Raw genomic sequence first — 100,998 nt, 5'->3', positions numbered from 1 at the left:
CCAGATTAAAGGTGCAGAACTGCCATCTGTTCCCTCTTTTTCATTAAAATGTTTCCAAATAGGTTTGCTCTGTCATCCACATTTATGTGTTGTAAAAACATGTTTAATATCTTCACCACTGTTGGTTTTTTATGAGTACCTTGCAAGAATGAATGTTTTCATTCTTGAATGATCTGCTCTGACTGCATTTCTTCCAGTGTGATCAAGATAAACTTCCACCCATCTATTCTCTTTCCAAACTAATCCTGGGTCTAGAGCCTGTTTTGGTATTCTCTGGGCTGAGGTGGTGTACACCCCAGACAGGTCAGCAGTCTATCAAAAGGCTAACGCAGAGACGGACTCAAGACAAATTTCTGAATCCAAAGTAAAAGAATAGAGAGTTGCCAATTTACCATGTTGCCATAGTGTTTGTACTGCCCTCTAGTTTCTAGCTCAGACAAATCACAGTTTTATTTGTGTTCATTTTTTGTATATAATGTGAATCACTGCCAATGCAGATCACAATGCATTTTGATTTTATTTACCTGAGAGCCTCTTTCGTTCTGTCGCCTGCACTTCTTCAGCATTTAGAACAGCTTCTTGGGCCAAATAATTTTGATGTTTGCACAAATTCCACTGTGCAACAAGTGATACTGGCACTCTAACATGTTAGCAAGGATAAAATATTGTAGCTTTTTTGATGCTCAGTTGTGGTTTAAGGCTCAGTTCTTCAAAGAGAATTAACAATGTCATGTCTGTCAAAGCAGTAACAACATGCACCTACACTGAGGCCTTTGTCAATGGAACACAAAATGTAGTTCACACTTCACTGTTTCCTTGCTTTTGTTTTATCATTTACTGATTCCTGTATAATGTTTAATGTTTCATTTCTTAACCACTAATGATTTAATTAATAAAAACTATTTGGTTCACAGTTACTGTGTTTTTATTTGATATTATCAGAAAAAATATCACAGAAAAAAGTGAAGAACTGGACACAAGATTTTTTATCACAGAAACAGGAACATCTCACTGGGATTAAAGAAACAGAAGCAGATTCCAGTTTGTTAATGTTGAGAATGACTCCTCACTGCAAGCAAAAGTTAGTCATGGAGTTCCTCTCTGTTCTGTGCACCTGCACCCACCTGAGAGGAGGGGTACACCCTGGACAGATCGCCAGTCTGTCACAGGGATGACGTACGAAGACAAACAACCATTCACGCTCACACCTGCAGTGGGGTTTAGAGTCGCCAATTAACCTGCATGTCTTTGGACTGTGGGAGGAAGCTGGAGAACCTGGAGAGAACCCACACAGGCACAGAGAGAACATGTGAACTCCACACAGGAAAGCCCTGGGTGAACTGGGGGGGCTCAAACCCAGAACCTTCTTGCTGTGAGATGACAGTGCTAACCACTGTACCACCATGCCATCTGCTGACATTAATTCATGCATTTGCTACCCCTAAACTGGATTACTGCAATTCCTAATTATCAGGATGTCTAACTCTGCAAGAAACCTCCAGTTGATCCAAAAAGGAGGAGCTATAGAGATCATATTTCTCCCATGTTAGCCTCTCTATATGGGCTCCCTGTAAAATCCAGAGTAATTCAAAACTCTTCTCCTTACACACAAAACCCTTAATGACCAAGCTCCACTGTATCTTTAAGACTTTCATCCCATTAGAACAAGGCAGAGCCTTCATCTGTCAGGCTCTTCTCCTGTATCAGCCCTGAGTCTGGGTTCAGGAGACAGACAACCCTCTATATCTAAGGTTAGGCTTAAAACGTCCTCTTTGATAAAGCTAACAGTTAGAGCTGGCTCAGATGAATCCTGAACCAGCTCTTAGTTATGCTGCTAAGTCCAGACAGCTTGAGGAACTCCTCTGACACACTGCGCACAGATCACACAACACAGATCTGCCACTGCAAAAACTGAAATATACGTTCCTCTTTTTTTAATCTATCTATTTTACAATATTTCATTATCACAGACTGCCCATTAGCTTATCTATACATCTATACAGTATATATATATATATATATATATATATTTATTATATATATATATATACATATATATATATATACCTTTTGCCTTTTTTGTGCCTTGTGAGCCTGGGCAGTGTTTCAAAACAAGGTTTTCACTACTATTGACACAGAGCTCAGAATAGCCAAATGCTGTGAGCTCTGATCAGATATATATATATATATATATATATATATATATATATATATATATATATATATATATATATGCAGGCGCACACTGATTCCAGTCACAGCTGGGTGCGGGCTTAGCGGAAATAGAGCTGCCAGGACTGTACCAAGTTAACTGAAGTTAGCATGAATACGACCGGATGTGGTGGAGGGCCTCTGTATCTTAATTAATAACCTAAAATTATTGTTACAATTACTAGGCGAAAACAACAACAAAGGTCACACATGTTATTTAGATAGCCTTCTATATGCAGTGGAACTACAACAAAAGTCATCTCTTAAACTGATATCACTCATACCACTGTGGTTTTCTAAGACTTTTAGTTTGAATTCGGAAGCTGTCTCTGATAGTCGTTCTTTACTTGATGCTGGTCAACAACAGCTGCTTTACCAGAAACCAGGAGGCGTTAAAGAAGTTGGCGATGTGACAAGTACGTCAAATAACCTGTGGGAGGCTTAAAAGTTTGTATGTGTGTGTGCTAACCACCGCTTGCCAATGGTGTTGCTGTAATGTGTGGTGCAGTCTCTTCATAGGTGAGTTAAAGACGTAGCTGTTAACTACTTGTGGAGCATAAAAGTGAAGTTTTAGTCGAGTGCTGTACAGTATCAGTGAGCTTTCCTACTACGCTAGCTAGTAGAGTAGCTCCCCTTCGCTAGCTAGCTAACGTCACGCTGTCTTGCCCTACCAAAGTAATAAACGTAACGTAAATTCACCATATTCCCAATCAGCAATTTGCACCTATGTTCGGCCAAATTTAGATGTCGCCATTTACAGGTTTCTTCATATATTCATCTGTCAGCGGGCCAGGCTCAATGTACAGTAATGTTAGCAAGCTAAGCTATCTCTCAAAGTTGTTGGGAGAGCAAGCTTCCTTGCTGCAGACCGATGCGTTCCGACCTCTTGTGTAGCCCTAGGAAACAACACGTTACCAAATGTCATTCAGACTCTGTAATAACTTTACTACTAATGCTGACATGTTAATAAGATTGTCACGGTGAAGTTAAATGTTTGTTTGTTTTTCAAAAAAAAAAACACATCATCATATTTTGAATCTGTAGTTTTTTTTAGCATAGAGAAATAGGTAGATGCACTTTATTGATCCCAGGTCGGGAAATCACTGTGTTACAGCAGCCGACAACGATTAATTAAATGAAAGTAGCTACACCTGTCAACGAACAGTTCGTTACTTAGTCTTGGTGAATTTCAGCCCTGGATGAGGAAGGTGGTGTTGTTGCTGCCGCTGAGCACAGTATGTCTCCCACGGTGAATCAGGAACAGTTGTGGAAGCTTTGGAAGGTTGTAGCTGTGCGACTTTATCTGAAGTGAACTTAAGAGATCAGTTGGGACACCTGTTACACCCGCTTGGAACTGCTCACCAGTTTGGCAGGTACTGGTTAGTTTTTGTATTTCTGCCAAGTTTTGATGGCCGTTGATGTCCTCAATAAAACATTGATAACTCTTTCCTCCTGCTCTACTCTTTCTCTCCTCTCATCTTCTCTTCAACTTTGCTCTCTCTTTAGTGCTCTGTAAAAAACCCCCCTCTGTTCATCTTACTCACTGCTACTGTCACTGTTCCTTTCCCCTTTCTCTCATCCTGTCCCTGACTTCCTCTTCTGCCATCCCTCTGTTACTATAGGAGCACCATGGCAATGTGGATCCAGGCCCAGCAGCTGCAGGGTGAGGCGCTGCACCAGATGCAGGCACTGTATGGCCAGCATTTCCCCATTGAGGTGCGACACTACCTGGCCCAGTGGATTGAGAGCCAGCTCTGGTATGCCATAGATCTTTATCTTTATTTTTATTCTAGAGGCACCCAGCCTGTGGGTTGGACCATGTAATGTTTTATAACACTTTAAAACTTTAAAATTAAAACTTTAATGATTGCTGCAGAATATTATTCCTGTCAGGGTGTAAAATTTCTACAACATTTAAACCAAAATGACCAGATATTTCAATAAACTAAAACTCTTAATAATAATGTTTATAATAATGATGATAACACATTTTATTTATACATTGCTTTTACCCAAAGACACTTTATATAAATAAACTATTGAAAGTGACACTGAGTTGCCAGTTAATTAGGTACACCTAGATAAAACAAGTCAGTCCAACACATCACACACACCATGAAGGTTCTAATGTTCAATTTATCCTGACACTGGTTTAGATGTTGATTCAATTGTGTGATTATTTTAGAGTCAACTGAGTGTACTTTACATTGTTTTAGATGATCTATTTAGCCCATGCTACCACCACTTAAGTCTTATTCTCATTGTTTTAGCCATTATTTCTAGTCAGTATCATTTTGTGCCCATGAAGCTAAAAGATATGTTCAGATTTCACAGTCATCAATTGCTGTCATTTCTCCTCTTGCCCATACTGGCTGTGATCCCTCAGTTTTTCTTTTCTAATAAAGAAATTTGAGGCATCCACCTTACATGTCTGACGACTTGGTTTAGTGATGTGAATCAACCTGTTTGTTGAACTGACTGCATTAACAGCTGCTGCCGTCGTCAGCCTCCCAGGCCTGGGCCTGGAACGTCTTGGTTTTCATGTCTGTGCCCAAGTGAACAGGCTAGAGCGTCCTAAATATATTTTTTAAACCACAGGTGTTTGCAAACAATATTTTTGGCAAGTTGGTCAGGGCATCTAATTCACCATATTCAAATTTCAGAGTTGAAGTTGACTGGATCAATTGGAAGTGTACCTGTGGAAGCATTTTAAGACCTGCCTTTAATTCCTAGATGACTCATAGCACCATGTTCATCTGTATAAACAATAATACGCAAGTATAAACACCATGGGACCATGCAGGTGTCATAACATGGAGGAGGGAGACATCTTCTGTCTCTTAGTGATGATGTTTTTTTTCGTTTGGAAAATGCAAATCAATTCCTGGGGGACAGAAGATGCACCAAGAGGAAACAGGCACATCTCAAGACATCAGCCAGGCAATTCAAAAGGGCACATCAAATGGGCACAAATAGATACTGCAAATGGGAAATGACCCCAAGCATATTTTCAAAGTTGTGGTAAAATTTCACAAATGTCTATAGTACCATAATTTCCGGACCATTAAGCGCACTTGTCTATAAGCCGCAGGTGTCTAAATGTTTTTGCGACATGAAGCTCGTTAGCCCGTAAAAATCTATAAATTAGCCGCATCATTGTTTAAGCTGCAAGTTTCAAAGCGTGTGAAAAAAGTAGCGGCTTATAGTCCGGAAATTACGGTATTTACCTCAGTGCAGTAAGGCCTTCTACTGCACTGAAATACACAGATTAACTGGCTAACTGTTGATTCTTTTTTAAATCAGGTACTGTTAGTACACACTGTTAAATAACTGTAATTGACTCGTTGCTGAGTTGTTAGCTTATCTTTCTATCAGTTTATCTCACTTTACTTGATGATACTCTTGTTCTTTACCTCACTATGTTAACATGTTTTTTTTTCGAGCACTTTGGAACCATGTTTTGAATGTGCTATACAAGAAATCATCACTCTGTTATGCATTAAGGAGTTGAGTTTACTTATCAGATGTTTTACAGGCAAAATTGATGAGAGATTTGTGTAAATTTTTTAGTCCTGTGCAACTTCTTTGCAAAGCAGCACTGAGCTTGATGTTGGTCTTGGATTGGTTAAAAATGTAATTGTGTTTCACAGGGACTCAGTGGAGTTGGACAACCCAGCAGAGGAAGCCAAAGCCAAGCGTCTGCTAGACAATTTGGTGGCCGAGCTGCAGAGGAAAGCCCAGCTTCAGGGAGGAGAGGACGGCTTTCTGCTTAAGATCAAGCTGGGCCACTATGCCAGCCAACTCAAGGTACCAGTCAGCTGCTGTAAGACAAAGGAAAACAAGCCTGCCCACAAACCTTGTTTTTAGAACATAATGCTGAACCAACCTGGTGCAGTTAACGTAAAACAGGTATCATTTCTCAGTGATGGCCACTTAAACAAACAAAAAAAAACTTCCATAGACAATCATTCCATCTTATGTCACCTAACTCAACACTCTGAAAGGACTGTATTATTGGCATATTTGTGCCACGAGGTGTAAACAATTAAAAAACATTAATTATTTTATGTGTGTGGGGAGACGGCAGAAATTCAGCAGCTCAGGCAGAGAAGAACCCAGATGGAAGAATGCACAGTGAGCAACTTCTGTTGGAATCAAATGTACTCTGTCTTGGGACATGGTATCCAATTTTTTCAGTGTCTCTACAGAGTGATGTTTTAAGGTCATCATCATGAATCTCTCACCAATCTAAAATAATTCATTCAGACCAGGTGTCATTTGTAGGCTACTAATGCACTTGAAAGTACAACACCAACCACACCTACAAGAACAAACAATGTATCACGCTGTTCTACAAGCGAACCAAGAGACCCCCGCTATCCATGGAGATGATGTTCCAGACATACAGCTGAACCAGTCCTGTACCGTGGTGTGTAGATTCTCTGATCCAGTGTCTCTTTAAACTGAAAGACTATGCTACCTATCCTCTAAAGGGCTTAGTGAACCACACCTGAGTTCAGGCAGTAGTATTATACACCACCCTGTTCAACTCCAGTGACTGCAGATCACTGGGCTTTGGTTTTGAAATCGAGGCAGCTGCTCTTCCCGTCCACCTGCCTCAGAGCTGCAGCTGAGCAACAGGTTTACTGTCCCGAAAGAACTGTTCAGTTCAATCAGTTCAGACATGATCTCTCTCTTCTAGAAAATGTCAAAGAGTGGGAGAGCAAGTAAGCTTATCAATTTAGGAAGTGTTTCATTGTGGTTGCTTGCTAAGTAAAAAGTACAGACAGACCTGTCTCAGACCTGTCAACAGCAGATTAGAGGACATATATTGCTAAATGCTGAAAGCTGCTGATGACGGTTGGTTCTCTCTTGTGCTGATGAGTTACTCCACTTCAAAATCAGCGTGTTGCAACACAGACTGTGCCAGTTTCAAGGTAAAATAAATAGCCTGTGACAGTCTATAATGTTATAATGTAAGCAATGTTCCCTCTAAGCTGCGCGCACTGCTCCTGCTTTGTCCGCGCACAGCAAAACTATGTAGCGCATAAAATTACAGTGTGCGACAGTGTACACGTCTGATGTTGCTCACAGTGATCCAAGGAATTCTCAGGGAGTTTGTGTGTATGCTCAGACACATGAAAAATTAGGGGGAACATTGATTGTAAGTATTCAACTTTCTCTGCTAAATGCTGTTTCTACATTGCCCATTAATAAAGATTTCATGTTCCAGTACTGGTCCACATCCCATGGTTTGGGAGCCTCTTCTATAGGTACTACATAGACACCAAGGAATCGCCACTATGAAAGTTATTTTCACCCTGAGAAATGTAAACAGATGTATTGTTGGACTGAAAGAACTCCAGAACATTTTTGACCAGAATGTTAGTATGGCATTGATTAATGATCTGTCTGTCTGTCTGTCTGTCTATGTGTCTATGTGTATGTCTGCAGAGCACTTATGACCGCTGTCCTTTGGAGCTGGTGCGCTGCATTAAACACATTCTGCACTCAGAACAGAGGCTGGTTCAAGAAGCTACAAATGTAAGTGTTGGTGGGGCTGTTGATGTCTCATCATTTGCAGGAATCCTGTGAAACCAGGTTGTGACAGAGGTTGAGATTCACACATAGTAGGCTGGTTTTCACAAACAATAAATTACATGCATAGTGTCACGCTATTAGTAGTACTAAAGTGAAAGAACAAAAACAAAAAACAAATAAAAAGATTTAGATTTTTTTTTAATGTTTGGTGTGTAGGCCAGCTGTGGGACTGGGGGCCAGGCTATGGACACACTGTCACAACGGCACCAGCAGATCAACCAGGCCTTTGAGGAGCTCCGCTTGGCCACACAGGAGACTGAGAATGAACTGAGAAAGCTGCAACACAGCCAAGAGTACTTCATCATCCAGTACCAGGAGAACTTGCGCATCCAGGGTAAGGATGAGACACACACACAAAGATACATTTGTAACTCTGATTTGCACAGAACCCACCAGTCATTCAGTGGCCATGTATGTAAGGTAGCTATGATGACAGCCTATGATTTAGCTTCAGGTGTTTTAGCCCCGGCTTGTAGGGAGGAACATTACCAGCCTGTTTGACACACCTTCTCATTCAGTGTTTTTTTTTTTTTAAAACATTTTTTGTAAAATTATTTCTACATTGTAGATTAATACTGAGGACATCAAACTACGAAAAAACACATATGGAAGTGTTAAACCAAAACCCTTGTTATTACTGATACCTGCCACTGCCATTTAAGTGCTTGGAGCTGGTTGTTTCATTATGACGGTGAACTATGAAACTAACAATAGTACACTGTTGGTGCTGAAGTGGTGCAGAAGAGAGATATTTATTGTGGCAGGGTTCTTGGCTGTGAGCATGCTGAAAACTCTCGTTCTTTACACAGCAACAGAGAGAGTCGGGGAGTGGCTCGTTTTTTATATTATGTTACAATCCTTTTCCACATTGGCAATAAAAAAGCAATTATTAGATGAGATTACTTCAGATTCTTCCATACAGCACCTTCAAAGTTACTGTCTTTATCCTAAAGTTAACTGTGTTCTCTGGCAGTGACTGTTACCTGCTTCCTGTTTTGTTAGCCCAGCTGAGCAGCCTGTCGTCACTGCCTCCAGCTGAGCGCACCCAGCGGGAGACCACCCTACAGAGCAAGAGGGCCACTGTGGAAGCGTGGCTCACCAGAGAGGCCAGCACACTACAGAAATACAGGCTTGTATGAAGAGACACTATACACACACACATTATTAACTGTAGCTCTGCAATTATACATTCAGACAATGATATACAACGTTGACTCATATTGTATACACAGAGATGATTCAGGAAGGGAAAGGTTTGAAAAAGTTTGAAACCTGCATTATTTACATCAATGTTTACTTGTTTGCAGTCTTCTTCTTCACTACCTTTGTTGGCACGTTGTTTTCTCTCTTGGTGCACTATGATGGAAAAGTGTGTAACCATTGGCAGGGATGTTAATTGTGTTTCCCACATTAATGTGGGTCAGCAAATAAAATTGGGGTTGACTCAAAAAAGCATTGCTTCACTGTTCTTGTAGCCAGTGACTCAACATGGAACCTTTTAATCTCTCAGCTTCTATTCACTCAGAAATCGATGTCTATTCCTTTCAGTCTCATTAGATTTCCTTCATTTTTTAAGCTTTATTTAATGCAATAATGCAGTACGCCCAGTTACACGCATACATTTTGTATAATTTCCGATCACATTACTTCATAATGACACATTCCTCTGTGCATCACATAATGGAGATAATAGATATACATCATCCTGTGGTTGATTCAGGAGTTTCTTTCTACTTTCTGAATAACAAAACAGGAAAAAGAACCAAATAAATGTATTTAATTTTTTCCTTTTAGGTTTTAAGTCTGTTGCAGGGAACAGTAACTTTGACTTCAGCACATATAAATAAGGTTAAGATTGATTTATCAAGAATAGTTCCATGTCTTAGTTCGTCATGGGTGACTTGAAAACATCTACTCAATGATACTGTCCCCTCACACTGAGTAGGTAGAAATACCTGAGGTGTAATATGGTTGGCTCTCACTAAATAAGGTGTTTATGCTGAAACCTCTCCCTCTGTGCTCAGCAATGTCAGTTAATAAATAAGGATTCTGAGACATCATTCAGAATCCAAAGAGGGATAAAGGGTCTTACTTCTTCCGCTACTTAAAGTGATAATAACACACTGAGTAACATATCAGGTCGCACAATACTAGACAGTGTATTTGGCATATCTTTCACTGGACATTTTGACCGTTGATATTTTCATTCAAGGACAACTACAATCTCATTTAAGAATCATAATCACATATGCACATTTTTCTCAGCATGTGTCTGGTGGTGTGCTTGCAGGACCTGTCAGAACAACACCAGAAGACCCTGGGCCTGCTGAGGAAGCAGCAGACTCTAATCCTGGATGAGGAGCTCATCCAGTGGAAGAGGAGGCAGCAGCTAGCTGGCAACGGGGGTCCTCATGAGGGGGGACTGGATGTCCTGCAATCCTGGTACATACTAGAAATACTTGTTAATTAGTTTGCCTTGCGTATTATATTGCAGAGTGGAGGTGTCTTTAAGCAGTTTTACCTAGCTCAAGCAAGTGTATTATTCTTATTTTGTGATGTAGAGGAAAGTTTGCAGAAGTGAAGTAGAAGGTGTTGAGGGTGATAAAACATAAACTTAAGATATATTTTAATAAGATGACATGGAGGAATAACTAGGAATAACTAATGATTTCCTCCCCCTCTACTTTCTTATTATGGTGGTGTCTCCACTGCTTGTCCTTGTCCACAAGGTGTGAGAAGCTGGCTGACCTGATCTGGCAGAACCGGCAGCAGATTCGACGCTGTGAACATCTAACTCAGCAGCTTCCTCTGCCGGGCCCCATGGAAGAGCTGCTGAGCAAGCTCAACAGTGACATCACTGATATCATCTCCGCCCTGGTCACCAGGTGAGAACTAGACTTGACGTCTCCAGTGTAATGTGGAAGTTGCTGATGGGGCCTGTGGACTGGCAGACTGGATGCTGTTCCCATTCTTGAAAGGCCAGGGTTTAGAAAAGGAGACTCCAGCCAGCTGATTCAGGAAGAGCAATGCAGAATCTGTTGTAATTCTGATTCAGATTTTTGTGAGCACTGTGGCCTTAACTTAGGTGAGGTGAGTGTCTGATACAGTGACACCAGGACTGCAGTGTTTTGCAGTTGTTGTTCAGCTGGTTTTATCTGCGATCTCCAGCGCAAATTGGTGTGAAAGAATCACTTCTTTTTTTCTTTTTTGTGAAATGGTCTATATTGAAGTACTGTTATTTACGCTACATTTAGTGTGTTGTGTGATTTTTCCATTGCTGTGGTGAAGTACCTTGACTTGTCAGATATTTTAAAGAAACTGAAAATTTTGTTGTTTACATACTTCTCCTTTTGTGATATATAATTCTATATTTATACCGTGATAGATGTCTTACTCACTGGACATCCACAAATATTGTTTAACTGGTCAGTTTATTGTGGCCAAAACTGACCCCTATTACCCATTTTGTGCAGGTGATGCATTCATGATGCAGGTCATTGAAATTTTCACTCATACCTGGTCATCTGTAGTTGTTGTCTTTATCAGAGCCTCACTCTGCACTGTTGTTCAATATCTTCATCTTAACCACAGAGTTACACCAGAATTACATTGCACAACTATCAAATAAAGTTAGGTTTCAGTTTCACTTCTCTCTGTATGCTGCTCACTCTCTCTTTTGCAAGGACACTGGAGGTGTTTGCACATCTAGTCTACATATTGCACACAGTGCATTCAGAAAGAACTCAGACCCTTTAATTTTTATCATGTTTTATGAAGTTTCAGCACACATTTTTGCTAATTTACTATAAAAGAAAAACTGAGATATCACATTGCCTTAGGTATCCAGACCCTTCGCTATTACACTTGAAATTTAGCTCAGGTTCCTCCCATTGCGCTAGATCATCTTTGAGATATTTTTACGCTTTGACTGGAGTCCACCTGTGGTAAATGTAATTGATTGGACATGATTTGGAAAGGCACACACCTGTCTATATCAGGTCTCACAGCTGATCTGTCCATATCAGAGCAAAAACCAAACCATGAGGTCAAAGGAACTGTCTGGAGAGCTCAGGGACAGGATTGTGTTGAGGCGTGTGATAAGGGTCTGTGAATCACTCTCACTCTGGTCCCTTCCCCAGAGATCTAGTAGGGCCGCCAAAGACAGCTCCCAGGATTAACAAGACACACAAACCCCTCTACCACGTCAAGGTGGTGATTCTCAGTGGGGTAGACAGAACCTCTTATCTTTTCTGAGCTTATTGTCCATATCACTGCCTTAGGATCACTCTAATCCTTTCATGATAGAAAATATTGACCAACTCATCATGTCATTTCTTCTTCTTCGTCTTCAGCACCTTCATCATTGAAAAGCAGCCACCCCAGGTGTTAAAGACCCAGACCAAGTTTGCAGCCACCGTGCGCCTTCTGGTTGGTGGAAAACTCAACGTCCATATGAACCCACCACAGGTCAAGGCCATCATTGTTAGTGAGCAGCAGGCCAAGGCTCTGCTGAAGAATGAGAGCACACACAGGTGAGGCACATGCCAGCATGCAAACTTGTCCATGAATCCTGTGTAATTTGCATTGTAAAACACATTGTGGACTCACGACTGATACAAGGCATACAGTCATTACAGCAGTTGGATATCAAAAGGCATCTAACTGATCAATGGGCAGTTATTAAACAAACTGTTTCACAGTGGTTTAGTCATCATGTGAGAGTTATGGATTGAGCGTGTTGAACAGATCTGTATGTGTTACGTGATTTCTAACAATTTTCTTTTGCCTTTGTAGTGAAAGTAGTGGAGAAATCCTCAACAACAACTGTGTCATGGAGTATCACCAGGCCACTGGCACCCTCAGTGCTCACTTCAGAAACATGGTGAGCTCTGTCAGATATTGTTTAAGGAAGTTTGCAGCCTTAGCAACAAAACAAGACACATTACAGCTGGTTTATCCTCTTTATATTGGTTGTATGTTATATGATATGAAAATCTCCCAGTTTGATTTGATTCCAATTAATGAAACCCTGTATCCATTCATTTCAGTTTCAATTCTTGATGCTTCAGTTATATCAGGCAAATACCAGTGTTGTATCCTTGCGTATCTTGTTGGTTCAGTAAGAGAGTGACACCATTGTTTCCTTGAATATAAAACTGAGAAATGCACATTACCAGCTGAATTGTAAGCACTTCCTGGTTGCAAAAACTGCAGATCAAGGATTTATTTTCCTCTGCAAATGCAAAACATCTAAAATATGATACATTTAGATTTTGTAGGCTTTTATGTGCAAAACAGTTGAGCAGGAATGACATAGATTGTAATCAGTCACAGTTTCTGAGACTGTTGTCAAGGCAGTTCATATGGCAGCTATCATCTGTGTTAGATTTAATTTAAAATAACCTTTTTTGCGCATTGTAACTCGATTTCCACAAACCGAATCAATGACAACAGGTAACCACTGCATACACATAACTTTGTCAGTAGTGTTATGGTTCTTACAACATTTAGTGCAGATGTACCCTATCCCTACAGAGAAAAGCTACAAATGCAAAGATTGACCGTAGGACTTAAAGAATTGATATAGAGTAAAAATTGTGATTGAACAGAATAATTATTTTTTTGCCGGCCCTTGTATTGTACATCCATATTATTACAAATTATGTTAAAAAACCAACAATTAATTGAATCTGTTAACGAGTATGATATGTGTTATAGGTTTTTTTTAATTCCTCTCAGCTCGTCAAACAAGAAAATTGGCCAAACGCTGAACTGCGTTCTCAGAGCCTGACATCGGCCTGACACACAGCTTCTCTCCAGATCTTGAAAATGCAGCTGCAGAATTGTTTCAGAATGCACTACACTGGCTGTGTGAATTGTAATGAAGGATTATGTTTCTAATGTCTTCTCCTGTCTTTGTCTTAACAGTCACTGAAGCGGATCAAGCGTTCTGATCGTCGAGGTGCAGAGTCAGTGACGGAGGAGAAGTTCACAGTTCTGTTTGAGTCACAGTTCAGTGTCGGGGGCAACGAGCTGGTCTTCCATGTCAAAGTAATTAAATGTCATATTTGATCTTTTATACCAGTAAATAGCAGCTAAACAACTCTGAGTATCTTTTTGATTGTTTCATGGTTAGCTTTACTCTTTTGGCCACGTCTTCCTTTTTAACCCATTTCTGTTCTCCCATTGTGCCTGTAACCTGCAGACCTTATCGCTGCCTGTGGTAGTGATCGTCCATGGCAGTCAGGACAACAACGCCACAGCAACAGTCCTGTGGGACAATGCTTTTGCTGAGCCAGTAAGTTGAATGCACCTGGACTGTTTTCTCAATGGGCTTTTTATACTTCACAATGCCCAGTGTTTACCATATCAAGTAATGTTTGCCTGTAATGGCACACAGTGTCAGCTTGTTAGGTATCTGATAGCATCATGGGTTGTTCAAGGATTCTGATACTCTGTTATTTACCAGCTGCAACTGGGACTGATATTTTATTCATTTTGTGTGTCTGCGTGTATGTGTGTCAGTCACCATGGTCCTGGAGACACCTACTATATTGGGAAATTTGGCAGGCATTTTTTGTCATAATGATATCCTTGTAACTGTGGAAGAAACAGTCAGGAAACTTGTGTAGTAGAGATCAAAATGAAGACCAAGTTATAGGTGCGATCCCAGCCATTAGTACTGAATACTCATGTAATAATGTAATGGGAGGGAGCTGGAAAGTATCCCCCTCACTAAGGTGAAAACACACATGTACATTGACTATGTGAAGTTTGACAGAAGTATAATACAGGGAGGTGTGCTGTCAAGGGGCATGAGAATGCAGCCACAGGACTTATTTGGCTTTTGTTTGGTATTCCTTCAGTCTATTGTGTGTTCTATTTAATCTGTGTTAGGCAATAGCAGTTTTTACTTGATATATATAAATATTGTTTATGGTTAAATTGTAAAAATATTCTTAAAATTTATTGTGGAGGGGGGTGGGTGGGCAGGTCCATGTGCCTTCACTCTTTAATGGCATTGGTAGAGACTGTGGGTATTTTTGCCAGGTAGGAAAACAGTGTTTGGTGTCAGAGAGTGGGTCAGGCTGGGTGTCACTGTGGCTGCTAGAATCTGCTGCACCCCTGACACTGGTTTTGTTATCCACCTATTGGTGAGAGTTGTGGAACTTTATGTAACTCACTAGTAAAAATCAGAGCTCTGTTTTTTTATCAACACATCCCCTGTGCTGATCCAGAATAAGACTGAATGTATCCTACCAACAAGAACTGTGTGAATGTCCAAAGCCTGAGATGTTTTCTTCTTCTGTGCCATAGAGTTCCATTATTCAGAAACTGTTGCACTGGACACATGTTTCTTTGTTACCTTGAACACACACAGTATAGTTTATTTTGACCCATTCCCATATATGCTGTCCTGTGCCCATCAAAGCACTGGGTGCACCACTGAAAACAGTCCCCCCCATTTTCTTCTATTTTAGTAATGTTTTCAAAAAACTCACGGGAACCTAATATGTGTGAAGCCACATTGCCCCGTGTAATTTTTAAATCATTGAAAATATCAGAAAGGTGTCATTTTCCCATGTTTCATCAAAACAACAATGATGAATACTGTGCTGGTGAGAAGGACTTGAACAAATAAACTGACAGTCAGTTTATCAGTTTTTAAAACAGTTTTTTTTCTAAACTGCCATGCCTCTTTTCATCTTTTCTCACGTTTCCCTCTGTACCATCTTCATTTCTTCAGGGCAGGGTGCCGTTCATCGTACCAGACAAGGTGCTGTGGCCCCAGCTGTGTGAGGCCCTCGATATGAAGTACAAGGCTGAGATGCACAGTGGGCGAGGCCTGTCAGAGGATAACCTGGTCTTCCTGGCACAGAAGGCTTTTACAAGCAGCAGCAACAACCCTGAGGACTACCACAACATGACTATATCCTGGGCCCAGTTCAACCGGGTGAGGCCAGCTCGCTTCCACAGCTCTACAGCTGACTGTAAAAGATGTGTGAACTGTAAGAAAAAAAACGTGCTGTCACTACAGAGTGTCAGCAGCAGCATCATATCACTAAAGAAAATCTTGGTACTGCCCTGCTACATGTTAATGTGATGTTTCAAAACAGGTTAAGTTTTTAAACTCATTAGATGAACAGGATTTCTCAGACTGGTTTCTTAATTTGTACAGGAGAGCTTACCTGGGCGCAACTTCACCTTCTGGCAGTGGTTTGATGGAGTTGTGGAGCTCATGAAGAAACATCTCAAGCCTCACTGGAATGATGGGTAATGAGTCATGCTGTTTTTTTCCCCCCAGGAAACAGATTTTATCATAACTACTAAAACAGGAATTTCTGATTAATCTCAGATGAAAAGGCAGCATTAGAAAAACAGAGGTAAGAGGAACAAACGTTTCTGTGCAAATACTCCAGTATTGAGCAAGTTGAGAATTTCAGTGTGGTCCTGGTTTAAGAACAATGTAATGGCTGGCTGGAAAGCAGTGCTTCTTTTTCCTCCTCAGCTTATGTTAAGTGTGTATCTTTGCTTCACCGAACAGTGATGTCTTTGTGTCCTACACTTGCATAAAGTGCATTAAAGAGTTTACATATAAAAGTGTGTGTGTATCTGTGTGCTCTTTGCAGGGCCATCCTGGGCTTTGTAAACAAGCAGCAGGCCCAGGACATGCTGATGTCCAAACCCAACGGCACCTTCCTGCTGCGATTCAGTGACTCTGAGATCGGAGGCATCACCATCGCCTGGGTGGCTGAGAATCCCAACAAACCAGGTACTAAACTGCTGCGCTTTTAAAGACTTTTTACACTTAGTTTGATTTGTACGGCAATTAAGTCTAATATCATAAGAACAGCATGAGCTGAGGGTAAAATGTTGCATGCAGCATTCCAGTTCAGTTTCCTCCCATGAATATCAAGCCCCGAATTCCATTCATGTATGTTCATGCATGTGTTCACAAGTTAGAACATCAATCATCTTTATCTCTGCGACAATAATAACATGCTTATCCTCAGTAAATACAGAGATTATAATATATGGTTGTTCCTGTCCTGGCTAGGAGAGAGGCTGGTCTGGAATCTGTTGCCTTATACAACCAAGGACTTCTCCATTCGTTCCCTGGCTGATCGCATCAGCGACCTGAATCACCTTCTGTTTCTCTACCCTGACCGGCCCAAAGATGAGGTTTTTGCCAAGTACTACACCCCTCCACTCTGTATGTATCAGCAGTTCTTACTGTTAATCATATCAGTACACACATCTGCAAAGAAGCCAAACCTGGTGGAACAAACCTAATACATGGGTGACACTGTAAAGTTGAAATTACTCTGCAGTCACTTTAGACCTCATCTCTCTTGCAGCAAAAGCGGTGGATGGATACGTAAAACCACAGATCAAACAAGTTGTGCCCGAGTAAGTTGTTCTTTTTTTTCCTCTCTTCTGAAACGGTGTGCGAGTCTTTTCTGTGTGGAGTTTGCATGTTCTCTCTGTGCCTGTGTGGGTTCTCTCCAGGTTCTCCAGCTTCCTCCCACAGTCCAAAGACATGCAGGTTAATTGGTGACTCTAAATTAACTGTAGGTGTGAATGTGAGTGTGAGTGTGAATGGTTGTTTGTCTATATGTGTTGGCCCTGAGATCAACTGGCAATCAAAAAATAATGATACATTGAGATGGACAGTAGTACTGATTGATTGGTGGCCATTATTCTCTGAGAATATCTAAAACGTGTGTGAATATTAGGATTCTGTATGATGAACTGTGTTGTATTTCAAGTTATTTATAACACATATATACACATATATATATATGTGTGTGTGTGTGTGTGTGTGTGTGTGTGTGTATATATATATATACACACACACACAAGTCATACACAGTATGGTCTTAAATGTGTCATCTGTCTTTGGCTTCTATATGTGGAATATCATCAAACTGTGAAGGATCACTGAGGGCTTATATGTAGTACAGTGCAAAAGTTATACGCACTATTAGTAGAGTGAAGATGCTTCAAAATGAATGCCATGAAAATATTTCCTTTGTATAAACAGAAAAACAAAAGAAATAAACAGAAAACAAAAACCTATATCAAAATCAGTATTTGCTGTGACCAAGTCTGTTGCATGTTACAGTTAAGTGGAAATATTTTTAAGGGAAACCAGGCATTCAGAAAAGAGTATTTTCCTTGGCAAAGAATGACAGTGTTAGGAGATGCTGACACTTTTTTATGGAAATGCTGGAGTAATTACGGGAAATGTCTCTGGTAGATTTACCACCCCAAATCCTGAGCCCAGCGGAGGGACTCCTACATTCATGGATCAGACAGCTTCTCCCTCTGTGAGCCACCCCAACAACTTTGGTGTTTACCCTCCTATGTGAGTACACACTCCTTTTACTCACTCATTTTATTTCTTTCAAAGATCTTTCATCTCTCTTTTTCTACAGCTGCATCCTTCTTTTGATTGATGTGGTTTGTTGTTTTAATGGAAGAAATTAACACATGCAGCTAAAAACTACAGGCTCTAAGTTTCATTTTGATGAATAGGGAGTAGGGGTTTAAAAGAAATCCAGCTGCCTCGCTAGGGTTTTGTCTCCTCCTCCTCAGTGTGATAGTTTCCCTGAGTGACAGTCAGCTGTCAGTCTGCTGCGCACTGACTCAGTGGGGGCGACTACATAAAATATCGATCACTTTTCTATAACGTGTAATAACCAAAATGGCTGCTTAGTGAAATCAGAGTCCTATGTTGCAAACGGATTGGTCATTTTTATCCAGTGGTGATCCATAATGACATTGTAGTGTGTCAGGGAGAAGGTGGGCAGAACTTCCCAGCATGCTTTGAGACAATGTGGCTATAAACATAAGTTTAAGTTAAATTGTGTTTGAAATTCTTTAAAGCTGTGTCATGGCTCATGTCAGTAGTGTTATTGTTCTTTACATTGTTTCTACAGTGTTTTAATAGTTTACAGTTACCTTTGTGAGGAATACATATTTGGCACCATGAGAGAAGTCATGTGCATAGTTTGTTACCTCCCAGTAATCAAGCCCTCTCAGCTGTGTTTGAACATGCAGCAAATTTTTAGGTGCGCTGATGTGATCAAGCAGTTGATGTTCCCCCTGTTGACCTGTCTTTACTGTTGTCTCATCAGGAGTGATGCCATGTTGGATGCAGACGGAGACTTTGACCTTGAGGACACAATGGACGTGGCCCGTCACGTTGAGGAGTTACTCCGCCGGCCTATGGCCAACCAGTGGAGCAGCCAGCAGTCCTGAACCTGAAACCTGAATTTGCTGCACACCTTCAGGTCTTCTCCTTTGTGTACAAAAGAAACACCCACACCTCTCTGGACTGCAGCCAGGTCTGGCAGTCTGGCAAATCCACCATTGATTGGAGGAGAACAGGTCCAGTAATGAATAACCTTCTAAGTGTCTCTATAGAGATAGCAAACCTGCTTTCAAGAGTCAATGTTACTGGCCTTTGACAGAGGCTGGTGTTAGTGTCCTCTCCCACTCAGTCTCTCAGGGTCGTCATGTGGAGCTGGCTTGGGTCAATGGGATTTTTATACAAAACTGAGACATATACTTAATTTTTATGTAAGCTTTGCATTCACATGTGCCTGCTGAGCTTTTAGCCGGCACTGGGAGACTTTTACATAAACATTCATAGTAGACAAACTAGCTTCTCCTAAAAATCTTTTTAAAGGGTTTCTTTTCCTTTTCCAGTTAAGACTGGTTAATGTGACTAAACACTGACAGATTTAATCTCTTCTTTTTTACAGGAGATATTTGTCAATCATTTTTACCAATGCCTCAAAAATCCTTAAAGTGAGACTCTGTAACTTTTCCTGAACATCAGCTGTTGTGTGCAGCAGTAGTATTTACATGATTAGAGCAAATTTTCCCTCATTTCCAAAGTATCTCTTGAGTCAGTTGCTTTAAAGACTTTATCATTTGGCAGGAAAACAAGTAGAAATCAACAAACGTCACCCAGGTAGATGCATCAGAGCTGCTGCTTTGTGGCTTAAGTTTTAAGACGGGTTTAAACCTGTGTTGGAAACAAAATTTGTTTACTATGTCCTCAGAAGTTGCAGCTTCAACCTCAGTGTGAAGCTTAGTTTAAACCTTTCTGCTGTGTCCTGTAGAAACCACCTAAACAACATGAGACGTCAGTGAACCTGCGGCTCAACCTGCCTCAATGTAAACCTGCTGCATGTCTGGGGTTAAAACCTGGTGAAACTCAAGTCTCTGTATAAAGTGTTGATCTGACACACTGAAAACAAATGATCACTGAATCATTGAATAATTCACGCGCCAACAGAAGGTGCCAGGTGATCTGTTCAGTCATCTGAGGCTTTAAGAGTCAAAAACAAAATGTATTATAAGAGCAATTCCCTCTTCTGTCTTTATATAGAAAGGTATTTTACTCATGATTGATGTGCAGCAGAGTTTAAGGAAACACAGTTATTATTGTACAGGCCAGATATGTAACTATATGATGTACATTTATATTAAAAATATAGTGTGATCCATCATTTTGTGTTAGGGCTGGGTGATAAAAACAAAACAATAACGATATATATTGCAATATAACTTTTCCTCAATAGACATATAAGACATGGTCGATAACAAAGTCAATAGAACTCATTCCGCCTGTGTTTTGACAGACACAGTACGAAAAGCCAATGATCATGAGAATAGCCATCAGACAAAAGAGCAAAACACTCACTCAGTAAGTAAAAAGCATTTATGTACTTATAATAAATCTTAAGCCTGACTTTGATAATTGGAAATTATTTCTAGTGTCATGTGATCTTATTGTTCATATGTCACCTTGTTAAATGTCATTTTTGGACGTCGCTAGAACCTAAAGGCCAAGCAGCTTTCAGCGTTACTTCTCGTATAATATTAGGTACCTTAATCATGGTTCTGACAATGCTGCAACACCTCTTTCACATGCGCTCAGGAAATCCTGGGTTAACTTAACGAGTTAATAATCAGCATCGTAAAACCGCTTAGCCAGACTGTGGTTGTTCAGTTTAGTGAAGCCAGATAACAAAAAGATATCCTGGGTATGTTGAAGACAGAAATAGTGATTTGATTTCTATCGTGATATATATATTGATATTGACCAATATAAAAATTATATTGTGACATGATTTTTTTCCCATATCGCCCAGCCCTGTTTTGTAAGGATCAAAACTGCAACTAGGTATTACCCTGTGTATCATTTGAGTGATATTTCTGAATTCTTTCTTCAGCACTTAGACAAATGACCTGAATCTGAACTGTAAAAGCTGAAAATGTTTAAAAATTATTTTGACACAGCAGTCAGGTTCAACCAGTTGAACTTGTAAACCTCAACTAAGTCAGTCAGATGCTTAGTGACAGAGCAGCAGCCTCAGTGTGTTGACTCTGAGTTTTATTGGTTTCAGTAACACGCTGAAACATACTTAAACAGGAGCCCAAGTCATAAAAAGTCATATAGACTCTGACCCTGAAATGTCAGGTACACAGCAGCATTTGTTTTACGTTTGCTCACATTAGCCACTTATAAATTTAACCTTCTGTAAGAGAATGATTTGTTTTATTTCTTCAATCAAAGGTTACATAGTCTGACTTCAAGTTCTGAAAATGGAATTTCCAATCTGTTACCGCTATCAATTGGTGCTTTTTCTATAATGGTTTTAATTAATTTCTTGTATTACTGCCATTCTCTGTTGTTGTTCTACACTGCCGTACAGCAAAATGTTCAAATGCTCTTTTGGTGCTATAAATTGGTTGGTAGATTGAGTTTTAAATACAAACGTTGGTACAATATGATCTGTCAAATGCTAAAATTATTTTTATTGTCACTTAACAATGTGATATGTCAGAACATCAGTTTACTAAAAACAGATGTTGTAGTCTGCAGTTTGCATATGCTCAGTATGTTGGTGAATGTTTATCCAGTCATTTAGATTTTAAGGAACCAGAGAGTGTAAGTCTGTGTTCTTAGTGGATTTTCTTTACCCAGAGTACTTCAATGGTACTGATTCATTTTTATTGTGTTAAAGGGGTATTTCACTCTCAGGAAGCTGGGCCACAGAAGTTTCAGAGTTTCTTTCCTGCTACATAATAGTACAGATTAGTACTCACTAGGCCTCAGAAAAATAGAATACTGTGACACCTGTCCTCTCCTCTGTGCTGCCTGCAATGAAGTGACCACAGCCAATCACAGCAGATTAGAAATTAGACTCTGTGCAAGTGTGTTCAGTTATTTATACATTGTTTGTATGTATGTGATAAAGTGCAGGTCACCTGATGTTTTTAGAGATATGACATTGTACAATAGCTAACATGCTGTGATTTGTGTTTTCAGTCAAAGTGTTGCCACCCTGGCGCCTGTGTCGTTAGTTGAACAGACTTTTCAAACCCATTTAACAACTTAAATAAGAGAGTCAGCTTTTCCTGACGCAGGCACATCTCTCTACGCCTGATTCAGTCGGCCTCATGGCAGCTGACAGACATGAATGAGCTTCTGTCTCTAACTGATCATTTTACAGATAAATATGGCTGAAATCACAGCGAAGTGACTGTTGGTTTACATGTAGTCTTACATGTCTGACAACAGAGACAGAAAATCTTGTAAATGAGAACAGCTTTATCTGGAATTAGGCTGTGTTAAAATACTTTGTATGTGAGCACAGAGAGTAGGAGAGAAGCCAACAGGTAAAAGGTTGGCTGACACTAGGTAGAATGCTAATTCACATTTTGCACATTAACTGTACATGGTCCTACCACATTCCAGTGACCAGCAGTCTCGTTCTCGTTCACAATTTTTTCTGAGGCCAGTTTTCAGTCTGCACTTCATTGAGCTCATATAACAATTAAGTACAATGTTTCATTACTTAGAACGTTTATGTAAACTCCTCTTTTACCCTGTCAGATACATATTCCAGAAATGTACCCTTACATTTTCCCAAACAATAACATATTTAACAATCTGCCTGCACACTTCATTCATGTGTTCATTTACTGCAGCAGTCTGGACCTCCATATTGTTTTGCCTACAATTCTACCCCCACCCCAAGAAATCAGCAGAATTCCCCTTTAACTGTGAGTCAGTATCATGGAGGCTATCTGGCTTTCAGGACCTCACTCTCATTGTACATTAAAACCTATTCATCAGGATTAATCAGAATGACTCGAGCTGACCACTGTGTTGTTTGACTCCTCTAATGTACTGCATCACTTCATTTCTTCCTTGACCCAAAGTGAGCTTGACATTTTGCCTTTGTGAGCCAAAACTTCAACCTAAAATTATTGATTATGTTTAAGAATTCATTTTGAGAAGACAATTTTAGAGTCAACTCCGACTCAACCACAGATGACGAACTAGAAACCATTTTTAATGTCAACTCCAAACAGGCAGCGCAGACTATGACATTTTGATATAGAATCTTAAAGGTGTTGTGAGTGTGATTATATGTTATCAAAATGGAACCTTAGGTGCACAGTATGTCCTGTCTTGCAGGCAAAACTTAGATCTCTGTCACTGGGAGATGTTTGTATCTCACACTTTGTCATACTCATTTCAGTCAGAGGTGTTTTTTCCTCAGACAGCAGCTCATTAGATCTGAAACTAACATTATTTTTTACAATCATGATTTCAAAGATTTTTCCAATCGCCTGAATGCAAAAAGATTCGGTTTACTGTCATCCTGAATCAACCCCCCTTTCTTTTCTGTGGAGATACAGTAGATCTGTCTGTGCCTTGTGAGTTGTTAGGAGACAGCACTGTCCATACAGGAAATATTAAAGCCATTGTCACTAACACTGCACCACTACCAGCCTCAGCCATGGAATGTCTCTTTTAGCAAACACCCAGAATGAAAGTTAATGCAGCAAATCTCAGGAAAAGTCACTGTGAAATAAAGGTAGATGAGTCCAAATCAACCAAATAATACCTGATAACTCGAGTGTTGAGGGAATACTTTGATAACTCTTGTGCTTCTTTTGCTTCTTATGCTTATTGTGAGGTTATAAATAAAAGCTGAAACAGAAACTTTGTGTACTAAATCAAGAGAAGTGAACAAGCATTTTGTTGCTCACACCAGCAGTAATTTGATGTTTTTGCTAATGTACTACTTCTTTTCCTTGAATTGTTTTAATGTGTTTGCCTCCAGTGTAATTCACTTTTCCAGCTCGCTGCTGCTGTGTGTTCGCTGGCTTCTGTACAGTCTGTGGTCTGTCGGTCTGGGGATTTCTTATTTACTTCCACATTGTGCTACATTTTGCTGGAAGGTTGATATATGGTTTTGGGAAATGGAAATAAAGTTTTTCTAATTAATTGAATTACATTGTAGTTTATGTTCTTTATGGTCCACAAAGGATGAATCCTAATAAGTATAGTGATCTCCTTGATTTTCCTCAAACAGCAAAGGCAGGCATTTTTGGCTTGTAGTGAACTATCTTGAAAACTGTTGCATTGACTACCATGAAATGTGACACCACCAACCGTTAAAAACTTTTGCCTGTTATTTATACCAGCCAATACCAACCAAAGTGTTTGGGCACAGAGAATTTGTTCAGGCGTTCATGCTTTCTTAGGTCATTTTTGGTGATCGCTGACTTTTCCTTTAGCACCATGAAGTTCACGTTTGTAGTTTTGGGTGGGTTTTCTCAGAAACAGTTGGATTGACATGACATTTTGTACTCACATTCATTTTTGTCACTAAGAATTAGAATAACTATAAGATGATCTGCTAACTTTTCATTTAGCACCATCATCCAGTCAAAGCTTCACTTTGTCTTTGGTTTATAACCTGTAAATATATATATAAATATAATGACATTTGCATCATCCTCAGCTTACTTTATTGTGAACACACTAAGATTTCAAAGCAGGAATTGAATTGTAGTGGAATGCTTTTATACTGAGGTACCATACACTCACTGGCCACTTCATTAGGTACACCTCTTCAACTGCTCGTTAATGCAAATACCTAACCAGCCAATCACGTAGCAGCAACTCAATCTATTTAGGCATGAAGACGTGGTCAAGACGACCTGCTGAAGTTCAAACCGAGCATCAGAATGGGTGGGAAAGGTGATTTAAGTGACTTTGAACGTGACGTGGTTGTTGGTGCCAGATCGACTAGTCTGAATGTTTCAGAAACTGCTGATCTACTGGAGTTTTCCCACACAACCATCTCTAGGGTTTACAGAGAATTATCTGAAAAAGAGAAAATATCCAGTCTTGGTTCCAGCAGAATGATGCTCCATGTCATGATTCCAGTAGTTTCAAGCATAGTTGATTTTAAATTTGACTGCTTTCAGGCAAAAATAATGATTCAGTATTTGTGGAGGCTTTTGACAGCATTTACACCTAAATATAACAAATGACCCATGGAAAATTCAAATAAACTCAAAATGGATGATAACAGCATTATTTTTGCTTTTTGGTCCAGATGGTTGATGAGATAGTGCTGCTGGAGGAGGCTTAACCTGTCAGAGGGATTTATTATTCTACCATGGCAACTCGAAAAGTTGTTCTCAGGATATAAAACATTAATAGGCAAAATTATTTTTTAAGACCATAAATGTGCTATTGGTACAACTCCCCCCATGTAGTTCGCACTATTAAATACTGTAGGCAATCATCAGTCATCAGATCTGTTATTTTGAAGAGCTTTGTGATAAACCCCTCAGGTATGGACAGTGGTTCTCTTTGGAGGTTTTATCTACAGCAGTGCAACGTACTCATACAAACAGAACCCATGCTTTGCATTGAAGATTGTAACTTAACCAGTGACTCTAGTTGTCAAATAAATGTAAAAAGTTCAATGTTTCCTTCTGAAATGTAGTGAGGGAAAGAGTACTGGTCTTTAGTGCGTTACTTGAGGAGTGAAGTCTTCACGTTGTCTAACAAGTTGGTTCAAAATCTCCTGTAGGTGTTGGATTGGATTGCGATCTGGTGACTGTGAAGACCACAGCGTATATTCACATCCTCTTCATATTCATCAAACCATCCAGTGACCCCTCGTTCCCTATGGACAGATGCATTGCTATCCCATTTCCTGTTTCATTTTTCGGGTTTCACCATCGTCACCTATTTGTACACGTTTGTGAGTCTGAGTCTGTGTTATTTTTTAGAATATAAAATTGTTGGGGGCCCACAAACAGTATGGCCTAAGGACCCTTAAACCATCCACCAGATTTGGCAAAAGCTCTGCGTGTGCTTCTGACTGGTTAGTTATAATCATACTCTGTAAATCACTGCTGTAAGGAGCCTAGTGATAAATGTTTAAAATACCTTTTGTATTATGTGATAACTGTGAATTGTGACGGTTTCCTCTTTAATTTAGTTCAAATAATTTTGGTAAGAAAAACAGAGGCCTATCTTTTTTGCAGAGCTAGAGCCAAACGCAGCCCTGCTACAACTACTGCTCACATCGGGAGACACTCCCCGTTGTGGTGTTGAGTCTCAGGTTCAGGCCAGAATTAAAGACCTGAGCCACAACCCTTTGTTTCTTTGTTCTTCTTCAAAAATGTCATAGAGTCAGAGGAAAAACACTCAAAAAGGCAAAATCTGATGCAAGATAGTTTATTGAGTAGCCACACAAATCGTAACACTCAGTAAACGAGGTCCCCCCGGAGTGAGTCTGTGCAGACTGAGGGAAAGCCTCTGGGAGCCTGGTTCTATAGTAAACAGAGCCTTCACAACAATACACAACCTCACTGATGTTTGTGTGTTGCAATTTTGACACAGACCTACTTACCAGCTGAAACCTAGCACTTCTAAGCCCTACTCACCAGCATTTTAGAAAAAAGTAAAGAGGCCAGTAGGTGGTTGTATAACAGGATCATGTTTAGGTCAGGAGAGTGAAGAGAAGGTAATCTAAGGTCAGGTCCACAGAGAAAAGGTTAAAAAAAAACAAAAAAAAAAACAGGATTACAGGAATTCTAAAACTTCCTGTGTTATAATTTTTTGATATATTAATAAGCACACAGTCACTAACTGAATTGAGAAAAACTGCTGCTTCTGCTGCTTTATACTGGCTCATCCTACCTCGAAAAACAGAAATCAGTGTGTAATGTTTAAGGTGTCAATGTTTGTAATATCAGAGAGCTCAGGACTTCTATTCTAAGTTCACTCCTCTCCAGCTTATACAGCAGTGATCTGCCTCCAGCATAGAGTGGAGAAGTTCAGATGTATGCTGATGATACAGTAATACATATAGATGAAAAAACTGTGAATAAGCTGCTCTTACTTACACAGATCTTGGGTAATATTGCAAAGTGGCTTGCAGGTCATTGCTTACATTTTCATGTTCCTCACAACATTCAGTTTATGCATCAGGTGAGAAGCTACACGTCGTTTCCAGTTTACAAAACCTCAGTGAATGTCATCGTGAACTCAAGTTAAACTAACATTGTTGCAAAAAATAAAAAATAAATCTAAAAAATGATAGATTTTACTCAAAAATGCCAAATACCTGAAGCTGCTAAGGTTTATTTCCATGCTCTGATTTTTTTTTTTTTCACAGAAAATGTACTGGCACTTCTGAGCTATCATTTAATTTCTGACCATTTGAAGAGAGAGCCTTGGATCATAAATAGAGTAAATGGACGGGTCTGTTCCTAAAACACTGTCTGTCCTGCCTGTGATACAGGAACACAAGGTAATAACACTTTACAAGAAATGAGCCCTTTGTCCTGGATGTGGCTTGAACTTTGTTTCTGCAGTGAACATTTAAAGACTCGCGAGCTCAAAGGTTTAGTTTCTTTTATTACATGATTATATGACATGTAACTTGTTCCTGGAATCCGGTCACTGCTGTAATATTATCATCATATGACAGCTTGATCACACGACAAACCACGGGCCCTCACAGCAGAGATAGATTTTTTGCAGAAACTGCGTCCTCTGATTGGCTATGAGTTACAATCGAGACAGCACCTCTCTCTCTCTCTGATTGGTCGGCAGCCTTGCAGTAAACCAACGCTTCCTGGTCATTTGCAGTTGGAGAAATAAAGTCGTTTTTAAACCCGTGCAGCGGTGGGAAAGTCTAGCTTTGTTGTCTGGGGATCAGAATGTCACCCAGAAGCAGCCTGGTCCTGGTCCTGGTTGTCGTGTTCTCTCTTTTTATAACTGCACACTGTAAGTTTCCTACTTTAGACCACCTCAAACCGAAAGCCAGCGAGAAGGCTCAGGGGAGAGCGGTGGTCGAGCTGCTGAAACGCCTGCTTGGGAACAGATCTTCTGAGTTCATAGTGTCAGTCAACAGAAACCTTTCAAACGACAGCCTGGATGTGTGTGAGCTCAGGTCCACTAAGAACAATAAGATAGTCGCCACAGGCAGCACCGGAGTGGCCGTGGCTTCTGGTATTTACAACTACTTGAAATATTTCTGCAACTGCCATGTTTCCTGGTCCGGTGATCAGCTGGATCTGCCCCGTCCTCTGCCGAGGCTCACCGGCGTCCTGCGCATCAGCACCCAGCACAGGTCAGTGAGCCACAATGTTTGCATGATGACAATGAAATTCACGGTCTGAAGAACGGTTAGTATCGGCTCTTTGATTCGGCGTACATCAATGCACAAGTTATTACGCCAGGAACGCGACGTGGGGGTCGCGCGCGAGCAGGGATTCACGCCGCTCGCGAGTGTTTTTTTTTTCCCACTCAGAAATTACTGCTAGCTAAATGACTACTTTGTGGCTGTCGAATTTACTGGAATTTACTCATTTACTGTTTTAATGTATTAAGTCATATTCTACAAGGGGCACATTAAATATAGTCGCTAGACAACTGACAACAATTTTTTGTCTTATTTTTATTTTTAGTTTTTGTTAGGAATGGACAGTAAATATACACTTATACGTTCAAGTACTGTACCTAAGTACAATTTTGATACTTGAACTTGTATCTCAGTTAAGGTTTGTAGTTAGTCTTTAGGTCAAGATGTTACATACAAAGCATGTGATCATCATAAACATGTAACGTGTGTTAAGATTAAACTACCCAACAGTATATAAAGTAAAATTTCTGCTAGTACTTCACTTCCTTATTGTAAATGTGTGTGTGTGAGAGAGAGAGTGAGTGAGTATATAATACTATATAATTTATAATCTAGCATATATATGCAATATCAGCAAACAATGATAATAACAACAATTACCTGTCTTGTCTTATGTGTTGCCACTGATTTGATGAGCTAAAATTTGCTGTTTTCTAGCTGTGGTTTTGGATTTAGGATGGGAGCTGGCGTCAGGATCTCAGAGACACATATTACTCCCTCTGCATGCTTTTGTTTCAGGTTTGTTGTGCTGCTACTTTGAGTTCAGAGCAGAATTTCCCACAGACTGAGAGTTGATTGTGTGACTGATGTGCACGCAGAAACTCCTGCAGTTTTGAGGGAGATACTGAAAAACAGGTTACTTTCTGTCACCTGAATGCCTCAAATGCTGACTGTTGGTAAATACTAGAATTTACCTCTGTTCCCTAAATGCCACACATGCAGGCTATTGGTAGATTCTGGCTAGAGATACACAGAGAAGCCTGTAGTCCCCACACAGTTAGTGCAGTGCACACAAATCAGACAGGTGTGTGGCAAAAATGACTTCGTTTGAAAAGAGTGAAATAAGCACTGTAATGTAAGATTTACTGAAGTTGTACCAGAGTGGTTTTATCTACTTGGGTGGTTTGAGCCTTTGCATCAGAAAACCTATAGAGTTTTTACAAGCTTTACACAGTGCAGTGGTCCATCCCATCCCACGTCAATACTCCTCAGGTAACATGACTACCTTTCTCTGGTTTTATATTAACATTTTCAGTGGCTGTGGCAGCCATTACTCAAGATTGTTGTTGGCAAAGGTCAGACATGCAGGCCTCTCCATGGATATGGCAATAGCCCATGTTACTGTTACTGTTTTAACTACAGAGAACTGCTGGCGCTTGTGTTTGAGTGACAGCAGGGGAAGCACTAATCATAAGTTTGTGATCTAAGCATTTGTTTCTAATCGTTCAGAAACAAAAACTTTCAGTTAATCAAATGAATTTGAAATATTGCCCAGCTCTAATTTGGCTGCATTCATCCTTCCCTCAATTCTGATGAGTGTCCCTGTCCATGCTACTGAAAGGCACCCCCAATGGATGATTATGTGTTAAGAATGTTCACTTACATCTTGAGAAGATAATTTGTGGCCAACTCTGTAACACCACAGTGCTTCATTTATCATGGTTAGTTGTGTCGCATTTTACCTTCAATAAAAAAATTGCATGTAATGCAGTATGGATATTGCACCTGGCCAAATTGCGATTTCAATAATATTTGTTAGATAATTGTTCAGCCTTGGTTTGGAGTTCTGTCTAAATGGTGCTCATCAGAGCAGAAAATATTTTTCCTTATATTTCCAGAGTGCCTTAAATATCATCTGGTTAACTCAAAGCAGGCTGTCATGTGCCTCCCAGTGGCTTCTCTCTGGCCGTTCAATCATAAAGACCTCACTGATGATAAATGACCTCAGGGCTGGTGACATAGTCATCCTTTCGGCAGGTTCTCCCATCTCTACAGAGAGCTTCTGAAGCTTTGTTAGAGTGACTGTTGGTTTCTTGGTCACCTCCTTGACCAAGGCCCTTCTTGCCCAGTTACTCAGTTTGACTGGATGGGCAACTTTAGGAAGAGTCCTGGTGGTTCCAAACTTCCATTTCACAATGATTTAGGCCATTGTGCTCCTGGGACTGCTCAGAGTTTTAGAAATGGTTTTATACCCTTGGCGCACCACAAAATTTCAGCACTAAGCTCTACAGAGAGTTCCTTGGATGTCATGGTTTGGTTTTGTCCTGACATGCCGTGTTGATTGTGGGACCTTGTATGTGCCTGACTATGTCCAGTCAGTTCAATTTGCCAAAGGTGGCCTCCAATCAAGTTCTAGACACATCTCAAAGATAATGAAAGCAAAGATGATGCACCTGTGCACAGTTTGGAGTGCTGCAAAGGTTGTGAATATGTTTAGAAATGAGAGATCTCAACTTTCATTGTTTTCACTTTGCCATTATGGGTTATTCAGTGTAGTCTGATTGGCAAGAATGGCATTTTAATCCATGTTAAATCAAATTTGCAACACAAGTGTGCAAAAATTGAAGGGCTCTGAGTATTTTATGAAGCCACTGTATCAGAATGTGTACCTACTCCTCACAGTAGCAGCCACAGAACTTCAGCAGACAGAGGAGCCACTTTTGTTAAAATCAGTTACTGAATGATTAACTGTCATGGAAGTCATAGGGGTGCTGAGATAGTTCATGATAGATAAGGCTGCCAGTATGTCTTTGTCTTTGAATTCTTTTATGGTGGTATCTGGGGGCAAACCCCCAGTCCCCTTTTCTGCAACACAGCACAACAAAACCTACGGGTGCATGACAAACAGACCGTTTTCTCACATTATTTTTCATTGTTTACTGTGAGCACTATGCACACACCATGCATGGGCCCTTCTTTTCAATTATCTGTTGTGCATTAGACCCGCATCAGCTCACCCCAATTATGTCATGTGCACAGTAGTTAGATTGAAAAAGCCACGGCACACATGGCACATTTTGGTTTTTCCCATGACTATAAGTTAATGGTGACCACTTCAAAGCCTCATCATTTATGAACCACAGGTGTCTTGGATTCCACTTCCACGCTGAAAAAAATAACAGTACCAGTGTCATTCAAAATATATGCTGTTAAGCAATATGCATATTGTAAATATAGTAAAATATACTGTATAAGTAAGGAACAGGTATAGTAAGTAAACCTGGTAGTGTTGATGACCGAAGTCAAACTGGTCAAACTTTCCTCCTGGTTTTAAGCGGCTGTGCAGTTGGTAAATATCTGGACAGTAAATATTTTCCATTGTATTGCCTCCACAGTCCTGCACTTTGGACTTACAAGAGACAGATTTTTTTTAAATGAGAGAGGCCAAAACTGAAGCAGAACAGGATGAGATTTTCTGACTTGAACGCCTTAATAAGGAGTCATACCCTAAAAACACTGAATTCTATACTTAGCAGTGTCTTGTCCTGCTTGCTGTAAAGGCCCATGTCTTTCAAACTTGACACCTCCAGTCTTTAACGCAGGCTGTAATCAGACTATAGTCTCCAAGACTAAATTTAAATAACTCAAGTGATTTCATCTGATTTTCTCAGACTTCAGAAGACTCCTCCAAAGCCACAGAAGACTTTATTCTACTGTGTTCACAGGCTAATGAGGACTCTTCATGACTCTTTTAATAATCCTGTTATATCTGTTATATGAGAACTGACAATATATGTTTTTTCTTTTTTTTGAGACAGTAACATGACAACCAAAGAAAAGGAAGGAGTCAGAGTAATAATGTGTTCTTTGCCAACTGCATACAAGGTTCCACAAGACTGTGAGGATGCGACAATGTGGTAATGCTAAAACAAAATAAATACAACAAAACCAGGCCTGACTACCACCTACCTCTGAAAACAAAACCCAAACAAAACTTACCTCTTAGCCAAAACAAATACAGGGGGTGACACCAACCAATGTCCTGGTGTGACTGTACGAAAGGAATGCGAAGGGTACCCCCAACTCAGCTACTGTCCTCAACCTCCCTCCACATTCCTCTTTCTAAACAAGCAGCAACTCTAAAACAATGTGCCACAGCTCAGGCAGGCAGCGAGAGAGAGCTCTGCAAGGGGGATCCTTTTATTGAAGGTCCTGAACGCTGAAAGGCCCATTTTTATGGCTGATTTCAAGGTTGAAGTCTTGAATGATCAGGGACCAATGCAAAAGTCATGGGTTTTTGTTGTACATCTTAGAGAGGAACACCAGAGGGTTACCATCTGAGAAAAAACTTTATAGGCTTAACACTGGACCTAAGGTAAAGCTCAAAATGTTGCAGGGTAAAAGGCAGTGCAAGAGCTTCCTTTTCAGTGGTGTAATAATTCAGCTGATGTTTGCTGAATTTACGTGAAAAGTAACTTAACTGATTGATGCCCCGGTTATCCTCTTGCAGAACAGTCCCAGCCCCGACTGCAGTGGCATCAACTTCAAGCTTGAAAGGCAAAGAGTGCAACACAACATACCTTTAAGGTTCTCAAAAGATTGTTGACAATCATTAGACCATACAAAGGGCTCCAGAGGACTGGTTTTCAGCACCAGCGATAATAGTCATCCAGTAGAAATGCTGCTGCTCTCCTCTGGTGATTGGTTGCATTGCATCTTCGGGACACATCTGTTCCCGGCATAACTTTGCCAACAGCTAGGTCATTACTCAGAATGAAATTGACATCTTTAAAGGGCAAGGCAGGAGGAACAGCAACTTCAGAGAATCCTCTAACCAGGGAAGGCTAACCGTGGAGATGGTACAGAGGAGCAGGCGCAAACCCCCTTCCAACACCTTGAACAACTGCACTTGAATGACATGATTTGGTCAATAAAGATAAGATGCCTTCTCAAACAGTAGACTGAGAACCCCATGTCTCTCATCATCTTGACTGGTCTTTTGGATCCCCGGTTAGTGATACAAAACCCTCTGAAATGAAGGGTTTGCAGCACGGTCCATCTTCGTTTTGTGTCGTTCCAGAGTCTAAGGGATAACACATGTAAACCCATGCTCTTTTGTTGTGGTAAGCTAAATGAAAATTGTTGCTTACGCATCAGAGAAAGGCAATCACTCACCACATGACATCTTATGACAGTAGAGGGCCTCGTGAAGAGGTGATGGCAATCCCTTAGCCCTTAAAAAGGAGGGTGGCCAGGACAAGGCATGAGACTGAAGACACAAACATTTTTTGAGTTAATTCAAATTCATCAGACACGGGCAGCGACTATCTTGTTCACACTGGAGCCATTTTTCTCTGGGGAGGGGCCTCAAAGCGACAAAGCCCTACAAGGTTGCAGTCCTGGTTATCTACTGCAGCAAGGAACAGATCATGTTAGCAGCACCTGGAGAGCAAACAGGGAAGGAGGAGATAGCTAACACACGGACCCTACCTAGCAGTCAGAGAATCCAGTTAGTTACAGTGGCCTGCATCTGAACTATTTGGCCACCAATATGCTGCTTAAAAAAGATTTTTAACCCATTTTCCAAATCGTAATGTGATGTGTCATACATTTATAGTAATGAATATTTGATTTAGGCCGGAATTATTGGTTATTTGGATTAGGAAACGGAGTATGAGTCATTGATTGTGAAAAATGTTTTGAATAAACTTTGATCCAGAAGATCAACTTCTGTGGTTTTTGAAATATCTCCACAGATTTGGATCCTCTGCTCTGTGATCTGAATCTTGCAGTGGTACAACAGGCATAAACGTGGTCTTGGTGTCATAGATAAAATGAAAATGAAAATACCTATATGTTCTTAAATGGTTTATTTGACTTTTCACAGCTGCCTGGATTACACACTGCAATTTTCAGTTTAATGCTGACAAGACGTCTTTTTTTAATCATCTCTCTGTTATTTGGTGGCTTCATTTTTTAATTTGCATGCTTGTTTGGTATTCTATCTCATTTAAATACATACTATGTGTCATTTTTAAGACTTATCAATTTGTTAATAAACAATATATTTGTATGTTTGTGTCTAGATTTCGGTATTACCAGAACGTCTGCACTTTTAGTTATTCCTCTGTGTGGTGGGACTGGCCAAGATGGGAGAGAGAGATCGACTGGATGGCACTCAATGGAATCAATCTTCCACTGGCTTTCACTGGCCAAGAAGCCCTGTGGCAAGAGGTTAGAGCAAATCTATCTGAAATCAATTAAACCCAGGAGCACAGTTAAAAGGAGATCTTAGTATCTGTGTTTGCTCTGTTATTGGCTCTTAGTTCAATTTCAGTTTACTTTTGGAGCAGATGTAGCAAATGTTTCCGAGCTTGTGAAATGATCACCTTTGGCAGAAATAAATTGCATACTTGCAAGAAGATAGATGATTTATTCAGAGCAATAAGAGGAAGAAGATAAAATCGAAGGGGAAGAGATTTAGAGAAATGGGAGTAAAGATATTTTTTGGTTTGACCTTTTGTAATGACAATCTCTCAGAGGCAGATGATACATACCTGATGTACATGATACTTAAACTCATTAACTTGTTATGTACCTTTAGGTTTATCGTTCTCTTGGGTTAAACCAGTCGGAGATTGAAGAGTTCTTCTCTGGCCCGGCATTTCTCGCCTGGAACCGTATGGGAAACATGTTCAAGTTTGGTGGGCCTCTGCCGCAGTCCTGGCACATAAACCAGCTCTACCTCCAAGTAATGAAACCTCCATGCTCTATGTGCAAACATTTCTTTCTTTGACACCCCCTAGTGGCAGTGTTTAACACTGACACTGAGAATGATTCAGCATTTTAATTCAAACAGTTAAGGCTACAGCTACTCAAAGAGACCATCTCAGTGTTAAATATAGAAATCGTTTGTGTTGTAACTGTCACTTTTTTGCAGGTGTCAGATTTATTCATTCTTAATTCCAGGTTTATTGTTGCTTGCTACTCTTGCTTGCTTGTTATTCTTCAAGCAGAGTTGATCAGGCCCTCGCACCAGTGGTGGCAGTGTATATTTGACTTACAACAATTTCCTGTTTGGTGACAAAGCCATGGTTTCAACAAAAACTCAAAAGCTTTGAAATTTAGCATCTAATCTTTTGATTAGACTGAACTCATCTGGTGTCAATTTAATTCATTCTCCAGGAGGAGTTTTCTTTAAATACATCTGTAAATGGCAAAAACCAAGTCAAATTTGCACACTAAATTCAACTTACTTTCTTTTAATTAATTAATTAATTAATTAAGCTAATTTTAATTTAGCTTACTTTCTACTGTGTTTAAGGTGAGTGTGACATTTCCTCTCTTTTTTGCAGTTTAAAATCTTGGAGCGAATGAGATCGTTTGGCATGATTCCTGTGCTGCCGGCCTTCTCTGGGAACATTCCCAAGGGAATCCTCAGGTGATTCATTGATGTTTATTGTCACAGCATTTCAGGATGATATATTTTATGCTTTACACACGAGGTATTAAAGATTTACCAACACTGGGGTTTTGAACCAGTGCCAATGTTGATATTAAAGGCAAAAAAGAAGATTAAACAGCAATATTAACACACACACACACACACACAACATAAACAGCATTTCAGACTTGCCATTAAAGTGATTATTATTTTATGGATTTTATTTTATGTTTTCACTGATATCTTTGCACTTCTCTGATGATATTTCTTGGTAATTACTGACCAACATGTATGTTGATACATTGATATATCTGTGATAATCAGCCAGGCTGACAAAGGAATCTTTTTATTATGACTGACTCAGTCCCTGTGGGTTGAGAAGCTTCTCTGAAATGTTTGAAGGCTGCTCCTTCATGTTGGAAGAAGTATTCAGATCTGTTACGTATTAATACTGCATCTCAGAATACCCAATTACAAGTCAAAGTTCTGCAGTGAAAATGTCACTGTAATGTATGTAAGAGCAAAATGTACTGCAAAATGTAAAAGTACTCATAGTAATGGCCTCTGTGAGGGTTATGCTATTATATATTCTATTGTTAGGTTAATACTGATGCATTAAAGTGTAAGTAGCAGCATCATATGTTGTTTTTGTACATAAAGTAACTAGTAAGTTCAGCTGTAGTGTAGAAGTATAAAGTAGCATAAAATAGAAATACTCAAGTTAAATATAAGCACCAGAAAAGCTGCGCTGAAGGACAGTTCCTAAGTAAATGTACTCAGGTACTTTCCACCACACCCACATAGGACCCAACCTTCATATCTGCCTTTATTCATAGAGTGTTTGGTTTCATTTGTTTAAAAAGTACTTATAAACCAAATACAGTAATGGCTGCATAAACATTCTAAAGGTGACAACGTGCTTCAAAAAGATTTGTTTCTGCATTTTTTTATTAGAAAACCACACCCACTGTGTGCAGTGATTGGCCATGTGTGTGAAGGTATGAAAGCAGGTGGCTTATAGCTGCAACATTAAGTTTGAGCTCCACCAGACAGACCAACAACTCCTGTTGATCCCAGCTTCTGTACAGTTTCGTGCGCCTCTGTGTGCCACTTCCCCGATGCATTTCAGATCACCAGTCTGTTCAGATTCAAAACCTTTAAATCACTGAAGTGTTTCTTGTATTCCAGGTTGTATCCAGCAGCAAATGTAACCAGACTGGGGCCCTGGGCTAAGTTCAACTGCAGCTTCTCGTGCTCCTATATTTTAGACCCTCGGGACCCACTTTTCCTCCAGATTGGTTCCCTCTATCTGTCCCAGGTGGTGAAGCAGTTTGGGACGGACCACATCTACAACACCGACACCTTCAATGAGATGACTCCTCCCTCCTCTGACCCCACCTACCTGTCTGCAGTCAGTCGTTCTGTCTTTGCCTCAATGACTGCAGGTGAGTGTCTGGATGACTAACATCCTGTTCACGCTCTTTGAATGCTGATATTTTGGGATACAAGTACAGTGATTGTCCTAGTTTTAGTGACCCATAGATGACCTGTTGTCCAACTCTCTTACGCAGACAGCCCCCCTCAAACTCCCTGCTGATCAGCCATTTTTGAGACCTGTCCCCTTCTTGTCCCTCATCCAAATCTCATTTTTTCTCACCAGTTGATCCTCAGGCAATTTGGCTGATGCAAGGCTGGCTGTTCTTCAGTGATGCAGCTTTCTGGAAGCCAGCCCAGATTCAGGCCCTACTACACGGAGTGCCCCTTGGACGAATGATCGTGCTGGACCTGTTTGCAGAGACCGAGCCAATTTTCTCCTACACTGAGTCTTTCTATGGACAGCCGTTTATCTGGTGCATGCTGCATAACTTTGGTGGTAACAGTGGTTTCTTTGGCACAGTGGAGAGTATCAACTCAGGTCCCTTCAAAGCCCTGCATTTTCCAAACTCCACCCTGGTGGGTCTAGGCATCACACCTGAGGGTATTGAGCAAAATCCTGTGATGTATGAGCTGATGAGTGAGCTGGCGTGGCGCAAAGAGCCCGTCAACTTGTCTAAGTGGGTATCACTGTATGCGATACGCCGTTACGGCAGTACACAAGAGAACTTGTCCATTGCATGGGGGCTCCTATTCTCCAGTGTCTATAACTGCACTGTGCCACATTACCGAAACCACAACCATAGCCCGCTGGTGCGCAGGCCTTCCTTTCACATGAATTCTGGCCTTTGGTACGATCCAGCTGACTTGTATAAAGCCTGGAAACTGATTATAGAGGCAGCGCCTTCTCTCATGTCCAAAGAGACCTTCCGGTACGACCTGGTGGATGTGACGCGGCAGGCCCTTCAGGTCCTGACCACATCCTTTTACCAGGATGTCGCAGACGCCTTCCAGAACCAAAAGCTGCCAGAGCTGCTGACTGCCGGTGGCGTGCTGGTCTACGACCTCCTGCCTGAGCTCAACCGTTTGCTGAATAGCGACCGCAATTTCCTGTTGGGGACATGGCTGGAACGGGCACGATCCTTAGCCCTGGATGAGAAGGAGGCACAGCTCTATGAAATGAACGCCAGAAACCAGCTCACACTGTGGGGTCCCAGTGGTGAGATCCTGGACTACGCCAGTAAAGAGTGGGGAGGCCTCATGGAGGACTATTATGCCCAGCGCTGGGGACTGTTTGTCCAAACTCTAGTAGAGTGTCTGGACAGTGGACGACCATTCAAGCAGGATGCCTTCAACCAGGCAGTGTTTCAGGTAGAAAAGGGATTCATTTATAATGGTAGAAAGTACCCAACCAAGCCTCAGGGAGACACGTACACCATCGCCCACAGGATCTTCCTCAAGTACTACCCACAGGCCTTAAAGAGACTATAGTGAGCAGAGACATTGTGGAAAAAACTTGTCTCAAGTCACAGCAAGAAGAATGTCTTCCTCCACCTCCAGTTTTGCATGGCTATCCCAAAACATTTTGATGTAGAAAATCTGACAGCAGCAGGAACAATCTGTTTTGCACATAAAAATCATTGTAAAATCATTGTAGGAGCAAAAACATTTTCTCCTTATATTCACACTGATTAAATATCCAATCATGCCTCATGAAAGAGGAGTAGAAACGACTTGACACTGACTGACTGATGTGATGTTGTTACTTTTTTTTTATATGCATATTATATATATTTACATAAAATATGCATATTTCCTCTCACATACTGAGACGTTAAAATGGATATCAGTGCAGAGCTGGAGTCAGGATGTGGTCCACTGCACTTTTCATGCTAAGCTAGGCTAAACATTTCCTGACTCCAGCTCCATGTTTAACACACAGACATGAAACTATAAGATAACTATAGATAAACAGATCTGCCTTCTTTAATCGCAGGCACTACACTGTGACTGCAGGCAGCAAATGGAACATTTAGTCAACAATGAGATGACATTTCAATATTGTGCCTTATTCTGAGAGAAGTGACTGATAGGACTGCTGCTTCATAGACACTGCACCGAGCAGCATCACAACAAGTACACCAATAGCAGATACCAAGCAGATGTTTTTGATCCTGCATAAGAATTTTCTTCTCCATTTACAATGTCATTTCATTTCAGTGAGACTGGGGCCAGTTTCTGCAATGGTTTTATGAATACAAGCATTTATTTAATGCCGAGAAAATGCTCTGACAAATTGGCTCATGGTTCATGGTGCACCTTAGGAGATAACTTTATGTCTTTTTGTCCCCAGATAGGTTTTCTTTTTAAAGATATATTTTTATATAAAAATTCACAGGTGTTAAACTGACGCATATCACATGTACATCAATTACTTCCTGAAATATTTTATGAGTCACAGTGATTTTTTTTTTTTTTTTTTTTTTGGAGCACTGAAGAATAGATGAGATTTTTCTTTTTGATAAATGTAATTTTAGTTAAGAATCATCATAATATTTTGGGAGAATAGTAATGATTGTAGAGCGTGTTAACAGTCACTACATGAGTTCATAATACGCCAACAAGCATTCCATGTTGCACTGTATTAGTCTCTGTATTGTATAAATACTATTTTTGTATTTTGATGAATTAAACTTGTGATTCTGTAACTCAGGCATGTCATAAAAGTCTGCAGGCTGCATGACTAAAAACAGTGAGTTCACTCTGGACCTCTTTGTTGTGTATGTGCTCCTTGATGTCATCACCTCCACACATTCACCTGACCACTGTACAGCACATATTCATCTCTCCACTGAATCTAGCGCAAGACTGGACAGGAGACTGTCAGGCTACCATCATGCTTTGGGTGAGAGGCAGGGCACACCTCAACAGGTCACCACTCCGTAACACATATAAACAGACAGGAACTAATACTGCTAATTTAGAGTTTCAGAGAACCACCCAGTGACATTCTACCGTTTCCTTGTTTCAAGAAAGAGAGGAAGAAATTGTTGCAGTTGATGAGTTATAATTTTTTAGACAGATGAAGAGAAAAGTTTGAAGTAGAAGTAGAAGCGGGTAGCCCTGAAATAAGCTATGGGTTTATATTGCGTTTCTTGCTATGAGCCCTCGGAACTTCCAACGTACACAACCTGAACGCACCAACAGCACTGTGGCCCACTGAAAACAGGAGAGCATCAGAAAATTCGTACCCGGAACTAGCATTTTCGTACGTCGTGACGTCACGACTTAACAACGACTTAACCAGAGTATAACGAAAATAAATGCAAAACATATCGTTATTAGCGGTTAGGTTAAATAATTTTTAAAATCTCCAACCAGACTAGTTCTTTCCAATATTGAGCACCCCAACCCCCCACTTCGATGTAATGTACACGATGCTGCTATACATTGACAACACAAAAGCACTCCAGAAATGACGCAGCTCACTGAACAGTCTGATTAATATTTTTATTGTTGAAAAAATAATGATTATCAGGTTTGTAGCTGTGGAGGGACTTCAACTGTTTCCTCTCCTTATTTACACTGATGATAATTTCTGTTCTGTTTCAGGCTCATTTATAAGATGTGTTAAATCCAGTATATCAAAATTCAAACACTCTCAAAATCCGGGTCCTCATTAAACCCCCATGTGTTGGACCTGGACTGCTCTGGTCACACTTTATCCTTAAACAGGTTTTGTTCTCATGATGACAGCACAACAACAGCATGCTACAGACATTCACACTGTTAACCTTTTACACCAGGTGAAGGGTATTCTACAGTCAGCCATACTGACTGCATTTACACCTGAAAGTTTCCATCAGGTGTCACATGAAGACACTTAAGTGGGTCAAAAGTCATCACCCACAACCAATCAGAACCAGAGATCATTTTTGTCTGAACTTACATAATGTTTTGCAGTAAAACAAAGGTGTGCAAGACGCCTTTTCTGTCCTTAATGCTGCATTCGTGTTCAAAGGGACAGACTCATCTCATGTTTGAACTGCTTGAGTGCAGATAGCTTAGTAAACATCTGATAAATGTAGTGTAAGATAGAATTCACTGTGTGAACTTAACTGAACCTTTCAGCTGGTTCTTCTCACAGGACGTGAATGCAGCATGCAACAGAATATCACATGGTTTCAGATGGAGCTGTGTCATAGCGACTGAAAGCAAATGATTCTGATTGGCTGAGAAGACACTAGCGTCCCATAGACACCCCGTTATTTTTTTTTTCTTCCTGGACCCCAGTAAGGAACCATACAGCTGATTTTTCATATTTTACCCAATGATTTTACACCATGTGCTTGATTTCATAATACTGCCATCTATTTTTCAAAGCATCCGAAACTTTCTTCACACAAGAAAGCACATCCAAGTGAGCTAACAGTGTCTGTCTCTAACTCATTTCAATTTACATGACTCAACTGATTTTAAGTTCTGAACGTGATAACTACATTTGAGTGAAAACTGATCTGATAATGACAAATGTATCTGATTACAGCAATTATGCTTTGAAATTAGCTGGCAGTAATGTACAGTGCACATAATCTGTGGTTAATGGTCTAAAACATGTCACAGCAGCTTTACGGTTCTTTCATGGAGAGAGACTGGTCAGAAGAAAATAACTTCACAGGAGAAAGAGTTTTGTTTCAGCCAGTGCCCAACAACCTGTTGAGGACCTGGAGTTACAGAACATAAACCACTTCCTGGCCTCGGACTCACCTCTCCTGGTCACGAGGAGAGCAACTGAAGTGTAAACACATGGGTAGAGCACACAGAGAACAACATAGATCCAGACCACACACACAGGTTCACTTTGACTGTTTCACCTAATCACTGTCAGTCTGACATTTCTCATCTTAATCATCACTGGTGAAAACACCAGTTTAATTTCTACTGACCACAGTTGGACTGATGCAATACACTCGCATTGTATTCTCATAAGTCTGGCCCATAATGGTGTCATGTTTATTTCCAGTATTAGTTAAAGGTGCATTCAGAGATTATACTGCAACATTCTGAGGCAGTAGAGGTGAGCAGTATTAGCCAGGTCCAAATCCAGACAACATCCACATTTTGCACAACTCTTGTTTTGCTTAGCTTCAGATATTAAATGTAACAGTGATCAGTTGTGTCACTGGTTGGGAACAGTTGATGTGTGTGTGTTGCTGCAGTGCCAACAGGCACAGGCAGGTTAATTACCACAAACTGCATATGGCTTCTATAACTACTCTAATTAGTCGTCTTCTACCGTCTAGGCAGCCAATGTTGTCTATGTGGTAGAAAAATGCTTGACTTGAAAGGTACTTAAGATCTGAGCCTGGAGTGTGCACTGGAATAATTATAGACCTTTGTGCTGGTTAATTATAATCAATCATGAATTCATTAATTTGCATAAATAAAATCCAGTAAATAAAAACCACATATGAAATAGTTTCCATGTCATCACTGTATTTAATAGATGCATGAGCAGTGTGCCACCAGGAAATAAAACGATGTGATGGAGCAGCAGAAGCTCTGATTGGTCAGATTTCAATCTGAGTTCTTCCTGCTGCTCAGTGGCTTTCACTGTGGCAAAAAATAAAAACTGTAAATGAGATGTTAGAGTGAATATGAGAGACAGCCAAAATAGATCATCAGAGCAAGAAAAAATATAAGCCCTATATAAAATTCACATTGCAATTATTACATCATCATTAAATTAAATTTGATTAATAGTTTATATTGCTCCATTCAAATGCAAATGTTATGAATTTGTTTGTGCTAGTTTTTTTTAAATCATTTTATTAACTGACACAGTTATAGTTGAGTATAACAGCACTATAACACTATAAAAGCCTATAATTACTCCAGTGGTTAACTCCTGGGCATTTTTAGTCTCTTTTATCTCTGCTATGTTCTTATATGTGTGTGTGATTCAGACTTTTTCATGTCAGTCTGCATTTAGAATCGACAGAGAAACAGTAAAGAAAGACATAATGTGGAATGAGAACCTGTGGCTGGAGAAACACATACAGTAATCTACAGCACTGTGGTCACTGTGGTTCAGGTGACGGGCTGTAAGGTAAAGAAGATATGATGAGAAATAAATGAGCACAAGTAAAAACCTTCCATTCCATCAGACAGGTGCTTGTAATCTTTTGAACATTCAGTGAATCTAGTCCATGTGCTGTTGAAACAAAAGTAACATTGGTTGATTTTTCCACTAATTGAAGGGACCTAAAGTCAAAAGTTCCATCACTGTGACTCAATTAAATCTTTTCAATCAACAATGCCCTGTATGCAAATGCATGATATGCTTCTTGTTAGTTAGCCATAATACAACAGGCTAGAAACACAGAGATTCACAAAGCTGCCAGAATGATCAATAACAACAACAATAATAATAATGATACAACATGGAGACATGAACAGAAAATAAGGCAGTGATTAAAAAATGTTTTTAAAAAATCAGCTCTTCTCTAGCTCCTGTAAATGTCCCTTAAAAGAGTCCTAAACTTTCACATTGATTATTCCAAACAGATGATTGAGTTTATTAAAAAGAAACAATGTTACAGAGAAGGTTATATGCTACTGTCTCCTTTTCTTCAGATTAAAATCACATCTAAATTCAGATCATTTCCTAAAGGTGAGTGTTTTCATATAGTTCGTTATATTCATATGTTACAAGCTGCAGAGGCCTGTGCATATTGTAGGTCAAAAATCAAAGTGGATTTGTGGCGAACTAGGGCAGTGAGATTTAGCATGAGATTTGAAAGCAGCTCTGTTGTAAGTGTGGAGAGCAGAGTCAGTAAACCTTTACACGCACCTTACGACTAGACAGTGGCAAAAAGGCAACTGCTCAGCATGTAAGGACGATGAAGCAAAAACGTCTTTAAAACACACAGCCGAGTCTCTGAAGCCGAGTTTGTCCAAATCGTTACAAGTCTGTTATATTTGTCCGAGTGTGTTAGATAGAGAGATTCATTGGCTGCCATCGCACTGCAAAGTAGCATCAGACTAATGCAGGAGTCAGACTGTAGATCAGACTGAGGTAAGGACGTACATCTACTCAACATCTCAGTGCTGTGCATCTGTAAAAACCCCCACTGAAAGCTTCAGCCTGTAACTCTCCATCTCCATTCCTATTGTGCTTTAAAAGGTGCATATTACTAAACATGGACTTTTTAAATTCCTCTGTTTGGTATGAAAAAGACCCTGAACTGACCAGAAATTACTACAAGCCAGACAGTGAACCTACCTGGGGTTCCTGGGAGTCTGGGGCCCACACTGCTAATCCTGCCCTGTCTCTATCTCAGTGTGACAGGCTTCCATATTTTACAGGCTATCCAGATGTTCCATGACATATCAAACTCACTGCACAGCTGGACACAATCTGAGCTTGAAGGTATCAGCTCCTGGAGAATAGGAGATAACTAAGTCATGACTGCAAGAAAACACAAGATGTTGTGTTATCTCTCCACATGACAAAAGAACTAGCAGCTAAGGCTGCGTTGGGCCTTGGAATTCCTCTGAGCCTCCAGATCAGCCTCAATGGAGATCGAATACAGTTTCACTAAACCAGCGTACACAGAAGATCCCCGGCATCAGCGTGTCTATCGATGTATCAATCAGCACCCACCATACATGACTTCAATAAAACAATTCAAAAATCAAAAGTTAAAAAGCAACATTAGCCAGTTCAGCTCCACCTGAAATTAGTGTAAAATAAGAAGTGTTGACTCCTGTGCTAACCCCTCCCTCCCCTCCCCTCCCCTCCCCTCCATTCAGTTGCTGTCTTTCTCTCTTTAGCAGTGAGTCAGTCAGTAGAATCTCATTAAAGCAGCATGTCTCAAATATCTTCTCACTACAGTCTTAAAATCCTACGGGAAGTTATGTCTTATCAGGTAACATGTTAACCAATCACAGCACATCATGTATCATAGACAGACGGATGACAAATTAAAGGAAAATTCTGTAACACCCCCCCCCCCCCTTAAATTTATCAAGCTTTTCCTTTAATTTGTCATCACACAAACATCCTAATATTCATCTCTACTGAAACTGGGAAGGACATTGCGGCTTTTCCGATTGCTGCCTCATCATAAATCAATTCATTACACGAACTCGAAATCACAAAGTAGCTCATGGTTAATGCTAGGCCAATGGCACTGGAAGTCCACAGAGAACAGCACAGCAAAGAGCACAGGCTTCAGAAAGAAGAGGTGATTTGGCAGCCAAACATGTACAACAACAATTAAGATAGCCGTGGTAAAAGACAACACAATGTGTGTAAGGTCATTGTATAAGGTTAAGAGGTCAAAACATGACTCAAGGTCAACATTGATGAGATAAGGTCAATCATGAGATAAGACTATATAAAACAATCATTTAGAGCTGAACAACCAGACAGCATGAGGATCATCTTGTAGGACAATAGTAGTAACATTAAACATTTTTTTCTTACAGTAAATTTACCTGAGTTAGATACCTGTAGACAGTGGTTTAAACAAAAACACAAATGACAACCCGACTTAAAGCTCAACATTCCTCAGACTCCAGTTTTACCAGATGCTCGCAAACTTGAACAATGAAGGAATGTTTGTTTGGAATCTGACAGTGTGCTGTAAGCCTAAAAGAATCACTGTGGATAACCTGGATATGGATCGAAACTAAATATCTGAGTGTTGCGGCAGGATGAAGTTTAACTGTGCTCTGTCTAACAGTTTCTGTAGTTTAGGTAGTTTTCTAGGCAGACTGCATTGTCCAGTAGTACACCTTATCTCAGCTCTGTCAGAATCCATTATTCAGCATTTAACTTTCAAGACCTGTGGATCAGCCTAAATCCTGATCCAAGTACTAACTGATGAAATCCTAACAGTGTCTGAGTGTCACATGTCAGCAGATGGAACTGAAAGTTCTGGAGTGAGTGGACCTTGAGTTAGGACTGTTTGATCAAAAATACATATGACATTTCCAAAGAATTCAGAATTAAGAAAGTGTTTAGAGATTTGGATGTTTACATTTGGCAATTTAGAGAAAACAGAAAATTACTATGGTGTAAACGGAATAGAAAAATTCCTTTCACCTGACTGTCTCACTGCCTGCGCCTTATTTCAGATGTCCTGATGTACAGTTTCAGACGGATGCAACTGAAAAGCATTCCTAACGTTGAGGTCAGCTGACGTGGAGTTTGTCCGAGCATCAGTAAATCATGCACCTGAAGATGTTGCGTTTAAGTACAGGATTGTAATGCCTTCATGGGTTGATTAGTGCGTGTAGTGCTGCTGATCGCAGGGAATCTACAGCTGCCAGCCACAGCCTCCGCTCTGCTCACAGACACACACACACACACACACATGCACAGACACAGAGTCGACCGACGGACCATCACAATCAGGTGAGATGATGATGATGATGATGATGATGATGATGATGATGATGGTTCACTTTTAATATTCACTTCTTTGATGCTTCCGTCTCTCCTCTGAAGGCATCTGTCTTTTGAGAGGTGGAGGAGGGCTGGTTCACTTTGAGCAGGTCAGGAGGTTCAGAGGGTGGGGTGGAGGGGGTGGGGGGGTGAGAGCTCTAGGCAGCGTCACAGAGGATCTGCTCCAGCACCGTCAGCAGGTGTTTGAGGCCGTAGATGTAGCCGTGATCGCGGCTCTCGCTGGGGAAAACGTGGGCAAAGTCGATCATCCTGACCTCCACCTCTGTGTCTGTGTCTCCTCCGCTCTCCTCCGTTGCATCTGGTCCTTTCAGCTCTTCCTCCTCCCTCCTCCTCCTCCTCCTCCTCCTGTCCAGGGCCTCTCTCTCTCCTTCCTCAGCCTTCCTTTCCAGTTGTGATTTGTTTCCGTTTCCATTCGGTGGTTGCTGTGACTCCCCCGTTCGTTTCCAGGCCAGGTTGTCTTCTTGACACAGCGCTGAGCTGTTGTCTCCAGAAACTGAGCTCGCCGTCGTCTCCAGGGCCTCGCCGCCTCCGCCGCTGCCATGAATGTGACCCTTGGCACAGTGGTGGTGGTCACGTTTCCTGTGGTTGGTGTAAATGGTGGCCAGGCTGTAGTCCCAGGGCACCACCACCTGAATGTTGTTGTTGTTGTACTCAGCCACCTCCTCCTTCTGCCCTGCCCCCTCCTGTCTCGCTTTCCCCTCTCCCCTCTGACAGCCGTCGCCCACCGGCGACAACTGTGGCAGTTTTTCACCGCGGTCGGGCTGATCGACGGGGAGCTGAGGAGGGAGGAAAGGGAGGATGAGGAGGAGGAGGAGGGGGGGAGACCCTCATAGACAAAGAGAAGAGAGCTGGCGTAGAAGGCGAGCTGGTGCTGAGACTCGAACCAGCGGAGGATTTGCTGCACCCTGTGGATGCTGGCTGACACTGCATCCTTTCTCAGACAGACGCCGTTATTGAAGAATTTAGCCAGGCCTGGAGGAGAGGAGAGGAGAAGAGAGGAGAGGAGAGGAGGAGAAGAGAGAACAGGAGAGAGGAGGAGAGGAGAGGAGAGGAGAGGAGAGAACAGGAGAGAGGAGAGGAGAGAGAGAACAGGAGAGGAGGAGAGGAGAGGAAACATGTTTTTAGTCTTGTTTTGACTGGGAGGGAAAATACGAGGATCCACCTGGCATGACTGTACAATATAACACTGGTCATAATGAATAATGGTCTGTGGGACAGTTTTGTAGTGTACCAGGTTAAAACTGATGCTTTCTTGTAAGCCACAGGAGATATTTACGATTTATTTATATTGCTGTATTTGTATTTGACAACCAACAACAGAGAAGCACTGCTTTTGTTTTTGACCCATTTCAATGTATTGTCATTAACTTGTTATTGAGGTATTCAATTCTTCTGATTGAATTTCCTCTAATGCACCTTGTCTGTTAACATACACACACACACACACACACACACACATACCATCTTTAATAGTATCCTTAACCAGTCCCCTTCCGTAGTGCTGGTCGTAGGAGTCAAAAGTGTCACTGCACACCTTATACACCTGAAATACAAGAGAATACATGATGTTAATAAATGAGTGTGTGTTGGGCCTTCCTCCTTAGTTGTGTACTGACAGCAAGTAACTCATACAGCATCATATCATTTCTACAACTTAAAGACAAGAGATATTAAATTCATACAGATGAAAAAGCCTCTTGCTGCGTACAGTCTTATTCTCTCTGTTCATCTGTCAAAGTCAGACCTCAGTGACGACAGATACAAGCTGACCACCAATAACCATGACTGAAGTCCTGGTTCTTTCTCCACCTAGTGGTCCACAGCTGCACTCACACTCATCTCCATCACATCACTCTTTAACCAGCTGTGACTGCAGGTCAAACCAGGAACGTTACAGTGACCTGCTGCGTGCTGAGCCATACATGGGAAGTCATTTTCAGATACAAATGGCTCACTTGATTGACATGATTTTAGATAAGAACAGGCAGCTTTGTTGATGTTATCATCACTAATTTTCACAATGAAGAATTATCTATATGGAACATTATGAAAGTCTGCACACCAGAGGACCAGACCAGAGGACCAGACCCAATCCTCAAACATCATCAATCATGCACCAACATCACCTGCAGCATAACCACATTTACTACTAATATCCATGTGATCAAGGCATGTGACTCTAAATCACATCTTTCCTTGACCTCGTGACATTTTCCATTGAGGTCAAGGGAATGTGGACTTTTTTTTTTGACTGTTCAACTGCAGTGCACTGTTCAGCTCAAGTCTCTTCACAGTTTTTTATCTTAACCAGGAAGACTCCTTCCTCAGCACTGCTCTTAATCACCTCTTTTTTTTTATTTTTTCCTCTCAGTTTTTCTTTGACTCTCTTCCTCCACTATCACCTCATCAGGAAGATCATTACCACTAATTTGTCTCCTCTCTATCTAAACAAGCACATAGCAGAGATTAGAATGGATTTTTTCCCAGCTCAGGGGATTCTACATTAAACATTAAGAATTCTCTCTGGTTTTCAAACATTTGATAAAACTGCAGCTTAGGTTAGTACTACACTATAAAATACTGACTGTCTTGAAAAATCTAATGGAGAGTTCTGACTTTTCAAAAACACAGAATACTATATGTCCGGATTACATATCACTGAAGTACTGCTCCAACACTGTCCTCAAATACAGCTCTGAGATACTTGGCCCTTGACTCAAGTATCCACTCTGAACTACTCCACTCTGTTTGTGGGACAGCTATAGTTAACTGTACTAGTTATTTAGTTAAAATAAGATTTTCATACAGACCATATGATCAGGTTTGTGAGAGGAGACAGGTGTTCAGGTGTAACTGTTGTGTTGACTAATGATGATGAGATGTATCCTTACAAAAAGAGCTTACTGCTGTCATATAATATACATATCATATGTCATATTCAATAAATATATATAGATTTATATATTATATAAATCTACCTGAAAGATCAACATGAGTCATTCTTTTGCTTTTTTTTGTCCTTTGAAAATAGAGACATGAATACATCATGTGTCAGAGGAATATATTGTATCTGACATTTTTTCTCCCTGTAATATCAACAGTGGAGAGAGAGAGGGGAAAGAGACATGCAGCAGTTGATCCGACCAGCCAGGAGTCGAACTGGAGCATTTACACCCATGTGGTATTCCTAACCCCTCAGCTGGTGGATGCGCCCCAGTTCTTACACTTTTCTTACACTTTGAATGCAACTTACAAGTATTTTACATTGTGGTATTACTCTTGTATTTACATGTATTTCTATGTATTTACTTTGTTCTGTTTTTCCACCAACTCCTGAGAGAAATATCTATCTAGTGCCAACTGCTTAATGCTCTATAATGGTCACCAGCAAATGTCTAACTGTGTCTGTCAGATATGTCCTGCTGAGCAGGCCTGCTGCTGCTGGCTGCTGCTGGTGCTGCTGGAAATGAGGCTGACTTCACTGAGACTTCACCAAAACAGTAAAGCTGTGGGCTGGAAAAGTGAAGGAATGGGCTGAAAGATGCTAAAAGGTTCCACAGAGTGCAGAGGAACTGCAGACCTGGTGTTAATTAACTGTGGGTTTGTCACTATGAACAAGCACCTTTCACATTCTAAATATTCATTTAATCCATTGTATATACAAAAATATTGATAGTGTAAGTTTTTCCTCTTACGCTCAGATGTTTAATGTGTTTTAATATGGCACAGTACATCTCACTTTTCCACCCAATGGTACAATAACACAGATCAAATATTAAGTTCACCTACTGTAACTGAACGTCCACAGATGATGTGAGCAAACATCAGAGCACTTAGCTTAAGTCCACAAGTGTACAGTCCTTCAGTGACTGGTTTACAGAGGGTGGGGACGTGCTGCCATAAAGCTGGTGTTCCATCACTGACTGTCATTTACACTCAGGATCTGGTTAGACAAACACTTTCAGGCTTTTCAGGTCAAACCATCAATCAACAGGCTCTTTGTTCCTCTACACAAAGACTGGGAATTCAAAATACATACATTACTCATTTCATTTCAAAACTCAGTTCATGACCTCCTCAAGCTCCTGAGTCGCATCCACCCGCTCTCATTTCTCTACCTAATATACTGAGGAGGCTGTTTGGTCAGAGGTCTGAACGTAAAAATGCAAAATATTTTAAAGCTGAGCAAACAATTAAACATGTATGTCAAAAGGATCCCAACTGTACTGAATAATGAGTTCACTTGGGTTTAATTTGAGCTTTACTTTCCTATGGAAATCAATGAAGCTTCAAACAGTTCACAACTAACTGACCTGTCTCCATACTTTCCCCTATAGTCACAGTTCATTTCAAACACAGAAGACAGTTAGGTTCTTTTGTTTTGGCTTCTTGCTGCATGCAGGAAAACCCAGACCAGGACACTTACTAATGATGCCACTGACTGCATGTTGTAATGGAAACTGATTAAACTGATAAGTTTTGCTATTTGACTCGCTTCCTTTCCAACAGATAAGAAGTTCAGTCTCGCTTTCCTGTCATCTGCCTGTCTCGCCCACAAAATAATTAGACACTGACATGATGTATTCTGTGCACGTGAATGCACGTGGTCCTACTTGTTCTTATATGGTGGGGACTTAAATAAAAAGTCTGAATGCACATGGGGACTCAATGTGCAACAATGAGGCAAATGACAAACATGGAGGTCTCCAGGGGTTCAGGCTGCTTTTTGAGGGTTAAGAATTGGTGTCAGAGCTCGGGTTACAGTTAGGTTAAGGTTAGAGATTTAGTGAGAGATAATTCATCTGTGTCTGCTACACAGATTTGTTTTATCAATTTACAGGACAGTAACATCCATTTGAGGGAACTAGCTAACCTGCGCCCATGTAGGAGATTCTGGAGGGACCACTATGACGTGCAAGGGGACACAGACTCTCAATCAGCTACTCAGCAAGTTTAGAGTTTTACTGAAGGAAACTTAACAGCAACTGAAAAAGGCAAAGTGGAAGCAACTGAAAAGAAAAAAAAGACCTTAAGACCTGATTGTAGCAGTTACTAAATACAGATCTAGATCCTTAAAACATCTTTTCAGAAGCCTACTGGATGCACATGGCTGCAGTGAGAGTGCTATCACTGACTTTTGTAGTTCATATAGTTTAAGGTTCTGACAAGGACAAGCTGAAGAAAGTGGCTGAAATGAGTTTCCTCTGTAAAGTGGCTGGGCTCACCCTTACAGATCATCTGAAGGAAACTAGGAGCAGAGCCACTGCTTCCTTGCGTTAACATGAGAAGAGTTGAGGTGGTTCAGGCATCTGATTAGGAAAGGATGCCTCCTTTGGTGTCCTCTATTAGAGGTTTTTCAGGTATGTCCAACTGAGTAGACCCAGAACACACTGGGGAGACCATATAATTCCTCTCTCCTGGGAACACCTGGGGGACTAGCGCGCTTAACCTTCTGTCACCTGTGACCCGACTCCAGATAGACAGCAGAAAATCTATCTACTTAAATGTTGATAACACATGTTACATCTGGTACACTGAAGTAACATCTGTAGCAACTAAAGCAGAGTACAGTAAACACGGGATCAGACATTGGGACATCTCTAAATCAACATGTGGTATTGATCAAACTCACCCTCATGCCGAGGACCAGGAAGCCAATCTCCTCCATCAGTGGGTATTTTCTGATCTGCTGTTCCCGTTTCTCCTGCGAGGCGAAAGGGTCGTAGCTCCGCTGGCCCAACTTCACATCCATGATGCACGGCTTGACGAAACGACGAGTCACGTCCTCCAGCTTCAGATACAGGTCTGAGTGTAGTGGAGCGCGCACACACACACACACACACACACACACACACAAGAGCAATGAATTAAAAATTACACTGAACAGTCAATATCACCCACAACATGAGTCTTACATGATGGAGGTTCTTACGAGGTTGCTCCTTGACTCCTGACTGAATGTCAGTACGTCGGGTATTTTTTTCATCATCAGATGTCTGACAAGAAATTTACAGAGAGATGTGGGAGAACTTCTGACTCAACAGTTTGCAGCAGAATCTTCCCTCTTTTGAATCATTCAGAGGAAGTAACATTAGTGCGTGGCGTATGGCTTTTAGAGTTCAAAGTTCACCAATCCCTTCTTTCCTTGAAGTAAAACTGTTTTGTATTGGAGATAATAAGGAAAATAAGAAATGCTAAACTAGGATTGAGGTCATTAGGAAACAGGGTCTCCATTACAGAGTGAGTCCATCAGAGAGCGCTGACACAGGTGATTTTAACACTGTAAAATGTCCCCACTCTGTATGCTTCTATCTATCAGATCATTTGTTTGCCTTATCATCAAACCTGCATGGATTTTGGACTTGTCAATAACCCACTGGCCACAACAATCAACATCTCTTCCTGGTCTAACAAGAGAGACAAACTAGCTTCACACAGTCTCTTACCGCTGGGGCTGTCAGGAGACGACCACGTGCCATAGTACTTGGGAAGGTGGCTCTGGAGCTCCAGGAGACATGGATCACAGCAGTCCTCTGCAAACACCTCGGAGACACACACATACACCATCATTATACCACACTGTGCATGCGGGCAGATTATTTTCATTATGCTTTAATCTAAATGTTACTTTTTTCCTTTCTGAGGCTTTTAATGTATAATTTATTAGCATCAAAATGGTAAAGGTTCAGCACAACATTCAGTATTATAACAGCCCATATGGTTAAATGTGTTCTGTTAATCTAAGCAGAATACAGCAAAAAATAAATAAGTCAAATATCTTAGAATATATTGTTTACTGATATTTTAGGACAGCTCAGTGATGTTTTTTTCTTCCAACTGTAGCTTAACTTCTAGCCCTGTACAGTGTGCCGGGTCTGGGTGTGTCACTTTGGTTGGTTTATGGTCAAGAGACGGGCGGACACGATGCCATGACTCACTCCTGTTTGTATGAGAGCTGCTGAGACTGACAGCACTGCTCAACGCTGATTATTAGGAATTTACATTTCTCCTTTCTCCTGTCCATTTAATACAAATGTATTGATACGTGTCATCTCTCCTACATCACTGTGCTGCCTACATGTTTCACAGTCACTGTGGTGGCCACATCAGGCGTCCTGTCACGGGTCTGTGGTAAAGTTTAATCTTACAGTTTTGTGCCATTCCATGAGACACTGTGTCTGATCAGTTACCTGTCTGTTTTTCAATGCAATGACTTTATTGCACTTTTGTTGAGTTTGCACTTTGGGGAACGTATTTCTAACATAGTCGATCCAGCCTGTTTGTTTTTAATCATACATAAGATCAAATACCCTATACTTTACCTTAAACATAATACAGTTACTGTAAGATTGTACCGTTTGAATCACTGAATATTTCAGTGATATTGTTGTACTCTATATGTGTTTTTATTTTATGTCTGCATGTCCTGGATCATTCATACTTGTTCATACAAGGTTCTAATCATAGTAGTATTAGTATATATTAGTATCAGTAAAGTAATAATCGGTCTATGATCAGGGATTGGAATCAAGAACTGGCTCCAGTTGAGAACCTGTTCCAACTTGTCTGAACCATTGGAACTGTATGCCTGTAAGCTTATGAAGTCTATTTATCAATGCAGGCATATTTTTCTGACAATTGCTCATTGCAAAAAACAATGACGTAAAACTACATCATCTACAATTCTGGAAACTTGAGTCACGGTGGTGAAAAAAAGATGGTCCAAAGCTTGGCTTCATTTCACAGAGAAAGAAAACAGTGCTAGTCATCCATCCATTACATCTACTACTTATACTTAATGGTTGTTGGGGGGGGGGGGCTATCCCAGCTGACATTGGGCAAGAGGCAGGGCACACCCTGGACAGGTCACAACTCTTATCACAGGGCTAACATATAGAGACAAACAACCATTCACACTCACATTCACACCTACAGGTAATTTAGAGTCACTGGTTAACCTGTGTGTCTTTGGACTGTGGGAGGAAGCTGGAGAACCTGGAGAGAACCCACACAGGAACAGGGAGAACATGTGAACTTCACATAGAAAAGCCCTGGGTTTGAACCCGAACCGTCTTGCTGTGAGGCGACTGAGCTAACCACTGCACCAACGTGCATTAGAGATAAGTTCCTTCCATTGCTTGTAAATACAGCTCAGAAAAAGATTGTCAGACATCTGCACTGTGGACCAAGTTAACCAAGAAAACCTGAGTGCTTTAATCTACAATGGCTAAAGTAAAACAGCATGTCACTCACAAGACAACAGATCCAACAGTCAAATACTGAACATTCCTAAATCTCTGATTATTGTGGATCATTCTTTTTTTTTTTTTTTAGATTATTTGCTTTTTATGTCTTTATATTGCTATGGGCTTTCAGTCTATTAAAAGGACACCACTGTGATTATAATGAATTGATTTTATGCTGTGGTGACACTTAAACCAGCTTATGTCTGCACAAAAGAAACTGATTAAGTGCAGAATGTTTGTTCTGCAAACTGTATTATGATCTTATTTTGACTGGATTTTCAGTTAAGCTGAGGATTTCTTTTTTTAGACCAGATTTTAAACATTCATTCACTCATTCATTATCTATACCACTTATCTGTTAAGGGTTTCGGGGGGCATTGGGCAGGGGTGGGGTACACCCTGGACAGATCGCCAGTCCGTCGTAGGGCCAGATTTTAAACAGTTTATTCAAAATGTACAATGAATCCAAAAAATGTATAAGCAGTTGTTTTTATATTTCTAAAAGTGGAAACAGTGAGCGTCAGTATATTTCACAGATGTTCAGACTGTTGTGTCCCTCCTCTGTTTGTGTTTGAGAGTCTAAAGGTTATGAATGCATAGGTATTACCATGCTGTAAAACTGCATCTCTCGTGGACCTCTTGGTGGAGGCTGAAGCTGCTTCAGGACTGTTCCATCTGGATGCTGTAAAATACCTGCAACAAACACAGAGATGGCAGTGAATATCAGATCAAAGCTGACAGGAGGACCCGGTATAATAATATAAATAATGACTTTCAGACACTTACAGTTTAATGTTCATCAACAGCTAATTGAGACGTAAATCATTGCAAAGGGAAAAACACGGTCCATTTAACAATAAAGAGTTCACTGTGTTCACCTCCTTCAGGACTCAGGTTAATGTTAAACACTGACTGACAAACTTTGACATTTACCACACACACACTGAGCTTACACAGCAGCAATAAAACACAAGTAAAGACAGATAAAGAGGAAGGGAGGATAAAACTAGCATTATGAGGAGGTGAATATGAAAACACACAAAGTAAACCGGCCTTTGCTGGGTGTTCAAATGGAACGGACTGAGTTGGTTCTTTTAGACTCTGGTGAGATGACCTAATGAAATCCAGGAGGGCCAAGTCGAGTAATAGATCCAGGAGTGTGAGGACTTATCAGACACCAAAATACTGCACAGTGCTTTACAATACTGAGACAGAATTTTCCTACTCTGGAAAGTTATCACTGTGTTGCCAGATGACGTTGCATTGCAGCATAAATTGAGCCAGGTTCAACTTTTTTTGTGAGATAACTTTCTGTTATTTGCTCGTTCACTGTGCTTCAATGACCACACTCTATCACAGTGTAATGAATGAGGAGTTGCTACTGTTTGTCAATATGTTGTTTGAATTTTAAATTACAGTTTATTAGTCATCTGACTGACAATTTATCAGTAGGTTGTGATAATTAATTGATTGGTTAAGTCTTTTTTTTCCCAAAGATTTGATGATTCCAGCTTCTTGAAGATGAAAATGTGCCAATTCTCTTGTTTTACATTATTCTTTAGGATCTTTGGGGTTTGGGCTGTTGTTCAAGTAGGACTTTTGAGTATGTCACCTCGTTGCACTTGAGATGACCTGTGAATTTGGCTCAGTTTGCTAGCCTTCTTTCAGTGTAGAGAGAAAGAAGACGAGACTCCCGTTACGTCATCACATGCTGACCATGGCTGATTACAGATGGACTGGATGAATCTGCCATTGAGAGGATTAGTCTGCTCTTTGGCTCCCTAGAATCCTCTAAGAACACAAAGATGTATACACACACACACACACACACACACACACACACACACACACACACACACACACGTGGAAATACAAAACAATATGCAAAACCTCCAGACACAGTGGGCGCAGTGATGTGAGCCAGTGGGTGGACATCTGTCCTGTGTCTGTAAGGTCATCAGTCTCAATCCTGAGATGAAACATTCCCTCAATCTGCACTGATTCTAACATCAAACCTGCTTTGTGTGTAACCGTGTGAACATTATTACAGAAGCTCATAAGCACTCCACTATCCATCATCAGGCCAGTCACCATTTTAATTACAAATTAATGTTACAACACGTCCGCACAGAATGTGCAGTGAAAGCAGCACATTAGCACTCTAACAGACAGTCTCTGGACTTGCCGTGTGTAAAATGGAAGACTTGAATGACTTGATTTGAATCATAAAAGTAGACACCCAGTTGTGGTTACATGCATAAAGCACCAGTGAAATACAATCTGTTCTAAGGCCTGTGTAGACAGCTGGATTGATTAAAAGAGATGTGCATCTGTTCTGTCCAATGTGTGTGAGACAGACAACTGAACGCAGCTGCAACAGCTCCTCCGCAGACAGCCACTATTCTAGCTCCATTTCATTTCCACTGTGGTTCATGTTCAGGTACATTGGTAAAATAACTATTTAAACATGTTGATTATTATCATTTATACATTCACATATAAGCAGCATATTATTCTTCTGGCCTAGTTGAGGCGGTGTGATTAACTTTTTTTTTTTTTATCCGATTGTCTAAAGCTCAGATTGAACTGAGCAGCAATATTCAAGAGTATTAATTTTTATATGAACACATAATATAAAAATTTGATTTCATTAACAATAATGTTTATTAAAGATTAGGTATCTAAATATATGGTGAGTGGGACATTTTACAGTTTGAAAATGAACAAGTCAGCACCCACTTCTTCAGTTTTGTCTGGTCTTGAAATAATATATATTGTTAACTGTATTAGTCACCACATTCTCAAGGGTGGGATGGACATGATGTCACAGTGACCTTGACCTTTAACCCCCAAAATCTAGACTTCTTGAGTCCAAGTGAATGTTTTCTATCATTTCAAATGTATTTTATTTATTTATTTCTTTTTTAGAAATTTATTCAAGGTGAGATATTGCATTCAGGAGAATTGGATGGACAAATGGACAACTTCTGTCACCAGCCCTCCTTTCAAGGTTCTGGATATTCATATTGAAAAATTGTAGCTTTCTGGTTGAGGGTTCCTACCCCGTCTTTAACATGAAGAACAAACACAGAGCAGCTGACAGGTGAGGTCTGCTCATTAACATAGCCGGACTTTCACCTTTGCTCTTCTGTCTTAGCATCAGACATTGTAACTACATTATGATGTAACTGTGCACGCACATGCACACATGCACACAACTGAGCTCTTAAAAAAAAATCAGATTTGCATATAAAATTTCAAGTTTCTTGAAAGTGTTGAGTGGGTTTCATAACCCTTTCCTCTTTTTTTTTTTTTTTATAAAATCTTTTTTTAGCTGACAGGGGTTGCCCCAGATAAATAAGCATTCTTCTCTTTTATGTGAGAAGAAGTATCACTGTTTCATCTCATGTCATGTTAAGTACTCCAGTCATAGTTCTGATGGTGCTGCCTGTGACTGACCTGTCATTATGTGAACATAGTCAGAGATGGATCCAAACACCTGAAGTTAACTGAATGAGTTGATAACTACTTGTCTGATGGACAGTCACACTGTTGCTGCAGTCTGCAATAAGCCAATATTGGCCTGGCTGACATGTCTGTTTATTCCAAAACAAGCAGGTGGTCAGTGAGAAACTTCCACACTCAGCCATCTTTCATGGCAGATAACTGCCCACCCACCAGCTCAAACAGAGACCTGTAGTAGGAGGAGGAGAGCGCAGGCCCTGGGAAACAGTTCAGTCTGTGAGATTACAAGCTGAACAGGATTCCAGAGCTTGGTGTTGAATCTCAACACTGAGTCAACACCTGTCTGTTATGAGGCCTGTGTTAATGATTATTCACTACCAAGCCCAAAGAGGGACTAAGATAAGATCATTCCATGTTACTGTCACTTATCACTTCATCGCTGCTTCACACTGAATGCTACTTCCATTTGGGAGTGGACACTGTCAGACTGAGACACACTCAAATCATTTTCACACAAATATTCTGCAGATTCATTAAAAACATGGATATCCTCCCCACAGCACACATTTAGATTCCATTATTCAGACTCCATTATTAATAGCTTGTGAAATTGATGTCTTAATTCATTAAACATGAAGCTTTAGCACAATAGAACGAGTGAAAAATGCCCATCTAAGAGCTCAGGGTGTTGTCTTTGGAGAAACTTTAACCAGAGAATTTTAGGTAATTTGACATAATAAATGAATTGTTGTTTCTGTTGACTGACCAGCGTCAATAAGAAGAACCGAGAGTGGTGGAACAAACAATTCTAGGAACAGTATTAGACAATTTGGATCCAGGTCAAGTGACTCTTCTAATGATGCTTCCAGCTAGTTCCACACAGTTACAAGAGAAAATCATATTATTTTTGACAGATATTGTGATTTTTGTTTTTCATTTTCACTGAAAAAATGTACAAGTGAGAATGATGTGATTTTTGCTGATATCTGTACCAAACAAGCATCTTCCCTTACATCTGGAGAATATGATTTGCAGGCCGGGGCATCATTGCTAACACCACAATGCTTCACTTATAACGGTATGTTGTATATTTTGATTTAAACAATATTTTTGATAAATTGCTCAGCCTTTGGGCAAGCCCACTTTACTTATTGGACTCTTGATTGAGCTACAGTACATAATGATGCATAACGTAATGACAGGAATCAATAAAAGAATGTCCCGCTCCCTCCTTTCATTATAACACATCTTCAATCATTCTGCTCTCTCTCTAATGTCACAAACTATACCTCAGGTCTCTTTCACATATGTAATTGAGTTCACGTAGTTGAAAACCAAGAGGAAAAAATCAGGGTTGCAACTTCTCATTATTTTCATTCTGGTGCCAGTTACTTTCTCAATTAATCATAAAGAATCTCTTAAAGGATCTTTCAACGCCCAAAATGGTATCCTCAAATTGTTTGTTTTGTCTAAGAAAAGCATCCAAAGAAAAGCAGCAGGCCCTCACAGCTGAGGACCTGAAATTAGGAAATGTTTTGCATTTTTCTTGAGAAATGACTTACTAAGTAATCAGAAAATAGTGGCAGATTTAGTTTCTAACTGCTACCTAACTGAATAATTACATTTTATATACATATACACTGCAATAGCTGATTATGAACATCATCAGTGGAGTCTGAAACTGGAGCTCATATATCATAAATAATTATATACATGTAGAAACAGCACTGAAAAGGTATTATAGTGTCATTTACTGGAAGACAGTCACTATGGTCACTGTGTGACCTGGTAAAAGACAGTAGATGGTAAAATGAAGTACAACACTAAGTCACCTCTGTCTTGACTGATTTTCACTTTCCTTCTGTGTTAAAACCACCACATCATCTCACGTGTTGCTAATTCAGACCACTTGACACCACTTCCTTAACACTTCATAATAGGTGGTTGAATACATGCTACACACCACAAATGAGCACTTTCAATGGTGGTCTCAGACTGGTTGTTTGGTCCACACTACAGTTCAAAACACACATACACACACATTTGTTTGAACCAATCATACAGCCAAAGACTGGAGCACGTTAATGGGCACTGCCATCACATTCAGTAATAATTAGTAATAAGCTTCTAATAACCAAATGATGTTATATAGTGTGTTGATTCCTTTAGTGCACCATGATGGAGACAGACCTGTTCTGACTTCCTCTGTTTGCAGAATCCCAGGTCAATATATTGAACCTAATATCATGGCAACTACCAAAACTCTTCTTTTTAATTCATGTAACTTTTTTGGTGAGGTCTGTAAAAACATGATGAACCACATGCAGAGAAAGTAAACTTTTTTCCCATTTGATCACACCAGAGAAAGTGAACGCTACTGCCTCAGGTAAAACACAAAAATTTCTACCAAACAAGTTGGATGGACAGGTTCATCTTGTCTCTCTCTTGAAGCTCTTGAAAATATCCAGTACATAAAGACGTTGTCTTACAGGAAGATGCAGTTCATCAAGGTAACTGCACTACACAGGAATGACTCATCCATCAGAGACCGTACTGTAACGCCAGCTGCTGACAGTATCATGCACAATCAGTTCAGCCTAATGATGCACAGTGGGGAATCTGACATGGTCAGGTGTGCTGGGTGAATGACTGTGACAGCAAAGACCAGAGAGAGAGAGAGAGAGAGATCACAGAGCTGGGGTTCTCTGTGGTCACAAATCCACAAGTTAGAGCCACAGTTGTGATCTGATTACATGTGTCAGGATGTAGTTGGTGTAGATTAGCTGTGATGTTGTTACTGTTCAGAATGAGAAAGATATTCTATTTCATTTGCACAGATGTAGGAATCCTATCTCATGTGCATACTGCTCCCTCGTGTATGAAAAAAAAAACTTCTGTTAAAAATCTTTTTACTGTTCTTGCTGAAAGCAAACATATCAGAGCAAGAGCTAAGACTTTTCTGAACTGTTACTTTGTCATCCACACTTTCAGGTCTACTAAAAATCTAATTTCATCTTTGACTTCTAGGTTAACTGATCTTCACACAACCTTCTTCCAATATTATCCTATAGATGGAAGACAGACACAAACTGTGTGAGCGAAGTTGCGTGTTTATACTGGTGAAAATATGTATGGTGGTTTATTTATAGTTCAAATTTTCCAATGAACTCAAACAATTCATATGATGTCCTCAGTCACATGTAGGCGTGATGAGCAAGAGCAGTTACACTTTCCAAGACTTAATAACATTCTGAGTAGAGGAGAAGTTCTGTTTGCAGGGGAAAAAAAAGAAAGAAAGAAAAGATCTCTTGTCCAGTTGACTTACCCACTTTATCCACTCCATACTTATGACCCGCCACCTGATGTGACAGCGGGACGCAGCCGTTCAGAATGGCCTGGCCTTGTGGCCCCAGAGGACGCTGGCCGCTCTTCTCTTTCGCGAGAGGGGCACCGGGGAGCCGCGGGGTCAGGTTGACCCCAACAGCGGCTGAGCCGGGGGTCAGTTCCAGTCTACCGAGAGCTAGAGAGGACTCCATCATCACTTGGTGCTGAGTTGTTGACATTTGTTTTTTAAAAAACTAATATTAGATAGATTTTTTAAAAAGAGGAAAGACGACAAAGCCTTTTGTCCAAAACTAAAAAAAAACTAAATGAATAATGAAAAAATTGACGTGACTGTGTCGATTCACATGCTGTTATTACATAAGCAAAGAATACAGCCCCGCACACAAATTCAACAAACTGTTTGGGCGTGAGGTTGAGAAGCCTTCATGGAAATGGTCCAGTCCAGACGAAACCAGCACAGAAGCCTCGGTCGTGGTCGCCGTTTTCAACCACCGACAACAACCACGTTGACGACCGGCGGCACTGTCGTTACCTCCGCTGTGCCCGGTGGTGAAGCAGGGCTCCCGAAGCAGCGCCGATTCAATGATTTTCATATCTTGAACAGCAGCATAAATACATCCTGGCCACATCCCCCTTCCTACCAGGCTGAGAACCGCAGAACCAAGAACAATATCCGTTAACAGCTTCCAAAATAAAACGCTTGGAGATGTATTAACAGTGCAGTGTCTCAGAGTAATAATAAACACGCAATACTCTGAGACTAAGCGGAGTGTTGCAGTATAGTCGTCGTCCTGTTCGCTCGTTTTATCGCCCAGTCCAATTCCAAACAATATAATTAAAAGTCACGACTGATATTTTTGGCGCCTTTATTATGAAGGCAGAATCCCCCAACTTCCGGTCTTATCTCGATCAAATATAGCTAACCTGACACAGCTTCACTTCCTCACTCGAGAAGTAAATACTGTTGTCTCACAGTAATTCCGATGTTACGACGAAGTAGTGATATCCAGTTCCAGTCAGCTAAGACAGAAGCAGGCAGGGCGGGCGGAGACAATAAAATTCCAAAACTGCATAAAGAGGCCACTCAGTCCGGCTTTTAATTGATGACTTATCGATACTGTCCATCGATACTGCTAAACGAGCCCTTCCTCTCGTCACAGTTCAACAGACCACAGGGACATCCGTCATCACACTCGCCATGTAACCGCCTTCGAGACGAAGGCCTATCCGTTGAAGATGAGCACGAAAACGATGCACTGTCGTCCTTAAATCCATGATATCAAAAGAGGTCGGTTGAATCCTCCTTAGCCACACATATTCAGGTCAGTGTAGGCGGCTACCTCACTACGTAACGAACAACGCCCAGAGCTTCCCACACGTTTGCGACATTTGCCATTACTGTCGCAAAACATACCTTTTCATACCTTTGCGGCAGCAACGTTGACTGGATTTGCATTTGACAAGGGTGCGTTTGCGTGTGAAATAGGTATGTTAGATCCACTCTGGCGTTAGCTTCTTCTTACTGTCGATATCTTTCATTTGTGACAAAATAAATAAACAGATGTTAGTTTGACTAATTTACATGACCCTAATTTCAAATGTCACCATGTGAGAATAGCACTACAAGATACAAAGACAAAGAAATAAGGAGCAACATGACAGTTCATAAAAACATAAACAGCATGAAACAGCCTGCAGAAAATAATAGAAGAAGCAAGCTCACTATGATATTAACCTGTAAACGACTTACTTTATTTGTAAGTTTCAGGTGTAGTAGATGGAAAATGTCACACTGTAATTGTATGATACACGTGTGTATGATACAACAGGTTGATGTGAAGCAAGACAACACACTGTGTTCATTCTCTTTATTCAGCAGGCATTCAAACTAAGTGAAGATCTGGGATTCCATATACACAACAATACAGGTGTTGTGTCTGTCCTGTTTCAGGTAATGCTTCTGGCTCTTGGAGATTCTGTGAATTTGAACTTTCAATTGTAACACAGTTCATTACAGAGCAATTTGACTATTTCAATGAGTTTCTAAGCTTCCTAGTCTTAGAAATCAGACCTTCAAACATTTGACATAAATGTGAGATGATTTGACTGAGGAGGAGTCCTTTGAATATGACTAAACAGCTGTTCACGATAAAGAGCTTTAAGTGGGACATTTAACATGGAGATCCCAGGGGAATGTATCTCTGTATCCTTTTTTTGAGACATAGTGGCAACTCAGTACACTGTGAGAGAAATATAGACAGTGGTACACAGGCAAGAGTGGAATGCCAAGAGAAAAATAAAATCACTGAACAGCGTGACTCCGTGGGCACTGGATCATCTATGGGACACTGGACCTCAAACGGATATGAAATATCAAAAGGTATTTGAGCAGCAGAGGGATCCTAAAGAGCAGTGAGTCCCCAGCATAAACATGCTGCTGGTCCAGTGGGTTTTTTTCACCCATGCCAAAATATGACAGCTTTGTTTTTCATGTAGGATGCTCTTTCATGTTACAGCATGCAAAGAATGGAATGTATTTCCTTTCTAAACTATAAGTGCTTACAAACAACAACCCTTATTTTCACAGTGGTATGTACTGGCTGAAAAGGTCAAGTTTAGAAATAATGAGCTATGTGGGTTGTTCCTATACCACCTACTGTCAACTGTCATCTTTCATCAGCTGTGAATGAGGAAATGTCTCCATTAAAACATCTCAGTGTCTCATCTCATTAAGTGTCTTAAATATTTATAACTAATGAATAACTTTAATGCCGTGTGCATAATAATAATGACATAGACATGACATACACCAGTCAGCCATAACATTATGAAAACTGGTGGATGAAATGGATAGCACTGATCATCTCGTTATAACACAATGTTCTTCTGAGGAATCTTTGGTCCTGACATTCATTTGGATGTTACTTTGTCATGTACCACCCACCTAAATATTGTCACAAACCAAGCACACATCCCTCCAATGGCAACAACACTCCCCAATGTCAGGGGCCTCTCCCAGCAGGATAATGCTCCCACCACACCACAGAAACTACTCAGAAATGTCTTGAGGAACGCGACAAAGAGCCAAAGCTGTTGACCTGGGCTCCAAACCCCCCAGATCCCAATCTGATTCAGTACCTGTGGGGCCTGCCTAATATTGCATAGGTCACCCTCATACTGGCAAAACAGCTCTGATCTGTTGGGGCTTGGACATGGAATCTCTGAAGATCTCCTGTAGTGTCTGGCACCAGGACATTGGCAGCAGATCCTCTGAGTCCTGTGGGTTTCGGGATGGGGCCTCCATGGATCTGACTTGCTCTAGATCATCCCACAGATGCTGGTCAGATTGGGATCTGGGGAGTCTGGAGGCCAGGTCAACACTTTGGGGTCTTTGTCGTGTTCCTGGAGACATTTTCTGAGCAGTTTCTGTGGTGTGGTGGGAGCATTATCCTGCTGGGGGAGGCCCCTGACATTGGGGAGTGTGGGAGTGTTGTTGCCATTGGAGGGATGTGTGCTTGGTTTGTTACAATATTTAGGTGAGTGGTACATGACAAAGTAACATCCAAATGAATGTCAGGACCAAAGGTTCATCAGCAGAACATTGTGTTATAACGAGATGATCAACGTTATTCACTTCATCCACCAGTGGTCATAATGTGGCTGATTGGTGTATGTTATCAATTATAATTCTAAAATATATTGAACGTATCTGATAGTGTTAATTGACTCCATAGAGAGTTGACATACTTGAATTCATGTGTACTTTTTAACATCACTGTAATATTTTAGATTCTTGTTATATTTTTCTTTAAACTGCATGTATACTTAGTGACTGAATCCATATTTATCTTATATATGCTCCTGATGATAATATATATCATGAGGGAGAACATCTCCATTACTAATTATTTGTATATGAACATAATTTGCAGGAGAACTGATTTAAATCTTCTTAGCTACCTGCCTCTGGTTTGACTTAGCTTTAAACAACTGTGTATTGGCTGATAAAAGAAATCTGTTAGAACCACAGACAACCTTTTCTCACACTTTAACCCTAAGGAGGCTTATGCATATTTACTGAATAACAGTTGTATGTTAGATTTTTTTCCTCTTGGTATCTCCCTGATAAAAAATGCATGACAAAACAACCGTGAAATGCCATTTTATTGAAGTACATTAAGTTTTCCATGTGAAGTTGACCAGGGACAACAAATCCAGCTGACATAGAGTGCATGTGATACAAATTATTTGAGGGTCTGCTAAAAGTCCCCGTCATACTGTCATTACATGCCTCCTCTAACATCATTCCAGATGAGTCCATGTTCCTAATTGCTCTGACAATTACACTTATCTGTTGGAAAGTTCATCTTATCACTCTAATTGGTTTAAAGTCCCATAAACACAAATACTGGGATAGGTAAACAGATTGCAGTTCTGTTTACAGTGGAATGAGGTACTGTTCAGTCTGTTCTCTTGCTCATAACAACATAATGAGAGTGTTTATGCTGTAGGCCTACATCTGCTTTACATAATGTACAACCAACAGTATGGGAGGCCCAGACCTCCATGTGCTGTGTTCATTATATTATTTCTTATTATCAAACCTGTGTTTTCACAGTCCATTGGTCACTTAGAACGAAAAAGTAAGAACTAATTATATAGAACTGAATTATAAATACAGAACAGACAATCAGCTGCTAAGATATGCAGGTGATGGTATAACACATCATATCATTAAAGACAAAGGTTTTGAAAATCAACACAATACAGTGGCAACTTGCATACCCATGGGATGCCATCTGGATGCTGAGAGGTTTCTAGCTGTTTGACAAAATCATTTTGACAGAAACTAGCTTTTTCCGGAGCTTTCACTGACATCCCAGTTGGCTCAAGTTAGGTCATGGCTATGGCCTCATTAACCTGTTTGTAGGCTCTGGTCAAGAATGAATGTTGTTGCTCAACAATTTTTCAGCACTTTCCACAAACATGCCCACCATCAGGTGTTTTATGGTCTGATAGCCTGGGAACCTTTTCCTTTAGAAAACTGATGTGCTTTTAATTTGTAATTTTTAAGGACTCACACATGAGGTCAGCTCAGAGGCCTGAGGGTACTGGCTTTAGTGTAGATGGGGAGGGAGACGTGCAGAAGTACACTAACGCTCGAACGAAAATAATAAGAAATGACTAAGAAATGAAGTGACTCATTTCGGAGAACGAGCCATTTTGCTGTATATTTATTTTATTTATTTGATGTTTTTAACTTGTACCATATATGATATACAAAACTTATAACTTGCAACCAATGAGATCGAAAGAGTGCAAGATAAGAAATTATACCAGTGTAAGACTAGACCTATGTTATTATCCGTTGCACTCAATCGCAATTTTCAGAACTCCGTTTCCCATGACCCACTTCGAAGGAGCGACCGTAAACAGAAGAAAGCGGAAACAAAGGGGTTTTTTATTAAAACACAAACACATCCCTGGCTGTGGAAGTACCCAGGGAATAAACTACAAACAGTTGACTTCGCCAGCAATAATACTGAAACGGAAAATAAAGACTGAATCGAAGTGAGCTGAGAAACGAACTGCATCAGTCAATATGGCACTGAAAAGAATACAGAAGGTAAGTTTGACTAGCTAGCTTTGGTTGCCAGCTAATGGTAGCTAACTGGCCCAGCAGAGTATAACGTTGGAGTTCTTTTCCAAAAATGTTAATTAACAAAGATTTCAATGCCATCTCCGCATTAAAACCACTTCTGGCAAACTTTATAACGTTTCTGGAAATAGGGTGTTTGCTGACACCTCTCGGAACACACACAACGACAACTTCAAAGTTTCGTGTTAGCTCGCTAACAGATAGCTAAGTTAGCTTAATAACTACTTAGTTTGACTGTCTCCATGTCAGCCAGTCACCGTTTTCAAAGCTGGCACCCTACGAGTTCTCTATCTTGTCTAAATAACCTAACAACAGCCCTCTTGTAGTAGTCCGTGTCCTCTTGGCGGAGGACATTGACCAGGAAAGTTGCCTCTTCACAACGCCATTCATATCAAACTGTTGTCTTTTGTTGATTTTTTACTATTGTATCCCTGATATTAAGTTCGTAATGGCAGGGCTAACCGCTTTAATAGAATGTTAAAAGTGGATTGACACCACGAAGGCGCCAGTTTTCTCTTCACTAAACAACTACAAGCTCTAATAAAGTCCGTGGGAAATTATATAACATACTATTACGATGCAATAACACACACAAGAAACTTAGCTGTCAAGTGTGCATAACAGCTTTAAAATAGCTATAGGGAAAATCTGGAAAGCTCTTCCTTTCCCTCATGCCACTCCTTTCCAACCAGGAAGTAGTCTGAGACGGACAGTGGAGGAAAAAAGGACTGAGGGAAATGAAGGCCTCTTGGCACAAATAGTTAGTCGTTGAAACATCAAGAAGAGCTGTTTGCTAATTGGTGAAGTGGCACTTTGAAAACGAATTCAGAGAAATATCCCTGCATTCACCACACTAAAATCATTGTGCACCCAATACCCTGGTCCTGCTGGTGTTTGTCAATCAGTTACTGAATAAATGAATGCAAACCTTTCAGTGAACTATTTTACTTACGTTTACAATCTTGTCATGTTTTTCATGGTTTATAAATGGTTGTTGTTTTTGGTGATATGACAGTGAAAGTCATCAGAAAACTGAGAGATCTCCTGGTCAAGGATTAGGAAAGGTAATTATTTTGACACTGGCAGCATCAGTACCAATACCTTACTTAGGTGAACCTGTTTTTCCACAGTTTTTCTTTGTCATAATATAACTGAAACTTATCAAATGCACAACTTAATGTCATAAAGGAGCACTCCACCAATTTTACACATGAAGATTAGTCTACTAGTCATTGATCGTGCTTCTCGCCTGTGGAAAACAGTGTTACAATATCTTCTGTGGTCATGGACACTAACATCTGCAAAATGCTTTGAGAGGAAAAAGGGGTCCACTCACTGCTGCAGTGAGATTTGGTGAAGAGCACCAGACAAAGTTAGCTAATCTTGAATTAAGAATTTTTTTTTCATCAGTGAAAAAACTTTATTTTTATGGTATTTGTAAAATATAAAAGCAAAATTCTGCATATGTATCATCAGCATTTGTCACTGTGGCTAAGCTCTTAAAAAAAAGGAGTGAAACAAACTTCATTGATCATCATCAGGTGAAACAGGAGAAACCTGTTAAGTGAAATAACTAACTGCAGTATTTCTGCTGTGTTGAACAGGAGCTGCAAGACCTGCAGAGAGACCCTCCAGCACAGTGCTCTGCTGGACCAGTAGGGGATGACTGTGAGTACACACATTTCATTTCACAATGTCTTATCTGTGTGTATATGAAAGTGGCAGGTTCCTACTGTCTGAGGGCTATTTGATGGTTAATATGTGGTAACGACACACAATAATAACACTGTTCCAACCAATTTGCATGAAGCCAACAAATACGGCAATTGTCCTGGAGATACAAACAAGTATGAACCGGATGATTGTTTTGTTATTTTCATCTATTTTGATCATAGTTCAGGGAGAAAGAGGGGTTGAAAGATTCCAGTCCAGATTTCCCAGCTTTTCCTAAAGGGGTCAATTGTGAACCATTCTTATATCACAGCTTATTTCGAAAGTGGGACTAGAACTGGGAATACATCACCGTCCCTGAGGTGAATTTATCTCCTATTCTTCCAACACAGTAGTGCTTACAGAGAGGTTCAGGGAGGAAGATCCTACAGGAGTAGCTGAAGCTGTATGATCAGCTGGTTACAGTGCTAGACTGGCTTCACCTGTGTCAAATGCAGAGAAAGGCAGAGGCACGAGCCTCTGTAGGCAGAGTGTGTTGTAATGGATGGATGTTGACTGATGAACATTGTGTCTGTGACATGTACAGCTTACACTCATCTGTGTTTCTCTGTTTCTCCTTTGATTGCTTCCAGTGTTTCATTGGCAGGCGACTATAATGGGTCCAGTGAGTATCATGCCATCACTTAAGGCTTTCAGTCCTCTCATACAGACTCCTGTGCTGCACTTAGTAGCTATATGGCATTTTGTAATACAAAGTGCTACACAGGATCAAGCAATTGAATTGACTATGAGCTCTGCCTAGTATACTTGCATATATTTAAGCATCAATAGTGACTACCAAACAACTAACACTAACTAACTAGTAAGCCACTCCCAAACAGATTCTCTATAAGGGAAATGATGTTGAAAGTCATTCATTGTTGAGAAATTGAAACATATTCTCATGTATACAACAGCAAATTAGCTAAGCTTGTGGTATCACATAGATAGCTGACCCTTGACTGGAAGTGATCACCACCATAACCTATGAAGCACAGCTATCCTGTAGGAATGTTAAAACTTGCAACAGGCCATGTATTGATTAGTCAACTCAGTGGAAAAATTGAGTCACTGTTCCACTCCCTAAAAATACTGCATTTACAGCAAAGTACTAAGTAATTACAAGAACAAAAAATAGGTTTAACAAGACAACAAATATGACCAGGCTCACAGACAGACAGATTGGAAACAAACCAGCAGTTTATTCTGATTACACTTCATACACTTTATTTGGAGGTAAAACTGATAGTGAACACACCTGAAATATTGCTTATAATCCTTCTCTGAACAGGAAAACTGTGCACTACAGTAATGGCAGAAGGTCAAAGTTGAAACAGGAAGTGGGTCTGTGATGGATGTTTCTTCCTGCAGCTCTCTATAAATTTACCACTCACCTTCTTTTTCTTTTACAAATAAGTTGGACTTACCTGCGGGATTGTTTACAGCCTCTGTGATCACTTCTTCACATTTGCTGTCCCTTTGGACCTGTTTTTAATGACGTGCACTCTGAGATCACATTGATTTACTCACTACTACACAGTGCTGTGTAGTGTTTTAAATAATGAACCCAAATTTATTTTATTTTCAACATGAATAACAACATTTTGGTCAGAACTGATCTTGTTAATCAAAATTTGTTCAGCATTTACTAGACAGTAACATTAAGTTGTCATTTACCTGTACACAGGACATAGTGTTACTTTGGCTATACCAGCTACTAACAGTCCTCCACATACAATGATTAATTTGATTGGCAACAAGAAGAAAGGATGTTGGCCTTACCTGAGCTCTGGTGAGTTCAGCTAGCCCTCTATAGGTGCTTCCCTTGTTGGTGAAAATATTAGATATTGTAAGACCTACCCCCTTTGAAGCTTGGCAACCAATCAAAACATGAATGACAACCTGTGACACCTGCACAGCAAAGCCAGAAATTAGTTTATTGCTCTTCATCTGTCAATATTATGTGTGACTGGCTTATAATTACAAACTTAACCTCTTAAGTGTGGACTCGCATAGTTGTAGTGACTAGCTTTGTCGACTCAGTCTTCAAAGTCCAGATAACTCAAAGAGAGTCAGACTAAGTTGAACCTCTGTTCTCAATGAAGGTGGATGCAAATTGCTTGTCATTTGATTGTCATTCATTTGGTTCTAGCTGAATGCTTTTTAGCAGAAAATGTTTTACTGACAGAAATGTCTCACATGTTTTCATGTCAGGGTGATAGTCCCTACCAAGGAGGAGTCTTCTTTCTCACAATCCACTTCCCCACTGACTACCCATTCAAGCCACCAAAGGTAAGCACTCAAAGCTTTGTTCCATCATATTGTGTTATTTATTATTGTGGTTGTGCAGTAATGAAACCTTCTGCTATGGAAAACGTCTCCTGTTTCATGAATTTCTAAGAGAATTATGTAAGAGATAACCTGAGATACCTGACACGTTGTATGTTCCATGATTGCAAAGGTGCTGTCAATAAACAAAAACAACAAATGTTTAGGATACTAGTTAGAAAAACTTGTTATATGATTTATGTCATACTGATAATCGTCAGTAACTGTGGAAATGTATCCTCTCTGCCCACACAGACCTGTGAGATATGTGTCTTTTTTACAGGTAGCATTTACAACAAAGATTTATCACCCAAATATTAACAGCAATGGCAGTATCTGTTTGGACATTCTACGGTCACAGTGGTCTCCAGCACTAACAGTCTCTAAAGGTAATTACAGTCTCCTGTTTCTATCACTGTGTCAAATGTAACTACAACACAACATCTCCACTATGCCACTGATCCTGTTTTGATCCTGTATCAGGTTTAAAGGTGATCTGTGTGATTCTTGTGATTTTTTTTTTGGCTTAGAATTGAAATCCCAATTCTCTCTCATGATTTTTTTCAATATGTTTATTGCACATGAGGAAATGGAGCAGAAATGTAATGTAATGATGCCTGATGTAGGACAGGCAGATCAACTTGCAACAACAAAACCTTGTGCCTATGGGATCTGACTTTCTCCTTTGTGGTGACGTTTAAGGTGACTATAGATTTGTGGTGTTACCCATCGGTGCTGTTACAGTGGCAAAATACTGCTTGCAATGTATGTGATTCTGACTTGTGTCATCTTGTTAGAAACCAAAAAACTTCCACGCCACAGAATATACATCTGTCTTTGACATGAGCACAGTAGGGGTGGTTAGATTCTGTTGCTACTCTCCATAGAAGAGAGCACCCAGCTGAGATGACTCGAAAGGCACAACCCAGAATGCTCAGTGACGTTAAAAACAACTCCTGGCTAAAGGCTTAAAGGAATCATTAGAGTTGGTTAACCTCTTTGTTTGTGAGTCTGCCATACACACATCATGATACATGGCTGCATGGAGTATTGTGTCCAGCGACAGAGGAAGCTACCGCTCTCCAAAACAAACATTACTAACACCTGAAGTCTGCCAAAGAGCAGCTTGACACTCCACAACATGATTGGGAAAAGGTTTTGTCACAGACCTGAATCCAACAGAGCTGCAGTGGAATGAGTTTAGAGAGCTGTTCACAGCAGACATCCTGAGAATCTGTCTGAGCTGAAGCAGCTCTGTAGGAAGAAAACCAAGGACCTAAAACTCCAAAACATTGTGCAGATCTGATCGGCAACTGCCAGAAGCTCTTGTTTGGTTATTGTTGGTTCAACCAGTTATTAAATCCAAGGGTTCACTTGGTTCTGTTCATTCAAGATATGAAGGATTATAATTGTTTGTGTGTTATTAGCTTCAACACATTGTGTTTATCTGTACTCCTGACTGATAAAGATGATGAACATTGTGTCACATTTTATGACCAGTCACTGCATCACTTTTTTAATGCCTACTATATTTGTTATTATGTAAAGCACTTTAACATTGCCTTGTTGTTGGTAGGTGGTATCCAAATAAAGCTTTGCCTAAACATCATGTGTCTACATGTTAAGTAATGTAATCTTTTTCATTTCTCTTAATTTCAGTTTTATTGTCCATATGTTCATTGCTTTGTGATCCAAACCCAGATGATCCCTTAGTTCCAGACATAGCGCACATCTACAAGAACGACAAAGACAGGTGAGTGCACACACACGCTTCAGTGATACTTTATTGTCCACTAATATCAATATCAACATCAGGTGACTAATGTTTTCTTTTCTCTCCTCAGATACAACAAACTAGCAAAAGAATGGACCCAAAAGTACGCCATGTAAAGAAAAATCAAAGATAAAAAAAAACATGCTGATTTTTTTTCTTTTTCCATCCTTTTTTAAAGTCACAACACACTGTAAATTATAGTATGAAATCAAGTAATCTTTGGTAACTTCCATCAAACTGTAATGTCATTGTTACTAATCTGAGACCATGACATATACATTATTTGTTTCTGAAAGGAAGCAGAGAATTTTACTTTGAGAAAATGAGAAAGATTGCCTGTGGTAATTTAATGGATATCTTGACATTTCAAAGTTTGGCATGTTGTTTTTGCATCAAGGACATTTTATTTATAAAACACAACTTTTACATTGATTACAAACTTCTTTACCGCATTCTTCATTTTTAAGTGAAAAACTAGTGAATTGTAGGACACGAATCCCACGATACGCCGTTCAGCAACAAGAGAGGACCTGAGTGATAGAGCAGCAATACCAAATATGTTAGCCCCTCATTCTGACACGTCTGTAAAACAAAACAATAGTGACAACGTCATAATTTCCCCTTTGTCATTACAACTTCATCCTGACCTTCATGTCGTGGGTGATGGAGGTTCTGGTTTGCTCTTGTTGAGGTTCTTGTGTTGCAGACAAAGTAAAATGAAAGAATGTACTGTTGCAGTTTCCCAGAAAATGGGAGCAATTACAAGTCATGTATTACTGTGTTTTTCATCTCTTATTATTATTATTATTATTATTATTATTATTATTATTATTGATGATAATTGTATAGTATTAAAATCCTCTGGAACTATATAATTGTTTTATTCTTTTTCATTTAGAGTCATCACCAATGTAAATCTGTCATTAAAACAATGTACTCTTTTCCCCTGGGACTAGCTGTGATGTTGAGTTTTTGGTTGGATTTACACAGGCACAATGATCAGATTTTTAACTCTATGAATCCTGTACCTACGGGGTTAATGTGTTCTTCTGTTCGACCTCCAGTCTGTCTGTATCTATGCTACAGAAAGGGTAAAAATCCCAGTTTCTGTTCCTGTGTAAACAGTCTCTCGTTTGTGTCTCTGAGGCCTGTGTGGCACCTTTTGTACTGAATTAAAGAATGGTACAGTTTTTTATCATGACTTTATGGTCTAGCTCAGTTTTTATCATCGTGCTTAATGTTAATGTGTGAAGGGCAGTTTGTATCTGTGATCTTGTTCTGTTGACATGGTCTAATTTAGTCTTTGGTATGTAGCATACAGTTAACTTCACTTGTCTTAAAACATTGCTTGCACAGGGTCCCAAGACAGGCTAATAAATAAGGACCTACCTTAAGGCCCTTGTCACATCCGCTGATATTATGGTTTGGAAGTAGATTATTAGTAGATATCCTGAAACACATTTTCAGTTAAATTAGCACAATCACTAATTTAAGTAGAAGGAGTATTTGGGGAAAACAGAAAAATAATACAGAAGCATACATGACAATTTGGCTCTGCTAGAACAGAAATGGTGTGTAGTCTAGGTTGGCAGAGCAGACCACTATTAACACACAATGTGGCTGAAAACTGTAAAAACACATTACCCACATACAGCTGTAAATCACAGTGAGACTGTGTGCTAACAGTTAAGTTCACAGTCTATTCAATAACCCCTCAAGAATGAATTCAGGTCTGTGAGTGAAACTGCCTGTCTGTTTCTCAATCACTTTGACTAATGTCAAGTTTTATTCCAATTTGTGACATACACAAACTACACTGCCCTGCGAAGGCAGAGTGCTAACGGAGTGTAACTACAGAAGCAGTCAAACAGAAAAAAGGGTTAAAGTGTACAAGCTGTGTGTGTGTGTATATATATATATATATTTCTTCTGAAGAGGGCGAAGTATGTAAGATGAGATTTGTTTTTGTGAATATTATATTTATAATATTTAAGTTTATTTAGAGAGTATCATTTGATGAGTGGTAACAACAGTACTATATGTATTGTATTTTGTTCCTTAATTTGGAGCAGGAACTACATAATATTGTGCACCTTGCCTGTACAGTTAGTGATGGTTAAGACTGGAGTGATGTGAAGTAGTGAGGTGACGTATTATGTTCTGTGTATTCTATGGTCCTGCGCTTGAAGTGGATAGGACTGAGTTACACAGATGGAGTAGTCCCTGTGCTCTTGATTGACCCACGATCCGATAGTGAATTAATTCAGTAAATTAGTCCCACAGTGGGAACATTCACATTGTTCCAGCAGCAAACAGGGATAGCAAAATAGAGAAAGTTATCAATTAGCGAGCTATAAATATTAGTAAATGCAATGATTTAGATCGTGTCACAAGCATTAAATAAATGCTCTGTTGTTCTAGATAGAGCTTCGTTCATAACAGGTATGTAGCAAGGAGATAGGAGGCACTGAAGCTCCTTTCCTTAACATTTAGAGAATTCGACTCTTATTGTGGCTTCCACTGAGGATGCTTCCGGGTCATTTCAAGTAACTTCGACCTTTTCCCACAATCCACCTGTTCTGAAGAGACTAGGCGCCTTTTGCCGTTCTGAAATGTTAAACAAGGAGGAGGGAACAGGCTCAACTTTAAAGAAGACATCTAATGCATGCATATCATAACACGCTGGCTTTGTGGGGCGATACGTCTGTCTGTCATTACTCCAGTTAACGGTCTTTAACATTAATTAACACCGACATGGCTCCGTTCAGCTTATTAACAGCAAGTGTTAGCCTGTTGGCTAAGTCCTTCAGTGTCTTCTCCTGCACAAGCACTCTGGCAAGGTAGCTATCTTAAAGTTGTTCTCTGGGGTTTTAGCAGAGCTAGCCTGCTAGCTGTAGCTTGCTCTCTTAGCATTCCGCAAGTTGAAAGTTAGCACATAATTTTATTTTTTGGAAGCAAGAGACAGTGGAAAATCCAAAAATGGGCGAATGACTGTATAACCCTCAGTCAACTGTTATTGAATAAGCAAGTCAGTTTCGGCCACGTTTCTACGCGTATATGTAAATAACAAACCTCGTTTAGTAGAGTGTTTTGAACGCAGCTTTTTATGGTGTTTATATCTAATAAGAAACAAAAGGTGTTTGTATGTAACTCGGGAAGATGGCTTGTTAAATATATAAATGTATTTTTTACATTGTAAGTGATGCACGTGCGATTAAGGCCAGTGATAAAATTTCCATTACAGCGTGCAGAAGTTGTTAGCCTTATGCATTCTGTTGCTGCTTGTTGGGTTTGTATACAGTATACAGTGCTATATGAGAACCTAACCAAAACATCACTATGGGTTTTAGTTAAAATATAGTAGCAAGAGTGCTTGATTAAATTGGCAAATTTGTGAATGGAGTTCCAGTTCCCTTGATTAGAGAGGATGCTATGATGTCCTCTGTGTAATATGTGTATGTGTACATATGGGTGCTCTAGGTGTACCAGTGTCCTGCCTGTTTCATATGCCAGCCCGGTGAGATGTCTGACGTCTCAGGCCAGCGGCCCCCCAAAGAAGGCCTCTGAATGGATACATGAGATTTGTTATGCAACAGAAGCCAGTCATAACCAGACAAAATCCAGGTAAATCTATGACACTTGTAGAATGCAGCTTGAACTACTGATTCATAACTCTCTGCATTGATATGGCAATAGCAGCCTGTAGTCCTTAACAACAGGCAGTGTGAAGGAAGCATATTAAAATCACAGTGAAATGTAATTTCACAGCACTGAAGTTAGATAAGTAAGATGTTTTCTTTTGTTAAGGGCTCAGATCATATAAATCTGTTGTTAATTATCATCTTGTAATTTTTGCTTTTAGAAATAAAAGCAGTGGATATCATTAGGAAGATTCGCCCAGCAGTGGAGAATGCTGAGCCCTGAACAGAAAAAGGTATTTCCATCCCGTACTTATTTGACAGTATAAAATGCACAACTTGCTTTTTCATCTATCTTAGCTTTAATATTGCCCTAATTCAATACATTGAAGGATAAGGCAATGGCAGCAAGAGGCAAATTATCTCTGTGATATGGAGTATGTTTAAAAAAATATATATATACACAATATCCTCTGTATTTATACACTCTGTCTACATGTGGCTTTTTGTCTCCTGTAGCCTTTTGAGGAGGCTTTTCTACGGGCCAGGGAGCAGTTTAAGGTGGATCTCGAGCACTACCAGGCCCAGCTGACCCCAGCACAAGTTCAGCAACAAGCCCTGGAGAGGAGGCAGAGAATGGCCAAGAGGATGGCCATCCGCAAGAAGAGGGTAAGATAGATAATAGTAGATGAGGAATGGCTGCAGATCAGGATGCTCTGTTGTCTAGAGCCCCAAGCTATATTTTCATTTCTGTGCTTTTAGAAACACATCTTTATATCTTTATATAGGACTTTGAATTTGCTGACAGTAGCCTGTCCTGTTGAAGGCCTGTCAATCTGAGTACTAAACCCTGTTCACATTATTGCCTTGTCCCTCCTCCCTCTGTGTGTGATCCAGGAGTTAACCAACCTTGGGAAGCCCAAACGTCCTCGCTCTCCCTTCAACATCTTCATGTCGGAGCACTTTGAGGAGGCCAGAGGAGTCACCACACAGGTGCAGTAACCACAGCACCATGACATGACATTTAAAGGGACTGTTCAGATTTTTGACATAAGGTAGTGTGGGGTAATCAAGACAGTAGATTTATGGACTAGCCAGACTAGCCTGTCTGACCAGCAGGTAATAGGGTGTGAGATGTTAATGAGCCCCGAGCACAGAGCCAGCATAGCTCATCATTTTCTTCAGTTTGTTGGAGTCACTGGTCCTGATGCTGCTGTCTCAGCAGACTGCTGACAACAGACCGGTAAAAGACCTGCAGTACCTCTTTGCAAACATTAAAGCCTCCTCAAGAAGTGGACTCTGCACTGTTCCCTTCTGTAGACAGTCTCTGCATTTCCAGTCCAGTCTGTTGTCAAAGTGGACTCCAAGGTCTGTGTTTCCCTCTACCACATCCACCTCTTCTTCAAGAATGGAAGTGGTGTTTAACATAGTCCTGGTCCTGGTTCACTTGATGGATAACATAACATATTCACATGGGTTCACATGATTATGTGCTTGTATTACAAAAAGAAAAATTCTGTGGCTTTGCTCAGCAGTCATTGATATGATGTTGCTGTTGATGTTGATTCAGGCAAAGATGAAGTCTCTGTTGAACGACTGGCAGAATCTGTTCAGCCACCAGAAACAGGTTAGCCACACAGTCATTACACCCCCCTTATTCTTATGGTTAAAAGGCCTTTGTGCAGATGTTAGTTCTGTGTTTGTTCTGCAGGTCTACACACAGCTGGCTGAGGACGACAAAATCCGCTATAAGAACGAGATGAAGTCGTGGGAGGACCACATGGTGGAGATTGGACGAGAAGACCTGATCCGGGAGCAGACCCTGTCTAACAAGAAAAAATCTGCTAAAACTGCAGCGGCGAAGAAACAAACAAAGAAAGCTACAGCTAAAGCAAAGAAGGGCAGTGCCACAGGAAAGGCAAAAACAACCAGGAAGACAACGAAAAGTAGCCCAGCAAAAACTGTCAGGAGTACACATAAGAGTAAGACATAAGATGTGTGTATCTACTGAGCCTAGAGGGAAAACAAGTGTTCATGACAGCTGAAGACAGGAGTTCTGAGAGGGCTGTGCCCTGCTCGTTTTTTCCCTTGAACCCGAAAGTCACAAAGTTGTCATCGATGCTTCTTAAGGTTCGACAGGGCAGACTTTTCACAGCATTCAGACATATTAAGATAATTTCACCACACCCCACTAAACACCTCTGTTTAGTGAAATGACACCTGGTAATGATTTTTACCAGGTGAGTTTATTCTCATTCCCTCCACAGACATGTCCTGGCTTTGAGTGGTAGAGTGATGTAGAGTTCCAGACTTAAAAAGTGAGTTACTTGATGAAATGTAATGATTTTAAAAGACATCTGAGTGAATATGAGAGGCTCAGATACTGTTATCTGTCTGCAGTGTTAAACGTTTCCATGGCCCTGAGTGTAACCACAGTATACTTGAGGGAAATATAAAGCTTACTGTTGCCACCTCAATAACAACCATGTGCTCTGTTTTTGGTACAGTGCGTCATACAGAGTGTTGATGTAAAGAATAAGTCTGGTGTGATTGTTAACAAATCCATGAAAAGTTGTGTGTTAGTCTTTCTCTCAGTACTTCCTGACCTCCCTGCTGTCTGTCTGTCCTGGCACTTAGCCCATTGGTTATACTGAAGACGGACACTTTTGAAAATACCTCTCGATTATGTTTTGTTATTTTTGAAAAAAGGTTGTGAATTTCCAAAAACAGAGGGAGTAGGTAGGTTGGGGACTATTTTCAGTGGTAAATTAATCTGCATTTGAGTGTTTGTGGCAGCTGGAAGTGTGTGCGTGGGATGAGTCAAAATAAACGACAGTGTGTTCCTGTTAATGAAGGATCATGTCACCCAGTGCAACACTGGTGTGTTTTGAATCGTTTTTGGAAACGGTGGAGCTCTTTGACGTGCAGTATTACAAACAGTGGGGACGTCAGAAAGTGTTGAGGACTTAACAAACTTGAATTTGAGCTTTTCATGGGAGAATAACAGCAGCTTTATTCTTGACAGAGTGTGTCACCTGTGGATGTGTGTGCTCCACAGCATAGATTTCTACTCTGAGAAAATTGCTGTTGGCTGCAGATTTACAAACATCACTCACTGTATAGATCAGACTGTACTCAGTTCCCATGAATGCAACCTGGCTGAATTTTTTTTGTATCATTGCTGTTGTTAGTTTTGCATAAGCTTGTACAGTCACAATGTCAAACTGTGAAATCCTGCTATTTGTCATTTACGGCATAAGTAACATTATCAACTGACATTTTGGGTTTTAAACACAAAAAGTTCCAAATTATGCATTGTTCCAGCTTTATATGAGATGCTCTGTTCTCTACACTGTAACTCTTATGGTTGACAATAAATTTAGCTTTTTTTTTTCAAGCTACTTCATCCAAATAATTATGTCTGGCTGGCCTAAAGGGTCATCGAAAAATCCTGCTTTGTCCTGTTTATACTGTACGAAGTCACTGGCAGCTCATTTATATGTCACAAAAATATCTTTTATGTTTAAAGAATTAATCCTGATTAATCTCTCTGGTCTTCATGTTCAATCACATGCCTCTTAATTTTGAAGAATAAGGTGAGTACTTGAAAGGTCCTTTGACTTATATTTAGTGCTACCACATTCAGAGAGCATTTACTACTGTTTCCTTTGTGTTGTGTGTTTACTGAATAAACATTTACATATATTTTCTACAAAATGGCCTTTTATGGTCCCTAAAAAAATTCCACATGAAATGTTATTAACGACCTAACAATCTTAAGAGGAGTACACTATAAAATATTGTATAAAATATAATTTTCTGATATCAATGAACAATACAACAATATACAGCACATTTCTGATACAGTGAACTAATCAGGCTGATGTTCAAACTGCATTGCCAAAATCTGTCAAAACAAATACCTCCCATAAACATTTCTGTTAGTTTGTTGGTCAGCTCGCTTATAATAACAATTAATCTGGACTGCATTCATCTGTTGAATCCTAACATGAGATTCTATCATCACAGTATGAGTTTACTGAAATTCCATGAACAATATTATTGAATAATTGCACAGACATAACAGAATCAGTACTTTCAGTTCTACTTTGGAGAGTCCAGCACTTTACTGTGTGTATTTATTTGGTTATCCCAGTAAAATATGAACATGTTGATTTATGCTGTCCCATAAATGCAGCAATTTTACCAAAGAGTAATTAACACCTTGCTGAAAGTCTCGTTTCCTCACACTCCTCTGAGTCAAAGTAGTAAAACAGTAATGACAGGGTAGTACACTTAACAGATAATAATAAAGTGTATTTGCATAGCAATTTCTCAAAACCAATGTAAAAAAGTGCTTTACACAAAGACTAAAAAGAAGGTAGTAGACAAGGAAAACTGACATGTTAAAAATCTACAGTGGACAAAACTATGAGATATCAACATAAAAGACCCTGACGAGACACAGTCCCTGTAGTCTTAAAGCTAGAAACAGGATCGGGCAGCAGGTTTGTGTCTGAGCTCCTACACACAGGATGGAAATATGTGGAGCCATTAACAGCCATTAAAGAACTCCACTGCTGAAGCCTGTTTATTAGGACGGCGTGATCTACTGAGTCATTAAAAACTCATTTGAGCCTGAAAAGGCTCCTGAACTGTGATATTTTTGAAAGTCTGATTGAACATTTTCAAGAACAACATCTGAAAAGGCTTCCAGAGAGCACACTGAGCAGATGTTTGGACTCTGGTCTGTAGTTACTGTAAAAACTTCTACACCACTGTAGAGCTGAAGTATTGTAACAACTTCAACCACTGGGTACACATGGTGACAGACAATTCTCCAACTGTCTTCATATTAAGTGCCACGTAATTTCACACACTGCAGGTGTAGTCTTGAGTTTTAAATAATTCACATGTATGTCATTCATTACAAAAGTTATCTCACAGCCAGTCTGTTACACTCAGATGTACTGCATAAGATTTCAGTTATCAAAGCATCTAAAAGTTTAAAATGCAGTCACTCAGTCACATGATAACAGATGGTGGTAAAGGACCAGTCAGATGTGAATGTCTTCTTTGATCTTCCTCTGGTCATCCACTGACCTTTGACCTCTTTCAAGTGGATACAAATGTTACAGCCATAATTTATTTAAAATCATGGCAACACAGATTAAAAAGAATATAAACAGGTTAATGAAACAGCTGCCTTAAAAACCTCACAGCAGAGGTATGAAGAGTGAGTTAGACTATTTATCATGTTTCCACTGTGTGCAGTTTAGATCAGGACACTTCTACAGTTCAACATAAATAATGTTTACTTGTGTAAAAGAGTCGGTAAGTTTCAGATCTGTTGTCTCTGTGTGCAGAAGATGATCAGGGGGCTTTTTGCTGCTGTGTTGCAGCTTGACTCAGTAAAGCCTGGAAGTCAGGAGATAGGACCAGTTTGTGGTGGACATTTCCCAACACCATCATGTCTCCAGTCCGCCCATCAGACAGACGCACAGACACCAGTTGCTGCAGAAGGAAGAAGAAGAGATTGTTTCTATATTAATAGCGACAGAGTAGCTTTGGAACAGTGGTCATTATCTTGTATTGCAGTAGCAGTTTTGAAGAGGAATAAAAATAAAATAAAAAGTAATAATAATAATAATTGCATTTTGCAACAAATTATATTATTCATTATCAACATTTAGGTAAATGGTTGATCTACTGGAAATTCAATGTCAGCTTCTTAAATAATGACAGATACTATGACATTGATTATATTAGAAATATTGGAGGTAACAATCTTTTCAAGTAAATGGGAATATATAAAATGATCATTCTTTGTAAATTTCAGTAAAAAGAGTGAGCAAGAGATGCCTATATTTGATGAGGAGCCAAATGGATTGAAGGAAGAGGAGGGAATCTTAATGAATACACTCTACATAAATGGCACAGACTGTTCAGAGCCTGAGGTAATGGCTCAAGAAATAGGCACTCGAAAAATCTAAATCTTTACTGCTTCTCCTACTGAGACCATGACACTGAGAGTTTAAAATAACATCTCAGTTAGCTATTTGCTATTAGCTATAGTCATTATGATATATATAATATATATGACATACTAAAGGAAAAACCAACACAAAATGTCTTATAGTAAAGTGTTGGGCCACCACATGCTTCAACATGGCATTGATTCTCCAGTCTGTGGACTCAATTCTTCTAAAAGACTGGTGAAGGCCAGTGTATGATTCACATCATTTTAATACTAATCAAACCACTCGCTGACCCCTCCTGTCCTGTTTCTCCACTCATTTATTAAGTTCTCTTTGTAAACATTATCCCCAACAACGATGTGTAAAAGAAGAAACCGACAGTTGTGATCATGCTGTGGTCCTAACAGAGCAACTCAGATTCCATGTTGTAGGGCATTATGGCAACACAGACTCTCTAGCCCCACATTGCTCTGGAGCTTTTAATCGTATCACATGATCTACCTCAGCAGACTCCTACTGAGGAATCCTGTGACATGATCAGATGTTCCACAGCAGCTACTGAGTGGACTTTGTGGTGACTGCTGTCACTTTGTCAAGTCAAAGTTTGGGTCTCAGATGTAGAGAAGTGAGGCTCAGCACTGGCAGCTACTTTGTTTTTTTGTTATTAACTGGATCAATGAAAATATGCAGCTGAATTTAAATTTGTCCTGGCAGAGGCCTGTCTTTCTGTTCATGATATCAGGAACAACAGTCACTTGTTTGATCCACTGAACAGATCCACTGTCCCATCATTTCCACCACTGAGGTGCTCAGACTCAAAAAGTGGCAACGGCAATATATGTTTATTAAAAAGTGAGGGTTTGGTATGAGTAAAACTATTTATTAAAGATGGCAACTGTTTGCATACACCCTTTGGATTTTCAAATTTGACATTATATCTAGGCATAAATGAAGAGATTGTGTTCAGACCTTTTATGAAACATTTATTTCACTACAAAAAACACAGTATGGTGTTTTTCATTTGAGTTTGTTTTCTGTCTATAGAAGTAATGTCTGATCTCCCACCTGTGTCCCTAATCACACAGCCCCGAATGAGAGCATGAAAATTCTGTTATGTGTATTGTCTCATTTGAAACCCTGGTGAAAACCAACCCACCAGGTTCAACATGAAAAAGCCATGTTATTTATATATATATTTTTAAAAATTAAAAGTCACAGATTGTGAGAAATACAGTTTGAGTAGCTGTTTAACATCTTACTCTGCCTTACAACACATTATAATATGACACCCACACTCACAGTACCTGCAGGAAGGAGAATGCGGCTCCCTCAGAGACGTCCATGACAATGTCACCCAGCTTCAGCTCCACCTTTCCTGACTTCCTGATCTGCAGTTTACCCAGAAATCCCTCTGGGAATTGTGACAGCACAGCCTGCTGAGGAGATGCAGACATACACAACCCGCTAATGAATGGCTGATACTAGCAACTTTAGCAGTGAAAAGGCCAGCGGCTGATACAGCTGACAGACTGCAACTCAGTGTCAAGCACTCCACACAGAAATAGATGCAACACAACACAGATGATGCTGAAAAAGAGATGAAGGCATGTTGCCCTGGCAAGTTTAGTTTTCCCTCTGTTGACTCACTTGTGTTTGTAGATGTGCAGGCCTTTTGTCTTCAAGCTTGCCTTCCTTCTTGGCAGACTTTTCTGTTGTGTATGCAACAGCAGGGTCCACCTTCTGTCCTGACGCTCTGCCTGGCATACAGTCAGGTAACTGCATGAAGAAGAGTTCCTCTCTGCCAGACAGGCTGAGATCCTGCAGCAGGTCTACCAGAGACGGCTGCTCTGGTTTGGGCAGCTCTGTCCTGCTGTGACCTGCTCTGTCCACAGGTATGAACAGAGGAGGGGTTTCTGGACCTGCCGACATGACAACAAACGCTTCAACACAAGAGAATGAATTGCAACTGAATGCTTATTGATCACACACACACAGACATGGAGCCTGCAGTAGTTCATGCACTGTAGTAGTAAGAGGTGGTTTTTCTCACATGTTGTGGTCGACAGGGTTTGACTCTTGATGAAGCTGCTGGACTGACAGAGAGGCAGCTGGATCGGTTTCAGCTTGGCATCGTTCCTCAGATCTGGATCATCTATGAACTGGAGATTAACACATAATATTAGTTTGAGCTGATTATTAGTTATTACAGATTATTATTATTATTATCATAGACTGCAATATTAATTAAACCTTGCTGATGCTGCACCCAACAATCAAACTCACAGAACTTTATTTTCAAATCTAGTGGAGAAGAATGAGATGAGAGTGTAGACTCTCTGCTTGGATCTGACACAGAAAACAGCCACACTTTCAGCATGTAAGCACTGTGGCCTCACAGCAAGAAAGCTCCGGGTTCTCCGGCTTCCTCCCACAGTCCAAAGACATGCAAGTTAATTAGTGACTCTAACTTGCCTGTAGGTGTGAATGTGAGTGTTTGTCTCTATATGTCAGCCCTGTGATAGAATTTCAAATTTGTCCAGGGCGTACCCCATCTCTTGCCAAATGTCACCTGGGATTGGTTCCAGGCCCTCTGTGACCCTCAAAGGACAAGCAGTGTAGAAGTATAGTTATTTTGCTGGCCTGGTTTGGATCCACTTGTCACTGCAAATCAGTACAAAGCAGTTACTAATTATCACCTTTTCCTGTGTTGAAACATCTCTATTCTGACAGGGAGTGGTCTCTTCCTATGCTGTGAATCATATGGATCACCTTCACGGTCACCAAGATCTCAAGTCAGTTGAACTCCTATAGGAGACTTCAAACACCAAGTGAGTGAATATCTTTTAGAAGAATGGTGTTGCATCCCTCCAGTAGAGTCCACAGACTTGGGAGAATCAACGCCAGTGTACACTGAAGCTGTTCTGGTGGCATGTGGTGGCCTGACACTGTACTACGACACTTTGTGTTGCTTTTTACTTTCATTTGTCACTCATCTGGATATGAATGAAATGACAGTGGGGGATACAGTGCTGTCATTTCATCCTCTCCCTGGAGATTTAGGATCAATTCACACTTGGCCTCAGGTGATGTCATTAAAACAGGCCAGGAGCACTGACAAACCAAGCCAAATCTAACCCTAACCCTCAAGCACAGTCTATTTCAATGCTCACATGGGCACCAGACTATTATTATAAAAATGTGCAAACATATCCTTTAAGGAATAGCAGCTAGCATGAGGTACTCACATCATCCCTTTGTAGTTTACCCAATATCTCATCTTCACTCTCCTCTGAATGTTTCCTCTCTTTCTTCACCATTTTACATAAAGGAGAGGTGGTGGACTCATGCAGGTCTGTAGCACCACGCCAGCCTGAACAGAGGGGGTTGATTGTGAGGGGAAGAGAAGTACACCTGCTGTATAATGCATTTGGTGTGCACGTCCAAATTCCACTAAAAAAGAAAGAATGTTAAAGAAAAGAGAAGGCGAGCACCTGTTTTGCATACAGTGTCAGCGGGACCCTGTTCAAAGATGGAGTGAGATTGGATGGTCTGAGGCCTCTCTCTCCTCTTCCCTCTGTTTTCCCTCGCTCCTCTCCTCTCATCCCTCTCTCTCCTCTCCTTTTTTGGAGCCACAGTTATCTTTTCCTTTAACCTGGGGAAGAATCAGACACAGTGTTTCTAAACATTAAATACAACACACTGACTAAATTCTTTGGCAATTGAAACAGGAAAACTGGAATGTTCTTACTGATTGACACACACTCACTCATCTTTGCTTTTCCTCACAGCGTGCACATTTGGCTCAAAGGTCTTCTTCAGAAAAAAAGAGAATAGAGAGAAATATAAAACACTGACAACATTCAAAATTTGAATAATCAGCTCTTGTTCTGTTTTTGGTATTCTTACTGATTTTATACTACTTATATTACACTCCTTTGGTGTGTCATTTATTACCTTTGGTTTTTTGAAGGCTCCCCCCAGTGTCAAGTCTCTGGTTCTGAGGGACGTCAGTCTACCAGGTGGAGCGGGGGAGGACAGACTTCTGGCCGGTCCTGGGAACCCTCTGCCTGCGGTGAGACCCGGCCCGACCCCGCTGCTGAGGCCGGAGGTGTCGGGAACACTCGCTGCATCTCCCGTCTCGCTCATTTTGTGCTTTCAGAACCTCCTTTAATGTTGTACTTTCTTAGCGCCTGTGTGAGAGGACACTGGCTGTACACTGTGGCTAGCCAAGAACGTTACAGTTAGGGACGAACTAAACGCTTTTATTTTGAAATGAATGGCGTTAGAAATCCGGTTTGTCTCAGCTGAATGAGTTAATTTTATTCCTTCCTTCTGTATCTGTACAGCAGAAATATGAAGAGAACATCTAATTCGCAATGAAAGCCACAGTAAACCCACAGTCTAAGCTGAATACAGGTTCCGATACATAAGACAACTTATCTGCTTAATACCTTCATTTTGTTCGCACTAGCGCTTTCAGAGAAGACTGCGTCATAATGCAAAACTGCCCTCATAAAAACAAAAATATGTCCGTTTTTGCATAACGGAGCACTGTTACCGGTAGTTATGGTTTCGTCGCATTGTAAAGTGTTCCTCCTGACGGCTGCACAACTAGCACTTCATCTTTCACATATCTTCTTGTTCTTAACACAGCGGAATTTCCGGGCGGTGGCTAAAACATGCAGTGCAGAGTAAAAATGGCAAATAGACGCATCCACTATTATTCCAGCAGCTCGGTTTTACCGCCTGTTGTATTCGGTCAATTTAAATGGCTATTTCCTTCCGTACTGCGCAGCTATTGTTGTTGTTGTTGTTGTTAAACGGTACTTCACAGGTGGAACCACAAGAGGGCGGTGTGTATCCGAAATCACCCCCTCAGTCACTAATCCCTACTGTAGCACCACTAATGGAACGTAACTTAGTACCTTACTTTTACTCAAGTTACATACCTGAGTACAAGTGTACAAGAGGTACTTGTATCATAATATTTTTGTCTGATAAATAAAAAGGAATGTATAATGTATAAAGTTTTTAACTTAGTATGTGTCAATGAAGCAATTATTATTCATATTAGTTATTAGGTAAAAGTTACTTAAATATTAACTTAAATATTAAAAGTAAGTTGATTGGCCTCTTTCAGTGTGTTGTGTTAGTGTGTGATATGTTAACATGTTCTCGCCCAGTGTCAGCTGGGAGAGGCCTGTACAGTGATAGCAAATAAAATCAATGAACTGTCCTGATAAATGCCAAAAAAGTGGTGTAACATCCTATCAAATATTAAATGCAGTTAACTGACAAAGCTACGTTATCTGTAATTATACTGTATACTGTACTGCTTCAGGTAATTCATTATTATAATTATGATGATGATTTAGCAGTTTGGCAAATACAGGCTCTGATCATGTGGTTAGGGCTGGTAGAGGTAATCAGGTTTTACAGGCAGTTCTGTTGGTTTCAACACAGAAACTGCACATCCACTGTCCATAGATATTTCTCACAGTAATGCCAAACCTGCAAAAAAGACATTTGTGGAAATACTGATTAATCATAATGTGTACTGCATTTGTTGTTTGTTTTAAACTATTAATTATTCTGCAGAAATCAGAATTTACTTTTCTAGTCCATCTCTGCCTGTGACACCTCCCTCACTGTAGAATATTAATACATATATACACAGGATGTGTGTACGCAGTGTGTACAGTATGTGTATGTCTGTGTGACAGAAAGGCAGCAGGCATTGAGCTCATGGGAGGGCAGGTTGTAATTTGGTATAAAGTATTTTGATCTTCAACCATTAGAGCAGGATACAGGGAGAGCATGAGAGAATGAATGCACCAAAAATTTTATTTGCAGAATACAGTTAATTACCACATGATGCTGACATAAAACTACCAAATACATGTTCATGTATCACAACACTTACCTTAGTATTTATACCCCAAATTCTCAATTATTTATGTACATAAACCCATAAACTCATTATGTCTCCTCTTTGCCTACAGTAGGCATACTCTTGTATAATAAAATAGAACATGCTAATTTTTACTTTTCTCTGAATTTTAAGATTACTGTCTAAATTCATTATGCTTTGGTTCTCTTCCACATGTTGTAAGAAGTGGTAATGATGAAAAGAAGTACAAGAAACCCAATCGCTGCTGACAAGCCAATCACCACCTCCATTTGAGTGTTCTTCTTTGGAACTGCAGACAGACAGAAAACATGCAAACAAAAAAGATGAGGCAGCAAATCAGCCAAGAGGTCAAATAACAGACTAAAATCAGACAGGGAAACTCACAGAAGAAAACTTTTGATTGACATATTTTCTTCATGGATAAAAATTTGTGGAATCAACAACCACCTTGAAGATACTGATAAAATGTGACATTACAGACTTTATATAATGTAATAAAGCCCATGTGATACCAGGGTTGAAGTCAGCTGATGGCTATCACTGGGCTAGATTAGGGTCTCTTATCATCATACAGGGGTAATTCACCTTCGCGGAGGATATAATATTTATGGCAAAAGTTCAACCGATTCAAAGGTTGGACAATTTCATGCATACTTGTTATAATGCATATATTTCTGCTGTGAGGCTTTTTACTATCACTAGACACAATTGCCACATACACATTATGTGCATTCATGTGCCCGGGCTGTACATGTACCTCATTGCCCGTTGTTTCTAATGTTTCTACTTATGGTGCCATGTTTGGACAGCTCATGAAAAAAGTGTCCAAAGTCCAGTTTGGAGTACATTTTATGTAAAGTATATGAAAGATTTCGATTATTACAACAAATTGTACATAGAAAATGAAGTCTTTGTCCATCTCATTGGATATGCATGGCTCACCTAGGACTCTAGTATGTATGCTCTATGGGACCAAAAGCATGGAAACGTGAAGAAGCTTGCAGAGGCTTTGTGAGTGAATGACTTTCACAGGAATTAATGGATTGCAGTCTTTTAATATGATATTCAGTTCCCCATAACACATTCTTGGGGGGAGACTGTACCCCCTTTGTGTGTTAAAAGATGGGCTCCTTTTTGTTTTAAACAGGTGGGAGTGTAATGTTCAGTGGGTAGAGTACTCTTCTAACATGATATTCTTTGCATCCCAACAAGGGCCTACAGAGTCAACTCCATGACAACTGAGCAAACTCAGTGAATTCCATCATTTAACGGGACAAGTTCTCACTTACTTTCATTGTTTCCTCCTGTGTTTTCTTTGGGGACCAACATGTGTTTGGTATTGTGCAACTTCCCATCATTGATCTCAGGGTTTATTCCCAGTAGATGGCACATCAGTGGGTACACATCAACCATGTCAAAGGGATCTACCATCAGGTTTTTCTGGAAATCAGGCCCCACTGCCCTGAAGAAGGCTTTCATGTCCATGACTTCATTATCAAAACCGTGCTCTCCTTTGTTGGAATTTAATGGTAACAACTATACAGACACAGAAATCAGAAAACATTTAATGACAATCATCATTCACAAACCCAGGCATTTTGGTTAAGAGGTATGTGTTTTAGACAACTATTGACACTGCATGATGATGTAGTAACCTTTAAATTAAAAGCAGTTGTAAGGGGCAACCAAGGCGTCATCAGCCTGAAAGGTGCATCAGTAGGGCAATGCTTGGCTCTGCTACTTAAGGGTACTGTGCAGAAGAATTTACATGTAATAATTAGTATTTTATCGCAAAAAGTGTGAAAAGACTGTAATGTGACATAAAAAATGTCCCCAACTTTCTCTATTGCCTATAACACCCTATAGACTGATTTCTATATAAAAGCTGAGTTTTCAGAATACTCGCTGCTGAATGCCTTGCCACAGTAAAAGTCACTCTTCCACAGTGTACCATCCATTGCCACAAAACAATTGGCACAAGACTCCAACACAACACAAACTCCACACAAGAACAAAAAACAGAAAACTTTATCTCATGAAGCCCATTTGGCCAAACATTGGTGATGTCGGGGGAGAACTAGAGTCAACATTGGCACTTGATTCTTGGAGGAACCTTTGTTCAGCATTAGGGATCAAAAGTGATTCCAAGCTGGCTCTCTTCCCATTGGACAGATGAGCTAACTAACAAAGCCTGTGGAATTTATTGTGTTACTGTGATTCTGGTTTTAGCTGGCTAATGTTTTCTAACAACAGCTAACCCACTAACATGGACGAATTGGTAGCAAACCACTGTACTGAGTGGATGGTGTCTTCTAATTCATCCAAACTTTTGGGGCTGATCTGTCCGGTAAACCAGTAAGCTGCAGTTTGATAATTACTTCATCAGCTAACAAACCAACGCCAGAACCCCGCAGTGTAACTAAGTTACAGCTACCTAGCTGAACTTTGCTTGTTTACTCAGTAACATTATCACCATGGTCAGACTGTGGCTCGTGCACCCCCAGCAAGCACACAGTGAGGGCTAGTAAAGAGAATGACATGGTCGGTTAGAACTTAATGGATGCTCACGCCTGCCAACTTATGGAGTGTGAGTATATACTCAAGTGTGAGCAACAGGAGGCAGGCTGTGGTTCACTTCATGGCACCAGGTGTCAGTAGTAACAGGGGTTTTTGAATTTCTCCATGCAGAACCTTTCAGATGGAAGGTGATTTGATAATGTTGATGTTTACATAGGGCAGCACAGTACTGCAGTGTTTAGCACTGTCGCCTCACAGCAAGAAGGTTCTGGGTTCAAACGGCATAGCTAATGGATGGATGGATGATGTTTAAATATCATTAAATTATAATTTAATAACTAAATTATAATTGGGATTTGGTTAACCAGCTCCCATAAAAGAGAAAAATATGCAGAACAGCACCTGTACATAGAAGCTTTAAGTAGTTATAGGTACACACAAAGACTCTCAAATATACATTATACATACATACATCAGTTCATCAAAGATCAAATGCACACTCTCATTCTCACCCCACTGAAACTGGGTTAAATGTTAAATACAGTCACACTGCGCATACTCTCACCCCATTGACAATATATCCAGGGTCAGCAATGAGAATGATGGGCAGGAGTCGAGGGTGTTTACTGTAGTGCAGTCTCGCTGGCACCTCCTCCTTTTTATACACATGAAGGTGAGGGTGGGCTCCTTTCAGAGCCTGGTACACCTTCTCCAGCATCCCCTCTTTAGGAAGCAGCATCCCAACAGGACCATAATCCAACAGCTGGAACTGGATATCCCTGAAGCTGAAGCCAGGGATCTTAGAGAGGATGATCTCCTCAACTAGTCCACCCCGTAGAACTGTACTCATACCATGGTCAGCAGTGATGATAATGTTGAGCCGGTCAGTAAGACCGTGGTCTTGGATTTTGTCCCGGATGTAGCCTATAGTTCGATCGACTTGCTGGACCATCTCCCGCCGTTCTGGTGAATCTGGTCCAAATGAGTGCCCAGCCAAATCTGGTTCTCCAAAGTACAAAGAGACAAAGTCCAGGTCCTGTTGGTGGAACCATTCTCCAATCACCTTGTCAATGTTCAGCCTCCAATCTGTTTCATTTGAATGATCATAGAAACGAGGTTCCACTTGCCTCACCCTCACAGTCTCTCCTTTGTAGGTGGCTGCTGTGCCTGGGAAATGAAGAGAGCCTGCCTTTAGCCCCTAAAAGAAGATAAGACATAGTGTAAACAGAAAGGAAAAGAAAAATCTATTATTTTTGAATTTTAAAAAATTATTGCAGTAATTGTGATTCCACATACTATTTTAGCCTGCAGCAAGATAATATGGGAAGTTTTGAGATAGGCAGATAAGATATAAATAAATTAATCTAAAGAACCTGTCTCTGTGCTGTTATCCAGATGGGTAAGCTGCCATTGTCCCAGTAAGAATCAACAAACTGAGTCATATAGTACTGCTTCTTCTCTTGAGTGGTAGTGTTAAACCATATGTTGTGAATTACTCCATGATTCTCGATGTGACGTCCTGAACAAAAACAGCAGACAAACAAAAAAATCAAGTAAAGAAATTTGTACATGTTTAAATGTGACTTTTAATTTCACTATGTAGAAGATTCACAAAATGTTTGTACTCAGAGAAGTTGCATGAATATGAACATATTATAATATAACATAATAATTAAGTATTGATATATCACATTTAGGTCATCTCCAAAGGGATGACCCTGGTGTTAAAACAATCCAGGTACATTTTTTTGCCTAGCCATTTGAAGATTAATGCTAATGATAAAAGCTAAGTCTTGGTCAGACCTTCAACTCACTTTTGCTAAAGGTATATACTGTAAACTGTTCATATTGTTCAGAACACTGTGCCTGGTATCCATCTATGGAGCATCTTCACCAGTTTCCCCATTTTGAGCTATGATACACTATAACAGTACAATATACACTGGTAATACATTGTATTAACCATTAATACCAAAAGAACAATGTCCCCACAACTGGCAGAGATCTTACTCTTGAATGCTTCTGCATTAGCAACAAACCAGGAAAACCACATGAAAATGGTTTCATAATAAAACATTCTCAAAGTATTGCTACATCTATGACACATTAAAACTGCTTCAATTCTCCCTGAAATTTGTTGAGTTCTGTTTGTCTGAATGTTTGGGTCAGTGCCATGTGTACATTTTTGCTATGGCTACATAACCACCATTAACATACACTTCGTACCAGTCTAAAAAAAATGTTTGGTTTCAGCATTGAACTTCATTCCTTTACTCACTAAGAGCTGTTTCCAGCAGTGGAAAGCAACGTCAATGTTAACTCCTCTTTGCTGCTGTTTCCATCACTTCTTTTCTTTGCCACTGAACACGGCTGGTGGTGGTGATAATGACCACTTGCTAAGAGTTTTTAATTGGTAATTGGTTTGCACTTAAAATGTAATTAAGCTTCCTTACGGAAATGTGATGCTGTGATTTTTGGTTATAAAACAGTTAAACACAATATTTCCACAGCAGAATGTAGTTATTACAGAACTCAGGTATTTTCGCTGACTCCATGAATGTCCCAGATAAATGATTTAGAAAGTAAAAAATAAATCAAAAAGATTTTTTAAAAGAATTAATTAAATGTTGATGAATGCCAGTGAACATTTAGCTAGCAATTAAGTTCAAGAACAAAGGCTGACAAGTGACCAATAAATAAGATGCAAAACTAAAAAATCTAAATATCTTGATGTATAAAATATAGACTTGCTTTCATGTCATTTATTCAGCTTTCCCTTTAATTTTACACATCCATACAGCATCTGTTTTAACCGGGCAAAGATCCTTGTTCCCGAAACACAACATAACCTCACATAGAGTGCCTGCACATAGCTGTAATGTCACACAGAGAGGAATAACTTTTCCTGGACCTTGACTCCAGCCAACTCTGTCCAGCTCCCTCAGTCATGTCCAGCCAAGTCTACCTGTTCTCACCTCTGCACAACATGAAACCCAGCCAGGCCTCCACTCCCTTGACTAGATCACGGCTCCTCCTATTCAGACAATTTTTTTCTTCTTAACACTTATGTATATTATATTCAATTTCTGTCAGTAGATCCCTGTAAATGTTACACACAGGTCCTTTAAATATGTATTGTCCATTTCACATAAAATAAGGAAGACCTGGTAAGACAAAATGCAGACCTATAGCTAACATAACTATTCCTTTGACAAGCCTTTAAGGTCTTGCTATCTTAGCTTCTTTTCCTCTGTGATATGGATTCCTTATTTCTTATTATTACAATCAAAGAGGGAAAAACCCAAATGAAAACAAAACAAAATTGACAGTGTAATACCAAACTCAAAGTGTGCTGAGCTGATGAAACTTCATAGCAGGAAATGAAACAGGACTTAGACTTACTACATTTAAAAGACATGGCCTAAATTATAGACCTGGACGTGGTCATTTTGCTGTTCAGCTTGAGTAGTGTGGTAGCAGACAAATGGCAGGCAGTTATCCCCCCAAATATCTGGAACTCTGGCTTTGTACCAGCTTGTATAGTTAGGCGTACCACACCATGGTACCGTGAAACTAGAGGCCATGGTGTCCATGAGGACAGGACCTGGGAGGAATGTGTGCCAAAAACAGTAATTAATACCAGTTTAGGAGGAGAAAAATTGCACACTTATGCAATCATACATTTCTGATTAGTGCATCATCCAAATCAAGCATGTGAGCACTAAACCCAGGTCTGGCTTCAGGAGTAGAGCCCTGTCCCTTTAATTCAGGAGACAAATCTGAACCATCTTTTTCAAATGAAAACACAGGCATGCAAAAAACAGATGGACGTAACTAGAATTCATCTACAATTATGTTTAACATGCTACTGATAGTGAATAGATAGACAGTTAAACCCACAGTGGAGTTACTTACATAAATGCTTAACTGTTGTTTTTACCTGTCAGCATTGTGAAATGAGAAGGACTGGTAATGGTAAGGAAGGCTGGAGTAACATAGGCAGCCTTCACGCCATCCTGAGCCATCTTATCCAGGTAAGGGGTTTCAACATCTCGGTCATAGTCCCAGCGGAAGCCATCAAAGGAGATTAGCAGCAGCTTGTTTCTGGTGAACCCAGTGAAAACTGGCTGCAAATCAGAAACGTTGTCTCCCAGTGGGGCAGCAATACATGGAGAGCTGGCAGTTAGGCCAAGGACAGCAAGGAGCACCAACAGCATGACTGAGGATCAAGACCTTGTTGTTGCAACTGGAAATCCACTGAACTCCAATTTATTTAGACCTTTTCCAGATGTGTTGATTTTTCCTAAAATGTACTCATAGCTAGCCACAACAACCCTCAATATTCTACAAGAAGATCTGATCGTTCCTCTGCTCAGTTGCAGAGGAGTGTATGCACAGTATGACATTACCCTGAGGCAAATATGACTGTAGATATATCCTTATCTAATGTTTGAACTTAATATGGTCACCCTTATCTATCCATAGATATAAGAGGGGTTTTATGCCTTTATTAGTGTAATGCAGAGATGTGATAGAGAGAGAGAGAGAGAGAGAGAGAGAGAGAGAGAGAGAGAGAGAGAGAGAGAGAGAGTGAAAGTGTGGTCTAAATACTCTGTGCTCTAGGTTGTTGAGACCTAAATCTGTTTACAGGAGAAATTAATGCAAGTCTATATACAGTACCAGTCAAAAGTTTGGATTCACCTTCTCATTCAATGGTTTTTCTTATTTTCTACGTTGTAGATTAATACTGAAGACATCAAAACTATGAAGGAACACATGTGGAATTATGTAGTAAAAAACATGTCACAGCCCCACTGTGACTTTAAGTTCCTAATGTCGCCTGTGTGTTTTTCCCTGGTCTGTTTCCCCTTGTGTCTCCTCCTCTGTATATTGTCTGTGGCTGCTGTTGAAATCATGCCTAAATGCTATCCTCCTGCGTTCTTCATAGTACTTACCTGTGCCTTGTTCTGCCACTGCCTCGGCCAGCCCTCACTCAATGCCATCCATCTACTGCCTCTGTGCTGTACTCCACAGTGGCTGGATCAGTCTCTCGGAGCCATCTTCTCCCCACTGTGGACACGCTGCCGAACTCTGGTGTCACCCTGAGCACCCCTTCACTCACAGCATTGCCTCAGTTATTCTCTGCTGTTCTTAAACGCTACTGCTGGCCTACGCTTCTGCTCTGGTGTCTAGTTCAGCCATACGAACAAAGTGTTAAAGAAACCAGATTATATTTTATATCTTAGATTCTTCAAAGTAGCCACCTTTTACTTTGATGACAGCTTTGCACACTCTTGGCATTCTCTCAGTCAGATTCATGTCACCTGGGTCAGTTTTCTAACAGTCTTGAAGGAGTTCCCAGAGGTGCTGAGCACTTGTTGGCTGCTTTGCCTTCACTCTGCGGTCCAACTCATCTCAAACCATCTCAGTTGGGTTTAGGTCAGGTGACTGTGGAGGCCAGGTCATCTGACGCAGCACTCCATCACTCTCCTTCTTGGTCAAAATAGCCGTTCCATAGCCAGGGGGTGTGTTTGAGGTCACTGTCCTGTTGAAAAATGATGATCTTACTAATCATAAACCAGATGGCACAGCATGTCACTGCAGAATGCTGTAGTACACAGCAAAATTGCCAGTGTTAAATTAAACAGTTAACACTGACCTGGAGCATTCTTGCTGTGAGGTGACAGTGCTAACCACTGCACCACTGTGCCACTCATATGGACATACCTGCAATGACCAATATCTACACCATCCACACACTTTCAGGAATTTTCTCTTGGGTTGTTAGTTTTGATAAATCAAGTGTTAAAATGACACTGACACTGTTAATGTCAGTTAACACTATAAATTTAACACTGGCGATTTCGCTGTGTAGCCATGTTGGTTAAGTGTTTGAGTATTATTTTGAATAAATCACCAACAGTGTCACCAGCAAAGCAGCCCCACACCATCACACCTCCTCCTCCTCCATGCTTCACAGTGGGAACCACACATGTAGAAACCATCCACTCACCTTTTCTGCGTCTCACAAAGACATGGCAGGTGGAACCAAAAATCTCAAATTTGGACTCATCAGACCAAAGTACAAATTGATCTAGTCTAATGTCCATTCCTTGTGTTTCTTGGCCCAGGCAACTCTCTTCTTGTTCTTCCTCAGTAGTGGCTTCTTTGCAGCAATTGGACCATGAAGGCCTGATTCATGCAGTCTCCTCTGAACAGTTGATGTTGAGATGTGTCTGCTACTTGAACTCTGTGAATCATTTATGTGGACTCTAATCTGAGGTGTTGTTAATTTGCAGTTTCTGAGGCTGGTTGCTCTCATGAACTTATCCTTTACTCTTATTTTAAATGTCTGTGTCTTTAATCAGTCTTTTCATACTCTCTGAGTTACACACATTCAGATCAGGTTGCTGCCCAGGACAATCACAGCGAGCCAAAGAGCAGAACCACTAAAGTACTTTAGTCATGATGGTTCCACATCTCTTTTTCCTTTCTGCCTACATTTTCCCTCCAGCCATGAGTTTCTGTTATTAACTGGCATATGAATTATTAATGTTCATATTTGCGTGTTGCACAAAATGATTTGCTATACTCCTGGTCCATTTAATTTGTGCTGTGATGTGTAAACACGTGCTGAAAGATTGGCTCCCACAAAGGACAAAATAATTGTTTTATTCAACCCATAAAATATGTGATTGTGTGTAGCTACCACACAGCTATCGCAAACACACACATGCACACATATTATGAACTCCTTATTATCCTAGTATCCTGTGATCAGGATATTAAGGAGTTTATAGTTGTGGATAGGTAAACAGACATGTAATAAGGACTTTATTAAGGTAATGGTAAAAATGATGGCTTGAACCCTGCTTTCCTGCTTTCCCATTATTCAGTGATAAGACCAAACCAGACCATGGAAGAGTAAACAACCAAATCAGAGGTCAAATGGCCAGTTCAGAAAATCAACTCTAATGGATACAGAGCCATATAGACTGCACTCAGTATGCCCAGAATGAAAATGAGCTCATTCAATTCAACAAGACTTCATCTCTACGTTGGACTTTTGACTGTTACTTCTATCAAGGTCATTAACGTGAAAAGGACGATTATGGTTCTTCCCCGTGTTTATCTTTCTCTGCAAGTCATTAACAAGTAAATAACACCACATTCCAATTTTATCTGTGGAGCCAGTATTTCCTTATTTCTCCTAATGTGTTAGTGTCAACTGGGATAGACTCCAGCCTCCCCGTGACCCTTAACAGATAAGCGATATAGATAATTGATGGATGGATGGAATCAGTTCAGGATCTGTCATAGAGCCATTCTGCCATCTAGTGGCCATGTTGAAATGTTACCCACACTATGGGACATAATCACTATTGATTGAATCAAATGATTTTTCTTTACGTCCTGTTTTGCCACTCATTTATCAGTACTGCTAGAAATAATTTACTTTTTTGTCTGTTCACTTAATCAGCTTTATTTTTTGTAAGATTCACAGAGGATGTACTGACTTGGTCCATGTTTGTATTCATTCACTGTTTTTTCATGCTAGTGATAGTGCCATCAAGTCCCTTATCTCATCTTCTGCAATGTCTTAATTGATTATGGTGGAAGGTGAATGCAATTTGTCCAATTTAAATAATTTAAAAACAATTTGAAACAAAGAAAGAGACTATGCAACCACACCTTCAAGTGTGACATCATCCTCAAAAGATTTTTCTGATTCTTTCATAAATAGAACAACTGAGAACACAAGAAATGTTTGAGGAAAGCAGAAAGAAAACAGAAAGATGAATCTAATGTTATCCAGATAAGCTGCCATTGTCACAGGAGGAATCAACAAACAAAAGAAATGTAGCACTGCTTCTCCTCCTGAGTGGCAGTGTTGAACCATGTGTTGTGGATTACTCCATTATTCTCAGTGTAAGAGCAAATATAGATGAAACAGACTGAAGTCCTTCAGTAGAGAAGAGGCACACTGGGGAACAACAGATTACTTGCAGTTTATATGATGGCACTGTGATAGTTCCTTCAAATAAGGAGATCCTCTGATTTTACACAATTTATGAAAAATTATTAATCTACACTTTCCTGTTCATACTTCAAATTGTTTTTCATGTTGTAATTTCAAAAATGTTAAATTTAGAAATGTTTCCCCCCCCCTCATTGATCAGATTTATTGAATAAATGATGATACTACTGACTGGATTGGCTTACAGGGAGTGTTCGGTTTCATTCACCCTGATCTGGGCCATCTGATCCAGGTAAGGAGTGTCTATGTCACAGTCCCAGGGGAATCTCTAAAAGGAGATGAGCAGCAGCTTGCTCCTAGTGGGCCCAGATTGTGCAATGGGGGCAGCATCATGGGGAGCGCAAGGCAGAGCAGCAGCGTTATAGAGGAGTTCACTAAAGTAATGTATGTGGACGTCACCTGATTGGTGATCCAGAATTTATCTGCCTCCTTAACTTCCTCTTACAGTTTATGATCTCTATACTCTCAGTATTGCAAGACAGAAAACAGAAGAGTTTTCACTCCTATAGAAGATTCACTATATTAACAACTCATCCTCTGTCTGGGGTTGTAGGTTCAATTCAATTCAATTCAATTCAGTTTTATTTATATAGCACCAAATCACAACAAAAGTCATCTCAAGCCACTATGTATTTATGTCAGTTTGTGGCAATTGGATATTTGATGAAACACACTTTGTTTAGGATAATGCACATATGAGCAAAATTCATCTAAAATGTTTTAGAACTAGATATAGGCACAGAGCCTCTCAATGAGACAGGTTCTTCTAGATTACTGCACACGATAATGCAGGAAGCAGATGATACTGCACTTAGATGGAACAAATTCCCAAACACACTTGGGAACTTAATCGTAGTAGCAAAAACCAACAGGCACACAGTAAACCTGGTGGTTTTGGAATCCTTGGGGTCTGAAGCTGTTAGACAGTTTCCTCTTTTACTTAGCTGTTAATCCAGCCTTGTATAAGATATCAAAAGGTGCTCTAGCAATTTGGATGTGGTTTTGGACCATAATGTTGAGGGTCTTATGAGTCTCCCTCCAAAGCTACAGAGGATATTACATAAATATTATACAAGCTGAGTGGTAACCATGAGATGTGTAAATTAATCTTCATGTGTAAAATCTGTGGACTGGTCCTTTGAAGAGTGTACAGTACACTTTTGTTCACCAACCTTTGCCTGTCTGAGGGTCGCTTTGCCAGAAATCCAAAATGTTAACCTTTCCATTGCAGACACCTGCAGGAACCATTAGGGATTCCATAAAAAATGCAAAAGGGAATAGAAAGTAAAAGAACAACACCAGACTGTAACATAGGTGAAAATAAAACAACTCAAAAAAGATTTTGTTTCAATGCTCTGCAACAGAAATAACTAATGTTATAAACTTAGTAATGACAAAGACTTTTGGTAAGTATCATCTTGAAATGATCTGGTATCGATGCATGATTTGAATCAGTATAACATTGTTCACGTTGCTTGTCCCATAAAGAAGTCCTCCAGTCACGATTATGACCAGCGGGACTAAATATGCATACACTTTAGCTACCCATGTCCCATGTTGTAAATTTCCCCATTGTGGGACTAATAAAGGATTATCTTATCTTATCTTTTGTAAGATTTCTTTCTATTGATTCACATTAACTTTAAGTCAGGTTCAGGATGTCATTGATTGAGATGAACCCGAAGAAACAGTTTCTAACACTGAAATTAACCCAGCAGGCTTACAAAAACTGCCATTAAGTGACTGTGACAGTCTAACTTGGCTCCTATCTTGGTTTTGAGAGAGAAACTGG

At 40.2% G+C, this 100,998-nt stretch overlaps 7 protein-coding genes and 1 long non-coding RNA gene across 18 annotated transcripts; 5 read left to right on the top strand and 3 right to left on the bottom strand.

Annotated features, from left to right (window-relative positions):
• The first annotated feature begins 2,495 nt into the window (after nt 1–2,495).
• LOC108876812 (signal transducer and activator of transcription 5B) lies at nt 2,496–24,138 on the top strand. 7 transcript variants are annotated; one of them, XM_051069086.1, is made up of 20 exons: nt 2,579–2,730; nt 3,470–3,584; nt 3,834–3,968; nt 5,862–6,018; nt 7,666–7,755; nt 7,969–8,146; nt 8,815–8,945; nt 10,103–10,254; nt 10,542–10,697; nt 12,165–12,344; nt 12,607–12,694; nt 13,741–13,863; nt 14,018–14,110; nt 15,560–15,766; nt 15,992–16,086; nt 16,443–16,585; nt 16,871–17,026; nt 17,172–17,223; nt 18,074–18,181; nt 18,954–24,138. In XM_051069086.1, exons 3-20 carry the CDS (start codon nt 3,841–3,843, stop codon nt 19,075–19,077), a joined length of 2,361 nt encoding a protein of 786 aa, XP_050925043.1. In that variant the 5' UTR covers nt 2,579–2,730; nt 3,470–3,584; nt 3,834–3,840; the 3' UTR covers nt 19,078–24,138. The 7 variants fall into 7 exon arrangements, with proteins under 7 accessions (XP_018522081.1, XP_050925043.1, XP_018522076.1 ...); XM_018666560.2 differs by having other exon boundaries at nt 3,718–3,968; XM_018666558.2 differs by having other exon boundaries at nt 3,405–3,584.
• A 3,639-nt stretch (nt 24,139–27,777) lies between these two features.
• Nucleotides 27,778–39,890, top strand: naglu (N-acetylglucosaminidase, alpha). Of its 2 annotated transcripts, none has more exons than XM_018666556.2 (6): nt 27,778–28,292; nt 34,391–34,538; nt 34,909–35,055; nt 35,660–35,745; nt 36,937–37,193; nt 37,409–39,890. In XM_018666556.2, exons 1-6 carry the CDS (start codon nt 27,880–27,882, stop codon nt 38,611–38,613), a joined length of 2,256 nt encoding a protein of 751 aa, XP_018522072.1. In that variant the 5' UTR covers nt 27,778–27,879; the 3' UTR covers nt 38,614–39,890. The 2 variants fall into 2 exon arrangements, with proteins under 2 accessions (XP_018522072.1, XP_050925041.1); XM_051069084.1 differs by lacking the exon at nt 27,778–28,292 and adding an exon at nt 29,065–29,102.
• A 728-nt stretch (nt 39,891–40,618) lies between these two features.
• Nucleotides 40,619–62,979, bottom strand: ipmkb (inositol polyphosphate multikinase b). The gene is given in 7 exon segments (XM_018666566.2): nt 40,619–47,327; nt 47,330–47,569; nt 48,059–48,140; nt 52,230–52,402; nt 53,044–53,140; nt 55,451–55,536; nt 61,634–62,979. Coding segments are annotated over 7 exon segments (1,509 nt in total). The 5' UTR covers nt 61,872–62,979; the 3' UTR covers nt 40,619–46,734.
• A 22-nt stretch (nt 62,980–63,001) lies between these two features.
• On the top strand, nt 63,002–64,382 carry LOC127141900 (uncharacterized). The gene is made up of 2 exons (XR_007812409.1): nt 63,002–63,139; nt 63,530–64,382. It is a non-coding gene; the product is annotated as an uncharacterized LOC127141900 (long non-coding RNA).
• A 2,688-nt stretch (nt 64,383–67,070) lies between these two features.
• Nucleotides 67,071–74,325, top strand: ube2d1b (ubiquitin-conjugating enzyme E2D 1b). Of its 2 annotated transcripts, none has more exons than XM_018666571.2 (7): nt 67,071–67,279; nt 68,917–68,980; nt 69,616–69,647; nt 71,237–71,314; nt 71,634–71,739; nt 73,010–73,103; nt 73,195–74,325. In XM_018666571.2, exons 1-7 carry the CDS (start codon nt 67,256–67,258, stop codon nt 73,238–73,240), a joined length of 444 nt encoding a protein of 147 aa, XP_018522087.1. In that variant the 5' UTR covers nt 67,071–67,255; the 3' UTR covers nt 73,241–74,325. The 2 variants fall into 2 exon arrangements, with proteins under 2 accessions (XP_018522087.1, XP_050925038.1); XM_051069081.1 differs by lacking the exon at nt 67,071–67,279 and adding an exon at nt 68,354–68,376.
• Nucleotides 74,326–75,680: 1,355 nt separating this feature from the next.
• tfam (transcription factor A, mitochondrial) lies at nt 75,681–80,112 on the top strand. Its single transcript, XM_018666570.2, is given in 9 exon segments — nt 75,681–75,964; nt 76,605–76,680; nt 76,682–76,748; nt 76,987–77,018; nt 77,020–77,058; nt 77,282–77,431; nt 77,660–77,755; nt 78,333–78,389; nt 78,474–80,112. Coding segments are annotated over 9 exon segments (885 nt in total). The 5' UTR covers nt 75,681–75,878; the 3' UTR covers nt 78,756–80,112.
• A 7-nt stretch (nt 80,113–80,119) lies between these two features.
• On the bottom strand, nt 80,120–87,604 carry zgc:171971 (uncharacterized protein LOC569690 homolog). Of its 3 annotated transcripts, none has more exons than XM_018666568.2 (8): nt 86,695–87,604; nt 86,507–86,550; nt 86,232–86,392; nt 85,986–86,110; nt 84,791–84,899; nt 84,388–84,659; nt 84,045–84,176; nt 80,120–82,276 (listed from the first exon to the last, which is right to left on the bottom strand). In XM_018666568.2, the coding sequence occupies exons 1-8, from the start codon at nt 86,884–86,886 to the stop codon at nt 82,136–82,138; spliced, it is 1,176 nt and encodes a 391-aa protein (XP_018522084.1). In that variant the 5' UTR covers nt 86,887–87,604; the 3' UTR covers nt 80,120–82,135. The 3 variants fall into 3 exon arrangements, with proteins under 3 accessions (XP_018522084.1, XP_018522085.1, XP_018522083.1); XM_018666569.2 differs by having other exon boundaries at nt 84,045–84,173; nt 86,507–86,553; nt 86,695–87,603; XM_018666567.2 differs by having other exon boundaries at nt 86,507–86,553; nt 86,695–87,600.
• Nucleotides 87,605–88,511: 907 nt separating this feature from the next.
• On the bottom strand, nt 88,512–95,583 carry LOC108876796 (ectonucleotide pyrophosphatase/phosphodiesterase family member 7). Its single transcript, XM_018666535.2, has 5 exons — nt 95,109–95,583; nt 92,542–92,687; nt 91,734–92,366; nt 89,941–90,187; nt 88,512–88,940 (listed from the first exon to the last, which is right to left on the bottom strand). The coding sequence occupies exons 1-5, from the start codon at nt 95,383–95,385 to the stop codon at nt 88,822–88,824; spliced, it is 1,422 nt and encodes a 473-aa protein (XP_018522051.1). The 5' UTR covers nt 95,386–95,583; the 3' UTR covers nt 88,512–88,821.
• Nucleotides 95,584–100,998: the final 5,415 nt, after the last annotated feature.

Source organism: Lates calcarifer, unplaced genomic scaffold, assembly GCF_001640805.2.
Source record: "Lates calcarifer isolate ASB-BC8 unplaced genomic scaffold, TLL_Latcal_v3 _unitig_5786_quiver_433, whole genome shotgun sequence".
NCBI lineage: Eukaryota > Metazoa > Chordata > Actinopteri > Centropomidae > Lates > Lates calcarifer.
This window is presented reverse-complemented; position numbering and strand designations above follow the sequence as displayed.

Excerpts from the sequence above, each read along its gene's own strand:
- ube2d1b (XM_018666571.2), top strand. The coding sequence starts at position 67,256 with ATGGCACTGAAAAGAATACAGAAG. Across the intron at positions 67,280-68,916 it reads CACTGAAAAGAATACAGAAG|GAGCTGCAAGACCTGCAGAG; the intron begins GTAAGTTTGACT and ends TGTGTTGAACAG. Across the intron at positions 71,740-73,009 it reads AGCACTAACAGTCTCTAAAG|TTTTATTGTCCATATGTTCA; the intron begins GTAATTACAGTC and ends TCTTAATTTCAG.
- naglu (XM_018666556.2), top strand. The coding sequence starts at position 27,880 with ATGTCACCCAGAAGCAGCCTGGTCCTGGTCCTGGTTGTCGTGTTCTCT. Across the intron at positions 35,056-35,659 it reads TAAACCAGCTCTACCTCCAA|TTTAAAATCTTGGAGCGAAT; the intron begins GTAATGAAACCT and ends TCTTTTTTGCAG. Across the intron at positions 35,746-36,936 it reads ATTCCCAAGGGAATCCTCAG|GTTGTATCCAGCAGCAAATG; the intron begins GTGATTCATTGA and ends CTTGTATTCCAG.
- zgc:171971 (XM_018666567.2), bottom strand. The coding sequence starts at position 86,886 with ATGAGCGAGACGGGAGATGCAGCGAGTGTTCCCGACACCTCCGGCCTC. Across the intron at positions 84,660-84,790 it reads AACCCTGTCGACCACAACAT|GTCCAGAAACCCCTCCTCTG; the intron begins GTGAGAAAAACC and ends TCATGTCGGCAG. Across the intron at positions 84,177-84,387 it reads CTGCACATCTACAAACACAA|CAGGCTGTGCTGTCACAATT; the intron begins GTGAGTCAACAG and ends GCATCTCCTCAG.
- LOC108876812 (XM_018666565.2), top strand. The coding sequence starts at position 3,841 with ATGGCAATGTGGATCCAGGCCCAGCAGCTGCAGGGTGAGGCGCTGCAC. Across the intron at positions 16,586-16,870 it reads TGAGAATCCCAACAAACCAG|GAGAGAGGCTGGTCTGGAAT; the intron begins GTACTAAACTGC and ends TGTCCTGGCTAG. Across the intron at positions 18,182-18,953 it reads TTTGGTGTTTACCCTCCTAT|GAGTGATGCCATGTTGGATG; the intron begins GTGAGTACACAC and ends TTGTCTCATCAG.
- LOC108876796 (XM_018666535.2), bottom strand. The coding sequence starts at position 95,385 with ATGCTGTTGGTGCTCCTTGCTGTCCTTGGCCTAACTGCCAGCTCTCCA. Across the intron at positions 92,367-92,541 it reads GGATAACAGCACAGAGACAG|GGGCTAAAGGCAGGCTCTCT; the intron begins GTTCTTTAGATT and ends ATCTTCTTTTAG. Across the intron at positions 90,188-91,733 it reads CTGGATATATTGTCAATGGG|TTGTTACCATTAAATTCCAA; the intron begins GTGAGAGTATGC and ends GTGTCTGTATAG.